This window comes from Phacochoerus africanus, chromosome 16 (genome assembly GCF_016906955.1).
Source record: "Phacochoerus africanus isolate WHEZ1 chromosome 16, ROS_Pafr_v1, whole genome shotgun sequence".
NCBI lineage: Eukaryota > Metazoa > Chordata > Mammalia > Artiodactyla > Suidae > Phacochoerus > Phacochoerus africanus.
The window spans coordinates 46,143,646-46,287,013 of record NC_062559.1 but is presented as its reverse complement, the minus strand read 5'-3'; the positions used below and the strand labels follow the sequence as shown (position 1 = coordinate 46,287,013).

At 45.1% G+C, this 143,368-nt stretch overlaps 3 protein-coding genes across 11 annotated transcripts; 2 read left to right on the top strand and 1 right to left on the bottom strand.

Moving 5' to 3' along the window:
* The first annotated feature begins 85,100 nt into the window (after nt 1-85,100).
* Nucleotides 85,101-118,284, top strand: NFE2L3 (NFE2 like bZIP transcription factor 3). 2 transcript variants are annotated; one of them, XM_047763445.1, is made up of 4 exons: nt 85,101-85,964; nt 105,772-105,939; nt 112,633-112,716; nt 113,741-118,284. In XM_047763445.1, exons 1-4 carry the CDS (start codon nt 85,389-85,391, stop codon nt 114,992-114,994), a joined length of 2,082 nt encoding a protein of 693 aa, XP_047619401.1. In that variant the 5' UTR covers nt 85,101-85,388; the 3' UTR covers nt 114,995-118,284. The 2 variants fall into 2 exon arrangements, with proteins under 2 accessions (XP_047619401.1, XP_047619402.1); XM_047763446.1 differs by lacking the exons at nt 112,633-112,716; nt 113,741-118,284 and adding an exon at nt 107,617-107,824.
* Nucleotides 118,285-118,386: 102 nt separating this feature from the next.
* On the bottom strand, nt 118,387-129,111 carry HNRNPA2B1 (heterogeneous nuclear ribonucleoprotein A2/B1). Of its 6 annotated transcripts, none has more exons than XR_007132642.1 (13): nt 128,888-129,111; nt 126,100-126,135; nt 125,892-126,002; nt 125,585-125,731; nt 125,133-125,343; nt 124,867-124,968; nt 124,713-124,793; nt 124,000-124,062; nt 122,326-122,445; nt 121,955-122,077; nt 120,974-121,057; nt 119,472-119,604; nt 118,387-118,926 (listed from the first exon to the last, which is right to left on the bottom strand). XR_007132642.1 is itself a non-coding variant. In XM_047763447.1 (12 exons), exons 1-11 carry the CDS (start codon nt 128,891-128,893, stop codon nt 120,996-120,998), a joined length of 1,062 nt encoding a protein of 353 aa, XP_047619403.1. In that variant the 5' UTR covers nt 128,894-129,111; the 3' UTR covers nt 118,387-120,816; nt 120,974-120,995. The 6 variants fall into 6 exon arrangements, 4 of the variants coding, with proteins under 4 accessions (XP_047619403.1, XP_047619404.1, XP_047619405.1 ...); XR_007132643.1 differs by having other exon boundaries at nt 119,532-119,604; XM_047763447.1 differs by having other exon boundaries at nt 118,387-120,816.
* A 663-nt stretch (nt 129,112-129,774) lies between these two features.
* Nucleotides 129,775-141,330, top strand: CBX3 (chromobox 3). Of its 3 annotated transcripts, none has more exons than XM_047763452.1 (6): nt 129,775-129,915; nt 131,381-131,432; nt 133,654-133,796; nt 136,263-136,425; nt 139,340-139,434; nt 140,026-141,330. In XM_047763452.1, exons 2-6 carry the CDS (start codon nt 131,409-131,411, stop codon nt 140,150-140,152), a joined length of 552 nt encoding a protein of 183 aa, XP_047619408.1. In that variant the 5' UTR covers nt 129,775-129,915; nt 131,381-131,408; the 3' UTR covers nt 140,153-141,330. The 3 variants fall into 3 exon arrangements, with proteins under 3 accessions (XP_047619408.1, XP_047619407.1, XP_047619410.1); XM_047763451.1 differs by lacking the exon at nt 129,775-129,915 and adding an exon at nt 130,093-130,214; XM_047763454.1 differs by lacking the exon at nt 129,775-129,915 and adding an exon at nt 130,764-130,835.
* The last annotated feature ends 2,038 nt before the right edge of the window (nt 141,331-143,368 follow it).

The following is a 143,368-nucleotide window of genomic DNA, read 5'->3' as shown; positions in this document are numbered from 1 at the left end:
AAATAAAACGAGAACCTCACTCCACTGGAGAGAAACATCCAGGTACTTTTTTGGACACTCCAAAAGGAGGAGTTTAGAAAATAATCCTGAGGAAGTTTAGAGCCTGTTTTCAAGCTTACTTAAGAAGAGAACTAGAAAAGAAAGTGGTGCAGGGCAGCTGGCCCAAACTCTGTGCACACACGTGTGCACACACACACACGCACACACACACACCCGCCCGCCCCATACAAAGACCATTCGTAGCTCATTTGGGGAGAGTTATATTGGGCTGCTAAGGCAAGGGTTGGAGAGCAGCTTAAAAATTGAAACTCATGGGAGTTCCCATTGTGGCTCAGTGGGTTAAGGATCTGGCATCGCTACGAGCTGTGGTATAGGTCCCAGAGGCGACTTGGATCTGGAGTTACTGTGGCTATGACGTAGGCTGACAGCTGCAGCTCCAGCTCCAATTTGACCTCTGTATGCCACAGGTGTGGCACTAAAAAGAAAAAAAAATGGAAATTCATCCAGAATTCCAATTCAAGAGAAAGAGCACCCACCCCAAAAAGTAAACAAGAGTTGAAGAAGGTGATATGAAATGATCCTTTAAATGCATCAAAGCACCTACACCGAAGTCAATAGCCATTTGATTGCTGCAATGAAAAAACGTTGTGAAGGATGACATAAAAAAGTAGAGCAACTCAGAATTTTCTGCTTTAGTCTAAGGATAAAAGTAGAACAGTCCTATCTCCAAATAGCCTGGAGGAAGTACAGAACTCTAACAGTGACCACCTCGACGAAGGACCAAGGAGAACCACACCCCAGCTCCCTTCTGCCGGGTGCTGAGCACGGAAAGGGTGGGACCTGAGCATCTAGAAAGAGCCCACAGGCCCGTGGCACTGTCACCGCTGTGATCCTGTAGAAGTCGAGCGAATGAGTGGCCTTGTTAATGGCCCCGCGTGATCTGTCCTGCTTATTTCAACTTTGATTCCCCAGCAAAGTGTATTAGAAATTATAGACAAAAAAAGTGGCTCTGAATCAGGACACGCACTGTGGATATGGCGAAGTACATCTCTGGGCTGAGAGTCGAGGCGCCATGGAACAACCAGGCACTTGGAGGCCAATCCTGGGCCAAGTCCCAGTTCTGCCTGTTAGTAGCTGTGTGGCCTCGGAAAAGATGACCACGCCTCCAATTACTGATTTTTTTTTTCCTTTTTTTTTTTAGGGTGCAGGTGAGCCATATGGAAGTTCCCAGCCTAGGGGTTGAATCAGAACTGCAGCTGCTGGCCTACACCATAGCCACAGCAACTCAGGATCACAGCTTACGGCAGCGCTGGATCCTTAACCCCACTGAGCAAGGCCAGGAATCAAACCCAAATCCTCCTGGATACTAGTCGGGTTCATTTCTGCTGAGCCACAAAGGGAACTCCGTAGTTACTCATTTTTTAAATTGTGGTAGTGATACCAACCAACATCATGGGTTACAGTGAGATTAAAAGTTTTAATATATATAAATGCTTTAAGCGTGATAAGGCCTAGCACGTAGCAGGAGTTTAGTAAATAGTAGTTCCCCCCTTCTTTCTTCCTTCGTGAGGATTGGGGCTGGACTCTCCTTTAAATGGTCTAAAAGAGGCCGATGATAAAAGCTCTTTTGGCTTCCCACATGCCAAACTCACAAATATACTGTAAAGTGAATCCACGAGGCCATGGAAGGAGAAGAAAAGAATCAGATTATATCTAAAAAAGGCAGTTTAGGCCATGAGAGTTCATGATGGGAGGACTCCCCCAAGGTGCCTGGTCTCCTGCTGAGTCCAGCCCTGGTCCAGACTTGCTTTGAAAAGTGATGAACAGCCCATGTCACCATCACAGTTCTGACCTAAAATGGTCATAACATCACCATCTCTCATTATATAGTTTTTTCTATATGCCAGGCAGGTTCTCAGCACTTAACATATATTATCTCATTTAATCCTCACAGTAGTCCTGCCAGACAGGAACTACTATTATTTCCACTTTACAGATGAAGCAACAGGCACAGAGGTTACGTGACATGTGCCTAAGGCTCTGTTCTACTTGCTGCTTGTTTTCTAGAGCCTAGCTGAATAATGAATATTTCCAGAGAGCCCCATGGCATTAAAATATTTGTCCAGATCTGCAGTATACATTAAAATTTAAATGCTTAGGAGTTCCCGTCATGGCTCAGTGGTTAACGAATCCAACTAGGAACCATGAGGTGACGGGTTTGATCCCTGGCCTTGCTCAGTGGGTTAAGGATCTGGCATTGCCATGAGCTGTGGTATAGTTTGCAGGCGCGGCTCGGATCCCGCGTTGCTGTAGCTCTGGTGTAGGCTGGTGGCTCCAGCTCCAATTTGACCCCTAGCCTGGGAACCTCCGTATGCCGTGGGAGCGGCCCTAGAAAAGGTAAAAAGACAAAAATAAATAAATAAATAAATAAATGCTCATACCTTTGACCCAACAGTTCCTTTCCTAGGAATACGGAAAAATCACTCAAGTATGTAAAAATACAATAACACAGTTATTTGTTGCAGCTTTGTTTCAAGAAATTAAAAATTGGAAACAAGCTAAAATGACTACCACTATGAAATGGATTAAATAAGGTATGGGGCACCCAGGCAATTAGGATCCTATGGAGGCATGAAAAAGAATGTGGTAGCTGTCTAGGCACTGACCTGGAAAGATGTCACAATGTATAAAGTGAGTGAAATAAGAGAAAATATAGAATGTAGAATGATCTTGCTTTTGCAATTGTATTGCATGTTATTAGCCAGAGAGGGGGAAACATCTTAAGGAATATAAAGCCAGCCCCGGTGGTTATTTCTATAAATGTTGCTGTCTAGTACACATTCCTTTTATGCTTTATTTTTTTTTAACAGTGAGCCTTATTGATTTTTATATTAGAGGAAATAAAGATGTATCTTTTAAAATTTATTTTATTGAAGTATAGTTGATTTACAATGTATCTTTATGCCCATTCTTTGTCTCATTTGATCCTGCAACTACTCTAGGAAGTAGTTTCATGATCAGAGAAGAAACTGAGGCTGAGAGAGGCCAAATGACTTGCCCAAGGTCACCCAGCTGTCCAAAGAATGCCCCAGTAATCCAGTCTGGTATACCTGCCCCAGCGGTCAGTGCTACAGTGTGTATAGACTATGTCCCCGAGTCACATCTGTAGCAGTAGCACTGGTCCATCCAAGTAAAAAGTCATGATGCAGCCTTACCTGGAAAACTGCATAAAATTTCTGTGGTTAGATCTCTTGCAAGATGGGAAAGAGTTGGAGACAAATCAGAGAAACAAAACCAAAACAGTAAGGGAATGGTACAATTTCTACACAATAGACAGAGGAGGCTAACGGATGTTAGCCAAGAGTATCTAAAACGTTTAAAAATCATGAAAGGAGAGTTCTCATTGTGGCTCATCGGGTTGAGGACCCCACATGGTCTCCAGGAGGATGAAGGTTTGATCCCTGGCCTCCCTCAGTGGGTTAAGGATCCGGCGTTGCTACAAGTTGCGGCTTAGGTCACAGATGTGGCTCAGGTCCAGTATTGTTGCTGTGGCCCTGGTGTAGGCTGGCAGCTGCAGCTCTGATTCAACCTCTAGCCTGGCAACTTCCGTATGCCACATGTGTGGCCATTAAAAGAAAAAAAAAATCATGAAAGAAATAGATACATAGATCAGAGGTCTGTTCTCTAAATCCCAAAAGTCCAGGAGTTCCCTTCGTGGCTCAGCCGTTAACGATCCTGACTAGGATCCTTGAGGATACGGGTTCGATCCCTGGCCTCGCTCAGTGGGTTAAGGATCTGGCTTTGCCGTGAGCTGTGGTGTAGGTCACAGACGAGGCCTGGATCCCAAGTTGCTGTAGCTGTGGTGTAGGCCGGCAGCTGTAGCTCTGATTCGACCCCTAGCCTGGGAACTTCCACATGTATGCTGCAGGTGCGGCCCTAAAAAGGAAAAAAAAAAAAAAAATCCCCAAACTCTGAAGCATGAAGATGGGATTTAATGTTTGAAAATTCTAGCTTTTGGTTCAATACAAGGTAAATATTTTCTGCAGAAAGCATTACACCAGAGTCGACACAAAATGAGAGTAAAAATAGTGGACTTTATATTAATTCATAAATGATAGCTCAATAACTGTGTAACCTGGGAGCCCAGAGCCAGGCCTGACCTGCCACAAAATCCCCCACAGCCCTGGGGCCATGGGCCACTGGCCTGACTCAATGCCACATTAATGATTATCTTTTTATTCCTTTTTCATTCCCTGAGAGCCATGAGATGTCTTTCCTAATACTTTAAATCGTGTACTTTGGGTTTAGAGTTCTTTCTTCAAAATAGATTAAGCCATTTGAACTTGCTTTTGTGTCATTGCTTCAGACAGCATCTTATTTGCCAGTCGCTCTCATATTTGGCATTCAGCAAGTCTTGTGACCTTCAGTTGTTCTTCTCATGGATGGTTTTATCTACTAATGGTATTTTCAAAAGTTACTCTCAAGATTGAGCATATCAGAGCTAACAAAATAATCATTCTAAAGAGTCAGGCCATACTTTATTTTGTATTCAGTTTTTGTTTATTTAAACTTAATCTAGTCTTGAGTTTCCACTGTGGCAAAATGGGTTAAGAATCTGACTGCAGCAGCTCAGGTAGGCGCAGAGGAGCAGGTTTGATCCCCTGCCCAGAAAAGGGGGTTAAAGGCCGCAGGTGCGGCCATTTAAAAAAAAAGGTTTTTTTCTTCAGTGTGCTAAAATTGTACAAATGTGTTATCTCCACTATCGACTGTAGAATCTACATTTTTTTAAACAGCTGCATTAACCACATGACTTCCCAAAGGAAATGCTCACTAGTGTGTCCCTAAGTGTGAAAATTGACATAGAAAGACGCCTGTGAAAAGACAGTAGTTATCTCTAATTAGAAATATTACTTCTATAAGTAGTTCTATATTTTGAGGATCAATAAACTAATTATAAACTTTATATGGAGAAGCAAAAAATGTAGACTCGCTACCACAATATTGAAAGAGCAGAACATGTATTGAAGGACTGACATTACCCAAGTTCAAGACTCACTGCTGGTAATTAGGACACTGTGGTATTAGTGAAAGAATAGACAACTTGATCCATAGTGGAAGAAAATAGAGTCCAGAAATAGACCCACATTAAACATAGCTGATTTTTAACAAAGGAGGAAAGGCAATACAATGGAGAAAAGATCATCTCCTGAGCAAATAGTACCAGAACAACTGGATGTCTACATACAAGTAATTTAGTCTGGACACAGACATTACACTTGTCACAAAATATTAACTTAAAATGGGTCATAGACCTAAATGTAAAATACAAAACTCCTAGAAGGTAACACAGGAAAAATCCAGATGACCTTCAGTCTGGTGATGACTTTTTAGATATAACAGCAAAGCCATGACCAATAAACCAAAAAATTGATAAACCAGGAGTTCCCATCAAGGCGCAGTGGAGACAACCTGGCTGGGAACCATGAGGTTGCGGGTTCGATCCCTGGCCTTGCTCAGTGGGTTGGGGATCTGGCGTTGCTGTGAGCTGTGGTGTAGGTTGCAGACATGGCTCGGATCTGGCATTGCTGTGGCTGTGGTGTAGGCCGGCAGCAACAGCTCCGATTGGACCCCTAGCCTGGGAACCTCTATATGCCGAGGGAGCAGCCCTAAAAAGACAACAAAGACAAAAAAAATGTTTGATAAATCAGACTTGATTAAAATTTAAAACTGCCATGTGATGGACATCATCAGGAGAATAAGATAAGCCACAGGGAGAGAAAAAATATTTGCTAAAGGTATATCTGATAAAGGACTATTACACAAAATATACAAAGAATCTTAAAACACAGCAATAAGAGCATAACCCAGTTTTAAAATGGGAAAAAGATCTGAGCAGACACCAAAGGAGAAGGTGCAGGTAGGAGAATAAGCATTTGAAAAGATGTTCAACAACACGTCATTAGGGAACTGCAAATTAAAACAATGAGCTCTCGCTATGTACCTGCTAGAAGAGCGAAAATCCAAAACACGGAGGACGCCAAATGCTGGCAACAATGTAGAGCAACAGGAAGTCCCATTCATTGCTAGTATAAATGCAGAAAGATACAGTCCCTTTGGAAGACAGTTTGACAGTTTCTTACAAAGCTAAACACTCTTACTACAAAAACCAGCAATAGGGCGCTTTAGTGTTTATCCAAAGAGGTTGAAACTTAAGTCTACACGGAAAGCTGCACACGGATGTTTACAGCAGCTTTTTTCATGATTTTGTCAAAACTGGGAAGCAACCAGTATGTCCTTCAGTAGGTGAGTGATTAAGGAAACTGTGGTACATGCAGACAGTGGAATACTGTTTAGAGCGAAAAAGAAATGAGTTATCAAGCCATAAAAGGACCTGGAAGAAAATTAAATGCCTATTACTAAGGGAAATAAGCCAATCTGCAAAGGTTAAATAATATATGATTCCAACCATATGACATTCTGGAAAAGGCAAGATAGTAAAAAGATCATGGTTGCCAGAGGTTGGAGGGAGGGGCAATAAACAGAGCGAGCACAGAGAGTCTTTAGGGCAGTGAAACTATTCTGTATGACACAAAAATGGTGGGTACGTGTCATATGTTTGTCCAACCCCATAAAATGTACAAGTGAACCCCAACAAAAACTATGGACTCTGGGTGATGATGATGTGTCATTTTTGATTCATCGCTTGTGGCAAATGAATGTATCACAGCAAATGCACCACTCTGGCATTATCTGTGGCAGGGCTCGGTGTATATGGGGACACCGTACTTCTAATTTTGCTGTGAATCTGAAACTGCTCTCCAAAATAAAGTCTATTACTACTAATTTTTTAAAGGCTGCATCCCTTAAGATTCCAGCTATATAACATACCTTAAAGGCAAAATTATGGAGACAGAGTAAAAAGAACAGTAATTGTCAGGGGTTTCAACAGGACAAGGGAAGGGATAAACAGATGGAGCAGAAGGAGGTTACGGGTGTGAAACTCTTCTGTATGATACTGCGATAGCAGGTACAAGACAGCATGCTTCTCGTGGGTTTTACCCCTGACCCGTGAACCGCATGCCATGGGTGCAACCAAAAATGTAAATGAAAGATGTGCTTTTGTCAAAACCCATAGAACTGTACAACACAGAGAGTGAACCTTTATGGGAACTATCCACTTTAGTTAATACTAATTTATCAACACTGGTTATTAATTGTAACAAATACCGCACACGGAGGCAAGATAACAGGGAAAACTGGGAGGAGAGGGGTGCTCTATGGGGGTTTCCCTGTACTATCTGCTCAATTTTTTTCTTGAATCTAAAACTGTTCTAGAAATAACGGCATTTTTAGCAACATGGATGGACCTAGAAATTATCATGCTAAGTGAAGTCAGTCAGATAATGAGGCACCAACATCAAATGCTCTCACTTACATGTGGCATCTGAAAAAAGGACACAATGAGCTTCTTTGCAGAACAGATACTGACTCCCAGATCTGAAAAACTTACAGTTTCCAAAGGAGAGAGGTTGGGGGGTGGGGAGATGCGCTGGCGGTGTGGGATGGAAATACTGTAAAACTGGATAGTGATGATCATTGTACAGCTGTAAATGTAATAAATTCATTGAGTAATAAAAAATTTAAAAAACTTCTAAAAAACAGCATATTAATAAAAACTATATATATATTTTTATATATATATATATTCTTCCCATATGAGCCTGCCGCTGCCAACCTGCTATTAGTGTTCTAAGTACTTCTCCTAAGAGTAGTGAAGGACAGAAGTTCCCATCATGGTTCATGGGAAATGAATCTGACTCGTATCCATGAGGAAGCGGGTTCAACCCTTGGCCTCGCTCAGTACGTTAAGGATCCAGCATTGCTGTGAGCTGTGCTGTAGGCCAGCAGCTGTAGCTCCAATTTGACTCCCAGCCTGGGAACCTCCATATGCTGAGGGTGTGGCCCTAAAAAAAAGGGAAAAAAAAGTAGTGAAGGAGACAAATGCTGCTCCTTCTCACTCAGAGCAGGGAGATAGGACCATCTGTTTCCAAGGCGTAATGGACAGCTGCCTGCCATTCAGGGAACTCGTCTCTCCCCCCTTCCATGTGGTCTTGCTGGGATGACCCATCATAGTGGTCCCTCTTTTCATCCAGAGGGTGAGCATGTGAGCCAGAGAAGCCACCACTCACCTCCTGGAAATAAAGGGACACAGAGGTGAAAGTGATGGGAGTGAGTTGTTATAATGAAGATGCCACAAAGAAAATGCCCATTCATTCTTGCTACCTTGTTCTTCCCACCGTCTGACTATTGAGCTCTAGGTACAAAGATAACCAATATCTTTACCAAGCAAGGCCTTCCAATGAAAGAATGCGTGCTTACCTTTTCTCTTTCAGGCTGTGACTTTCCTTTTTTCACTCAATAATATGTTTTTGAGATGCATCCATATTGACCTGTGTAGCTGTGGTTCATTCATTCCATTTCACTGCCAAATGGTCTTCCGTTGCAGGACTATCCCACAACTTAAGAATTTACTCCTTTTCCTCTTGGTGGTCATTTGAATTGTTTCCAGATCTTTGCTGTGAACATTCTTCTTCATGGCTTCTGGTGCACAGGTGCAAGACCTTCTCAGGACCTATCTAAGAGTAGAATTACTGGGTATGAGCACTTGTGCAATGCCATTCTGATCTGGCTGTATCAACCTGTGCTCCCAGCCATAAATCAGAGCCCCCTATTGTGCCCCATACTAAATATTGTGAGACTTTTAAATTTTGCTAACTTGGTGGATGTAAATAGTTATCTCACTGTGGTTGTAATTTCCATCCCCCTGATTATTAACTATGCCTAGTTTTCTATTGACAATTTGTTTATTTCTGTCCTCTTCTTAAGCACACAATGTGTATTCTAGATACTAACCTTTTGCAAGTATCATCTCCCAATGTGTGACCTGTATTTTCAACCTCTTTATAGAACCTTTTGCTGAATGTAAGTTCTGAATTTTTTTAGGGCCGCACCCACGGCATATGGAGGTTCCCAGGCTAGGGGTCTAGTAGGAGCTACAGCTGCCGGCCTACACCACAGCCATAGCAATGCCAGATCCGAGCCACATCTGCAACCTACACCACAGCTCATGGCAATGCCGGATCCTTAACCCGCTGAGCGAGGCCAGGGATCAAACCCACAACCTCATGGTTCCTAGTCAGATTCGTTTCCATTGCGCCATGATGGGAACTCCTGTAAGTTCTTAATTTTAGTGTAATAAAATATATTCATCTTTTCTATTATGGCATGCTTTTTTAGGAAAAGCTCCTGATGAATCTTTCTTAGTTGGTAAGTCATATCTTTTCCTGCAGCCTATGTACCATCAAGGCTAAAGTGTGAGGCTTAGTGTCCCAGGGAAGATATGGGCAAATCCCATTTAGAGTAAAGAAGGAAAGTGGAAGGAAATGATATAAGGACATAAGGAAGTTTTCTTACCAAAAAGACTAAGGAGCCTAAAGTCCTTCCAGAAGCGATGATAATAGAGATTTGGAAAGAAGGAGGTAAAGAGAAGACTGTATCTGAATCTCTCAGAGACTCAGCACTGCCTCCTCCCTGGAGCTCACGCTGGCCGTAGTATTATAATATGGAGTAAGAAGGAAGCTGAAAGTAGACGGGGCTTGGGCCACTTTTTCTACGGGACTGTGGGAGAAAGCCATTCCCCAGGGTATCCCCTTGCCAAAACGGGGCAGAAAGAGTCCTGAGTCTCTCCCTGCTCCCTATACCATGAAAGGAATTCACATGATACAGTGGGCTCAGAAGCTAGTTGACCACTGACGGCCAACACAACTGCCATAGTGATGGTGTGGCTGCTAACTGAAGTGACCCATTGTAGAGACCGCAGAATAGACATTCCAGGCCAGTATCGATGGAGAACGTGGAAGAGAATCAGAGGATCTGCAGAACTAGAGGGTGGTGGAGTGAAGCCTGGTCCGTAGAAAGAAGTCTGTTTACCAGCTCCTGATCAAACTGAGACTGGCCGTGGGTTATATCAGCTCCAAGCTGAGCATCTTGCAGGTGCCAGCACGATGCCTGGTGACAAGGCGAAATAACATGTGATTCTGAGGAGGCCAGCAGATGTGCAGACCACAGCACAGCACCATCACGTGACCTGGCCACTTTCCCCAGTGGGATGAGAACACGGATGCTTCCCTAAACCTGACCCGCTGTTGGGGAGGGAAGGGAGGAAATCTTTGAAAGGAAACAGCTCTGATAAGGGAATTGAGTCTTGCATTTGACTGAAGACCAAGCCACCTGGACACAATGAAGACTTATATTTCGTTAGCGAATTTAAGGAACACCTCCACTGTGCTCAGAGCCATCAGCCGGATGGGTCCTGGAGACTGAGATGAGGGCAGTTAGAGAAAACAACAGAGAGCTGCTTTTTCTTTTCTACGCATCTGAGACCTACGATGCCCAGTTCTACTCTGCTTCAGGGATTCTTATTATTATCATTATTATGTTTGTCCTTATTGTATATGGGGAAGCCAGACATACAGAAAAAGATTATAATGCAATCTCAATACAGTGAGAGAGCTATGTACCATATATGTAGAGTCCAGAGAGGAGAAGGAAATTCACTGCATATATTAGTTTTCTAGTGTTGTGCAATGATATTGCCACAAACTAAGCAGGTTAAAACACACATTTATTATCTCACAGGTTCCATAGGTCAGGAGTCGGGGTGGCTTAATTACATCCTCTGTAAGGCTTCAGCCATGGTATTCGCCAAGGATAGATCCTCATCCAAAGGCTCAACTGTGTCTAAGGTTATGAGGTTGTTGGCAGCATTCCATTCCTTGTTGGGTGTTGGACTGAGGGCCTCCATTTCTTGTTGGCTGTCAGCCAGAGGCCACCCTCAGCTTCTCACCGCATACACCTCCCCAACAGGGCTACTTACTTCCTCAAAGCCAGCAAGGGAGAGACTCTCCCAGCAAGACAGATATCACAGTCTAACGTAAGGTCATGCAAGTGACCTCTCATCACCTTTGCTGTATTTATTTGGTTAATCAAGCCACAGATTCTTCCTGCCCTCAAGGGGAAGGAATTTCAGAAGGGCGTAAATACCAGGAGACAGGATCACAGGAGCTACCTTAGAGTCTGTCCACCATACTACAAGGCAGGTGAGGGAGAGAGGTCATGCCAGGTGTATCCTCTCCAAGGAGACACAACTGAGCTGGCTTTGGAAGGTTAAGGGCCCAGAAATTGCTTGGCAGCCCCAGAACCTAACAGTATCTAGCACCAGAGGAGGCAGCAATAAATATGTAAATGAATATTGACCAGGGGAAACGTCTGATCACGCCGGTAAGAAAGAAGATAGTGTTCTATATAGGACAAAAACAAGAAAAATAATTGTCAACTCTCATCTCGATAGCAAGTAACAGTGCAGACTTTCCAGAGGTATTAAAACAAGAGAGGCCACTGCACTGATGTCTCAGCAAGTGTCACTGGGAAAGCGCAGTGAGCATCAAGGGCACTAAAAGGACAGGAGATGATCTAATGCAGGAAGCTCCCCAAATACTCTATTTATACAAATGATAAATAGGTTTCAAGAAAGGAGAAACCAACTAATGTTGATGACTGGAGAAATAAATAATGTTAGAAATTCCCACTGCAGTAGCATCTTTCATCTGGGATCCTCAAAATTTTAAGAGTAATTAAATTTGAGTTCTGCGTAACAGTAGTTCCATTTTTTAAAACAAAAAGATGGATTTTGTGCCCTTAATCAGATGTAGCAGAGTGCACTCCTAGATAACAGAATGCAACCTGGATGTTAATTTATTTTGAAGAATGTTTTATAATTGTTTCCAAGTTTCTAAATTCATAATTAGCTGAGTCTAAAGAAATGCAAGGTGTAGCCAAATTTTTTTCCTACACATCCTAAAAGAGGCATCCGTTTTTAGCCCAGGCATTGTGTGGGGAAATTGATGGTTAGAAATAATCCAGATGGAAAACTGCTATGGATGGCAGGAAGCAACCTGCTGGTCAACAGGAGGCAGAGAAGGGACCTCAGTGGAGCTGAAGTACTAGTTACAGGTTCCTCAAGGCATAAAGCCAGGTCAGTCTGTGACTCCACATCTAGGAAGCAGATTTTGGAAGAATTCAGGCATAACAATGACTCAGGGCAGCATGACTGATGGACAATGAAAGTGGGTGGATATTCTCAGAAATGCAGAAACAATCAGAATTGTGGGGTAGTCAGGTTGTTCGGTGATCTCTAAAGTCTACTGGTTGCCCAGTGGTTAAGGATCCAGCATTGTCACTGCTGTGGCGCAGTGTCCACCCCTGTCCTGGGAACTTCTGCCTGCTGTGGGCCCAGCCAAAAATAAAAAGTCTGGCATTCAGCAAAGTTGAGTGTTTCTATTTTCTATCAAATGGTTTAAGAGGATTCTGCAGGGATTCCCAGTATGTGAAATGGGTACAAAACCACATGGCTTTGGGTTCAGCTGAGTTAACAGTATGTTGAAGTGTGGTCACAGCTTGATTTGTTTGAAAAATACCAGTCATTGAAAGGCATCTCTCAGTAGATGGACAGTAGCAGCAAGCTCTTCATAAAGTCACCCTTTGCATTTGAAGATGACGCTAATGGCATTCTTAAAATATCCAGTATGTGTCCAACCCTTCTTGGCTTTGAACTATTTGAGTGCTTCTGCATCTTAAAAGATCTATGTTTTGTTTTGGTTTTGCAAAAGTTCCCAGGGCAGGGATTGAACCTGTGCCACAGCAGTGACCCAAGCCCCATCAGTGACAACACCAGATCCTTAACCCAGTAGGCCACCAGGGAACTCCAAAAGCTCTATGTTGATCATGGCATTTCCACATCCAAGACACGTTAAGTCCATTTTTAGCTATGTTGAAGCAAGCCCTATTCCTAGTTAGTGATCTCAGTAAGTGTCAACATTTTGCCATCTTACCATTTTATGTAAAATGAAGTTCCTGTGGGAATGTTGAATGCACTCAAAACCCGGGGTGTCTGAGTGAGGTTTCCCAGGGACGATGAGACCGCTGCTGGGATGCTTAGTGGTTCAAACAGGAATTTTCATCCCCCAAACCCAAGTATCACCCACTCCCTTCCATTTTCTACTTTTCCTTCAACAAGTATCTGCCCATCAGTTTGCCATTCAGGCAGCAGGACACAGCGATAGCATTTAGTCCCCAGTACTTAGGTGACAACACAGGACCATCATGTCAGCAAACAGTGCAAAAACAGAGAGCGCCTTGACTGTTGTTCTCTTCAGAACAGGGCTGTGCCACACCGTAAAATGGCCCATCATCTTTGAGCTTGAGTAACAACTGCCCCTGTATATAGGGAGGATATGAAAGGACTAGGAAAATAGACACCTTTTATTCGTTCATTCCTACTTGAAGAAAGGGCTTCTGAGCCATTATAGTAAAATCATATAAAGAAATACTACTGAAGGTTAGACAGGGAGAGGATTATAACTGGGGGAAGATACTGAGTGACGTTTCCATCCAGTCCCAGATTTGATTTATAAATATGGAGTTCCGGATGGGCATCTGATGCAGAAAGACAGAGAACCAAAGCTTCTGAACCTGCTGCTGATCTGGCCTCAGCTCTAGGGCCCTGCGTGTCTTCAGAGTGTTCAAGTCCTATTTGTTCTACCAGATCCACCTGCCACTCACACTTTCACCAGGCTTCTCCTCTGTGAGTACCCACCTCCCTCCGGACTCCATCAGTGTTTCATACGTACCTCCTTTGAGATACTCATCCCTCTGTCCCTTCTATTTCACAGTTTATGTACCTCTTTCCAATCGTCAGTAACTCGAGGCCCCTAGCACTGCGCCTTACATATGGTAGTTGCTCAGTAAATATTTTGGAATGAAGGAGCTTCCATTTACTACTAATTAAAAAACAATTTCACCCCAACCACCTCCTGACGTTTCACCCCAACCACCTCCAGATCTAACTTGTGAGGTGACACCTTTGTGCCCAGGAGAGCTGCCACACTGCCAAATACTTTTGGGTATATTTTGATGTTCATTCTGTAGACCAGATATACCCAAACTTCAGCCCAATGTCGGTTTTTAAAAATGGGATCAGGATCACACTTTGCAGAAGTCGATGAGTCTGGGTTGGTCCGTCACTCGTGCCCCCCTGCTTTATAATGATCTGAAGCCTCTTTCAGGTGTACCCCTTCTACGTGCAGTTTCAGAGCTCTCCAGGGGCAGGGATTGTGTCTATTTTGTTGGTGTCATTGTTGCTCATACACATTACCTACCTGGTAAGGATCTCTGCCCCCACTGGGCAAACACTATCAGTTGACAAAACATGTCATTTTACTTTAACGTAATTAGCTATAAAGCACTGCATTCCAAGAAATCCCTTTAAACAATAGCCTCTGAGTTAGGTCATAAGACTCAACACACACGCCTGTAGTGCTTCCTCCATCCGTGCAAGTCATAGGGTTATTTCCCCCTGCCTAGAGTCACGCACACACACACACATTCACACACTAAAATTAGTTTGCAATTTGAAAGCTGACGATTACAGTGAGAGTATTTTCTTTTTTTTCTTTTCTTTTTTTTTTCTGTCTTTTTGCCTTTTCTAGGGCTGCACCCGTGGCATATGGAGGTTCCCAGGCTAGGGGTCCAATCGGAGCTGCAGCCACCAGCCTACACCACAGCCACAGCAACGCGGGATCCGAGCCACGTCTGCAACCTACACCACAGCTCACGGCAACACCGAATCCTTAACCCGACAGTGAGAGTGTTTTCTCAGAAACAACCTGCTAGGGCATCCCTGCTATGGCGCAGTGGGTTAAGGATCCGGCACTGCCACAGCTATAGCATAGGTCACAGCTGCAGCTCAGATTCAATCCCTGGCCCCAGGAACTTCCATATGCCACAGGGTGGCCGTATACAAAATAATAGTAATAACCTGATAGCTTTCTTCATCGAGGTAAGCTCTCCATTCCCATGACTTCTCCTTTGCTCCTTCCTCTACAGGAATCCATTTACTCTGGTTCATTTACAGGAGGTTACTGTGGTTTTTCCAGGAAACTACTGCCTGACGAGAGACGTGAATTTTCTTGTGTACAAAATTAAGTACCATTTGTACAGAAACAGCCATGAGTAAGAGTCTATTAGCTATATTAATATCTTTATGATACCTGGGCTTTCCCAACAACAGTGAAGTGTTGCCAAACCAGCTTTCCTTGCTGTTGGCAGAGCATCCACCGTAATATATAGTTCTTCTTGTCTTGGCAATAAGGCTGACGCTCTCCTGCCAGAACTGACTCTAAAGGAAATGGGCCAGAGACAATAAGCCCATTCAAGTGCATTAGCAGTGTCGTCCAGTGGGGATGTTTCAATTTTTAAATTGATACAAACTTTAAAACCACCATATTTTAAGTAGGGGAAGATTTATTTCCCAAAAGAAGAGGTTATATTTACCGATATATTTCTGACCTCCGTTTTCAACAAGCTATATTATATTGCCAGGTTATTGGGGCGAAGGTGGTCCAAGAAAACAAAAAGGAGCCGTCTCCCTTTCGAAGGGACACACACGCACTTTGTGATTGACTGGCTTCATTCAGTCAGCGTGCGGGGTTTAAGCGCTTACACAAACTCGCATTGCGGCTGTGCTCTCATCCCCCTGGTTCCACACATTTTGTTTATGACAACAACGTGTCTTTGTGAGTGGATTTAAAAAGTGGAATTTCTGGCAGCAAACCTTATACCCCTCAAAAACCAAAACCAAAAAATCCTTGAAGAACCACCTATAAAAAGCAAAAACCTGTTTACTAATACAAAGTTCAATATTTGCCTAGGTTGGAAAAATCCTACTTGGAGGGGGGAAAAAAAAAGGAGGAGGAATTGGGTATTTCTGGTTTCAGGAGGCTGTAGCATTTCAGGTGAACTCGGAAGGTACTTATAGACGCTTCTGCGCGCTAGAGAGAGGAGAAGAGCCCCCTGCTGACTGAAGAGAGGAAGAGCCGTGAATGGGGCCACGGGCATCGTTTTGAGACGCTTCATTTTCCTCAATCTCATTCATGTGGCAGATAACGTGTCAGGAGTCACTGTGTGCCAGGAGCTGTTCTAAGGCTTTACAGTGTAAAGGGGGAGACGAAATAAATAAATACACAATAGAATGTCAAGGAGGGATCAGTACCATCCAGAGAGCTGAGAAGGACAGCAGAGCAGGGGGAGGAAGCAGAGTGACGGGAGGAGGATGCTGTTTTAGACAGAAGACTGAACATCTGAACTTAATGAAGTGAGGGAGGAAGAAGAAGGAAGATGGGTGGAACATTCCAGGCAAGGCACAGAGCGATGTGGGCTGCACTGAGCATGTTAGGCGGTCCAGCCTGAAGGCCTCACGCCTAGAGTGCAGGAGGCCACGAGGGTTAGGAGACGAGTGATGCAGACCCTCGCATGGTAGGAAACTTGGGTTTGATCAGAGAATTAGGTAAATCTACTTCCCATTTCAAAGAGGTCGCTCTGTGTGCAACAGGGAGAAATAATTGCACCTGTGAAATCTGAGCAGCCCATGGTGAGGCTAAACGACCCGTTATTTCAAATTATTCAGTCAATGAATTTTACCAGATTCCCAATATTTACAATTAAGTTAAAAGAATAAGACATAATCTCTGCCCTCAGGGAGCTTTCAACCAACTTGGGGAAGTAAGAAAGACACACCTCAAATTAACTTTACAAGATTGGAGTTCCCGTTATGCCTCATTAGTAATGAACCCGACTCGTATCCATGAGGACGAGGGTTCGATCCCTGGCCTTGCTCAGTGGGTTAAGCAAGCGGGTTAAGCAAGTGGGTTAAGCGTTGCCATGAGCTGTGGTGTAGGGCGCAGATGCCACTCGGATCCAGATTCTCAGCGTCAGTCAAGAATGCTGCGCCACCCAATTTCCCGAGTTTTTATTCCCCAGGGAAAGTTGTAGGCTCCCAGTGCCTTGAAGAAGAAAGCCACCTTGTCTAAGGCCGTGACCCTTTCTGGGACACTCTGGGACAATCCCTCGGCTGTGGCGTAGGGATTAGGAGAGAGACCAGTGAAAGCGAGGGAAGAGATAGAAGGAAGGAAGAGAAGCAAATTATTGAGAAAGACAGAAGCTACCGTCCAATGCTCCTAGGAGATAAAGGATGACGGAAGATGCCTTTGCAAGAGGGAATAACCAAGTCATCGACAGAGTTATGGAAGTTTCCAAAGTGCAAGTCATCCTGAAGGCCTCTTCTCAGTGTCAGTCAGGACTCGCCCGATTTCCCAAGGCTTTGTCCCCCAGGGAACGTTGTGGCCGACAGCTCCCAGTGCCTGGCAGGAGAAAGCCCCCTTGTCTAAGGTCATGACCCTTTCTGGGGCAGCAGGTATCAATGGCTGGTTGACACAAATGGGACAACTCCAAAGAGTCATCCCAGCTCCAGAGGTCGCTGTGGAGTCAGCTGAGGCCAGCACCGTGACTGCATTGCAGCTCAGCCCCTCCTGGGCCTAATCCTGCTGGCGGCCCTTCTCCACACAGCTGGTGGTGTGGCGAGCACTCCCCGTAGACGTCCCCCAAGCCGATCCCCATCGCACAGTCTGCGTCCCTGGAACCCAGCAGCTGCACTGTGTTATAAAGTCAGCGTCACTATCGAAGCAGTATTTAACAGATGAGTGAAAAGAGTTTCGTATCAACAGAAATTCTAAAATTTAAACAGGTGAAGTCTGAGGAGCGTCAGAAGGAATGGGCTTCTCTCTGGAACCCCAAGCCCATCAGACTTGCAAAAATGCGGTGGTGCCGTCTGCCTTTGGTGGGAACAGGCTGCTGGGTTTCGTGACCCAGTTGATGGTGCTGTCACCCGTACAACCTCACGGTCTCTTTTGATCTCCACACGCTTGTCACTTTGCTGCCATCTGGAGAGAGGATTAATTTCATTTGTCCCCCAAGGAGATGAATGTATCCTGCTGGATTCCAGCACTCAGAGGAATACCACTTTCTAACCCATCAGCACGAATCTGGCTTCCGCAGCTGCTAAAAGACCTCCCTGCCCTTCATCCACCGTTGGGAACACAGTGGTTTTTGAAAGTCACCCTCATTCTCTTCACAGCTGGGAGACGGGGCTGGGGTGCAAAAGCCCTTCCCGCTGCTCCCAAGGATCCCAAGACACCATTGATGTGACACATGCAAAGGTCTGTCTCCTCTCAGGCTGTCTCACTAGGCTTCCTACGGCTGAGAGGGCTCTCTGTGAGCCCAGCGGGTCTTCCCATGAAACAAGTGTCAGGGGCCCTGAGGGAAGCAGGAATTACTCTCATGTAAGAGAATGTGCTTTCACACAAGGGTTACACTGTCCAGTCTCTCAGATGCTGGGAAAGGCTGGAATCAAGCCTGTTTGCTCACCACTGTACCCTCGAGAACCCAATGAGATGCCTAAACACATAGTAGGTATTGATTGGTTTTGTTGTTGTTGTTTTGGTTTGGGGGTTTTTTGGTCTTTATTTTTAGGGCTGCACTCGCAGCATATGGAAGTTCCCAGGCTAGTGGTTGAATCCGAACTGCAGCTGCCAGCCTACACAACAGCAACTCAGGATCCAGGCCACATCTGTGACCTATACCACAGCTCATGGCAATGTCGGATCCTTAACCCACTGAGTGAGGTCAGGGATCGAACCCGCATCCTCATAGATACTACTGCTCAGTGGTAATGGATTATGGGAACTCTTGCTCATTGAAAGAATGAGCCAAAAACTGGTACAAGGCAGATTATTAACAAAGTAAACAAAATAATTGGCAAATCTAGATGATAAAGATGGCTAAAGAGAGCTTGGCTGCATGTAAGTCCTGACTAAATCGGACCCCCTTCCTCTCAGCTCAGCTTGTGTCAGTCCCTGTAGCTCCTTCAAGCCATCCAGTTGCCCTTGGTAGCTCATAAAAGCCCTTTGGACTGAGTTAAATTACAGTGAAACCTTATTGGGGGGGTCCAAATGCCTACGCTCTTATTAAAAGGCATATTTATCGATACCAGTACCTCAGAAGAAGGGGAATTATTCAGCACAGAGGAAAAAAAAAAAGAAATGAGAAGAAAATCATCCAAATGGTCAGAGTCTAAGAAACACAAGCAGTGCTTCACATTAGAGGAACTAACCTGTTTAAAGCTTCAAGCCTTGGCCCGGGGGGTCTCCAGGACGTTAGCTCTCCCGCTTAATTTCACGAAATGAAAATAAGGCATGTTAGTGAGTCCCACCACTCCGAGGAGTCACACGTGTTCTCATGGCGTCGTCTCAATGGCCCCCATACATTGGGCTTACCTGTATTCCCACTTCCATTTTTCAGATGAGGAAACTGGGTCTGGAGAGGTTACGTAACTTGCCAAGGATGACGCAGCTGGTAAGTTGTACCTCAGATCTTTGAACCTGGACAGTGTGACTCTGGGGTCCATGCTCTTAACCTTCACACTGTACCCCCTCCCGGAAGGACAAACATTCCACCTTCTTTCCCCTTTTCAACCCACAGGTACGTCCAATTTTATCTGGTTTTTACACTCTTTGTAGAGAAGTCTCTTGGGCCAAACCATGTGATATGTTTTTAAGTGTGATCGGTGTTTGAGACCGCGCCTCGGTACTGAGGTTTGAAGGACCAGTGTTGTTAACATGATGGGTGTTTAAAACAAAACAGAAAGTGGGTCGTATTTGAGGGCAGCAGTTTTGTCTTTTTTGTTCACATCTAAACCCCAAGGGCCTAGAATAGTGCCTGGTACCCGGCAGGCTCTCAAAAACACTTGTCGAACTTGTGGTTGAACCAAGATGAGATACTCAGCATCTCTTGTTCAGGTACCATAGAGACTTTATGACGCGATTAAGATTCAGCCTGCAGGGCATTGTTCCTTGGAAGAATCCAAATTGCTGTGTCTCACTTCCTATCTGCCTTGTATTTTGTATGAAAATCATTCTGTGAGATGATCAAGACAGTTTTATGATGGTTAAGGCATGTCTTCAGAAATCATGCAACTTGCTAGAGGAAGAAATACGTAGCCCTCTCGAGGTCTTCTCAGCTGACCCAGCAGTATAATTGGTGTTTTCGTAGCTCCTATCACAAACCCAAGTTCGCGTTGCTGTGTTAATCACCGATGATTTTCATTTGCATACTGAGGCAGGACTGTCTTGTGGTTAAGAGGCATGGGCTGAATGACCAGACTTTGATATGTTTCTTAATACCTCTGAGCCTTCGTTTCCTCATATGGAAAAAGGGGGTATTACGGTACTTGCCTCTGTCCGGTTCCAGTCAGGAGAGAAAACCACTCCAGACCCTTCAAAGACAGGGCCTTTAGCATGGAGGATTGATTACCAGGGTGACGGGAGGGCTCAGAAGCCAAAAAGGAGGGTGAGGCAACCCAGAGATTAGCTGCCTCAGGGAGCAACATTGGTGTCAGGGCAGGTAGGGGTACCAGCTCAGAAGCCAGGCCAGAGGGAGCTGGATCCGTGGAGGAGACCCAGCTACTCCCAGCGCCACCACCTGCATCAGAATAGGAAAGGAGAAATGCCCTGGCTTTCCCCCTCCCCGCCCATCAGCCTTTACCGTTGCCTCTCATCGGCCGAACACAACTAGAAGCCAAGGAGCCTGAGAAGTACCGCAGAGCAGAACAGGAAACGGGCAGAGATTGGATCTGGGAGCAGATATGCCAGCAACCAGCTCAGGACCTCATGGCGCTGCTGTGAGATTTAAAATGAGATGTAGGAACCATGAGGTTGCAGGTTCAATCCCTGGCCTCAGTCAGTGGGTTGAGGATCCGGCATTGCTGTGAGCTGTGGTGTAGGTGGCAGACGCGGCTCAGATCCCGAGTTGCTGTGGCTGTGGTGTAGGCCGGCAGCTGTAGCTCCGATTCGACCCCTAGCCTGGGAACCTCCATATGCCGCAGGTGCGGTGCTAAAAAGCAAAAATAAAATAAAATGAGATGTAGGTGAAGTGTGTAGCACCGCGCCTGGTTTGCAGCAGTGTTTAATGATGGTTATTGTTATATAAAGTATAGGCCCTGAACTGGGCATGAGTAATTTAAAAAAGACATAGACGCTCCCGCCAACAACAAGCAGTCTAGCTAGTAGCCCATATTTTAACCCATGACACATTCCGTGACATCTTCTCGTGGGTGTTATCCCACGATAATGGTTGAAGTGCCAGCATCGGAATAGGAATATCATCCCCTCAGGCATCAACGATTACAGAGAAGAACAGGCCTATAAATGTTTTACTCTCCTAGAATAAGAAGGATCCTTAAAGATGCAGACTATTCTTATGTGAGACACAAAATGATCTGTCAGCAAGATGGGCATAGGCTCTATCATCTTCCCTGATAAGAGGTAAGTCAGTGCGTGTGGTGTTTATACAGCTGGCTTCATGTCTGATTTAAAAGTAGTTGATGCTTTCCTAAAACGGCAATGGTGTTAGGTTAGAAGTTTATTTTAAAGAAGCGTTTCCTCAAATAACACATGCCCCTCGACCTGCTGACATGAAACCTCGGATGGAGGGGTTCACGTCCCTGGTAATGAGCAAAGCCTGTGGATGCTGCTAATTAGAGCCACGAAATCTTGTCTCTCCATCTCTTCCTCTTTATTCCAGGCCTTAGGGTCACAGATGTTACTGCTGGAACTCAGAAAACTCATCAGCATGTTTCACTAAGTTGTAGAAATTACTCTGAAAACAGCAATGTCGAACGCTGCTAACAGACATTGTTTGTAGAAAGATAAGGAGATTGAGATATAGTGACTGGACCATGGCGAGGGGGCCAGTCTCCACAGGAAAGCAGCCCACATGCCCCGGCTCCTCGTCCTGTCTCCATCTACTTGGTGACACATAGAAAAGTGGCTGTGTAGAGCTCCCGTCGTGGCACGTTGGAAACGAATCTGACTAGGAACCATGAGGTTGCGGGTTTGATCCCTGGCCTCGATCAGTGGGTTAAGGATCCAGCGTTGCCGTGAGCTGTGGTGTAGGTCGCAGACGAGGCTCAGATCTGGCGTTGCTGGGGCTGTGGTGTAAGCCGGCAGCTGTAGCTCGGATTCAGCCCCTAGCCTGGGAACCTCCATCTGCCGCGGATGCAGCCCTAAAAAGCGGAAAAAAAAAAAAAAAAAGAAAGAGGCTGTGGGGGAGATTTATACTCTTTGTGTTTGAAGTAATAATGCCATCCTAAATACCAGGCATTCTGGAGCATTTTAACTAGGTGGGAAGGCACCAGAAGCTGTAATCTATATCTTCCATACAATGACTAAATGAAGTAGCTGAGGGATTTAAATTCATCTTTAAAAGAACATGAATGAAAATAATATTTTATACAGAGAAATAAAGAAAAAGATGGAGTGAGTTTCCCCAAATTACAGGTAAAACTGAGCTGGGTTAATAAACCTCTTTCCTATACGAAGTGAATTAGCTTGACGCCTCAATCACTCAGATGTCACCATAGGTTTAAGACAGTGGAATGGCTTTTGCCATTCTCAACACTAACCAAAAACCTTCCAAAAAGGAGAGTTCCTGAACGCAACAGATTTCATTCTGGCACTGTTGCCTGGTTCTGTCTTTTGGGTTCCCCGTATAAATGATATCACCATTCCCATTAGTTAGGCAGGAGATACTGCCAACCCATAATTACAGATGCCCCCTGCCCCGCCCCTGCCCAGCATTCTGTTACATGGAGCTGTCAGCAAGTTTCATCTCCAAATGGTAATGGCATTATTTGCTTTATTTAGGCTTGGGTGATACAGGATGGATGCCCTTGTAGAAAAGCGTGTGCATTTCAGATGGCAGAGCGAGAATGATTTATATGGGGAATAACTCCTTAGTCTGTCAAAGACCTAGCAGAATCTTTCTGGGAAAACTAATTGCAGCCAGTTCCTTCCAGGGCTTGGAGATGAACTCTCGCATCTCTGCCAGCTGTCATAAGATACGATCTGCCAACCCTAAGAGGAGAGGGAACCAGATTCCTCACTCTCAACATTTTTACATGCCTGATGATGCCAATTATTCAGATTTGAACGTCCCCTTGACATTCACCATGTTCCTTTGATCGCTACAAAAACCCACGACCCCCCTGAACCATTTAAGATACATACGAAAATAATGTTTATCACACAGCTATGCTGATATATCTGCTAGGGATGTCACATCTGTGAGGACCCTGAGTTCTCATAAAAGCTAGAGGTGCAGGCTGCTGGTTCGATGGGGAAAGGGGAGGGGAGGGTCTGCCCCCCACGCGGGAGACATTTTGCCTGAGTTCAGGAAGGTGTCCTGTTCAACAAACGTTCTCCCTACTCTCCTAGTTGTTCTTTCTCCCCTGCCCCCTCTCCCTGATCCCCCTTCCATTTGCCCAAGAACCCCCAAGTCACTGTTCAGCCACTAAAGTGGGCTGCACCCACGTTAAGGAAAGGCGTGTGGTGTGCAGCCTGTCTCCCTGTGAGACCCAGGGCCCTCAGAACACCCCTAGGTTCTTCCTGGGAGAGGCCCCAGTTCAATCCTGTTGGATCGTGGCAACCAGTAGTTACCAATAGGAATAATCCCCACCCCCCGCCCCCGCAACCCTGGGAAATTTGACCATCACAAACCGGGGGGCAGAATGTGCTCCTGGCATCCAGTGGGCAGAGACCAAGGATGCTGTGACATGTCCTGCTCTGCGCAGGACAGGCCCCCACCGCAAAGACCTGTCTGACCCAAATGTCAGGAGTGCCAAGGTTGAGAAACCCTCATCTAGATCCTAATCAAGGGGTTCGAATGAGAGAGGTCGGGCGAGCATCTCAGTCCTCCACTTGGCACAAGCCCTGCACAGAAGCTACACCCCATGCAGGAGCTCTGTTCAGGCCCCGCTTTTGCCTGATTCAGCAGATCACACTTTAATAACGTAATTCAATTCTTCCTCATTTTTTTAATGTTATTTGGGCCCTTTAATATAATTTGGCACGCTATTAGAGTTGTTACAGCTGCTAGTTTTGCCCTCAATACTGATTTCACTTATGACCTCAGTCGGAATAAGATTTAAAGTTTGAGATGATGTAAGTGAATGAGGATTATTAGATTTATTCGTATAGCAATTTAAATAAGAAACCGCCTGGCTTAGAATAAGTGGTAAATGAAAAATGCTGGTGATTTATAGACCTGTCCATTTTAAAGATTTATATGATGTGTGGGATGATTAAGTAAGAGACAGGCCTGATTATATGAAATATGTAATTTTTGTAAATGCAGTATTGGAAGCAAGCTGCTAAACAGTGCCGCACAGCAACTTTGGCTAAGCAGTTTTTATTGCACCATTGTTGTAAACTGGGATGCAGAGTCATGGGCGATTTACACAGAGAGTCTTTGCTCTGATTCTTTATAGCTGGATAGGAGTGCGTTCATAGGAAATGCACCCAACCTCAGCCCAGAAACATCAGCTGCATTGGTAAGGCAGGCTGGTGATTTCAGAACTGATTCAGTGACTGCCAGGCCTAGGTGAGTCTCTCTTTTGTAAAGGTCTCAGCTATTCTGTTCAGGATGCTGCAACCCACCTTACAAGTGGAGATTGTCCATTTGTCATGTTTTAGTGACACACTTTGGTGAAAATACTCTGATTCCAAGTACTGCAATCAGAAAGAGAAATGCAGAGTTCCCGTCGTGGCTCAGTGGCCAGCGAACCTGGCTAGCATCCATGAGGACTCAGGTTCGATCCTCAATCATTGGGTTAAGGATCCGGCTTTGCCGTGAGCTGTGGTGTGCATCACAGACGCGGCTCCCATCCAGTGTTGCTGTGGCTTTGGTGTAGGCCAACGGATACAGTTCCGATTGGACCCCTAGCCTGGGAAACTCCGGGGGCGCATGTGTGGCCCTAAAATGACAAAAAGACCAAAGAAAGAGAGAAGAGAGAGGAATGCAAGGGACCGAGATGTAGTGTCCTTTCTCTGTTACGCATCCTGCTCTTACCATAGTAGTCGGCAGAGCTTGAAAACCCCCGAGGACTCAGAGGTGCTTAGCCCACATCTCAGGTTACCTCCCCTCCAGGAGCCCCAGGAGCCTCTGGAGAGAGATGAGGCCCAGCACTTCCCTGAGGTTTTTTACGGAGCTCCAGAGTCAGCCAGGGGGTTGCAGTAGCAGAATGAACAATGGCTTCAGTCTTATCTCTCAGGAGTGGGGAATCTGTAAGAAATGCTGTTAATATTTAAATTATTTTGACAGCTGCTTGGTACAAACAAAAAAACAAACACCTGTTTCTGGAGAACACAGAGACCTGTGTGGTAATCAGATTTCTGCACAAATTGGTGTTAGACCTGGGGACACAGTTCACCTCTGCAAACGCAGGGCTGCAGCTTCTTCATCCGCGTCTCAGGGCGGGGGTAAAGCGCTAAAGGGGCGACTGAAAGGGAAGCTTTGTAGAAAGCAAAGGGCAGCCTCCAAATGCAAATAGAGAAAGAGGCTCAGAAGGCAAAACGGAGGCCACAGCGAAACTGGAAACACCTTTTGTTCAGTAAACATCCATGGAGGCCCTTTGAGTAACCAAGAGGAGCAACCCGTGTGAGATCCGGGGAGCTCAGGACTGCGTTTGGGGGGTATCTAAACTCTACGGCGTTTACACAACAGGTTAAGCCTGCGGAGCAGTATGATTCAGTTGAGGAGGTGGGAGATGTGTGGGAGCGCCGTAGGAAACCTCATAGAAGAAAGAAGATTGAAACCGGCTCTTGCGGAATGGAGAGGAATTAGAGAAAGGAGGCTCTAGTCCATCCAGATGGGTGGCCATGCTGCCCTGAGACCACTGAAAGGAGGTGGAGGAAATGACCAAAATGCAGCTGATTTGCCATCGAGAACCAGGACCACACATATAGTCAAAGCCTTGCGGAAGGAAGTGACACATGTTCTGCAGGTCTAGAAACTTCGGAAGCTGGCAGGGATCAGAAACTCTTACTTAAATTCCAACCTCATATTGAAATTTAATATCCTTCATTAAATATGTAGAATTTTAAATAAATTCTAGCAACTATACCCACACCATTCTTTCTCTGATATATCATTTACTGATCAAATATATATAATTCTTCTCAACTTTTAATGTGGCCATGGATTTTTAATAACTAAGCAGAATCCCCCAATATAATGATCTTAATAAGTATTTTTCTTTTATTTAAACAGTAAGTGTTTTGGTCCAAAATCCTGATACACTGATAATTATTTCTGAAAGACTCATACTGCTCATCTTGATTAAATGTGATGACATAAAGACAGGATCTTATTTATGCCCAGTGAATTGAATTGATTTTTTTTTTTTTCCTCTTCTAGGACCACTTCCTGCAGCATATGGAGGTTCCCAGGCTAGGGTCTAATCGGAACTGTAGCCACCGGCCTACGCCAGAGCCACAGCAACGCAGGATCTGAGCCATGCCTGCAACCTACACCACAGCTCATGGCAACGCTGGATCCCTAACCCACTGAGCAAGGCCAGGGATTGAACCCGCAACCTCATGGTTCCTAGTCGGATTCATTAACCACTGTGCCACGACGGGAACTCCTGATTTTTAAAAATTCAAAAAATGTGTCTAATCTTTTAGCTCTGGATTTTTTTTTTTCTTTTTTTCCGGCCATGCCCTCAGCATGTGGAAATTCCCAGGCCAGGGATCAAACCCACGCCACAGCAGCTACCCAAGCCGATGCAATGACAATGCTGCCCCTGCTCAGTGGGTTAAAGGATCTGGCATTGCCAAGGATGCAGCTCAGATCTGGCATCGCTGTGGCCATGGAGGAGGCCAGCAACTGAAGCTTCAATTCAATCCCTGGCCCGGCAACTTCCACGTGCTGCAGGTGCAGCCCTTAGAAAGCAAGAAAAAAAAAAAAAAGATTACTGCTAATCACACACACACAAAAAGGAACCCAGTCTTTCAAACTATGGCTGTCTTCACTCAGAAAAGAGACGTATTTTTAGTTGCTAACCAGAGACATTGTCATGGAGCGAAAAGTATAGGTCAGGAGGGAGAAGAGCAAATTAAATAGAAAGATGCGTTTGCTTATTGGAACTTTATCACCACTCCTTTTTCAAAGTCTATTTACCCAACAAAGGTAGGTTTCAGATTTATTTCCTAATCACTCCATTAACAGATTCCTAACATGTTCCTGATCTGTTTTATGAATTGATTAATAAGGCACTCACAGTTTGGGAAAGCTTTTCTATACCACTTGATATTGATGTCATCTATAAAAAGACAGCCGACTGAGCACCTCGTATCCAGTAAAGGCAGATTCAGAAATTGCAGTCTTAGAAAGATAATGGAATGACCATGACCTCAAGTACTTTGCGCCAAAGAGCAACTGTCAACTCCTGATAGCAGTATTTGACCTCAGAGGCAGGTGACAGAAACCAACCCGAAAGAGCCATTTTCTCAAATTCTGTTAAGGATAATAAACCACGTTGGGGCAGAATCACCCACCGAGTGAGGAAGCCTCTTGTAATCAGTGACCTAGAAGTAGGCACCATGATTTGGGTGGAAAGTATCAGGTGCGAAAGGGTTCTAGGAGTTTGTAGCTTTATATCCAGTGCCCACCAAATTTTGGCAGCTTGGCTTTGGGTGGTTGAGATTGTTTTGCTTTCTTTTGATTTATTTTTAGTTTTTCTCAAGGAAAGTGTCAACGTACGTAAAAGCAGAGAGAACAGTATTAAATACTCCTACCTACCCATCATGGAGCTTCAATAAGTGTCAACTCAGAGTTACTTTTATTTCCTCTATAGTCAGACATCGTATTTCATCCACAAATTTTACATAAATACTTACGTGCATATTTCTACAATATTAAAGTACATATCTCTGACAGCAAACTTTAAAAAATAACCCATGGATCCAAAACCATTATCACCATGAAAACATTAACGATAATTATTTAATTTCATCAAATACCCACTCAGTGTTCATTTTTCTCAGTGTTCAGTGTTTTATTTTTTTTATTACTCAATGAATTTATTGCACTTATAGTCGTGCAACCATCACAACCCAATTTTATAGCATTTCCCAATTGTCTCTTAAATGCTTTTTACGGTTTGTTGGAATTGTGCAAAAAGTTCTACACGTGCCATTGACTGCCATGGCTCTTGGGTCTTCTTTAGTTTCTAGGCCCCCCTCCCCACCCCCCACTTTAATTTCCCTAGCCATTCACTTATGAAGACATAGAGTCATTTGTCCTAGAGTTTCCCACATTGTGGGTTTTGCCCTCTGTGCCCTATTATTTTCTGAGAAGTGGTGATTAGATCGACCCTGATTAGATTCAGGTTTGATTTTTTGACAAGACCGCTTTATTAGAGGTGTCATGTACTTCCATCAGAATTGTCGTGGTATCTGGTTGTCTTTTTCTGCGATGTTAGTGGCTACTGATGATGGATGGTCGCTGTTCATATAGGCTGTTCAGAGAAAAGCACTGAACTAAAACATTCAGAAGGTTTTATTTAAAAAAAAAAACTAATAAAAATAATTGTTCCAGTGCCAGGCACTGTGTTTTACAGCACACAATGCCTCGTTTAATCACTAGGACACCCCTGTGTGGTGGTGCTGGGGGAGGATTTGAGCCCAGGCAGTCTTCCTCCAAAGCCCAGTCTCTTAGTTAGCACGGAGACAAATCATCTTGAGGGTCCCGTGGGCTACACGAGGAGAAGTTCTTGCACCTTCAGTAGTATAAATAATTTAAAGAAGTGGAGGTAAAACCAAAGCCAAAAAAAAAAAAAGTCGAATCTTTAAAAGCAGTATACATTTATTCTTTCAAAGATAGATCAAAGCGCCAAGTGACTTTATCAACTGGCAAACACAGGCATTGAAGGGGCATATCATCTGATAGTGGTTGAGTTCACCTATAGTCACAGAGTCATCTTGGTACAGGCAGGAAAGAGGCAGAGGCGTTTCGGACAGCCTGCATTGAATAGGGCTGAAATAACACTGTATCACCAAAATGACAGGATTCAATGACGCGCTGTTTAAAGTCAGCTCCGCCCTTTGCACAGATCCACTAAGAGTTATGTTACCCACTCTTGGTGTGCAGGGTTGCCAAAATTAGAGTCATTTCATTAATCTCCCATGCCAGGGAGAGGTGGTTATATATCACTCCAGGTTACATTGACAGAAAGACAATAACCTTACATTTCTACGGTGCATCAAATAGCATTTCTCTCAATTCATTTGCTATCAGAGTCTCTATAAAAATGCCTTGTAACTAAAATATGTCTTCAACAAGACTGCCCTCAAGATAAACATTTTAGTTTTTACTATAAAGGAAGAAAAGTATGGAAGCTCCACTTCAAATGACATCTCTATAAACAAAATATTAATATATATTTTTTAAAGTGCTTGTCTCATTCCCACTGGGGAGTGGCGCCTTGTGATTACAAGGAAGAAGGAGAGAGAGGGCTAAGAAAAGGAAAGAGGGAGTTCCCGTCGTGGCGCAGTGGTTAACGAATCCAACTGGGAACCATGAGGTTGCGGGTTCGGTCCCTGCCCTTGCTCAGTGGGTTAACGATCCTGTGAGCTGTGGTGTAGGTTGCAGACGTGGCTCGGATCCCGCGTTGCTGTGGCTCTGGCGTAGGCCGGCGGCTACAGCTCCGATTAGACCCCTAGCCTGGGAACCTCCATATGCCGTGGGAGCGGCCCAAAGAAATAGCAAAAAGACAAAAAAAAAAAAAAGAAAAGGAAAGAGGAGGGAAAAGGAAGGTAGGAAGGAAGGAAGACAGGGAGGTGAGGGAGGAAGGAAAGACAAACTTACCATATTTAGGATGCGAGCTTTTATTACAGTATTAATATTGTAAATAATATTACACTACTAATGTAAATAAGTGTCAAAAACAAAGCTAGGTAACAAGACAGAAAGGGATGGTTTATCATTTCAATGTATTTTGAAAATAAAGTGCCCAAGCAAATTTAAAATTCCTTTTCCTCCTATTTCTTTCTCACAGCTCACCTTAACTCAGCAGTGCACTTGTTAGGGAAGCTAATCCGAGATGTAGGTAATTTACAAGTTTTAATGGAGTACCCCTCCCCCCCAACTTCCCCAATAGCGTTTATGAACAAGAAACTGTGTCATGGTAAAGATTTGTGTACACTCTTCTCTGAAACAGTATTCCTTCCCAGTTATCTTTAAAAGCAATTTAAAATCGATCATGTTTGATGGCGGGGTGGGGGGCGGGAGGCATCGTTTTTTAATAGAGTAAGGCATTACTGAAAATAGGAACCGTATCTCAAAGAATGCCTTGCAAAATAAAAATCGGAGACAAGAGTTGTGGGCTTGTGCTGTCACCATTTCACTCTTGTTCCTGGAGCCCGGAAGTCTTTACATTGCTCCGATTCACTTATTTGGTTGTTTTCTCTCACAGAATTCATTATGCTCCCCGCTGTTTCTGTACCAATGTATTGAATGTTACTCCTTGCCCACAGTTCTGCTTCTCTGTTAGCCACAGCTCTTTCGGCTAAACGTCAAGAGCAATTTCAGATGTCACAAGATTGTGCACATAACATTTCGGTAACATGAAGTTCTCTCTTAACTGTACGCTGAAGAAACCATTCAGGGAGTAAAGGGCTCGCAAACAATACAGCGGAGGAAAAAAACAAAAACAAAAAACCAAGCCGGGCTGCTTCAGACCCGCGCTCTCAGACCAGTCGCTGCAGACAAAGGAGGACCGTCGGTCCCCCGGCGCCCGGCGGGACCGGCGCATGCGCTGTGCTAGCGGGATCAGGTGGCGCCTGGCAAGGAAGGTGAGACAGCACCGCCGGGATGCTGTCAGCCAGCCCTGAGTACAAAGGCTTCTCTGCGGCTCCCTAGCTGTGTGGTTTGGGGCAAGTGGCGTAATCTCTCTTAGCCTCAGATGCCACCGGGTAGAATTATTATGAGGACTAAAGAGAAACACGTGTATAGATAGCCTCTTGGTATGCGGTGGATGCTAATAAATGGTATTTGTTATTACCACACACCTTCATAGCTCTGATCATCAAACCAGATATGTAAAGGACATCACCATACAGTGTCGCTGCCTGTGAGCAAGTGGAAAACTGAACTGAAACACCAATTTAAATACTACCCAGGACGTTCCCGTTGTGGCGCAGTGGTTAACGAATCCGACTAGGAACCATGAGGTTGCGGGTTTGGTCCCTGCCCTTGCTCAGTGGGTTAACGATCCGGCGTTGCTGTGAGCTGTGGTGTAGGTTGCAGACGCGGCTCGGATCCCGCGTTGCTGTGGCTTTGGCGTAGGCCGGCGGCTACAGCTCCGATTCGACCCCTAGGCCTGGGAACCTCCATATGCCGCAGGAGCGGCCCTAGAAATGGCAAAAAGACAAAAAAGAAAGAAAAAAGAAAAAAAGAAAGAAATACTACCCATTTCTCTTTTAGACCTTCTTTTAGAATTTGGGGAGACTGAGAGTGGTGTCTTGTCAGTGGGTTGCTCTTGTGCTTTATCTTGCCTGTGTATTCACTCCTCCCTTCTTCTGTTCAAACAAGAACAGAAATTCAAATCTGTAGGTGTAGTAAAAGAGCACAGGTCTTTAAAAAGCAGCCTGGAGTGAATGGAGCCACCAAACTGTTCAGCGATTAAAAAAAAAGCCTATATATAGAGCTCCAAGCGCAGAGCCACTCAAAATTTCATTCTAGCCTTAACTTCTGAATTAATCCGTCCTAAATCTACACTTCTCAGGCAGACACAGAAGCCAAATATGATACTTCCCACACACCATCCACTTTGGAAGGTTCCAATATTGATGAGTTTAAAACTCAGTATGTCAATATAAAGATATTATAGGCCACATCTAAAAGCCAAACTTGATCCTGGAGAGGCAAAAAGAGTCAAAAGACATATTTCCTAAACACATTTACTTTCTGAAGCTATATGGTAATTCGAAGTAATGTCACAGATTATTCATTTTACTTTTGTTATTTTGTTCGTTATTTTGTCAATAAGCTCCATGTTTCACATCCACTAAGGCTTTGTTGTTGTTGTTGTTGTTGTTGTTGTTGTTGTTGTTGTTGCTATTTCTTGGACCGCTCCCGTGGCATATGGAGGTTCCCAGGCTAGGGGTCTAATCGGAGCTGCAGCCACCGGCCTACGCCAGAGCCACAGCAACGTGGGATCCGAGCCGCGTCTGCAACCTACACCACAGCTCACGGCAACGCCGGATCGGATCGTTAACCCACTGAGCAAGGGCAGGGACCGAACCTGCAACCTCATGGTTCCTAGTCGGATTCGTTTACCACTGCGCCACGACAGGAACTCCTATTCATTTTATTTTTTAACCTCCCCGGGAAAGGAAATTTCTGGGATTATAAAAGTTCATCTACAAACTGACCTAGCCTTAAGACAGAAAAAAAAAAAAATCTAAGAAAATTAAAATACAATCGTGCATTTCATTGTTTCTCCAGGTCCAAACACACACACACACAGAGCTAGACCCCAAAAAGAAAGGAAAAAACCTTAGCCTATTGCAAAAAAAGGTTGTTCCTGGGAAAATTCTGTCTCTGCGAGGATATTGCTCAAGCATTTTTCCCTATCTTTCTGTTCCTTAAACATGAGCTTGCCAAATGTTGTCCTTCCTTGGTCACCATTATTACTAGAATACTACCCAAAAAGCCCAGGGCAGCTCCAGTTTTAGCTGGATGCAGAGTAAAAGGAATCAGATATCCTTCCACCTTCCCAGGAAGGCTAACGACAAGGGCCTGTGTTTATGTTTGTGAGATTGGCATGGGCTGAAAGAGAAAACATCTAAGCGGGGATGAATCTGGTAATCTCAGAAACATATTTGTAATTAACACAAGATTAAGTGTCAGTAAGGAGGAGCTGGGTAGCGGATTGAAAATAATCACAAGACATAGGAAAGCTCAGGAAACATAAAACAGCCCAGGGAGCATATGCCACTTTCAGAAAACAGGCATTCTGCTCCTTTGCTGCGTCCAGAGGTACTTAACAACCACCTCAGGATGCGACTGAAAGAACCTCGGAACTGATGCAGTATCTTTCCCATGGGCCTTAAGGTGGCAGAGGTAAGTGCCTGGAGTGGATGTTACCTCGGAGAAATCTAAGGGGGCCCAGGAAGCCAGTCACCACTTCCTGCATCCAGTCCTCAGCTCATCAGTCTCTCACTCTCAGTGCTGAACCAAGTTGGCCTCTTCAGCCTGTGTGACAAAGAGCCCCCTAGGATTCTCACAGCGGGTCCCTAACAGCCATCACTTATCCATATCCAAGCTTTGTTCCAGGGCCTTAGGAAGCTCAAGGTTCTCAGGTCAGGACCAGCCTCACCTGTGAGTCTGTCCGGGGATGACTTTAAGAATAAAGACTTTTAAGAATAAAGACTTTAAGAATCTCTCTCTTGAAAAAACTTCCTCCCCCGCCTTCAGTGCACCTCGCCCAGCTTCCCAGGCTAAATGCATCAGAAAGGCTTATCTTTGAATTGCCCTGTCCGGAAGCTTTAAAATGCAAATGCATCAAGGCAAATGTTAAAAAAGCACTTTAGCTGTGTCAGTTCTCTGAGGAAATGGGAGGCTGGGGGAGAAGGAGAAAGGACTCCCCAGAGAGCAGTGATCTCCGTGGACCGCCACGCGAGGCCCTGGATAACCCAGTATAGCCAGGAGCACTGGGAGCTCAAAGGGTGGATTCAGGAGAAAAGTGATCAATAGAAATCGAAAATATGAGAATTAGGGCAGACAGTGGAGGCCACATTTCTGCTCATCTCCGCACTGTAGGTCCTGGCTAAAAATCCAGGAGGCTCTGGAATAGTTGAGCAGGCCTTTTATAGAGATTTTCCATTCTCCCACAACTGGCCTTATTTTCAATGTTCTGGAACAGGGGTTGGTAAACTATGACCCACAGGCCAAATCTGGTCCAACACCTATGAGCTAAGAATGCTTTGGGGTTTTGTTTTTGTTTTTTTCATTTTTTTAATGGTGGGGGGTAAAAATCAAAAGAATAATGCTTCATGACACATAAAAAGTATAGGAAATTCAGATGTCACTACTCAAAATTTTATTGGAATACAATCACTCATTTGTTTACATATTGTCTGGTTTCCGTTCTCAAAGCCTAAAATATTTACTGTCTAAGCCCTTCACAGAAAAGGGCTTTGGATCCCTGATCTAGGCTGTGGTTAAGAAGTGGTCCAGGGAGTTCCCGTCGTGGCGCAGTGGTTAACGAATCCGACTAGGAACCATGAGGTTGCGGGTTCGGTCCCTGCCCTTGCTCAGTTAACAATTCGGCGTTGCCGTGAGCTGTGGTGTAGGTTGCAGACGCGGCTCGGATCCCGTGTTGCTGTGGCTCTGGCGTAGGCTGGTGGCTACAGCTCCGATTGGACCCCTAGCCTGGGAACCTCCATATGCCGTGGGAGCGGCCCAAGAAATGGCAAAAAGACAAAAAAAAAAAAAAAAAAAGAAGTGGTCCAGGTGGATGCACTGGCACTAATTAACTTCGACGGCAGGTTACTTTCCTCATCTGAAAGATGGGGACCGTTCTTGTGGAGTGAGGCTAAGAACCAAACCAAGTGTGTAGCGCAGGGTCTGGGGCCTAGTAAGTGTCTTAATGTGATGAGGCCCTGACATGCTCTTCTTCCACGTTTCTCTGTCCTCCATTACAGGTTGCTCTTGACCAAGATTCTGGAAAGGCGGCAGATTCGGTAGAGCCACCACCACCAAAAGATCTAAGGAAAATCAGTTGCCTAACAAGTGTTGACAGTTGATTTGCATCAACCACTAACCCCTGGAAATTCAACCCTCTATTGATGTCCCATGACTTAAGTAAAAAGCAAGTAAATCATCTTATAGCCACTTTAACAGAAAAAGTTATTTAATTAAGGCAGAGAAGTGATATGACTCACAAAGAATTCTAACAAAGTTACACCGACTCAGGCAACATGAGCTGAAATGAAAGAGCTATCTCTTCGTGGCAAGAGCAACCAGCTGGAAGATAGGTACCTTGGGATAGAAGCTTGTTGCTTCAATCAAGAATTTCCAGTTTTTTAAGAAGCTTGTTAGAGTTATTTGAGGCATATATGAGGGATTGAGTTAGAGAACAAACATGGGAAGGAACCAAGCTGAGAGTACCTGAGGGTAAAAAAGAAATGGAAGGATTATTGAGGGTGTGAAACAAAGAGAAGTCGGGGGGGGGGGGGCAGGGCACAAGGTACGCTGCCCCCAACAGACGCTGACCTTGTAGGAGCCACCAAACACCGCGACAGAGGTGGAACAGCCTTAACTTCCCATGCTTCTGGCCTTGGGGTAAAGTAGGAGAGGGTGGGACAGAATTTTAAGGACCTCGGTCAGTTAACCATTTTGTGAATTCTTAGAAGAAATGTGCCGGAGTTCCCTTCGTGGCGCAGTGGTTAAGGAATCTGACTATGAACCATGAGGTTGCGGGTTTGATTTTTTTAGGGCAGTACCCATGGCATATGGAGGTTCCCAAGCTAAGGGTCCAATCAGAGCCACAGCTGCCTGCCACAGCCACAGCCACACCAGATCCAAGCCACGTTTGTGACCTACACCACAGCTCACAGCAACGCCAGATCCTTAACCCACTGAGCAAGGCCAGGGATCGAACCCGATGGTTCCTAGTCGGATTCCTTACGGCTGCACCATGACAGGAACTCCAACCGTTAACTATTTTTTAAAGAATTTTCTGTGTCCGTATATGTACAGCTGAGACTTGAACCAGCCCCAGCACCCAAATCTGTGATGACCATTTTGCCACATCACCTCTGGGCACCAGTGAGAAGGTAAGCAGAAGGCAAGGGTGCCAACCTCAGTGTCAGGCTTGTGGGGGAAATTCTCATTTAGCATTTGCTAAATTTACCGGGGGGTAAATCCAAAAAAAAGAGCAAGTCCTAGACCTTCTGTCCATCCATTTGGAGTTAAGATGCATATGCCTGCTGTCAATCACATGGGCAGGGAGTTATTCAGCACAGACCAGAAGCTTCAGTGAGGTTCAAGGGGAGAAATCTGGGCAGGTGGAAACCATTCAGAAAGAGGGCGTTCCTGGTGTGTTGCCGTGGAAACAAATCTGACCAGTATCCATGAGGACGCAGGTTCGATCCCTGGCCTCGCTCGGTGGGTCAGTGGTCCAGCATTACGTGAGCTGTGGTGCAACATGGCTCGGATCTGGCATTGCTGTGGCTCTGGTCTAGGCCAGCAGCTACAGCTCTGAGTCGCCCCCTAGCCTGGGAACTTCCATATGCCTTGGGTACAGCCCTAAAAAGCAAAAATTAAAAAAAAATCAATTTTAAAAATCATTCAGAAAGAAAGGAGGAAGCACAAATGGGCAAGGGGATGGCAGGACGGGAAGGGAGCCCCGTGGCCGGGAGGCAGCTTTGGCAGGCCCACGGGGAGGGTATAGCCCGGTCAAGTGGAACCAGTTTTTCAGCCACCATGTGACCATACATTGTTGGCTGCAGGATGTACTGCAAGTGCTTTGTTGTTAACAGTGGAAAGATTCTTAGCTTTGTCTCCACTTTGAACATACTAAGTTGGCTCCCGACTGCAGTGATTTTCAGAGGCTTTATGTCCCACCCCCAAGTCAGGTGGGGAGGGTAAAAATCATTTGAGAAGCTTTGCAACCTCTTTTTCCCAAGGCTGAGAACCCCCATCCTGCCCCCAGATATTCCGAAGGTGCACTGGGGGAGTGGCATACTTTCAAAATAATTTCACACCTAGCCCAGAGACATCGACCCCAGTGTCACCTGGCATCACTAGCGGCGTGGAATGCTTCCTGGAAGGCAAGCAAGAAACGGCGTCATCTGTGTTCTGTGGAGAACTTAGGGAGATTGTGGACCCTGAAGTCATTTGCAAATAATGAAGGGCAGAACTGCAGCTTCCATGGGAGTTTTTGACAGAGGTTCTAGACCTGCCTGGATTTTGCACCTTAAAGTTATCTTTTTGATGAACTCGAATAGAAAATATCAAAGGGCAAAGATATGATAGATGTATTTGTTTGTTCACTGGGCGTATTTAGATGAGTGTGTGTTTGTATTGACCCTGAGCTTCAGCATAAAATGGATTTTATGCTGAGTCATAGTCCAAAATCTGGAATCTGCTCTAGAATATACTGCTTCCCAGAATATAGCAGCCTATGCCTGAGCAATCCAAGCAATGAGACCATGCCCAGGTGTGCAGAATTCACAACCAAAGGAAATGCAACCTCATCAGGGAAGCCACACATCATGGAATAGAAGGAAGAATCGAAGGAAAAGCCACTGGTGAGTAAGAGCCCCGAGAGAGTGCTTGGGGACACCATGCTTCAGGACTGGGTCACAGGGAGTTGGCATCTAACAAGGCAGCATGGGTCATTCAGGCCACCCAAAAAGCCAGAACTGAATGGCATCTGTTGCCCCTTTCAGTGAAGCTGTGGTTCTGAACCAATAGCAAAAAGGCTTTCCCCCACCACCTCATCACCCCATCACCCCACCACCCCATCTAGCTTAGGTGCAGCTGTAGTTGATGTGAACTTGACGCAGGTGGGCCGGCCTCCGTGGGCCTCCAGCTTTAGTGGGCAGAGGAATCACCTGGGTGTTTGTCAAATATACAGGTTCCTGAGCCCTCTCTCCAGAAATTCAGACTCTGATAGGCAAGGGAGAGAGGGCGATGGTTGAGTTCACAGCCCACTCACACCTGGAAATCACTGAAGAACGAAGCACGATTTCCATGACGGCATTATTTCCACGATGGCATTTAGGGCAATTTCCACCTGTGGGCAAGCATGTATTAAGCAAGGATAAGGAACCAGGAGGGTCCTGGGCCCTGGTAGTTTTTTAAAAAATATATCTTAGGGCTTTCTGATAAGGAACATATAAATGAACTGTATGTGTGTGTGTGTGTGTGATTTAATTAAGGAAAGACAGGAAAATGGGATGGGAGAGGAGATGACAAATGGCTAAAGGCACACACATCCCTTCATCTCCCATAACATTTCTGGAGCATGATCAGATTTCCTCTATTCATCTACAAAAAAAAAAAAAAGATAATAAGATAGTGATATGAATGAGGTCAGGGAGTTCCTGGGAGGCCCTTTCTTAAATAGTAGCAGGTGGAGTAACTGGCAGTCACAGAACAAGCGGAGTGTCAGGTCAGGACAAGAAGATGACATATCTAGGGCTGACATGAGCAAGAGCAGAGAGAGGGCCACTGTTGGCTTGACTAATATGTGGCTTAAACCATAGCTGGTTCTTTTGACAGCTACTAAAATAGAGAAATAGACTTTGGAATTAATTTTTTTTTTTTTTTTTGCCTTTTCCAGGGCTGTTCCCGCAGCATATGGAGGTTCCCAGGCCATGGGTGTAATTGGAACTGTAGCTGCCGGCCTACGCCAGAGCCACAGCAACGAGGAATCCGAGCTGCGTCTGCAGCCTACACCACAGCTCATGGCAATGCCGGATCCTTAACCCTCTGAGCAAGGCCAGGGATCGAACCCACAACCTCATGGTTCCTAGTCGGATTCGTTAACCACTGCGCCACGACGGGAACTCCTAGAGTTAATTTTAGAGTAAAGGAACTAAAGGTCAGATGTGGTAAATTTTTTGTGCTGGACCACGTGGATGGAGCCACGACTTGAACTCAGATCCTCTTTGATGCATACGTTGGACTTACACGGTTCATCCTCGGTGTGAATGGCTAGCCGGCCGCATAAGTAAAGATAAAGCTAATACCAGCCCTGACAGGACAGTTTGTACCGGGAGCATGGCAGGCTGCAGTAAATACTTGTCAGTACACACGATGTCAGTACACGACGCTGGGTCAGATGGCCTTGAAGGGTCCGAGTCTAGCACCTGACGGCTTCTTGGTGAAACAGGCTGAAAATCAAACACGCTGTGCGGATCCCTTCTTTATATGCCCAGGACAGTACTAATAGCTAACACTTTCTGAACCCTCTCTAGGTCCTGGGCCTTTGTTTTACATACGAAGTTAATTATGACAACAATCCTGTGAGACAGAACTATCATTTTGCAAAAGAGGAAAAAGAGGCACAGAGAGGTGAATGAACACAGGCCCTTGTTTCACAGAACTCGTTGTAAAATTTTGAGAACAAGTACATTCTGACTTACGGCTACTAGGTAGGATTTCTTAGTGCAATAGGAATTTGGGATTGTTAGGGCAACAGGAGTTAGCCCTTTGGAAAAATCATTATAGGCTGCAGCACTGGAGGAAAGCTTATGGTAGAGGGTAAGATTTGAGCTGCATCTTAAAAGAGTGAGAGGTGAGAGAGGGAGGCATTAGGGATAAGGGAAATGGCGTAAATGAAGGCATAGGGACGGGAATAAAGAGGGGATGCTCAGAGTTCCCGTCGTGGCTCAGTGGTTAACGAATCCAACTAGGAACCATGAGGTTGTGGGTTCGATCCCTGGCCTTGCTCAGTGGGTTAAGGATCCGGCGTTGCTGTGGCTCTGGTGTAGGCCGGCAGCTGTAGCTCCAATTAGACCCCTAGCTTGGGAACCTCCATATGCTGTGGGGGCGGCCCCAGAAAAGCAAAAAAAAAAAAAAAAAGAGGGGATGCTCAGGGGGGCTTCCTGCTTGAGATGGAGTCTGTGTGTCAGGGGTTAGTGAGAAGCAAGTGGAGAATAGCAGGTGGAGTCAGGTCATAAAGGACTTACATCCAGGCAAGAACATCTGGCTGATTATTTAAGAAGCCAGACTATTTTCTTTCTTTCTTTTTTGGTCACACCTGCGGCCTGCAGAAGTTTCCAGGCCAGGGCTTGAACCGGTGCCACAGCAGCAACCCAAACCACTGCAGTGACAATGCTGGATCCTTAATCCGCTGGGCCGCAGGAGAACTCTGAGTCAATTTTCTTGAGTAGGAAACAGCCCAGCTAGAACTAAGCATACAGGACATTAGCATGGCCACACCCTGTAAGAAGATCCAAAGAGGGCAGCAGCTTGAACGCCTAGAGATCCGTATGCCAGGCTGAATTAATCCAGGCCTGGAGGCAGTAGAAATGGAGAAAAGCAGATGTATGGGTGAGACCGTGTTATTAAAAAAAAAACCATGCTGAGTCCTCTTGTTAGCGAGGCCCAGTGCTAAGAACCTGAGAGCTCATCTTGTTGCAGGTCGCAGCAGTCCTGGCGGGGAAGGTCACTGTCCCCATCCTAAAGAGGAGAAAGCCAGGGTCCTGATTCCTGAGCTTATTATGCTCTTAGTGACATGGACAGGCTCTGGCAGCAAATAGATATCTCAGCTTCTTATCAGGAATGACTGCTCTGAATGGGTCCAGAGCCATGTGAGAGCAGAGGTAGTTGGAGGTGATGGATTCTATTTACAGTTAGTTGGCTCTGAGCTTACACTGTGTTTGCACTGGGAGTTAAGAGTAGCAGTGACGTAAGACAGAAAGAGAAAGACACACACCGTACAGTGTCACTTACATGTGGAATCTAGAATATACACAGGAGTTCCCGCTGTGGTGCAGTGGGTTAAGAATCAGACGACACTGGGTCGCTGAGGAGGTGAGGGGTCGATCCCCAGCCCAGCACAGTGGGTTAAAGGATCCAGCACGGCTGCAGCTGTAGTGTAGGTCAGATTCAAATCCCGGCCCGGAAACTTCCCTATGTTGCTGGTACAGCCATTTAAAAAAGTTAAAAATTTTAAAAAATAGTGACATAAGTGAACCTATGTATAAAACAGAATCAGACTCACAGACATAGAGAACAGACGTGTGGTTGCCAAGGGGGAGGAAGAAGGGAGTGGGAGGGACTGGGAATCTGGGGTTAGTAGATGCAAACTGTTACATTTGGAATGGGTAAGCAATGAAGTCCTGCTATATAGCATAGGGAACCATATCCATTCTTCTGGGACAGACCATGATGGAAAATAATACAAAAAACGAATATGTGTGTATGACTGAGTAACTTTGTTGTACAGCAGAAATTGGCCCAACATTGTAAGTCAACTATGCTTTAGAAAAGTTTTAGCAGAAAAAAAAAAAAAAAGCGGTAGATGGAGAGCAGTTTATCTCTGAGCTTGGAGGCCAGCTTAAAGATGGCAGCTGTGCCTAGGAGAGCCCTGGGGGCCTTTCCTGACCATCTTTGCATCCCAAGACCTCATTTCATCCCCATGACAGTCCTAGAAGTGAGTACTGCTTGGTCCCTGTGGAAGGCAACACACTGAGACTTCAGAAGCCAGCCAGACACCACCCACGCCCAAAGCCGCGCACATCAGGATGTCTGCTGGCTGGACCAGAAGCGAGGGATCCCATCTCCTAACACTGCTCCCTTCGGGGCCTTTCATTGCAGGCTGCAGATTAAAAGGCGTCCGAAAACAGAAAAAACAAAAACACACCTTTTCTGAAAGACTTCTGGCGCTCTAATCTGAGTATGGTCAAGAGAGAGTTTTAACAAAGCGACATAGCGCGGTAAACTGTATGTGTAAGTTTTCTTCCCTTTTATTGAACATTCCTACTCCGTGATTATACAATAGCTCTTTAAAAACAGAGACAACATAAACTGTGACAGATTTGTCCCCATCTTGCAAATATCACCCCTTCAGGGGCCTTTGGAGCATCTGGGAAAGTAAATCTGCCAATCCACCAGCAGATGTCTCTGTTTTTCCTAAATGAATGGCACTCCCTCTGTTCTCAGCCGCTACATTTCTGATCCAATTAAAGAAAACCCTTTCTTAACTTGTCCCCAGAGATCCCAACACACTTTTGTCTAAAAGTAAAGAACTTCCTTTCTCCTTAATTTTTAAGTAAAAAATACGAGTTAGTGTCTATCTCCTTTAAAAAATCAGCATTCAAGTCTCATGTACCATTTCTAGTCAATCTTATACATTCTTATACTAAAGAAGATGCTCCCCTCTGCTTGAGTCGTTACCATCAATCCTACTTAGTGGCAGATTGTGCTACAACTGACAGAAGCAGCTTAAGGAAAGTAGATTTATCCCAAGGATAAAAGTTTAAATTCTGCGTACTGGAAGCAAAAGTTTCTGAAGGCACCACCTATTGTTAATGATTACATAAGCCCAGCTTGGGTAGATGGAACACCTTCTTCTGAAAGTCCCTGTACTAGAAGAGATAGTGAAAAAGAATTTAATCTCATGATGGAAGCAATTTGTCATTTCGGATATTCCCAAAGCTCAGTTCATTAAGAGGTTCTATTATTCCCATCCTGGGATGCCTCCCCCCCCCAAAAAAAATGAATTTTTAAATTAAATAAAATAATAATTGCTGAGGTTTTTCTCCCTCAACAAATTGGAATCTCACTTTTAATATATCGACATGGATCTTCAGGAAATGCTTTCCCCCTTGTCAAAGCAGCCCAGTCCTGCTGGAACTCTTTTCAGTAAGCATGACCCTCATGAGACAGAAACACCTTCTCATCCACAAGCTCTGACTGTCGAGTGCCAAAAACTCAAAACCTGCCCCAGGCAAACTGTTCCCAGCAAGATTCAGGTTTCTATGGTGACACCTTCTTACAACCTGACCACTAAGCCAAACTCATTGATTCCTATTTTATCACCTAAAAACACATGTCTACATACAAAGAAGCATGTTAGGAAGAGACTGATCCTAATGGAAATAAAGCCTCAAGAACTTTCAGTAATTATTCAGAAGATCTCAAAATTCCACTTAAAATTCTAATTCAGTTCAGTGAGTCAACTTCGATGGAAAAACACATTTTAAAATGAAAAGCGCATCAGCCTCAACATAGCTCTGTCTTTTTCCAGTAGAATCTTGGCCTGAGCCCATCACTTACCCCTCCAGGATGTGGAAGAGAGGGTCATCCCTGGATGTGCTATCGATCCAGTTACCCTGTGCAGGGCACGTCTAGATTTCACTTTTCGCCATGTATCATCCTCCTCTGTATTCAAAGGCGATGCAGCCTCCTCCGCTTCTGGCTCAAACTGTACTAATGAGTGACCAGAGTTTACTGCCATGTTGGATGACAGGGCCAGCTGTGCTTTAGATGTTTCCTTTCACTGGAAATAGCAATGAGAATGTGTCAATCAGCTGGTATTACGCCACCAATGGCATCTCACTATCACCTCCCCTTTTTTATTTTTAGCTCTTAAGTGACAGGTGAATACCATCCATTTCGAATGCTGCTCCCCTTATTGAAGCGTTCAGGGGAATTTAGAGCTGGTGAAAGGTGCTAGCAATAGACAGGGCCCCAGTTCCCATGGTAGAAGCTGGTCACAACGTCAGCACTGCCAACCCCTCCTAGACTCTTGGGGAGTGTGGGCTGGAAGGCCTCCTAGCTCTGTAGCTGTCATATAAAAGGAATGAGTTTCTCCATAGAAATCTCTACTCACGGCCAAAGGGGGAGGGGCCAAGACCTGGCAGGGAGAAGCCTTGGGGGAAGAAGGTATAATTATGGTCCCCAGGGCCAGGGAGGCCCCCTTAGAGCCTGACTCCATTACCTGTAGCAACGTGACTTTGAATAAGGCACTGAAAACTCTGCAACCTAAGTTTCTTCACCTGTAAAATGGGAATAGCAAAATTCATCGTGCAGGTATAATGAGGATGCTTTTCTGCTAATAGTAAGTGGATACATTTTTGGTAAACATTTTGATGAAATACATACACAGAGAAGTGGCACAAATTATAAACTCGGTGAATTTTCTCAAAGAAAACACACCCAAGTGTTAAAAAAAAAAGCCAAAAACAAACCAGCACCTCACTCCCTCCTGAAAATAACCAGGTTTTTTTCTTTTTTTTTTTACTTACTTTTAAAATTTTTTATACAGCTTTTATTATTTTTTTAAGTAGAAGGAAGGATAGCTTTATTGAGGGAAGGATTGGGAGTTTGGGATTAGCAGATACAAACTGTAATATGTGGAATGGATAAACAAGTTCCTCCTGTAGAGCCCAGGGAACTATTCAATGTCCTATGATGAACCATCATGGAAAAGAACATGAAAAAGGATATGTGTACGTATAACTGAATCACTTCACTGTACAGCAGGAATTAACGCAATACTGTAAATCAACTGTACTTCAATAAAAATCTTTAAAAAGAAAAGAAACCCACACCCTAAACAGTCTCTGCCCACCCCAAGCCCCATCACCCAAGCCAGCCCTCCACAACCACTAAGCTGCTTTTTGTCTCGATAAATTTGCCTTTTCTGGACATTTCATCATGGCTGTACACTCGGGAAACATGGCAGGAACTTCCTAGAACACAGAGACCAGTAAACAACTTTGAATTTTCAATCTGTCTTATTTTTTATGTTCATGAAATTAGACACTTCATGAAAGCCAGATAGAGTTGAGAGATGAACATTTCTGAACTCCTTTAGCTGCGGTTTAGTGTACCAAGAGGGAGTAAAGAGGGGACAGAGGAGGAAAGCTAGGCAATCGCTTCTGTGTCCCAACATCCCTGGGCTCAAGTTCCCAAGGGGGAGGGGGCCGTGTGGATGGGCACTGAGGGGAAGATGGTAGCAGCCTGCCACCCTCCCCTCTCGCCGCTAGTGGGCAGTCTCCCCAGGCTGCCTTCCTGATGCGTGTGCACGTCAAAATAAATGATTGCTGCAGTGTGGTTAGCCTGCCACCTGCTTCCCTAGCTGCCCTGTAATCTAGACAGCATCCAGAGGTTCTCAGACGTCCCCAAGGTGGGGGCGGGGGGTGCAGGAGGGAGCTGCAGGCCTGGCCACGGAGCTTGGCACCTGTGGTCCCCATGATGGGAAGAAGGAAGACCTGTAGCTGTGGGTCAGAGGGCAGACTCTCGAACTGTTCCAAATGGCCGTCCCAGCCAGAATCTTAAGCGGATCCATAATGCTCCTCGAAAGAGGCAGGGTCTGCTCAGCAGAAACGCCACCGTATCCTGAGTGAGGTAAAGCTTAAAGCACGGTACTGGCAGAATGGGCCATGAGACTGGACCAACTGAGCATCCCTGGACACCCAAGGGTCAGCACCAGGCCACAGCCCCTTTCCCTCTTCCATGCCATGAGGTTTCAAAAGCCATACTTTCCCCCACAGACGGCGTGTTTGGAGAGCTGTTGGGATGATGTGGAACCCTGGCCATTTTATCTAACAGGTAAGGGGATTGATTCACTTATTGAACTGAACCGAGGTTGGAGTTTTTGTAGACTTGGTGGAATGGGGATAATAAGATCCTATCAGTCATAAAGATAACCACATTTTCTTGCATATATGAGTGTTTTGCGTGAAATTTGCAACCCTGATGTAAAAGATATTTTTGGAACTAAAGTGTGGAAAATGCCTAACAGGTAATCAATAAAAAATAGCTGTCTCTACTGGCACTATCATTTCACCATCCTCCTCATTGCTACCCAAAGCAGTTCTCTGCTCTTGGGCATATTAGAAAAGCACCTCCTGGAGTTCCCTTCATGACACAGCAGTTAACGAACCTGACTGGGGTCCATGAGGATGTGGGTTCGATCCCTGGCCTCACTCAGTGGGTCAAGGATCCAGCGTTGCCATGCGCTGCGGTGTAGGTCGCAGTCGTGGCTTGGATCCAGCATTGCTATGGCTCTGGCGTAGACTAGCAGAGCTGTAGCTCCGATTCGACCACTAGCCTGGGCACTTGCATATGCCAAGGGGGCGTCCCTAAAAAGAAAAAAGAAAAAAAAGAAAAGCATCTGCTGCCATATTTTTGAGAGTTTGTACTTGCTCCCCTTCAAGGAGCAGCTAATGATGGCTGTGCTAATGCTACAACCTTCCCGGGCTTCACCCATCACCCTTCTTCCTCTGCCTTTCGACACCTGTTCTCTAACTTCTCAGCCCAAAGCATCTTGCCTTTCTTCTGGGCAACATGGTTGTCTACAGATAGAGTATTTCACTCAGTTAAAGAAAGAAACCAGAGAGTTCCAAGAAAGGAGAGCTCGAGAGAGACATTCTTTTCAAGTGTGTGTGTGTGATTACCAAAGCTTCCCAAACATCAGCAGGTGAAGAAAAAATGATAGTAAGTTACTTGTGAGCATTGTTGATAACTGAAACCCAGAGATCTTTCATCTTCTGCAGCTACGTTGAGCTTAATATACATATTTGCTCAACTAAACCATTGCATACATCACCTGAATTATTGCAACCTCCTTTCCACTCTGTCATTGAGCGTCATAAATTTGCAGTCAAACGCCTTCTCTTTTTTTTTTGAATTGAAGTGTAGTTGATTTACACTGTCGTGTTAGTCTCTGGTCTACAGCAATAATTCAGTTAAACACACACATATATATATACATACATATCCTTTTTAATATTCTTTTCCATTATGGTTTATTACAAGATATTGAATATAGTTCCCTGTGCTGTACAGTAAGACCTTGTTATTTATCTATTTTATAAATAGTAATTTGTGTCTGTTAATCCCAAACTCCTAATTTATCCCTCCCCCACCCTCTTCCCCCTTTAATAACCATAAGTTTGTTTCCTATGTCAATGCAAACTCCTCTTTTGCCTGAGTTTTTGTTTGTTTGTTTTTATGGCCACTCTTGCAGCATGTGGAAATTCCTGGGCCAGGGATCAAACTGAGGCCATTGCAGCAACAGTGCGGGATCCTTAACCCTCAGCACCACGAAGGAACTCCCTTCTGCCTGAATCTTGAAGGTCACCAAATTACTATTCCCACCCCTCTCCTTACCACCACATTTGCTGGAATGTAATATTACTCACCTCTGTAGATCCAAACTCTTATATGTTCCTCATAACCCTCTTAAAGACACTTCCACTCCCCATGCCTAGGGCTGCTGCGTGCTCGGGAATTTCCAGTTCAACCCCAGTGTTGATTCCCTCTTCCATCATTCTTGTGAATTCACTCGTATTTGTCACACTACTCCAATCTGCGATTCTGAAAATATGGTCCATACTCCTTTTTACTCCCATTCCAAGAGAGGCCAGAGTAATTTCCCCATATCCTACATACAAAAAAAGGGGGGGAGTTCCCATGGTGGCTCAGTGGTTAACGAATCCAACTAGGAACCATGAGGTTGTGGGTTCGATCCCTGCCCTTGCTCAGTGGGTTAAGGATCCGGTGTTGCCGTGAGCTGTGGTGTAGGTTACAGATGCTGCTCGGATCCCGTGTTGCTGTGGCTCTGGCGTAGGCCGGTGGCTGCAGCTCTGATTCGACCCGTATCCTGGGAACCTCCATATGCCGCGGGAGCGGCCCAAGAATTGGCAAAAAGACAAAAAAGGGGGGGGGATATTTAAAGGGTGGATTTGCAGAACTTCCTCACAATTCCCTACTATTCCTTAGAAGGGATGTTGAAAAGCCCACTTTGTGAACTAGCTGGTCAGAAGATCAAACCAAGAAACCAGAGGACCTAGTTTACTGAGCTGTGAACGGGAGCAGGACAAGTTACTCGCTGCTTTTCCCTTACCCACAGACAGAGTCGGGCTGAGTAAATAAGCCTGGTCCCTCACTGGTGGTTCCTCTGTAAGCGATGGAATCGCACACCACCCCACTCTTCTTCCCCATCAGATGGAGCCAACCAGGTGTTATGAGACATAACTGCTGTTTGTAGAGAACCTCAGCATCGTAGATGAAAGGTTCAGAGCTGGGTAAAGCTTGTCCAAGATGAGCTAACGCTTTGATTACTGGAGCCCAAGGAAGAAAAATACACCCCATGTCATTTGAAAATTATCCTGCCTGCCGGGAGAAGCAAGGTTTCACTTTACAGAGGACTTGTGGGGATCTTTTCTTCTCATTTAAATAGTGTTTGCAATCCTTGAATTTCACTCCAGGTCTGAGATTCGAGGAAGTCCTCAAACACAGAAGAAAATCCAACTCATTAGAACTGCAAGGCATTCAAATCATTCCTTCCGCAGAGCCAAGCACAGAGTACGTGCTCAGTAAGTATGTGCAACACGGACCAATACATTATTTACTCACATCTGTCCCATGTCCATGAAACAGGTCCCAAGAACCAAGGTGGCATAACAGCTTCAAGTCACGAAAAGATGAAGAATCCCAAGAAATTACATGATTATTTTGAGCTGTAGAAAATGTTCATGCTCCATTAAGACGAATTTAGAGAGCCGCACACGTATTCCTGCAGGCTGAAGACTCAGCATGCAAGCAACAGCAAGCTGATACATGGTTCAGATTACTTATATTATTTGCATCTAGAGAGTCTCTAAGTAATGTAACAGATGTTTAAACAAATGCATCAAAACTCACACATCCTCGTGTGTGCAAACCTGAGGAGCCTACCCTTTTTATACCAACAGCACCACCATTGCTGAAAGCACTTCAAAATTCCTGTTTAGAAACTTTCTGCAGAACCCGAGACCTAGTCTTTTTAATACCTGTTAACATGGCAAATCTTCATATTTGGAAGGTAAATTTGATTCTTTAAGACAGGTAAAAGGCATTAGGAACAGATGGATGACTGAATAGTCTGTAAGTCAAAAGGGGAATGTGATTATGATGTAATAACACTTTAATTTTCTAACATAGCTGACAAACTGGCCCTAAAAGCAGATCCCAAGAAGCAGGTCCAGAAACGGTTTTTGAGGATGGACTCGATCAATCACTTGCTCACTCAGAGAGGAGACAAAGCCAGAACCAAGAACCCATCATAAGCATCGTTATACCAAATACCCATGTGTTAGGATTTGTCATTGACCAGGGGCTTTGTCATCACAGACCCTCCTTCTCCCCTGACGACTGCCCCTGTCCCAGGTCTCAGTTCAGGTCCATGATGTGTACAGCCTCAAAAAGCATCTGCAAAATACAATACTGATATCATTTTTGTAATGTTCTACAGTTAATAAAATATATTTTTATAATAATAATGAAAATATATCAGTAGTCCTCAATTTTGGTAAGTGTCTCTAGCAGTTAAGTGAGTATCCCCAAATCCATAAGGGCCTCAAGACAAAATATGCGATTTAGTGGTAAAAGTGCCAGCTCTATATCAGGAACAGGGACATGATTTCTCAACGGGGTGACTTTGGCCATTGGCCTAAGTGAAACTTCCTTATCCTATACAAAGGCTACAGCCAGTAGAACAAAATGGGAAAATGCAAAGTTAAAAAACTATAAGAAATATAACATTCTAATTCCAAATTAGGTATCTTTGTTGTTATCTTCAGAGTAATCATTTCTTAATATTTCTTATCCTTTTCACTTAGAAATAACCATTGCATCAAATAGCTACAAGCTATAAGACACCGGTAAGTAACCTGAAGGACTTCTAGGCCACCAGCGCTCCACTAGGCCGATTTGGAAACTCTCGGAGGTGGAGGATTTAGGCGGATAGCTGGTGGCACCAGGTACACACGGGAACGTCTATGGCACTGGGTTAGTATTGCCTTGCAGAGACAAGTCATTCGCCAGAGGGTGTCAAAATACATACCAAAGATCAAGATAATAGCGCTCTCTGTGTCTATAGCTGTTTGCATGTAGAATGTAAATGGCGCCCATTCCTTTTCCAAGAGTGATAGGACATAAGCAGCTCCTAGTGTGACTAACTGTCCCAGTCTGCTTGGAATTATCCTGGTTTTAGTACTTGAAGCCTGACAACCCAAGAATTCCCTCAATCCCAGGCAAACTAGAGCAAATCATTGCTCACAGGATGTAGATGCCCACCTGGGTCCGTAGGGTATATTCCAGGTGCTCATGGAGAATGGAAAACAGATGACCTGGTGACATTGTCCACCAGGTCATCTTGTCTATTTGGCTGGTGCTCACCTCCAAGAACTAATCTTCTCAAGCTTGTGACCTGGCGGGTTAAGAGAAGAAAATGAAGGCAAGTTCTAGACTCCAACCTCAGTGAAATGCCTGGGCCATACCACGCTGCCTCCCAGGGCCTGGAACAAAGGAGCTTGCAGATCAGTGTTCTCAAACGCCGGATAATAGCTTGCTTTTCATGGGTCATGAAGTCAATTTATTAGATTACAAACGGCACTTTTTAATTAATGGAAGAAAATAGAACAAAACAAGTAGAAAATATTAGAGTATGTTGCACGTGGTAAGGAAGTACTCTTTAGAAAACATGTTACAATTACATGTATACATCCACATGTGTTTGGTCTCAATGGCAAATTTATTGCTGGGTGTGGGTTGCTGGCAAACATTTAAAGTCAACAGATTAGATCATCTCCAAGTTTCCTGCTGGCTCTAGAATTTTAGCAGTCCTCCAGAAGTCATTTCTGTAGATGGTTTTTCTCTTTTATTATTGTGGAAGATCCTAGAACAAAATTTATTGTTTCCCTATTTATAGCACCCAGCATGGAGCCTTACAGTTACTTCATTCCCAATAAATATTCCTCATACTCCAACACACCCGCAAGAACACACTCCAGGAGTTCCTGTTGCGGTGCAGTGGAAACAAATCCAACGAGTACCCATGAGGATGCAGGTTCGATCCCTGGCCTCACTCAGTGGGTCGGGGGATCCAACGTTGCCATGAGCCGTGGTGTAGGTTGCAGACGCAGCTCAAATTCTGCATTGCTACGGCTGTGGTATAGGCTGGCAGCTGTAGCTCTGATTTGACCCCTGGCCTGAGAACCTCCATATGCCACGGGGGTGGCCCTAAAATAAACAAACAAACAAAAGAACATACTCCAACGTGATTGTTGGTGCCATCTTTCAGCACCAACAAAAGCAAAATTCCCAGGGCTGAGTCATTGTCCGAGTCAGCAGGAAAACAGCCTCTTGAATATCATTGCCTTGCAGCTTGAGAATTCAGAGAGCTCAGCAAATGCCACAACCATGCTGGCAGCAGCCTCTGCAGATGCAAACTTTGACACTGAGATGCAATCCTGGTCTTGGGAACAATCTGGCTCAGTTTCTAGAGAGATGAGCATCCTAATAAAGGAAAAAAGAGGAAATAAAAAGAGGAGCAGATACATTCCAGAGTTAAAAACAGGCACACACTACACATCAGCAATGACTTCTAGAAGCATGAAACATGATAAGTACTGCCTGCAAATTGCTAAGGAACAGAACAAATATAATTTTATGGATTTTCACTTTGCAATAGCAGGATATAGAAAGCATGAAAGTTAGCTTTTTTTTTTTTTTGTCCATGCCCATGTAGTGTGGAAGTTCCCAGGCCAAGGACGAACCTGCACCACGGCAGCAACCCAAGCCATTGCAGTGACAATGCTGGATCCTTAACCCATTGCACAACAAGGGAACTCTGAAAGTTAGCAGATTTTATATCGGAAACTCTAATTAGGGAACTTTTGTTTTCTAGTCCCTCCCCATCATGGGTGGGGGGAACCTGTGCCAGAATTTTTATGTAATCAGGGCTTCATGTAAAAAGCATTCTAAAAGAAAAACACAATTTCCTTTAAAATCACATTTCCTCCCTCAGATAACTCTAATTTTAGTTTAAAAGATGCAAATGGAGAAGGTCCGGTCTTTTATTTTATTTATTTATTTTTTTTGTCTTTTTCTGCTATTTCTTGGGCTGTTCCTGTGGCATATGGAGGTTCCCAGGCTAGGGGTCGAATCGGAGCTGTAGCCGCCGGCCTACGCCAGAGCCACAGCAACTCGGGATCCGAGCCGCGTCTGCAACCTACACCACAGCTCACGGCAGCGCTGGATCCCTAACCCACTAAGCAAGGGCAGGGACCGAACCCACAACCTCATGGTTCCTAGTCGGATTCGTTAACCACTGCGCCACGACGGGAACTCCCAAAACTTTTTTTTTTTTGTCTTTTATCTTTTTAGGGGCACATGTGCGGCATATGGAGGTTCCCAGGGTGGGGGTCAAATTGGAGCTGTAGCCGCCAGCCTACACCACAGCCACAGCAACACTGGATCCCCGACCCACTGAGTGAGGCCAGGAATCAAACCTGCAACCTCATCGTTCCTAGCTGGATTCATTTCCATTGCACCACGATGGAAACTCTGAAAAAACTTATTTTATACTGAAGTCTAAACATAGGCTGTATCAAGGACATAGCTGGTCATGGGATAGGCTAGTCCCCAAAATGAGGTGCTCTGAGATGCTGGGGCCATACCCCACACTCCCCCAACACCCCCACACCCCACGCCACACACAGGTGAGGCCCATCCAAGTAAGAGCAATAAAGTAATAGGGAGTAATTAAAGTAATGCTGAGCGGGGTTGGGGGTTGTCCAGGCAGGTGGGAGAGACCCGTGTAGACATGGCTGGGATGCACCGGCTCAGGGAGACAGTGTTAGGACTTGCGGTCCTGTCCACAGCAAGGCATGTGAAAAGGACACACATGCAGCCAGATCTCGGGGGAGGTGGAACTGCCACAGCTGAAAAGTGGCCACTTTTTTTCTACCCTCTGTCCTTCTTATGTCCCTCAAATCTAGGTATGAATTAAACATGGTCTGTGATGACACTAGACTCCAAACTCCTCAATTCCTAAGAAGAGAACCAGTTTGTCTCTCCCAGGAACACACACCTGCAGTCTGCCCAGGGCGGTTATTTTTGAGTCACTCTCCAGTTGGCTGTGGCTGACCTGGGCACAGAGCCCATGCAGCTGCTGCCGGGCTCGGGGCAGGTAAGTTCCCCAAACCTGAGTGACCCCTACAGCTTCAGGAAGTTCGATCTCAGAGGAACAAAGGGACAAATACAGCATGGATTTGGGCACGAGGGAACAATTCAGGGAGCCAGCAAGTAAACCTGGGACACAAGAGGGAGGCTTAATTACAGGAAAAAGCAGTCGGCGAGGGTGGGGCACACAGGGAAGGACTGGGGATACCACTGGACAGTCACCTCTTGCGGAAACCCAGCCCCAGAGCTCTGCAGAGGGTAGCAAATCAGTAAAGATTGTCTGGCTGTTTAATTATCTCAGCAGCTTATTTCGCTAAGCCACGTCTGCCTCTGCCTTCAAGGAAGCAGCCTCCTGCATCCGAATCACGTGGGGAGCGTGTTTAAAACACAGATACCAGGCTCCAAAAGAGCCAGAAGGAATCCTGAGCTCTCGGTTTGGGCCCGGGACTCTGCCACCCTGTGGGAAGCACTGCTGTGGATGTGAGCCAATCTTGATCTACTGAGAGACGGTTGCATCCTGGATTCCGTTTGTCGGGCACTTCAAGTTCAAATGAATTCTTCTCTGGTTGAACAAAATGACGGCATTTATCCATCTTCATATAAAGGCACCTGGCATGGCTGGTCCACTGTTTAGGGAGATTGATCCATGGCAGAGGTTATCTCGCTCCCTGCCCGCACCCTGAGCCGGTTTACCCAGACTCTGTCTTGCACACGGGCCCCAGGTGCAGGGCCGGAAGTCCCAGTTTCTGCCATAATCCCAACCGCAGGCTCTCAGCCCCACCCTCCACCTCTGTGGCTGGTAATTAGGTCATCGTTTCCAGACCTGGGCCCAACCAGCCCTGTTCCTAATTGTTCCCTGAACGTGCCTGGAGCCAGAGCGCGGAAGTGAGCGCTGTGGCTCTGCCAACCTCCAAGTCCCAGCACCCTGGGCTCACCCTGTGGGTCCAGACCATAGGAATGGCAGTGGCCTTCATTTCCCCTTACTAGTTTCTTTTCCTCATTCAGATGCAAGTATTTATTGAGCAACCCCTGTATACCAGGCACTGAGTAACCAAAGAGAGTCCTTGGAATCTCAAGAGGCTCCAATTCTCTAAAACAGTAATGGTTGGGATTGTTTTTTTCAATTTTCTGTTTTCATTTTGATGATAATCTTTTTTTAAGAAATTAATAGCCTGCCATATGGTTTAGTGTATATTATTTATATTTGTGAATACATTCTTGTCACGTGAACAATGAGGGATCCGACATAATTTGAATCAGTAGTAGCGTGCCAAGTGTTTTGATGTGCAAACTGAAAGCCGCCTTGTAGTAGCCAGAACCACGTTCTCATTCTGTTCTTCGGTTCTATTTTGCACCCTGCCAGCTGGCAGAAGTTCGTTTATTGTGACTGTAGCAGAGAGTGAACAACGGAGGACTTTTCCATTCCTCCCGGTGGCAGTAATGCATCGAGACACTCACTCAATGCCCATTTCCAGGATGTGGCAGTGCTAACCTTACTTATGAATGAACGAGACAGTTCCACAGAGGTAGCAAGTGGCACTTCATTAGAATTGGCCCTCCAGGAATGCTGAAGGGTAGAAGTTTAATCAACTATGAGGTCTAATTATTCTACATGAGCAGATAAGGCCAGGGCGTCCTCTGCTTTAGCAGTGAACCCCAAGGCCAAAGCAAATGGAGACCTGGACTTGCGACCACATCCTCCCTTTATAAACCCACCCCAACGGACTCGTTTCAGAACAACCGATTGTTAAATCAGACGACTGTGGCTTATGAATCATACTGATTTTGCAGATTCTTGGGCTTCATTCAGACGTGGACTTTGTTTTTATGATAACGGGCCAAGGGATAGCTAGTACCTGCGGAGAGCTTACTGCCTGCCAGGCCCTGAGCTAAGGTCTTTCCATTGATTCGTTCATTTAATCCTCACCAGAACCCAGATAGGTGCTATTAGGTGCATTTCCCAGCAAGTTAGCTGAGGTGCAGCAACATTAACTTCCTAAGGTTACATACCAAGGAAGTGGTGGCTCTAGAATGGGAACTAAAGTGGCCCTGGCCCCAGAGCCTGTGTGCTGAACTGCAGCACTGTACTGTTTTATAATTTTACTGTTATGTGTGTATGATGGGACTGGCACAGCATGGTATACACTGTCGACTCTTGAACAACACAGGGGTTGGGGCACCGACCCCCTGCGGAGTTGACAATCCACTTAAAACTGTGCAGTCGGCCCTCCACAGATTCAACCAGCCTCCCATCGTAGGTGTTTATGGAGAAGAGCCACATAGTGGACCCGTGCAGTCCACACCCGCGTTGTTCAGCGGTCATCCATACGTATTCCAGGATGCGGCAGTGCTAACCTTACATGTGGAAACAGGAATACGGAATTATATAAACACTACGTGCAGAAGTTTACATAGCTTTGTATTTTTACATACTTGGTAATTACAATAACCACCATTTAATCCAATATTCAGCTTGGATTTATTGAGGCATAACTGACATACAATATTATATTGCTTTCAGGAGAACATACGGATTCGTTACGTGTGTGTAATGTATGCACGTTGCATATATTGTGAAATGGTCACCACAATGTCTAGTGAACACAGAATTTCTTTCCTGATTTAAAAAAAACAATGTTCTGGAGTTCCCATCATGGTTCAGTGGAAATGAATCTGACTAGTATCCATGAGGACACAGGTTCGATTCCTGGCCTCACTCAGTGGGTTAAGGATCCAGTGTTGCAGTGAGCTGTGGTGTAGGTTGCAGACAAAGCACGGATCTGGTGTTGCTGTGGTTGTGGTGTAGGCCAGTGGCTACAGTTCCGATTGGACATGCTGCGGGGGTGGCCCTAAAAAGACAACAACAACAAGTTCTCTGGTTGATTCAAGTGAAAGGAATTCTGGTTTAGTGGTTTCTGCTCAGGGTAGCTGGCCCCCTGCCTAAATCCCAGTGGTGACTTTGCAAGAGGAAGGGGCTCTGACACCCGCTTAGCTCTGCAAGGCTTCCTGTTCTTCCCGCCCCCCTCTCCTCACCCACCAGCCCCAGCGCCACCCCTGGGAGGTCCCGCTATGCACAGACCCTTGAACGCATTCATTTCTCCTGACTCTTAAACATTCCCAGTGCTTAGACTCCTGTGAAGGATTCTGCTGTTAGGTCAGATCTGCCGGTACAGATGGAAGCTGGAGTCACGGATGACTTTACAGTCTTTGAACTCAGTATATTGCTGAGCCCAGCCCACCTCTGCCCCACACTCACGATCTGCCGTCCAGATGCTTCTCCTCTGGCTCAGTCGAAGCTTCAATAGTATATGTTACTCTAGTCCCAAAGTCCCCAGGTCACCAGGGTATTATTACAGAAGTGAATTACACTATTAAAACTGCATCTCAAGGAAGTCGGGAAGATTCAGCAAGAAGTGCTTCTATTCTGCCCGAGGGCCCACGAATAACCACGCTCCCTCTTTGCAATCACAGAAGATGTGACGTATAGTTACACGTTAATGAAACTGGAGTTCCTGTCGTGGTGCAGAGGAATTGAATCCGACTAGGAACCATGAGGTTGCAGGTTCGATCCCTGGCCTCGATCAGTAGGTTAAGGATCCCGTGTTGCCGTGAGCTGTGGTGTAGCTTGCAGACTCTGCTTGGATCTGGTGTTGCTGTGGCTGTGGTGTAGGCCGGTGGCTACAGCTCCAATTAGACCCCTGGCCTGGGAACCTCCATATGCTGTGGATGCGGCCCTCAAAAGACAAAAGACCAAAAAAAAAAAGTTAATGAAACTGATTTTTGCATATGACCTAGGACTGATGGAATTACAGAGCTGAGAGGGTCCTCAGAGTGAGATCATTCGGTTACAAGTTATATACTTGTTTACAAATGTAAGAACTTTTACTAGCAGCCATGGATTCAAGTTTAAGAATTGAAGCTTGGTGATCGCCATGCACTTGGATAGAGTCCTGCCCCTTGTCCAATCCCCAACTTCCTGCGTGATGAGAACTGGGCACAGTAACAGCCAAGTGCCTTCCCAGCCCCTGGGCCCCGGGTCCCTGTGATGGTCCAATGGTCCACCTTCCTGATGGTGGCACAAGAGGTAGCTCCCCAGCAGGCTGGTTTGGAAGTGTACTCCAGAAGCAATTCCTGCAGGCTGGAGCCTGCCGCTTCAGCCTTGCATTGATTTTTATATTCCTATTTCCATGCATCAAATTCCATTTCTGCTTCAAATGCTCAGAGTGCTTCTTGTTTCCCAACAAGCGCTCTGCCTCAGACATTTGCACTGATTCATGTAACACTAACAGTGCTGTGGGAGAAGTTCTATTATCCCCTGTTTACCACCCGAGGAAACTGAGGCATAAGGAGGCTCATTAACTTCACAAGCGCCAGAGCCGGGTTTTTGACCCCATCGAGCTCCACAGCCCACGCTCCAGAGGCTGCACTGTCTGCCTCCTCCACATGCTACTTTAAGTCGCAGGAATTAATGGCGCCTCACTGGACTTAAACTTAATTTCCTGACCTGATGTTATCTCACTCATGATTCAAATTCCCAGAAGAGTCTGATTGGCTCAGTTGGGTTTCAGATCTCGCCTCCCACCACCCTTAATTGACAGTCTTATCAAGACTGTGGCAGGGTGGGGGGAGTAGGGTAGTTCCCCCAGAAGAGAGCTGGCGGCCTTTTCCCGAAGACAGGGGAAAAGAAGCTGGTCACGCCAGAACCACAGGTGTCTACTGCAAGTACCAAAACTGACCTGACTCTGGCCATTACCCCAAATTATGGAAAAATGGACAAATGAAAAATGTCCAGGCAATAAGGGGAAACCTGCCTTTGTTCCAGTCCTTAAATAGTCCCGTAGGGACCTTGAAGACTGCTCATGACATGTGAAAACTTTTGGAAAACATCATAGGCGTTGCCTCAAAGCTGCCAGGGAAGGAAGCCAGACATTCTGGAAGGCGCGATGGAAGGGAGAAGACACAAGGCAGGTGACGCTTGGGTACAGCCGTCAGTCTGCCTCACACTCCCATGCACATCGGCGAGGATTTCACGGGGCCCTGATTGAAGACCTCCAGAGCTTGGTGGGGACACTTCACCCACTGGCATGGCAACTAGCTGGGGACATCCTCGCACTAGAATTGAAAAGGATTTCGAGGTGCCCTGAAGCAGCCCGCTTGACAGGTGACGCTTCCATTTGCGATTCAGAACGGAATTGAGAATTCTATCTGGAAAAATGTTTACTATCAAAAAGCTCTTCATGACTCCCCAAGATGTCAGAGTAAGGCCCACTCAGCTGGAATAAGCACTCACCGCAGAGGCTTAGGGACTTGCAGAAAATTCCAGAAGCTGGAGCTCCATCCTAAAACTGGGACTAGGCTGAAGGGAGAGAGGGGCCCACCTCACATGCAAAAACAAAACAACAACCAAAAAACACAAAAATAAAAACCTCTACGTGACAAAGTTGACCCATAATGAGTTATGTTTCATATTGCTTATCTTTCAGCCCTCAGCTTCTAGCATTTAAACCTTTAACATGAGCAAAATGTTTTTCTTTTAAAATAACTTTTTTTTTTTCTTTTTTGGCTGCACAAGGCAAATGGAAGTTCCTGGGCCAGCAATGGAGTCCAAGCCGCAGCTGCAACCTGTGCCACAGCTGCAGCAATGCCAGATCCTTAACCCACTGCAACAGGCCAGAGATCAAACCTGCACAGCCTCAGAGACAACGCTGGATTCTTAACCCGCTGTGCCACAGCAGGAACTCCCTAAAGTAACTTTAATCAGTACTCTTTTGTGTTTTTTTTTCATTGAAAAGGGAAAAAATTGCATGTGATTTTTTTAGAAAATTGAAATTTTCTAAAAATGATCTCAGGTCCCCAGACATGTATCCTTCATCAAGAAACAGATATTTCTAATAATTCTTTCCATGTCCCTCCAGAATTTTCCTTTGTATATACATGCTTATTGATATGTGCCTGCCCCTTTTTCTTAGTCACGGATGAGGACACACTCTATGTTGTGCTTGCTGTTTTTACTTGACTTCAGATTGCAGACTGATCCATCTTGGCATATAGAATCTACTTCATTATTTTTTAAAGAACTGAATCGTTTTCCACTATATGAAATGTTATCATTTATTTAACCATTTCCCTATTGAGAGACATTTTCACAGTTTCTAGATTTTTGTTTTTGTTGTGTATGACAAGTAATATTTCACCATAACACTTTTTGATAGATTCAGGCCAACCAGAAGTCTTAGATTTCCTGAGCAACTGAGAAATCTTTTTTTTTTTTTTTTTTTTGCTTTTTAGGGCCACTTATGCAGCACATGGAAGTTCCCAGGCTAGAGGGGGGTATCAGAGCTGTGGCTCTCAGCCTATGCCACAGCCACAGCAATGCAGGATCCAAACCACGTCTGGGACCTACACCACAGCTCATGGCAATGCCAGATCCTTAACGCACTGAGCCACCAGGGAACTCCAGAAAATTCTACATTTAATGCCAATCACATTTTAATGTTAAAATTACCCAAGACCAAACTCTATCGAACCAGTCCCAAACCCTAGTCCATCCAGAGGATCCTGGCTGCTGCCGCCCCTGAATCACTGAGGAGCATCTTTACATGGAGAAAGGTTCCAGCCACACCCCTAGAAATGCTGCTGTACTGAGTCTGGGGTGAGATCTGGGAATCTGTATTTTTAAGATATTCCCCACGGTAATTCTGATGGGCAGCCAGGCTTGGCAAACACAGGCATAAATTATTCAGTTACACCCAGATTATTGTGACCCATATAACAGTCTAATAAATTTGGATGTGACCCTTTGGGGGAAAAAACATCCCAGGAAAAATTGCTATCATAAACGAATTAAATTAATCCTCAAGAATGAGTAAATTAATCCCGGTAAACACATTACAGTCACTGCATTAAGTAAAAATTTTGTCTGCCTAATCAATAATGAAATAAGCAGAGAGAGGACATTTTAAAGCCTGCAGGAGATATTATAATTCAAACACTAGCCCAGATCTGATAAATATTTTATTGACAATTTTATTTCATTCTACTTGAGAAATGAGTTAGGGCCTACGTTTCTGTTTCGGCAACATCAGGTTTTTTTAATCTAACTGGACGCACACAGGGGTTACTTAAACTAATGTGAATTTCGCCCTCAAAATGAGTCTTAGCAACCTCTTAACTCAAAACACCAGGTCTCCTTATCGCTCCTCCTCTTCCGGCTAGAGGTCACGTGGTCTTCCGGCTTGAGCTCCCACCTGCAGTTCTGCGAGCCTCTTGAGGAGTAAAAGTCCTGGGAAGCATCCCCACCCTCCAGAGAGGGGCGTGTCTGGTGGCTCTCGGGTCCAGGTAGGAGGGGGGTTCTGGTCCTTCTTATATCCTTCTGCAGAGAATCTTGTAAAACCCGCGGGTTCTTTTCATTCATCAACGTATCAAGACCACCACAAAAACTCTCTGCTGACAGTAGGTGATTTTATGAGAACACATCCACATAGGGTGGATGGGTTTCATGGTTTTCATGGTTTTTTTTTTCCCCCCATCCTAAACTGAGTAAGATGTTTTGTAAAGGATAAAATCAAGCCAGCCTAGAAAGCCTGGGTTTGACAAACTTACGGAGCGAGTCAAGCAAACAAGGGATGTAGACTGAAGATAAGGTGTTTGGGGGTCTCAAAGTATCTGGACAGGGCAACAACTTAACGTGAAAATGTACTGAAGAAACTGGAGTCGTACAGAGAAACGGATTTTAGAGTTAAAGCCGAGGTGTTTTTCTTTGTTTGTTTGTTTGTTTTTCTAAAAGAAACAGCAACTTTAAAACACCGTTTCCCCCTGTTCCCTGCCCACTTCTCTGCGGGCTGCTCACAGTGGGCATCTCATCTGGCGTCAAGATGTGGTGAGAAGCTCCATGCGTTCAGTAGGCATTCCGCAGCCGGCCTCTAGAGGGAGCGCTGCGTGAAAGACCTTCGGCTGCCCGGGAGGACAAGGAAAGGGAGTTGGGGATCAAAGATCAAGCTTCCAGAAACCCAAGGTTAAGCCCTGAAAGCGGCTTTGGGAGAGAGTAGCCCCCAGAAGAGAGAAAACTAAAGTACAGGAAATTGGAAAGCTGTGTCCTTTATTTCAAGACAAAAAAAGACACCTGCGCAGTGTGTGTCCGGCCACTGCCCGCAGCCTAACCCCTCGGAACGGTGATGGCAGTCAGTGCACACGTCCACTGCTAGCTGAGAGCCCCGTTGCTGGAAAAGAATGCCCTTCCTTTTGGGGGGTAGGAAGAGAAGTGTCACTAAGCAGCCTCTGTCTGGGAGTGGAGTCACGGGGGGGGGGGGAGTAACACCGACAGCTTCTGCGGATCCATCCACCAACAACCGGGAAGGAAGGGGTTGGGACTGAGGGCTGCAACCCTCTGAGCAGCACGTTTGCACACAAGAGGAGAGGGGAAAGCAGCCGCCAGTGCGAACTACTGAGAATATTTCTGTGTTGATAATACACAGGAATACATGATCGAATAAACTGGGCACAAAGAACACTTGATTCTTTGAGCACTGTAAGAGACCTCATGTGAGAATTATACGGAGATTACGTGAAAATTCAGGGTGTTGGCTCTTTATTATGGAAGAAAAGTTGCTTAAAGTTGGTCAAGGGAGGAATTCCTGTCAGGGCTTAGTGGTTAACGAATCCAACTAGGAACCATGAGGTTGCGGGTTCGATCCCTGGCCTCACTCAGTGGGCTAACAATCCGGTGTTGCCGTGAGCTGTGGTGTAGGTTGAAGACACGGCTCGGATCCCGCGTTGCTGTGGCTCTGGCGTAGGCCGGTGGCTACAGCTCCGATTCAACCCCTAGCCTGGGAATCTCCATATGCCGCGGGAGCAGCCCTAGAAAAGGCAAAAACAAAACAAACCAAATTGGTCAAGGGAAACTTGTGTAACTCCCTTTCATATATACAGTTTTTCCTGTCGTTACTGGCAGCAGACTATTTACCCTGACCTCCAAGAGTTTTATTTTAGATGAGATAACAAAACACACTCATGTAATAAAAAAAATCCAATACCGTGTAAGGCAGAACGTAATCAACCTCCATGGTCCAGGTGTGGATGAAAATCACAACGGTAGTTTATAGAAAGAAAAATTCATGGCAGCTGAAGTTACTGCTACGGTGAAAGGAGAGCCCTGCTGAAAGATCTCATAGAAGAAGTGGGACTTTAGTTGAGCTCTGAAAATAATGTGGTTAATATGTGTGGGAGAGGACATGGTGGAAGTTGATCTGAGAAGTAACTGCAAAAGTACAGAGGGCAGAACGAGAGGAGGTGTGTGAAGACAGTGAGACAGATGTCTGCCTGTCACTCTGCAGTCAGTGACCATGCATCGGAAGAGCCTCCAAGTTTCCTACTCACTCAACTTAATCATTTAACTTCATCTCACTCAATAATCTGAATCCCCAAACTGCCAGCCCCTGTACAAGACACATTCTTGAACTGCCCTGGTAGATCCTCCCCAAAGCAGGACAAGCCAAGGCCAGTTTTACAAACAGAAGAGAAGAGCTCCCAGAGATTCAGTAGCTTGTCCACGGTTACATGTTAGGACGTGGCAGGGCTAGGACTCCAGCTGAAGTCAGCGTCCAGAGCCTGTCCTGTTACCTTCGGTGGTCAGGTGGCCAACGGCAGGACCAAGCTGCATGAAGTTCTCAGGTGTGTGTTCTGGGCCTGCACAGTGTTTAGAAAAGCAGAGGGACTAGATGGACAAGCTGGCTGCCCAACCAGCAGAATTCTGGCTCTCCTGCCCTCCCCCTTTCACATGTTCATGCCACCTGACCCCCCCCCCCCCCCAACAGTGCTTGGGACCGCAGCAGAGGGTCTTGCAGCTGAGGCAGGGGAAGGGGGAATGGGAAAGAAAGAGCAGTTCTAGACTCTTCTAAAAGAAGAATTTGCAAACAAAGACCAAAAAAAAAAAAAAAGGAAAAGAATTAAAGATGCTGATCTACAAGGTTTTTCAAAGGATGTCCTGGGGCTTCAGAGCCTTCTCCAGAGCTTGTTAAAAATACAGAGCCCTGGGAGTTCCCGTCGTGGCGCCAGTGGTTAACGAATCCCATGAGGTTTCGGGTTCGGTCCCTGCCCTTGCTCGGTGGATTAACGATCCGGCGTTGCCGAGAGCTGTGGTGTAGGTTGCAGATGTGGCTCGGATCTCACCTTGCTGTGGTGTAGGCCAGTGGCTACAGCTCTGATTCGACCCCTAGCCTGGGAACCTCCATATGCTGCAGGAGCGGCCCAAAGAAATAGCAAAGACAAAAAAAAAAAAAAAAGAGCCCTGGGTCCAGGGAAAACATACTGAGCCTTGGGGATGGCCAGGGAGTCTAAATCATTTTTTATAGCCTGAAAAGTTTGTTAGAAGTGTTTTTATTCAGTTATTAAATGTTTATCGATTGTGTCACAAGTGGAGCCACTACTTCTTGATTCTCTCCCTTCTGTCTTTTTTTTTAATTGAAGTATAGTTGATTAATAATATTGCAGTTGTTTCAGGTGTACAGCACCTTATATTCCATAAGAGGTTATTACAAGATACTGATATTTCCTTGTGCTGTACAGTAAATCCTTGTTGTTTATTTATTTTCTGTAGAGTAGTTTGTGTCTGTGAACCCCAGACTCCTCATTTGTCCTTCCCCCTCCCTCCCCTTTGGTGACCATAAGTTTGTTTCTGTGTCTGTGAGTCTATTTCTGTTTGGGGGGGTTTGTTTTTGTTTGTTTGTTTTTTTGTCTTTTCAGGGCCACACCTAAGGCACATGGAGGTTCCCAGGCTAGGGGTCTAATCAGAGCTACAGCTGCCAGCCTACACCACAGCCACAGCCACTCCAGATCTGAGCCATGTCTTCAACCTACACCACAGCTCACGGCAATGCCGAATCCCCAACCCACTGAGCAAGGCCAGGGATCGAACCCGCAACTTCATGGTTCCTAGTCAGCTGCGCCACAACAGGAACTCCTCTAATTCTGTTTCGTATATATAGATTCATTTGTATTTCTTTTTTAGATTCCACATATAAGTGGTATCATATAGTATTTTTCTCTGTCTTGACTTAGTGTGATAACTCTAGGTCCATCCATGCTGCTGCAAATGGCATTATTTCATTCTTTACTATGGTGAGTAGTATTCTATTGTGTGTGTGTCTGTATATACATATGGTATTATTCCATGTTTTTTTTTAACCAATTGACTGTTGATGAACACTTGAATTGTTTTCAGAGTTCCCATCATGGCTCAGCAGGTGTAGAATCTGACATAGTGTCCAAGAGGATATGGGTTCAATCCCTGGCCTCACTCAGCGGGTTAAGGATCCAGCTTTGCCACAAGCTATTACCGTAGGTTGCAGATATGGCTCAGACCTGGCGTTTCTATGGCTTTGGTGTAGGCCAGCAGCTGCAGCTCCGATTCAACCCTAGCCTGGAAATTTCCATATGCCGCAGGTGTGGCCGTTAAAAAAAAAAAAAAAAAAAGGATACTTGGGTTGTTTCCATGTTTTGGCTATTGTAAAGAGTGCTACTATGAACACTGGGGTGTATGTATCTTTTCAAGTGAGAGTTTTTTTCATTTTTTCCAATATATACCCAGGAATAGGACTGCTGGATCCTATGGTTGCTCTATTTTTAGTTTTTTAAGGAACATCCATACTGTTTTTCATAGTGTCTGCATCAATTTACATCTCCACTAATAATATATGAGGGTTCCCTTTTCTCCATCTCCTCTCCAGCATTTATTATTTGTAGACTTTTTTTTTTTTTTGGTCTTTTTAGCCTTTTCTAGGGCCGCCCCCCGCGGCACATGGAGGTTCCCAGGCTAGGGTCTAATCAGAGCTGTAGCTGCTGGCCTACGCCAGAGCCATAGCAACTCGGGATCCGAGCTGCGTCTGCAACCTATACCACAGCTCATGGCAACGCTGGATCCTCAACCCACTGAGCGAGGCCAGGGATCGAACCCGTAACCTCATGGGTCCTAGTCGTATGCATTAACCACTGAGCCACAATGGGAACTCCTATTTTTAGACTTTTTGATGATAACCTTTCTGACTGGTATGAGGTGATATCTCATTGTGGTTTTGATGTGTATTTCTCTGATGATTAGCATGTTGAGCATCTTTTCATGTATCTGTTGGCCCTTTATATGTCTTCTTTGGGAAAATGTCTATGTAGGTCTTCTGCCTATTTTTCAATTGGGTTGTTCGTTTTCGATATTGAGTTATATGAGCTGTTTATATAGTTTGGATATTTACACCTTGTGGGTCACATCGTTTGCAAACCTTTTCTCCCATTCTATAGCTTGTCTTTTCTTTGGGGGATGGTTTCCTTTGCTGTGCAAAAGCTTTCAACTTTGATTAGTCTCCATTTGTTTTTGTTTGGGTTTGGGTTTTTTTGCTTTTATTTCTGTTGCCTTTTACTGCTACGATTTATGTCAGAGAATGTTTTGCCTATATTCTCTTCCAGGAGTTTTATCATGTCTTGACTTATATTTAGGTCTTGAAACCATTTGGAATTTATTCTTGTATGTGGTATGAGGGAATGTTCTCATTTCACTGATTTATGTGTGGTTGTCCTTTTTCCCAGCACCACTTGCTGAGGGGACTGTCTTTTTCCCATTGTATGTTCTTGCCTCCTCTGTTGTAGATTAAATGACCATGTGAATGTGGTTTATTTGGGGCTCTCAATCCTGTTGCATTCATCTATATGTCTGTTTTTGTGCCAGCACCACGCTAATAACTGTAGCCTTGTAGTATTGTCTGAAGTCTGGGAGGGTTATGCCTCCAGCCGTGTTCTTCCTCAGGATTGCCTTGGTAATTCCATATAAATTTTAGGATTATTTGTTCTAGTTCTGTGAAAAATGTCATGGGAATTTGATAGGGATCGCATGAAATCTGTACATTGCTTTGGGTAGTATGTCTATCTTAACAATTCTTACAATCCAAGGACATGGGATATCTTTCCATTTCTTTGAATCATCTTAAATGTTCTTGATCAGTGTTTTATAATTTTCAGCATATAGGTCTTTTACCCCCTTGGTTAAGTTTATTCCTAAGCATTTTTTTTAATGTGATTTTAAACAGGATTGGTTTTTCTTTTTTCACTTCCTCTTTCTGATATTGCTGGTGTAAAGAGACACAACAGATTTCTGCACATTAATCTTGTATCATTCTACATTGCTGAATTTATTTATTATAATAGTTTTTACGTGGAGACTTTAGGGTTCTCTGTATAGAATATCATGCCATCTGCAAATAGGGACAGTTTTATCTCTTTCCTTCCAATTAGAATACCTTTTTTTTCTCTTCTCTTATTGCTGTGGCTAGGACTTCCAATACTATGTCAAATAGAAATGATAAGAGTGGGCATCTCTGGAAGTTCCCATCGTGGCTCAGCCGTAATGAACCCGATTAGTATCCATGAGGATGCATGTTCGATCCCTGGCCTTACTCGGTGGGTTAAGGATCTGGCATTGCTGTGAGCTGTGGTGTAAGTTACAGACGTGGCTTGGATCTGGTGTGGCTATGGCTGTGGTGTAGGCCAGGAACTTCCATATGCTGCAGGGGCAGCCCTAAAACCAAAAAAAACCCCAAAAAACAAAAAAAAGAGTGGACATCTTTGTCTTGTTTCTGAATTTATTGGGAAGGCTTTCGGTCTTTCACCCTTGATTATTACGTTGGCTGTGTGTTTGTCATAAATGGCCTTTATTGTGTCGAGGTGTGCTCCCTCTATACCCACTTTGGTGAGTTTCTATCATAAATGGATATTGAATTTTGTCAAATGCTCTCTCTGTGTCTGTTGAGATGATCATATGGGTTTTGTTTTTCCTTTTGTTAATTTGTTGTGTCACATTGATTGATTTGCATATGTTGACCCATCCTTGTGACTGTGGAATGAATCCCACTTGATCATTGTACATGATCCTTTTTATGTATTGTCAGGTTCAATTTGCTAATATTTTGTTGAGGATTTTTGCATCTGTATTCATCAATGATATTAGTTTGAAATTTTCTTTTTTTGTAGTGTCTTTGTCTGGCTTTGGTATCAGGGTGACAGTGGCCTCGTAGAATGAGTTCGAGAGTGTTCCTTCCTCTTCAATTTTTGGAAGCGTTTGGAAAAGACAGAGGTAAGCTCCTCTTTGTATATTTGGTAGAATTTCCCAGTGAAGCCATCCAATCCTGGACCTCTGTTTGCTGGGAGTTTTTTAATTACAGAGCCTGTGCAGGATGTGAGGTGAGGCCTCCTCTCTTCTCTGTGGCCATTGCCACCCTGTCAGGAGTGGGGTCTGCCCCCTAGTTGTCAGAGTAGAAGCCTCGAGGGTTGTGTTCGATCACGCTTCCATGACCTTGAGTGCGAGGCCTGCCCCAGAGAAAGTGGTAGATTGCTAAAGCAAGTGAGGACCTCTGTGCCGCCTGTGTCGGCTGCAGTTCTGCTCAGAAAAAGCCCAAGGTCAGGTGTTCTCGTCGTGGCTCAGCAGTAACTAGTATCCATGAGGACGTAGGTTCAATCCCTGGCCTCGCTCAGTGGATTAAGGATCCTGCGTTGCTGTGAGCTGTGGTGTAGCGCAGACCCCCTCAGATCTGGCGTTGCTGTGGCTGTGGCTAGGCCTGCGACGACAGCTCCGATTCGACCCCTAGCCTGGGAATGTCCGTGCTGTGGGCATGGCCCTAAAAAAAGACCAAGATAAAATTATAATAAACAGCCCAAGGTCACATCCCTTTCTCTGTCCTGTTTGTCCCAGATCGAGTGCGAGGGCGTGGCCTGGAGCAGCCTGGGGCTGGGGGTCGGGGTGTTGTGGCTGCAGGAATTGAGGGGGCTGTGCCGCCTCTTCTCCCAGGACCTGTGTCCCCAGACCCAGCGCTAAGCTGCTCACTCGGTCACATCTACTCTGAAGGGCGAACAGTATTCACTCTCAGCTTGTAAAGATACTTCACCTACACCTTGGGAAATCTTTTAATCATTTTACTTTCTTTTCTCTGAGCACTTCTTTTTTTAACCTTTGAACTTTGGAGTTCCAAACTAAGGTGAGTGAGGCCCAAGTACTTTTTTGACCACCACTAACAGCCAAAGGACGTCACTATCGTCCAGCTCATCTTTGCCATTTGCACCATTTATTTTCAGCCCACTGTTACCAAGGAACTGGTCCGTGGATTGAGACTAGTTTTCCACACTGACCAAAGATCTGGGTTCACCGAGCTGCTGGATGGGTTTGGGGGCCCCAAGCAGTTGCTCAGCTTCTTCGCTTGCCTGTCCCCTGGGAAAGATGGGCAAGAGAAAGCCCTCAAAGCTCTGGGCAGTGAAGGGAGCCCAGACCCTTGCCCCCGACCTTAAGAAAAACTCTTACATCTCATGCCTCTTCCTCTTGAGTTCAGTCTGCCCAGAATGGCCGTCCCTGCCTGCTCTGCCAGTGAGCTCCTCTCCCTCCTTCAGGTCCCACCTCGGACGTGTGTAGTGATAATTAAAAACAGTCATCATAAATCAGGTTTCCCTCTTCTGTGCTGTCCTAGCTTTGCTGCAGTTTCCCTTTCCAGCACTCATCAAAGTCTGTAATGACGGGTTTGCGTGAATATCTTATAAGCATCTCCGTATCCCAGTTGACTACCAGCTACATGAGGAAAGCGACCACTTGCTTTGCTCACGCTTGTATTTCTAGCCTGTTAGCATGTCTGGCACATCGTAGGTACTCCATTAATATTACTGGATGAAGTAATTAATAGGCTTACCGTTACTGAGTACTTCCACTGGGTCAGGCCCTGGGCTAAGTGCTCCTGACACATAGTTCTTTTCCTCTTTCCGGCAACCTTCCGAGGTAGGTAGTATTAAGACCCCGTGGAAAAGATGAGGAAGCTGAGGCTCAGTGAGGTCTTAGGAGTGTATCAGGGTCACACAGCTACTCAGGAGGCACTGGGATGCAGCAGTAAGTCTGTCCACCTCTAGACCTCAGCTCTCAGCAACGACACCCATGCGCTTGCTCTTGGAAGTGGTCCCTCCCCCATTACCTTCTTGGACCCCCTCATTCTAGAATTAGGTGTTTCCATCATTGTTTTTTCTCATCCCCTCAGCTATTCCTCCATGATCACACTAAGCACCTTGCATCGTCAGGATTTACACATGTGTCTGTGAGCAGCATGAGCACATGGACTTTATTTAGCCTGCAAGCCTGGCCACCTTGTCCCAGGTGCAGTGACAATACAGGACAGTGAGTGCCTGATTAACCCAGCCTCCGTCTCTCTCACTACCTCATTGTCTCCTCCTGGTAAAGAAAACAGATGCCATTAATGCAGGCGGACAAATGAGCCAAGCGCACAAACAGCTCAGAGGCAGACCAGCCAAAAATGGAAACCTGCCATATGAGGTTGTGGCAATGGGAGAAGGATGGAGCCAGGATGCTCAGTTAGCCATGTGAAAAAAGAGAGTAGTCCCGTGTCATGCACCATACACAAAAATTGATTCTTGATGGATTAAAGATTTTCATGGGAAAAACAAAGCTTGCAAACATGTAAAATGAATAATTGCAATAGTAATCAGGGAAGTGAAAATTAAGACCATGAGAAAAGGTATCATTTTAGGAGTGGTGCCATAGGTTAAGGACTCAGCATTGTCTCTGCAGCGGCTTGGGTTGCTGCTGAGGAGCAGGTTTGATCCCCACCTTGGCATAGTAGGTTAAGGATCTGTCATTGCCACAGCTGTGGCGTAGTTTGTAGCTACAGCTTGGATTCGATTCCTGGCCCACGAATTTCTGTATGCTGCGGGCGCAGCCAAAAAAAGAAAAAAAAAATCATTTTAAAACCACTAACTTGGCCAAAATTAAGAAATCTGATAATACTCAGTGTTGGTAAAGATTTACATCACTAGAAACTCTCCATACACTGCTGGTAGGTATAATAATTAATTCATATACTTTTAGAAAAAATTTGGCAATATCTAAAATTATTATAATTATACTATAGAATATGCAGTTAAAAAAATGAACGAACAGGAGTTCCCTTTATGCCTCAGTGATAACGAACCTGACTGGTATCCACGAGGACTCAGGTTTGACCCCTGGCCCTGCTCAGTGGGTTAGGGATCCGGTGTTACTGTGAGCTGTGGTCTAGGTTGCAGACATGGCTCGGATCTGGTATTTCTGTGGCTGTGGTGTAGGCCGACGTCCATAGCTCCAATTCAACCCCTAGTCTAGGAACTTCCATATGCTGCAGGTGTGGCCCTAAAAAAAGGCAAAAAAAAAAAAAAGAATAGACACAGCTGCTGTGGAAAACAATACCACAGTTCCTCAAAAAATGGAATTACCATATGATCCAGCAATTCCACTTCTGGGTATAAACCCAAAGAAATGAAAGCAGGGACTTGAGCAAATATTTTTACAGTCATGTTCATAGCAGCATTATTCACTAGAGCTGAAGGCAGAAGCAATCCAGAATCCGTCCGTAGACAGATGAATAAACAAAATGTGGTGTGGGCACACTATTCAGCTTTAAAAAATAGTAAAATTCCAATCCATGCTAACAACATGGATTAACTTTGAAAACACTATTCTAAGTAAAACAAGCCAGTAACAAGAAGACAAATACTGTAAAATTCCACTTACATGAGGTACCTAGAATAGTCAAATTCACAGAAACAGAAGTTAGACTAGGGAGTTCCCTTTGTGGCTCAGTGGTTAACAAACCCAACTGGTATCCATGAGGACGTGGGTTCGATCCCTGGCCTCCCTCAGTGGGTTAAGGATCCAGTGTTGCCTGAGCTGTGGTGTAGGTCGCAGATGTGGCTCAGATCCCGCGTTGCTGTGACTGTGGTGTAGGCTGGAGGCTACAACTCTGAGTCGACCCCTAGCCTGGGAACCTCCACATGCCACAGGTGTGGCCCTAAAAAGACAAAAGACCAAAAAAAAAAAAAAATGTAGACCAGAGGTCCCCAGAGGCTGAGGGAAAAGGGGCTTGGGGAGTTAGTGTTTGATGGATACAGGATTTCAGTTCGGGAGGATGAGAATGTTCTGGAGGTGGGTGGCGACGACGGTTCACAACCATGTGAATGTACTTAATGCCACAAAACTTATGCTTAAAAACAGTTAGAATGGTAAATTTCACATTATGTGTGTTTTACCACAATATTAAAAAAGAGTGTGTGATGTATCTACTCTTCTTCCTGTCAACGGACAGTTGAGATATTTCCAGCGTTTCTTATTCATTTGTTTGCTTTTGTTACAATTGTAGACAGTACTACTATGAAAGTCCTTTTTTTTTTTTTTTACATCTCTGCTGTGTATGTACAAGAAAGTCCATAGAGAATATACCTAAAAATTGGATTGCCGGGTCACTTTACTGTGCCAAGTTGTTTTTCATAGTGGTTATTCTATTTTACATCATGCAAATAATAATTTTCAAAAGATGTCCAGAAAATGCTAAATTACAGCCAACGGGAGATGGGTGACTCTCTCAACTTACCCAACCATCTGGAAGTACACTGTCCGGAAAAGGGGCTCCGACCAGACCATACCTGCCGTGTTTCCTTCCTTTGCTGGGCGTCCCTCTTAAGACCGCTGGCTAATTGATGCCCGCTAGCGGTGGACCTCCAGGATGGTAAGAGGTCTGGAATCTCTAAAAGGGAGGACAGGCTGAATGAGATGGGATGCTGGTCTGGAAAATGCTCATGGGCTCTTTGGAGAGTCTAGTTTAGAAGCACAACTGCTGCTCTTTGCTTGGCCGAAGCACTGTTCCCTTCTCCCTGGGACGTTCATTCTTGCTGATTAAGTGAGCCACCTCAGAAGGATCCAGATCCACAGAATTAGCCTGGAAAAGGCAAGTGAGAAGACCTAACTTCCCCTATTAGAAAACTTGCCTTATAGAAGTGGATTCAGGAGTTGCTGGCGTGGCACAGTGGTTAACGAATCCGACGAGGAACCATAAGGTTGCGGGTTTGATGCAACCTTAGTGGGTTAGGGATCTGGCGTTGCCGTGAGCTGTGGTGTGGGTTGCAGATGCGGCTCGGATCCCACACGGCTGTGGCTCTGGCGTAGGCAGGAGGCTACAGCTCCGACTCAACCCCTAGCCTGGGAACCTCCATATGCCGCGGGAGCGGCCCAAGAAATGGCAAAAAGACAAAAAAAAAAAGTGGATTCATTCTGGGACATTCAGAGCACAGGCCCAGGGGTTAAAGGTCACAGGAAATGGAATAAGCTTAGATGTGGGCAAGGACCCTCATGGTAGGTTGCCTGTGAGGTCCTGAGCAGGTTCAGCCATCTAGACTGTCAACGATTCCAGGACTGGAGGCTGGGGAAGCTGGAAAAGAGGACATCTAAGGTCTTCTCCCACTCCGTGACAATTCACAGGCACGCCACCCCCAGGAACAGCGCTCAGTCTTAGAACCACTCAGTCAACGTTTATTTTGAGTTGGGTTTTCTAATTATTCTGGAACCCATGCTGATCTTACCATGAGCCGTGGTAGCACTTGTAACATAAGCTGTGGTCCAAAACTGCTGCCAAGGCCTAGGTCTTACTATTTATAAAGCAAGCCATGCATTCCACTAATAAAAATTTGCTTTAAACAGATGCGTGCATGTTCCAGAAAGGTCATAGTTGGCTACCTCTTCTATAAATGAGGCTACAATCTTTTCAAGATTTTTCTCCCACGTGCATTTTAAACACTTCCATATTCTGCAAACAAAAGTTCTTCAATTCTGGAAGCCCATAAGATACTGAACTTAAAGATTTATATAAAGGGCTGTAGCCAGAGCTCTTTTGATTCTGTCCAAGGCACAGTCACAAAGAGGAGACCGCAAATAAGTCAGCTAATTACATGGCACTTTAAAACCACTGGATGGAGACTAAAGACCTCTGAAAGGTTTGGATCAACACTACTCCAACTTGAAAACTGGGAGAAATTCGAGGCATGATGTCTTTTCCATCTGGCAATTTCTTTTTTAAGCAGTATTCAAATCAGTGGAAATTGAATATAGTCATGCGAGCTGCTCATATTTTTTTAACAGCCATCATGAAACCAGAAACCCATTGCTACACTTTAAAAATCTACAGTGGGCAAATTTTTAAATGTCAGGTCCATGCCAGTTTTTTAATTTTTAATTTTTTTTGCTTTTTAGGGTGACATGTGGAGCATATGGAAGTTCCCAGTCTAGGGGTCAAATCGGAGCTGCCGCTGCCGGCCTACACCACAGCCATAGCAACACCAGATCCGAGCCACCTCCGGAACCTATACCGCAGCTTGCGGCAACGCCAGAGCCTTACCCCACTGAGCCGGGCCAGGGATCCAACTCGCATCCTCATGGTTACTAGTCGGGTAACCTGCTGAGACAGGATGGGAGCTCCCTGTGCCAGTTTATTTTCAAGCCAGGCATCAGCCTGTCTTCCCGGCGAGCAGGAGGGTGGCTTCCCCTCCACAGGGAAGGCAGAGTCGACTAGGCTCTCTGTGTCCCTTCCCTGGCATCATCTGGGTGGTGTCACTGAGAAATTTTCTACTTCTGCTGCCACCACTGGCATCCCGACAAATCTTGGTTCAACACTTCAAGCGTGCGCTGAGTCAGAACAGGTGCAGGAATTAAGTCAGGGCTTTGTACCAGGTGTGAGTGTTGCAGCTCGTGAGCAGGTTGGCTCAGGTGTGCTTCCTCTTTCCTTTGGCCATCGGTCTCCCCAGCTCCGGATCAGCTGGCTGCCCGGCATGACCCAAAGGGGCTGCTTCCTCACTCTCACTTGCTGAATTACTGACAGCACGTTTGAAGTGGTCCTTTCAATCTCTGAAGCAACTTCTTCCTGCTGTGGGATCTCTTCTCCCCTCAGCACATACAGACCACTGGGGGCACAAGCTAGATGCACCCGAGCCCGTGTGTCTAGGAAAGGGGACATGAGTTTGGCCTTAGTGGCGTCTCACTACCTTTCTCCTCGTCCCGAGTGGGAAGCCCAGGAAGGAAGCACAGGCCACCTTTGGAGACGCGGTAGGGAAAACAGAAGCTGGCTCAGACAAAGAACTTAGCAGGGAAGTTTTTGTCTGTTTGGTTGGGGGTTTTTGGGTTTTAGCATCTCTTGCTTTCCAAGTGGGCAGTACCAAATACCGACTTCCTTGTTAAGGTGAAGGGTGACGATGAAGTAGGGGTGGCCTTTCAAAGGATACAGGGACCTCGGCTGCTGCGGGATCCTCAGAACAGTGTATCAGAAACCAGCCAGGCTCCCCAGATGCCAGAGAGGTTTACCCCGGACACACCAAACTGCTGTGTGACCGTCACAACAGAAAGGTCCGAACCAAAGTCAGGGGCCCACCGACCTGGTCCACAAGTGGCACTGAGAGAAGACGGAGGGACGCAAGCGGAGGTGAGGGGCGGGAAGACCTAGAGGCCCTGTCTCCAGGATGCTTTCAGACCCCAGCCCGGGGCGGAGGACAGGCCTAGGGCGAAGGGCACAGGCGAGAAAAAGAAGCAGGAAGACACTGGCTGATAGCAAGGCAGTCACACCCACATTCTTAAAAAATAATTTTTAAACATAAACCAAATATATATTTTTGGAGTCCAAAGTGGAAAGGACTGGATTCTTCCAAAACAAAAATGGAAGTGGGTAGGATGAGGAGGCAAAAGGGCTGTGAAAAGCAGAGGCTTGATCTCCTTTTAGTTAATTATGCACTGGGATGAAACACAGCCCAACTCACCATGGGGGTGGGGGAGGGAGCTGGAGACTCCGCTGGGTTGGCTGGTGAGGGGCTGGTTCTGAAGGTCCAGCTGCTTCCCTGGGAAGCTGGGCCAGGGAACACACATACACAGTTTCCGGTGCCGGTACCAATGGGCCAGGTCGCCAGGGACATGGAAGCTTCTGGACACTGTGACCTGTGTACAGTTGCTTAGCAGTTTCCTGGCACTCCCCCACCCCACCTTCACCAGGCTGTTATCAAGAGAAGGGAAGGCTGTGTTTAATGATCCTAGGGACATTTTCCCCTTTTCTCTTGCAGAAAATAAAAAGGAAAAACAAGCTGAGTCATTGGGGAAAAAAATTAGAAGCTGATACTAAGTTTAGTTGAAACTCTGTGAGTGTCCTAAAGAGAACAGGATGAGCCACATGGGAACCACTGGAGAGGGAGGCCTGGAGAGGAGCTCAGGTGGCCCAAGAAGAGGGATGGGAGTGCGGCCGTGACCCCCTTTTCCTAGGGAGACGGGCACAATTTCTGGGCCTACTGGCATGGAAAGGGGCGCTGCGACCCTCCCTGTTCCAAGACGGCAGGGTATCTGGTAGCGTCAAGATCCAGCTGTCAGAGTTACCCTTACGGCTCAGCAGAAACAAATCTGATTAGTATCCATGAGGACACAGGTTCAATCCCTGCCCTCGCTCAGTGGGTTAAGGATCTGGAGTCGCTGAGAGCTGTGGTGTAGGTCGCAGACGCTTGAATTTGGTGTTGATGTGGCACTGGCCAGCAGCTACAGCTCCGATTTGACCCCTAGCCTGGGAACCTCCATATGCTGCAGGTTCAGCCCTAAAAGGACCAAAACAAAGAACCCGATCAGTATTTGTGAGGATGCAGGTTCGATCCTTGGTCTCATTCACTCAGTGTGTTAAGGACCCAGGTTGCCACAAGATGCAGTATAGGTGGCAGATGTGGCTCAGATCTGGTGTGGCTGTGGTATAGGCCAGCAGCTGCAGCGCCAATTCAACCTCTAGCCTGGGAACTTCCATATGTTGCGGGTGTGGCCCTAAGAAAGAACAAAAACAAAAAACCCTTATATCTTTGAGGGCGAAAATATGTGTTTCCATGGCGACCAAGACTCTCCTGGATTAACCGGATGTAGTTAACTTGGGCCAAGATGCACAGCAGGGTGGGAAGATCTGGCCTCCTTCCAGCCTACAGCAGGGACAGCTCGAGGAAGGGGCCTAAGCCCTCTTGAGGCTGGGATGGCTGCTCTTTTCCTGAGAAGAGCGAGATTAGGTGACGGTCCCTCTGTGGGGTGGCAGCATCTGCTGGAAATAAGCTTAGAAGAAATGATGTCGCTAGCTGGAGGGTTCTGGGGTCGGAAGGACATCGTGGACTCAGACTCTACAGATGGGTGGACGTTCCCAGATGAATGCGTTCTCAGGGGAGATGCAGCTGCACACAGATGGGTTGAAATCCTGAGTGGCAGACGTCCCATTGAGCAGTCCTCTGGAGAAGGAGGGCCAGGCCCTGAGCGCCTTTGAATGTAATTCGAAGAATTTCACTCCTACCCAAGATGACCTCTGGAATTACTCTTCAGGTTGCTGTTCAAAGGGATCTGGGTTTTCTCCAAAGGAAGCCAGGTAGCTAAGACTTTCCTTCGGAACCCAAGTCACCATCCTTCAAAAGCTGGGCTGTGTCTTATGCCTCCCCCCTGAAAACTGCAACCGAGCTGAGTTTCCATATGTCACAGAGGAAAGTAAGGAGCTTATTTGCTCAGGGAACAGCTTGGTTGAAATAATGGGACTCTGAGAAGGAAACTGTCTCATCTTACCAGCTGCTCACTTCCTAAAAAGCTGTACAAGGAAATAGCCTGTTCGTGATCTGCTTGTTTAAATCAGCGAGGTGACCCTGCTGATTATAAGATTCCTATGGGAAATATTTTGGTAAACAATCCTTAATTTATAGTTCCAAAAGTGAACCACATTCCTATACTTCCCGTTTTCACATAACAACAACGTCTCTCATCAGCCAATGTCAGCCCTGAAAGCCACCTTGCTGAATGTCAGGGTCAGTTATGCCACAAAACCATCTCTTGGCTGTGAAATGATTTTCCTGCAGGCTCCCAAAGCCTAGGACAGATGGTATGCCATTGAGGGTACTCCCAGCTCTTATTTTAGCAAATATGGACACTTTTGTAGGAAACAGATTCAGATCCTGTTCCTTCCTAACTCATCTTGGCAATCCTGAAGGTTTGAAGAGATGCAGTTCCACTGAACTGGGAACGTGCACTTGCCACTGAATTTAAAAAGGTCCACATCAGGGAGAGTAATGTTCATGGTTAATTGTCACATGCGAAAGTCACAGAGTAGTAAATGACACACTGTAATCACAGGGCACTTTCAAACAGAAATAAGATAGAATGGGGAAGAGGAGACAACTGCAGGAAAATGCACTTCAAAATAAAGTCAACTTACCCTATGAAACTTTTTTTTTTTTTTGTCTTTTTAGGGCTGTGAAGGTGCCCAGGCTAGGGGTCGACTGGGAGCTTTCGGTCTACACCACAGAACTGGAGCTATAGACCGGCAGCCACAGCCATAGCAACACCAGATCCAACCCTCATCTGCAACCTACACCACACCTCGTGGCAACGCCTGATCCTTAACCCACTGAGCGAGGCTAGGGATTGAACCCACATCCTCATGGATACTGGTCAGGTTGTCACCCCTGAGCCACAACAGGAACTTGGAATTTACCTTTTTAAGAGGTGGGTGAAGGCAGGCAGGGGTTGGTGGGCGCTCAGAAATGGATCTAGATGCCCAGGAAGCCCTGCCTTCTGTTCTTGTGGTTTGATGATCAGGAAGCTGCTGCTGGGTTAAGATCAGATAGAGATTCCAGAATGCAGGAAGACAGAACTAGGAATGAGGGAAACCAGCAAGGGCAAAGAAACAGGCAGGAATGGGTTAACGATGTGAATTAGTAAAGAGAACGTTATAGCTGCTATCAAAAATACAAATATGCTTGAGGGAGATGATTAAGCAAATGAGAGAATTCATGTGCTACACTAAACCTCGGATAATTTAAAAAGCTATCAACCTTATTAAATAATGATCAGGGTCATTGGCCTCAAGACAAGCTTCTTAGAGCAAAGGAGCCATAAATCCATCCTCTGCAGGCTGCACTTGTATTAATTCTCAGTGATGGGTGCCTGGTTTTCTACTGAGGATGATCAGTGACTTTCCGTACAACCCAACTTACGTGCTGCTTCCCAGTCATCAAATCATGTGAAGATGGAGAGTGAAGGTCACACGAGTGTTAGACTTTCAAAATGTCATCGTGCGGGGCATGTCCTAACCCAAAAGGTAAGGAAGATGCATCACAAAGATGCACAGTTGTCTGAGAGAGAGGCCTTTCAGATTCTTCTTCCAGCTGGAGATGATTAAAAGTAGAGTTTACTGGGAGTTCCCTGGTGATCTAGTGGTTAGGATTCGGCGTTTTCAGTGCTGGGGCCTGGGTTCAATCCCTGGTCTAGGAACTAAGATCCCATATCAAGCTGCTGCACATTATGGCAAAGGAAGGAAGAGAGAAAGAAAGAGAGGGAAGGAGGGAGGAAGGAAGGAAAAAAGAGGGAGGGAGGAAGAGAGGAGAGTCTATTATCTTTCGCCTTTTTTTTCCCCCTTTCTAGGGCCGCACCCTTGGCATATGGAGGTTCCCAGGCTAGGGGTCGAATCAGAGCTGTAGCCGCCAGCCTCCACCACAGCCACACCAGATCCAAGCCACGTCTGTGACCTACACCACAGCTCACGGCAACACCAGATCCTTAACCCACTGAGCGAGGCCAGGGATCGAATTCACATCCTCATGGATGCTAGTCAGATTTCATTTCCACTGAGCCACAACAGGAACTCCTGCTTTCTTTTCTAAAGCTGTGTGGTGGCACTTTTAGGACAGAAAGCCTCACAGTTAAGTGAGAACACGAGTTGGGTAGTAATCTACCATAACTTCTCATTTGGTCGCCAAGACTTTCAAAGACACGCAGGGTGAGAAGGGAACTTAGAAACCCAACCAGGTCAAGTGTGATTGCGCAGGTGGGAGACCCAAGGTCCAGAGATGTGGGTGCCCTTCCCACAATGACTCACTTAGGCCAAGCTAGGATTAGCCCCAGGAATTCCAAGCTCTCTCCAGCATTGACCATGCTCACCGGGGAGCGTTTCTTAAACGCTGCTCCACCTTGGACAAGCCATTCTAGGTTTGCCTCTGGGTGTTCATTCAGTGTCAGTGGTTAAAGTACTATTTTTAGACAAAATGTTCTAGATGCCCAGTAGTGCTGAATAAATGTTTCTGAGTGAATAGAATGCAACATAAGACCAAGGGACAGTGGCTCACAAGATGTGCCAAAGAGAGATAGCCACTCTCTCCCCGGGGCCCTGAGAAGACCATTCAGCCTACCAGCCTCCTTTGCACGTGATGGGGCCACGTGGCCACGTTCTGGCCAAAAGCATGTGAGCGGGAGTCACAGAGGCCACTTCCAGGCTTGACCCATAAAATCCCGTGGTGCTTGATCTTCACTCTCCTTCTCCATGTGCCCGCTGAATGGAAAGGACACTGGGGACCCTGAGGAGAACAGAGCCACAATAAGAAATGACCTCAGTGACCCCCAAGAGCCAACTCCCTGATCCCAAACCCCTTTCTGGACCATGAAAGAAGAAAGTGGACTCTTACTGGGTTAAGCCACTGAGAGCCGGGGGTTGTTTGTTAGAGGGGTTAGCCACCCTGACTAGGGTTGTGTGGATGGTTAAACAGGACAGGCCCAGAATCGTTCAGGGGTCCAGCACCCTGGATGTGACAGCAGGAAGGTGGGCAAAGGCAATTTGCTCCCAAACGTCTCTACTGCAAACATGTCGTAAACATCTCCTTCCCTGCCGACTGGCCTCACTCCAACGCCCCCTAGACCTCTCTTCCTCCTTCCCTTTCTGTCCCTGTAATCCGCTTATGGACACACAGCAAACTCTGGAAACTCGACCTGAATGTAAGAATTCCAGTTCACACTAAAGAGACTAGGTTGGGGGCACAGTGAAGCTACTTAGCTTGTGAGTCTCCTGGGACTGGCCTTAAACATCCTTCTCACATGAAGAGCAGACCAGTGGCCTGCACGTCACCCCCTACACATCTGCCTTCCCTAACAAGACTGTCAGCTCCTGTCTTGCACGTCTTTGTATCCCAGTGAATGTCACCAAATGGGTGCCGCCTCTGTGGCTGGTGGTAATTGAGGCTGACATGGATCAGGAGGAGTCAAAACTGTGCAGGAATCACTGAAGAGCCAAACCACAGGGTGCTCTCAGTACAGGGCTATTTATTTTTGTGGGAAAGATCAAGAAGGAGGAGCAGCGTATGGTGGAACAAAACCAGTCCTTCATTGCCCCCGAAACTGTGCAGCAAGGATAAGATGTGAGCAGATTTTACACTTCGAAAAGCCGTGGGAAGAACACAGTGATTGAGGGAGGGCATTCCTTGCCGTGGGAGGAGGGTGAGTAATGAATAAACAAGCAGAACAGCGCAGAGGAGGGGTGGACTGCCGTGGAAAGTGGCGAGATCGTGCGTTTGAATCCTGATGCCACCATTTCCCAAGGGAGCATCCAAGGACACAGGGTATCACGACCCTGAACCTCACGTCCTTATCTAGACAACACAAACTGGAGGTCGGAGTTCCTGCTGCTGTGCAGCGGGTCAAGGATGCGGCCTTGCCACAGCTGCAGCTCAGATTCGACCCCTGACCTGGGAACTTCCATGTGCCCCGGGAGCGGCCAAAACCAAACCAAACAAAGCAACCGGAGGGAATTCCTACTTCACAGAACTGCCGTGAGGACGAAATGAGGTGGTGCGCGGAGCGGTCCCAGCCCAGAGTGGGGTTCAGTACGTCCCAGCTTCTCTAATGAGGCTACGTGAGCGCACACTCACAGTGGTCTCTTCATCCCAGTGTCCAAAGCAGCTTTCAGAGGAGCATAGACAGGAGTTCCCATCGTGGCGCAGTGGTTAACGAATCCGACTAGGAACCATGAGGTGGCGGGTTCGGTCCCTGCCCTTGCTCAGTGGGTTAACGATCCAGCGTTGCCGTGAGCTGTGGTGTAGGTTGCAGACGCGGCTCGGATCCCGAGTTGCTGTGGCTCTGGTGTAGGCTGGCAGCTACAGCTCCGATTGGACCCCTAGCCTGGGAACCTCCATATGCCGCGGGAGCGGCCCAAGAAATAGCAACAACAACAACAGACAAAAAAAAAAAAAAAAGAAGAGCATAGACAAACAAGAGAACAAGGATAAACTCTTCCTCCTTGTGAAGTATCAGTTGACTCATCATCACCAAGACTTGTAAGTACCAGATAGCAGATTAGGCCACTCATAAACATTTTGCAGAAGCGTTTGGCAAAATGTCCCAACAGTTGCAGAGTCATTTAAATGCTGGTGACTATGCCTGTTTTGAAACTAGCTATGCTTACTTCTTCCTCCTGGATAATATGACTTACATCTTAATTTAGGTTTTGGATTTTTTAAGAGGCTATATCCATCTTAGAATTTGTGTGTGTGTGTGTGCGTGGCCCTGGCATTTCTACCACAAATTTAAGTTTCCTATGGCCCATTTAGCCGAACTTTTCTAGAAGAAGGATGCCATGGTTCTGACCTGTTTTCTTTCTTGCTAACATTGCCATGGCAGAAAATATTTGTGCTCAACTTACACCAGCAGACAGTGGCTATATTTTAGTGATATCTTTCATGCCAAGTTATACTCTTATAAGGTTAAGCCATATTATTACATGTAAGGCCCAGAATGTGCTACTATATTACTCCACAGTTATAAATTATTCATGGGCTCTATCACTAACCATACTGCACAACTACAGTTGCATTTTTATTTGTTCCTTCTAGTGTGCTGCCCACTTCTGACACAGGGTGTGTTGTTAACTAGGCTGTATAACATTTATTGTCTTAGAGTCGTTTCTGGGTCAAGAATCCAGGTGCAACTTAGACACATGCTCTGGTGTGGGGGTTTTTCACAGGGCTGCGATGAAGGCACGGGCTAGGGCTCAAGCCGTCATCTCAAACATCAACCAGGGAAAGATCTGCTCTCAGCTCACCCAAGTGGCTGTGGCAGGCCTCAGGTTCTCACTGGCGGTTGGCTGAAGACACTGGTGCCTTGCCACGTGAGCTTCTCTACAGGGCTGCTCACAACAGGGCAGCCTCTCCAGGAGGGAGAGAGCCAGCGATGGAGGGAGAAGGGAAGTGCTACGGTCCGAATGCTTATGTTCCCCCCCCCCCAATTTCATGTGTTGACACCTGACCCCCAGGGTGACAGTATTAGGAAATGAGGCCTTTGGAAGATGACTAGGTGTTGAGAGCAGAGCCCTCACGAATGGGATAAGTGCTCTTAACAAAGCCACTGAGCGAGAGTTCCTATCGTGGCTCAGAGGTAGCGAATCTGACTAGTATCCATGAGGATGCGGGTTCGACTCTGGCCTCATTCAGTGGGTTAAGGATCCGGCATTGCCATGAGCTGTGTGAGGCGAAGACGCAGCTCCGATCTGGTGTGGCTGTGGTGGAGGCTGGCAGCTGTAGCTCTGATTCGACCCCTAGCCTGGGAATTTCCATATACCTCGGGTGCAGCCCTAAAAAGACAAAAAAAAAAAAAAAGAAGAAGGAAAGCCATTGAGAAAGCTCCCTTGCCCCTTTCACTGTGTGAGGACACACTAAGAAGTCAGCAGTCTGCAACCCAGAAGAGGGCTCTCACCAGAACCCAACCGTGCTGGCACCCTGACCCTGGACTTCCAGCCTCCAGAACTGTGAGCAATAAATGTCTGCTGTTCATATGCTCCCTGGTTCTGTGGTATTCTGTTACAGCAGCCGGAACAGACTCAGATAATAAGCAGGACAGAAGACACTCAGTCTCTTTGTAACCTAATCTTGGAAATGACATCCCATAACTCTGGCCACGTTCTGTTTGTCAGAAGCGAGTCACTAGGTTCAGTCCACACTCAGGACAGGGGAGGACTAGAAGTCATCTTAGAACCTGTCTACCTGACAAGAGTGCACTGAAGGCAGTGCTTCTCAAACTAATCTTGGCGAAGGGCCTGCCCCACCCCACCCCCAATCTCTTATGGGTCAGTACTTTTACACGACAAATAAAAACTCATTTCCAGAAAAATTAAGTAACAAAAATATACAAATGCAAACCCACTGGTCATGGGTTGGTTGTTGCAACAATGTCAAATTAGTATAAAAATGTCTAAGTACCCTCCATTCTGTCACCTCATCTGGGCCAGAAACAAATAGTTTGTAGACTGATCCCAGTTTGGGACCATCCTTTGAGTAGCACTGATTTGAAAATTTTAATAAACACAGATTGCTTTTCAAGGCTTTTGCAAGACAATGGTTTGCACTTTTCACTTCGTTATTCCTGGATGGAGGCCTTCTAGAAAAAATAAACAACCTCCACCCCTGTTTCATTCTGACCCCACTCCACTCTGTGCATTCCTAAAAATGGGAACTTTTGGGAGGGATGGCAGGGATTTTTTGGCTGCATCCTTGGCATGTGGAAGTTCCTGGGCCAGGGATCAAAGCTGCACCACAGCAGTGACCTAAGCCAGTGCAGTGGCAAAGCTGGATCCTTAACTGCTGGGCCCCAGGAGAACTCCAGGACCTTTTGCTATGGTGAAAGGCAAAGGTGTGTAGGATTATGAGTCTCCTGTTTAATATTTGACCTCAAGGTCCTTTCTGTGCCCTCCTTCTCACCAGTCTGTAAGCCGTACATTTGAAAGTAAGTATTCTGACAGATACCTTGATTATTAGTTCACATCCTAAAAGGTGAGGGGTCAGCCCCTTTCCCAACCATGTTAGAGAGGAAGTCTGCAGGTGCTTCCTGCTCCTAGGCTATTCAGATCCCTCAGAACACATCTCAAGTGTAAACTCCTTAATTCAACTGAATACAAAGCATGTTTAGAGGAGTACTCACTGTGGCCCAGTGGGCTAAGGATATGGTGTTGTCTCTCTGGTGGCTGGGGTTCGATCTCTGGCCCCAGGAACTTCCATGTGCTGTGGGTGAAGCCAAAAAAAAAAAGTTTTGAACACAACTGTGTGCAAGATTCTGGAAGATATTACCTTGAATAAAGTACCGTTTCTGTTCTCACCTGGTTATAGCACTTCCTTTCTAGTCATTTACAAAATATCCAGAACCTTTAGGCATTTGAGAACATTCTTTCCCTCCCTAGTGAAACCATGAACTTACTGAGCAAAAGGACTCCATCTCACACCCTTCGCAGCAGGTCCTCAATAAAAACTGCGGCACATGTCTGAATTCCACAGACATTAACTGAGCCCAGAACCTGAATCTGAGTCCAGGATCTCAGAGCTGTGAACAAGGCTACTGTCCCAAATCTCACTAAGCTGGTGAGCATCTCTCTTCCAGCCTCTTCACCACCGGTAAGCCACCCTCCAAGGCTTAAAGCAGAAGTAGGTGTTTTTTTTTTTTGGTTTTTTTTTTGTCTTTTTGCCATTTCTTGGGCCGCTCCTGCGGCATATGGAGGTTCCCGGGCTAGGGGTCGAATCGGAGCTGTAGCCACTGGCCTACGCCAGAGCCACAGCAACACAGCAACGCAGGATCCGAGCCGCGTCCGCGATCTACACCACAGCTCATGGCAACGCCAGAACCCCGACCCACTGAGCAAGGGCAGGGACCGAACCCGCAACCTCATGGTTCCTAGTCGGATTCGTCAGCCACTGCGCCACCATGGGAACTCCAGAAGTAGGTTTTTTAAGAGGTCTGCTTCTGCTCGCCTGGCTCTCACTGGGCAAACTGATATCTCATGTGAAGGTATTACACTAGGCCCAAGAGAGAGGAGAGAGCCAGGTGGAGGAAGGGGCCTTTGAAGACAAGTCTTGTTCAACTTCGGAAACTGCCAAACCTCAGTTGGGCATGCCCTTCCTTCCCCTTCCCCCCACCCCAAAGAAGGTGTGAGAGAGTTAATAAAACCTAGACTGGCTAGGCCCAGTGCTGGGTACCACGCCGGCAGGGTTTTTTTGCCCTTGGGAATTTATGATGGGCAAATCGGATCAGTCTCAACTACATTGCAAAGTGAAATGCGCCAGGTGCCGCAAGGTTGCCATATGGAGAAATCACTGTGGGAGAACGAATGGCCGATGAGAATTACCAACGGTGAAAATTCAGAGGATGTATCTTTGGGTTAAGACTTGGGGGATGGGTACTACAAATAATGGGTAACACTCAGCGCTTCCTGCCTCCCAAGTGCTGTGATTGGTGGTATATTTACACCTCATTTGAAACTCACAACAGGTCTGCCGAGGAGGTGCTCTTCAATTAGTCCCATTTCACAGTGAGGGAAGTGCGGCAGAGGGTGACCCATGTGCCCAATGTCCAGGCTATTAAGTAGTGGAGGGGGGATTTGAACTCACAGAGTAAATCTAGACTGAGTGCTCTTAACCCCTAATGAGCAAAGGAGACCTGAAGGGAAGGCCTAGCCTCATGCAGGGCAAGACCAGGACAAAGGGAGGAATCTCTGAGGTTGGAGCACAGGGCCTGGAGATGGAGGGAGGCAGGAGGGAAAAAGGAGCAGTGCTCTTTGATCTTTATGGAAGCCGTGCAACCTAAATGTCAAACTCAGGGCTTTGCATATATTTCCTCTGACCTCACGTCCCTCTTGGACAGGTACTGTTATCCCCATTTTACAGTTAAGAGAACTAGGAAACAGAATTAACTTATTCAAGGTCACACGATAGCAGACAGTGGCACTGGGATCTAAACCCACCGTGAACCCACGGTGCCAGCCCCGTGTTCTCACGTGGTTGGAAGCCCTGTGCATGCCTCCCAGTGCGATTTTTCTTCCAGTCTACACTTCCTGGCCCTCCCCGCCCACCCGCCTTTACTCCTGACTCTCTACTCCTAGCCCGCGCACTCAGCCACGACCGCCCAGCTCAAGGCCACGGGTACGGGGACCCCTTCGCGCCCAGAACTACTTCTGCTCCCAGAAAGCTTTGCGTCCCCCCCAATAAAGAGCCTTTGAACCGGGAAGCCCCGCCCCGCGCGGCCCCTCCCACGGGCGCCGGCCCAGGGCGGCCGTGGGCGTGTCCCCGGCGGCGGCGCCCGCGGCTGGGGGCGGGGCCTGGCTGCCGCGCGGGGCTGCCGGGCGGCCGGGCTGGCGGGCTCTTGGCGCAGGTGGCTCCTCCTCCGCCTCTCTCGAGCCGCAGGCACCGATCCGGCTGCGGTGGGAGCGCCTTTGTGCCTGGCTCTGGGGTCCCGCGACGGCCGCTGCGCGCCCAGGTCCATTGTTTCGCTGGTCCGCCTCTTCCCGGCAGGTGCCGGCGGCGCGCGGGGGCCGCACGTGCCAGAGCGGCGGTCGGAACGCAGAGACCCGCGGGCGCCGGCAGGGGCGTCCTCGGGCACGCGGCGGGGGATGAAGTACTTGAAGCCCTGGTGGTCGGACGGCGGCGGCCTCCTGCATCTCACCATCCTGCTGAACTTGGCGGGGCTCCGCGTGGATCTGGACCTGGACCTCTACCTGCTGCTCCCGCCGCGCACCCTGCTCGGAGATGAACTGCTGCTCCCCGGCGGCTCAACGAGCCCCGCCCACGCGCTCAGCCCCTTCCCGGCCTTGGGAGGATGGGGGCGAGCCGAGCCCCTGCACCCCAAGGGGCTGGAGCGGGACCCCGCGGCGCCGCCGGAGGGCCAGCTGCTTCGGGAGATCCGTGCGCTGGGGGTGCCTTTCATCCCCCGCACCCGAGTGGATGCGTGGCTGGTGCACAGCGTGGCGGCTGGGGACGGGGACGGAGCCCACGCGCTTCTCGGCGCCGCCGCAGCCTCGTCGGCCGGAGGAGTGGGCGCCAGCGTGGATGGTGTTAGCCAGGCTGCGCCCGGTGGCGGCGGGGACCCCCGAGCGGCTCCGAGTAGCCCTTTGGCCGCCGGGGAGGAGGAGAAGACACCCGCGGAACCGACGGCTCAAGTGTCGGACGCCGGCGGCCACGCGAGCGAGGTAACAGGAGAGTGGGACGCGAGCGGGGTGCTGGGCGAGCTGGCTACGAGCCCCGGAGGGTGGCGAAGGACCTGGGTGCGGGGGGAGCACACCCGCGCTCTTCCACCCTCCGCCCCCAGGGGCTTGTAGTTGCGCGGAAGACTCTTTGCCTCTCATTTTTGTGAATCCCAGCGAAGGCTAGTCGTGGCTCCTAAGCTTTTGGGAACGGAGTGGGGGAAATCATCCGTTGGGATGTAGAGGACACCTTTCCAGTGCTTGCGGGCTGTCGAGGGGAGTCTGCGGGTGGGGAGGGGCGACGGGATGCTGGAAATTTTCTTGCCCTCTGTCGTGCTGAGACGTCTTTTTCTGGTACCAAAGGAGGCCTTGGCCTACGGGAGGATGCAGGATTCTCTTAAGAACCTCATGTGGTGGCCCCGTCCCGAGTTTAACCCTTTAGGGTTCGGTTTTGATGCTTCCCTGGATTAAAGGGCCGTGGTCAGTGTCCACTCCGAGGCCAGCCGGCACACGGTCCTGCCCTTATCTAACCATCCCCGACTCCTAGCCATCCCCTCTCCCTCCGTACTTTATTAGTGTAAAGAAAACAGGTACCCTGACAGTCACCTGGTGACTGACAAGTTCCCTTTGGTTTGTTTGTACGTTCAAACCCTTCAGCTTAACTTCCTTTTGAAACAAAGTTCACCAAGATGCGTTCGCTGAAGTATCTGGTCCTCCCAATGGCAGATCGGAGTCGAAAGACCCCTGAGAACAATTTCCACAAAGTCATCTTAACTGAAGTTCCTTGGAAGGGACCTTTCTGAGGCTCTGCTGGCCCAAACCTTGGTGTTAGCACTTGGTATCGATCAACAGGAGTTCTTGGACGTTGTTTTTGTGGCGTGCACTCTTATGCAAAATGGAAATCTGGGCCAGACAGGTTTTGTTTGCTGCTCTTCCGAATTGCCCTGTTTGTGTGGGCACTTGCCAGACGAGCTTCTCCACTCTCTCCGGGAGGGGCCATGGTGCCGTGGTGCTGGGTGATTCAGTGTTATGCAGATCTGATCCCTCCCTCTTCCTGGGGCCGGAACTAATGGGGTGGGGGTTGGTGAGAGCCTTGGGTGGGCTCCTGTCTGTTCAGACCACCCGGAGGGAAGGTCCTTTTCAGCTCAGCCCTCCAGTCTCCACCCTGAGGGCTTGTCTCTCCTGAATCCAGCCCCTGCAGGCGTGGTGCGTGCTGCACTGCTAGCTTTCCTGAGTCTGTGACAGGGGGTCGAAACCCTGTGCTGGATGCTGTCCTAGATGGCACCCTGCCCCGCTCACAGCCGAATGCCAGCCAGCCTGCAGCGTCTGCAGGGACCTGGAGGGAGGTGAGACTGTTTGCTCTTTTGGGACGTCCCTGCCCGTCCCAGCCTCCCGTGGCTGATACTTATTTAGATTGGCAAGCCTGTCCTGGGGGCAGCTCTGGGGTCGTAGGCCCAGCCAGATCTTGGATGCCCTGAGCCCACATTTCCTAGGGGAGAGAGTGAGGTTCGCACCAGGCCTCTCTGCTGGCGTGGCCTTCCCCAGCGGGCATGTGTGGACCTGCTGGACCATGCTAGCTGCTGGGCTGACCTGGTTTTGTTCATTCTGGCGATGATCAGCTGTTGAGCACCTGACCCCAGCCAATTCACCTTTATTGGTAACACCTTTTCCTCGCACCTTGTGCGGCACACAGGTCAGGCATCCTTATAGCCAGTTTAAGGAGGGTAGAGGCCCAGAGAGATTAGGGGGCCTGGCTAAACCAGTTGCAGTTAGTGGCAGATGTGGGACTAGACCCTGAGCTTCCTGACTGACTCCCCGGCCGGCGCATTAAGCACCTACACTGTCCGGGACAAGCGTGCAGCTGCAACGGAGCAGTGCCCCTGTTCCTGACCCCAGCACCACTGCTCTCCAATGCTCGATTGACTTTTAAAAGCAGATTGTACCATGCATAATGCCAAGGTTACAGCTTGAAGCCATAACTGGAGAAAATGGGCTGAAAAGCCTTCACTGATTTTTGCAACCAGCAAACCTGAGTTTGGGGGCATCACGTCGTACTGTGCCCTCGTGTAGGTTACTTTTTTCCAAGCCTCAGAGCCTCATCTGTCAAGTAGGAGAGTAATGCTCACCTCAGGGGCGTTGTCGCAGTTAAATGGGGCAAGCACGTGTGAAGTGCCAGCCCAGTGTCTCGGATGCCCCTGTCCTCTTCTTCTGCCTCCATCCTCAACCCACCCTCCTTAACTGTCCCCACTCACTCTCTTCCCTTTTGTCTTGTTTGTCTGTGTGTCTGGCTTGGCTGTCTCTTAAGGGGGTGGGTGTGCTGGAGCCTAACTGCCTGGTTGTGGATCCCAGCTCTACCACGGAGTCCCCCTGTGACTTTGGGCCTTTTCTTAACCTACCTGCTTCATTCTCACCTGCACCATAGGAAGGATAAAGGTGCCCACCGCAGGGGGTCATCGTGAGAATTAAATAGTTCCTTCCACAGCACAGGCTTAGAACTGTCCCTGTCTCATCGGCAGTGCTTCCCGAATGCTGGCCCTTGTTAACTTCAAAGACAGCGAGTGCCGGGCCCTGCAGAAGCATCATGGGTTTGTTTGGTTTGTTTTAAGATAGGTGATTCTGCTGGCTCACACTGGTGGTGTAGGAGGTTTGATAGTATAACTCTTCATAATTTTTGTACATGTGCAGTTTGGAGTCGGGGGTTTTCCACGTATCAGAAGAAGTGCTGCTTCGCTTTCACTTCTTCGTGGGGCTGATCCTGAGCTGGAAACAGTGTGTGGAATTCCCCCGAGCAGCCAGGCCTCCCTTCACAGCCACGGCCATTCACTCCCAGCCCCAGACGCGCAGGTTAATAAGCAAAGACGTGAACAGCTGGATTAAACAAAGAAATGAACGGTTTTTGCAGAATTAAATGTGTGAGCACATTTGAAGACGGGGACACCGCTTACAGCCAGCTTCCAGATTTCAGAGAAGCCTGTTGCCACTTTAAAGCGGGGGAGCTTGTGGTCATGTCAATGTGGTTTCGTGCCCGGGGTCTCGGACCCTCTGCTGGGTTAGGGGTGCAGCAGGACCTCTGATTTACTGCCCATGGGTCATGGGGAAAATTCGATACAGTCGATTGTTTCTAAGAGTAAAGGGAAGAGGAAGGACTTGAATTTTTTCTTTCTTTCTTTCTTTTTTTTTTTTTTTTGCTTTCTAGGGCTGCACCTGTGGCATGTGGAGGTTCCCAGGCTAGGGGTCGAATCGGAGCTGTAGCCACTAGCTACGCCAGAGACACAGCAACGTGGGATCCGAGCCACATCTGTGACCTACACCACAGCTCACGGCAACGCCGGATCCTTCACCCACCAAGCGAGCCTAGGGATCGAACCTGCATCCTCATGGATACTAGTCAGCTTCATTTCCGCTGCGACACATCGGGAACTCCCAGAAAGAACTTGATTATTAAAGTAAAGTTGGTTTTTGTTTCAAAATCAAATATAGTCCCTGATGCCTGGGGACTCTAGATGAAATTTCACACACTTGCCTGCCTGTTTTCAGCCACGATGCAGAAATAGTTTTACACAGAATTACATACGCTGCAGTAGGCACCTCCTCTTACTTACTGTGGGACGGGTGAAGGTGCACCTAGGGTCCTTTTATGGGCAAGGATGGCATAGGTTGCTGTATTCGCTGTATTCTGTCTTAGGGCTGCCACGGACGGACGGAATGGCTTCAACACCGGAGATTTATGGCCTCACAGCGCTGGAGGCAAAAAGTTGAGCTCAGGTCTCAGCAGGGTTCCTCCTGAGGGCTGGGAGGGAGAAGCTGTTCCAGGCCCAGCTTCTAGCTTCTGGTGGCTGCTGGCAGTCTCTGGCAAGCCGAACTTTGTACTGCATCACCCCAGTCTCTCCCTTCTTCATGTGGCAATGACCCTGTACACCTGTCTGTATCCACATCTCCCTCTTTTTAAGGACACCAGCCAGATGGGGTTAGGGGGCTCACTGTACTCAACTAATTACATCTGCGGTGACCTGATTTCCCAATAAGGTCACCTTTTTGGGGTACTGACGATTATGACTTAAGCATGTGGATTTCAAGGGATTCAGTTCAATCTTACAGTCACCATTTTCCCCTTTTCTGGCAACGCTTGGGATGTTCAGCTTGTTTACCAAGTAGGTGCCAGTTGTTGAAAGCTAAGTCAGCTATTCCTGGAAGCAGCTGGCCTGCGTGTAGGAGCGTTTGCAGCAGGACTTGGTGTAAGTTCCTGAGCAAATCTGGTTTCTTTTGCTGGCTCGATGGCGCCACAACCCCGAGGGGCCTCATTCAAAACTTCACCTGTGAGTGGTGTGTTACAGAGAGAGAATCTTGGCGGTGTGTGGGCCTCCTCTTCGCTCCCCTGCTTCTCAGCTCAGCTCAGGGATCAGCGTGCAGGGCCCCGGCTGGCACCGGCCAGCGGGCTCAGCGGGCTGGTCTTGTGGTCAGTACGCTGGCCCTGGACTCACACCAGCTGGGGTAGCCTCAGGTCTTGGCACACTGCTGACTGATTATATGATCTGGAGCACGGTTCTTAAATCCCCTTGGCTCTCTTATCTGTGAAATGGGATGGGAAGGGTACCTCGGGGAGCTGTTGGAGATTAAAAGAGATCACGCAGGTTGGGGGGGGCACTTGGTAAGCGCTGGGTAACAGCACCTGCTGGGAGTTGGGCTGGGGCTCCGCAGTGCCCCTTCCCAACAGACTCTTCCTACCAGGTGCCCATTTCCAAACCCGCCTTGGTTCTCTCCATGTTCCTCTGGGGAGCCTCCCCCAGCTCCTCATTACCTACCAATTTGCTATCTTGTCCCCCAAGGCTCCCCATGTGGCGGTGTGATTCCCCCCTCCCCCCCGCTAAGCGCATCCCCCACTGGTCCTCCACCCGTAGCCTACTTTCCTGCTGTAACTGGCCCCCCTCCTCTTCCGCAGACACAGCCCCCGGCTTTCCTGCCTCTTACCTGGTTACCCTTGCCCAGAAAGGCTCCTTTCATTCCTCTCAAGGCTCTGGCTGTTGAATTCTCAGACTCTGTCTCAGCTGTCCCTGCATCGACAGGCACTTCCTGTTCTTGCGATTGAGCCCCAGTGTACCTTGTGACATTTCTTCTGTGGGACTTGCATTCTCTGCTTTGAACCGCAGTGTCTTCAGTGTAGAAACTGGGTCTTCGCTTCCACCTGCACGCGGCGCCCAGAGCCAGGCGGACGGCAGAGGCCAGTTCAGTTCAGCCTTGAGCGCTCCTCATCCATCCTCACGTTGGCTCACCTTCTGGGATGCTGGGACCTTGAATGTGTCTTTCCAGGCCAGAGTCCCGACTAGAAAGTAGGGCAAATCTGAAATCCCGATGGGCCTTCTGACCACTTAATGCCAGTTTGAGTGGATGGGGCAGAGGGAAGCAGACTTCCAGGCTGGCATTGTAATGAATCAGGTGGTGAAACTTAGGATTGCCTAAAGTTACATAGCAAGTTAGTGACCTTGCCAGGACAGGTCACTGTTCTTAAGCACTGGTAAACCATCCCTCCCTCCTGCCCACTGCAAAACTTAAAACGTAAAAACAAGCTTCTCCCATTAGTGGTAGTTTTTCTTCCTTCTTTCCTTCCTTTTTTCTGTTTTGGAGTTGTACCCACAGCATATGGAGGTTCCCAGGCTAGGGGTCGAATCGGAGCTACACCTCAGCCACAGCAATGTAGGATCTGAGCCGAGTCTGCGACCTACACCACAGCTCACGGCAATGCCGGATCCTTAACCCATTGAGCAAGGCCAGGGATGGAACCCACATCCTCTTGGATACCGGTCAAATTTGTTTCTGCTGTGCCACTGCGGGAACTCCTTGTCTTTCAATATGAGTAACGAATCCTCAAAATCTAGTTAAGAATATAAGTTAATATTCAAATTACTTCCAGGCAGCTGAAGCCGGCGGAGACGCAGGTGTACACCAGGGTGGGTTCTGGTTGAGTTGCGGGTTGTGGTTGGTGGAGTGTGTGCAGCGGGATAGAGGAAAGGCATGGCCTTTTGAGATCGGGTGCTGCTGGGTTGGCATCGGTGTCAGTCAGGGTCTCCAGAGAATGGAGCCAAAGTGAGGGTCTGGATGTAGATAGCTACAGTTTTTTAAGAGACTTGTTTCAGGGCATTGGCTGGCGCGATTGTGGAGGCCAGCATGTCCAAACTCCAACTCCATCGGGTACCTGGGAACCACCAGCAGGAGCTGATGCTGCCGGCTTGAGGCAGTGTCTTCCTTTGGGAAACCTGTTTTGCTCTTAAAGGCTTTCACCTGCGTGGAGGAAATCGACTCAGATTGTCGAGGATAATCTTGTTTACTTCAAGTCACCTGGTTCATTGCAGCTGTGAGCCACATCTACCAAACTCCTTCGCAGCAACACCTAGGGTAGGGGTCTGATTGATTGAACTCCGGGTACTATAGCCTAGTCACATAAAACTAACGCGACCCCCTCCCAGCTCCATCTGTTCCTGGGCAACTTCTATGAGCCTTGGTTTCCAAACTGTAAACGAATATTCAGCCTCTTTCTGGGAGAGTTCTTTGAGGAGTAAATACTACGGTTTGCTAAAGGGCTAGTACATTCCCAGCAGGCTCATAGGTATTCAACAGGTGCTTTGCTCCCATTGGCCCTGCCTGAGCTGGGGGGTCGAGTCCCCAGGAAACCCGTAAATAGAGGGAATAGGCCAAGGCTGCTAGGTCGTGAAGGAGGCCTTGGGCTTGTTGAGGGGGCAGGACCCAGAAGGCTGATCTGAAGCAAGAAGGTCTTAGCCTTTCTTCAGAGATGAGCTGCTTCAAGGGTGATCCCAGCGGCTGCATCAGTTCTCCCGTTGCTTGTTAAAATGTAGAATTTGGGGAGTTCCCACTGTGGCTCAGCAGTAACGAACCCGACTAGTATCCATGAAGAAGCGGGTTTGATCCCTGACCTTGCTCAGTGGGTTAAGGATCCAGTGTTGCCGTGAGCTGTGGTGTACGTCGCAGACACAGCTCAGATCCTGCAGGGCTGTGGTGTAGGCTGTCAGCTGCAGTTCCAATTTGACCTCTAGCCTGGGAACTTCTGTATGCCATGAGCATGGCCCTAGAAAGACCCTCCCCCCCAAAAAAAAGGAAAAAAAAAAGAAACCTAGATTTTGGGGCCTCCCCAGGATAGCAGAATCAGAGCTTCTCGTGGGGCCTGGAACCAGACATCCAGGTGATTCTTAACCCCAGCTTGACCTCCCCATGGTGCTGCTCCTCCGGGCCTTTCAGCAGGGTCTGAATGGAGGGAGTGCCTGGCTGAAAACTGCCCTTCTCTGGATTTAAGGCCCAGAAGACCCATTGCGGGACCCCAGTCACCTGCTCGGGCAGCAGGACCTTGGGCCAGGGCCCCAGTTTTGCAGGTGCTGTGTTAAAAGTCAAAGCCTGATCCCTCTCGTTCCTTGCTGGAGTTATGGGGAACTAGCTTGCCCAGAAAATTAGCAACGAATGCAGAACTAACTTGCCAATAAAGGCAGTTTCAAACGCGTGCTTAAGTTCCGGAGTAGGCAAAGCTAAGGGTAAACGTAGGAGAGACCTGTCGGGGGAGGTCGCAATGGTCTGTGTCACAGTTGAGGTGCGGGTTACGTGGGTGCCTGCGTTTGTCACGCCTGTACAGCCAAGGCTTTTGCATTTCTGGGCTGGCGTAAATCCTACCCCCAAAGAATAACTGAGTAGAGGGAGGATGGTGGTAGCAGCCATAGAGGGAGGGCAGACTGGATAATTGTTGAAACTGGGCGATGGAGGGCTTACCGTATCCTGGCTTCTGTTTGTGCGTTTGAAATTTTCCATTATGGGGAAAAAACAAACAAAACATCACGCATTTGGAAGGCCAGTTGGCCTGTCCTGCCTGCTGGAGGAATCTAGCATTAAATGAATCGCAAATGAGTCTGGACAGCTCACACCCCCTCCCCCGGCCCGCCCCCCACCCTATCCCTCCGCCCGCTGGGGTTGGGCCTGGGGCTTGGTTGCAAGAGAAGCAGCGTCCTTTAAAATCAGAGCCTGCGGGTTGGAGTGTCTCTCGATGTGAGGTTCCTGTTTGGAAAACTGGTGATTTTCATACCCGGCTTCTCCGGGTGGGCAGTCACCTTGAAAGGCTTAGTTTCGGCCGCGTGGAGGATGCCTGCCAGCGGGGTTAGCTGCCGCCCTGCCTCCTCCAGGGGGCCTTCAGAAGGGAGTCTCCTCTTCACTCGGTATCGTGGAAAGTCTCCAGCACGTGTGACAAGTGAGAGGAAGGAGATGGGGTAGCGGAGCCCCATCCCTGTCACCAGTGCAGCCAACCTGGGATCATTGGTTACTCCTCCTCCCCCGCCCCCCATTATTTTGAAACACATCCCAACATCATTTCTTGTGGTGCTTGTGCCAACTCTTTGCAGAGACTTAGCAAAGAGAAAAGCCCAACTTTGTCCCTTTCTTACTCTTCCCACTGCCTTCACCGGCTCAGAAAACCTTCTATAAATCTTTCCGTTTATATCCCTGAAATATAAGGACTCTTCTCGAAACACCACCACACATTAGCACATTTACAAAAAATCCACAGAAATGCTTTTTTTTTTTTGCTTTTTAGAGCTGTACTCACAGCATATGGAAGTTCCCAGGCTAGGGGTTGAATTGAAGCTGCAGCTGTCTGTCTACACCACAGCCACAGCAATGCACCATCTGAGCCGCATCTGCAGCCTACACCACAACTCACGGCAGCACTGGATCCTTAACCCCCTGAGTGAAGCCAGGGATCAAACCCACATCCTCATGGATCTTCGTTGGATTTGTTTCCACTGCACCACAGTGGGAACTCCCAGAAATTCTTTAATGTCTGCAAATACCCCGCTGGCATTCAGGGCCCCCAGCTGTCTCGAGATAAGCTTTTCCACGCTTGGCGTGTTGGGCTCAGAGTCCACACGAGGTGGCTGCCTTGCACTGTCACCAGCTGTTCTGCATGACAAGGAGGTGATACTGAGCCAGGGCCTTGCTTTTTTCTTCGTGGGGCGTGAGCTCTTCCCGCCCCTGCTGTCCTCATCGGTGGGATGCCGGTGGGAGCCAGCGTGGGGTGGAGGGGGGTGGTTACCGTCTCCGCAGGAAGAGGCTTCACCCTCAGGGCTCGAATGGACAGTCTGCAGGTGACGGCCCACAGGAGCGGAGAGAGGGTGTCGGGAGCCACTGCCAGCGCCCAGGAGGAGCGTGGGGGAGGCGGAGAAATGCCTTGGGCCCTTCTTGGCCCTCCGCACCCCCGGCCCCCTCCAGTCTCCTGCTGTGGCCTTCCACTGGGGAACCCTGGAGGCCCAGAGTGTGCAAGGGTCACACAGGGACCTGTGGGGCGAACAAGAACCGGCACGGTGTCTTAAGAGCTGGCTGTCAAATAAAAACACCCGCAGCCAAACCCAGGCTCTGCCGCTTAGTAGCTGTGTGACTTAAGACAAGGCGCTCAACCTCTCTGTGTCTCCGTTTCCTCCCCCGGAGGAGGAGATGGCACTGGCAGCGCCTCCCAGGATGCCAGGCAGCGTGAGTGAGAGCGTGGATGTGGCGCCAGGCCCCCAGCGAGTGCTCAGCAAATGGGAGCTAGAATTACTGTCAGCTGCAGCTGAAAACCGTCCAGGCCAAGCAGGACGCCGTCTCTCTGGCGTCTCGTCCTCTCTGGACCCAGCGACTCCCGCTCGCCTCCCGCCCAGAGACAGGCCCGCGATTCTTGGGCCTTCACCCGCCCTCCCTCTGATGTCATCCTTCTCGGTGGCCCCACACTGTTCTTTGTCTTTGAAGGTTCCTCCAGCCGTGAAGGTCAAAGCGGGTCTCGGTCCTTCCGCCCCCGGATGCCTGGATAAAAGGCCGCACTCAGCCAGCCGGGACTGTTCCCCCAGAGGTTTTTCAGGGTCAAGGTCTCCCCTGCACTCTCAGGTCCCAGTCCAGTAGTGTAAGTACAGGCACATCGCGGCCGGAGCCCTGAGGGTTACTTAACAAGGAGAAGAGGAAGGCCCAGCCTGGCTTCTTTCTCCCCCTCCCACTACCTTCACTGACTGTCTCAGAAAGCCTCCTAACCAGTGGTGGCAAAGGTGAGTTACCTGCTGGAGGACAGGTGTCACAAGTTTACAGCCTGGTAGGAAAGAAGAGACCCAAATACTTATAGTTTTATGTGGAAAAGAATAAATGCCATCAGGAGTTCCCGTCGTGGCGCAGTGGTTAACGAATCCACCTAGGAACCCTGAGGTTGTGGGTTCCCTCCCCTGCCTTGCTCAGTGGGTTAAGGATCTGGTGTTGCCGTGAGCTGTGGTGTAGGTTGCAGAGGAGGCTCGGATCCCGCGTTGCTGTGGCTCCGGTGTAGGCCAGCGTCTGCAGCTCTGATTCAACCCCTAGCCTGGGAACCTCCATATGCCACGGGAAGCGGCCCTAGAAAAGGCGAAAAGGCAAAAAGACAAAAAATAAAATGAAATTAAAATAAAATAAATAAATACCATCAGAGAAACCCTAGAAGTCATGGGATTTTAGAAACTGTAGAAGCCGGTTTCAGCTAAGGGGCCCAAAATAAAAGGTTCTGGATCCAGGGAGAGGATGAGGGGTGGGGGGGCTGCCTTTCCAGCAGCTGCCAGTTCAGTACAAGCCGTGCAATGTTGGGTTGTGATCTAGTGTCCAGCTCTCGAGTTTACGATGGCTTCCTGCGCTGAGCGTGGAAACTTTCTTCTTCCTCTTCTTCTTTTTTTTTTTTTTTTAAATTGAGTCCCAGCCCTACCAGAGTAAAAACCACCTACCTACCCACAGATAAAAAGTAACTTAATGATGGGTTTCACTTACTGGTTCCTTAAGAGCATGGGCCATAAACCAGCAGTTCACATAGAGCAGTCCTTGTAAAATGCGTGTACTCTCTGTATCAGCTCCGTGTCGTGGAGTTGAGGCAGACGGGAAGAGAAGAGAGCAAAGAGATACTAATTACTGACTACGGGAGGTGGGGATCCTTTTTTCTTGATGATCTGATTGAGTTGTCAGCAGTTAGTCATTAATTGCAACGCTTCAGAATCAAAAAGCTGTAGAAAGGAGTAAGGGATTCCTGTCTGTGTAGCATCTGAAGTGTGATCCGTGCTTTTTCTCACCTAGTTCCTTAAAACATGAGTTAGCAAGGTTACCCTTTCACGTCACTGGAACTGGGGCGCCAAGTGGCCCGCTGTCACACAGCTGGTAGAAGAAGTAGGATGGGCCTCTTTGACTCAGCTGGTTTTAGACCTGAGCCCTCCGAGCCACAAGGCTTTTGGGAGGCCTTGCGGGCTGTGCAAAGTATATTGCAAGTGCAATAGACTGTTTTCACTTTTCAGACCCAGTAGGTGCCATGTGAGGAAATAGATAAGCTCAGATACCACTGATGACAGTGTAAACTAGATCGGCCTTTCTGGAAGGCCTTCTGATGTTACATAAAGCTTCCCAGTTCTTTTTTCAAGACCAACATGAAAGTGATATTAAGACCTAAATAAAACACACACACACACACACATCGAAGAATCCAGGAATCACTCTTGGAGTTCCCATTGTGGCCCACTAGTATCCACGAGGACACAGGTTCAGTCCCTGGCCTCATTCAGTGGCTTAAGTATCCAGTGTCGCCGTGAGCTGCAGTGTAGGTCACAGATGCTGCTCCAATCCTGTGTGGCTATGGCATAGGCCAGCAGCTGCAGCTCCAATTTGACCCCTGGCCTGGGAACTTTCATACACTACAGGTGTGGCTCTAAAAAGACAAAAACAACATTTGTATTAGTAATTCTTGCTGTGTAACAAATTGTCCCAAAATTTGATGGCTTACTAACACAGCTCTTTATTATCCCACCGTATCTGTGGGTCAAGAATTCTGGAGTGGCTTAGCTAAGTAGTTCTCATTCTGGGTCTCCCGAGGTCGCCATCAAGGTGGAGGGTGGTTGCTTGCGTTCATCCAGAGCCTTGATGGAGCTGCAGGATCCACTTCCGAGGTGGATCACTCACAAGAGTGTTGGCAGGAGGCCTCAGTTCTTTGCCAGGTAGGCTTCTCTGTAGAAAGCTTGAATGTCCTTGCCACGTGAGAGCTGGCTTTCACCAGACCAGTGAGCAGAGAGAGAGAAAGGAGGAGGCCACAGTGCCGAACCATCCCTCCCCGTCTAATATTCCTGTTGTTAGAAGTAATTCACTAAGTCCAGCCCCCATTCAAGAGGAGAGGAATTAAGCTTTACTTCTCCTCATCCTCCTCCTTCTCCTTTTTCCTCTTCTTTTTTTTTTTTTTTTTTGGCTGCTCCAGTGGCACGTGGAAGATCCCAGGCCAGTGATCAAACCTGTGCCATAACAGTGACAACACTAGATCCTTAACCTGCTGAGCCACCAGGGAGCTCTCAAGCTTTACTTCTTTAAGGGTGTCACATAATTTGTGGATATTTTTAAATCCCTGTAATGTTCAATATCCGTTTCTACTTTTAAAAAATACCTTCGAAAATAAGGATAGATCTTCCTGCTACCAAATCCTGAGATAAATTCTTGCATCCACTTTCTAGTCCCCATCTTGAAATGAAGGCTCTATTTTTCCTTCTCTCAAACTCAGTCCTGCCGCTTGTCCTCTGGAGTCTCTCTGCAACCTCCTGAATGTTACCCTTTCTCCTAAATCACTGCCTTACAAACACACTCTAGGGTCTCATCTTCAAAATGAAATATTGTTCCCGTCGTGGCTCCGTGCTAACGAACCTGACTAGAATCCCTGAGGGATGGGGGTTTGCTCCCTGGCCTCACTCAGGGGTTAAGGATCTGGCATTGCCATAAGCTATGGTGTAGGTCACAGACCCGGCTCAGATCCGGCGTGGCTGTGGCCGGGCGTAGGCCGGCACCTGCAGCTCCAGTTTGACCCTAGCCTGGGAACCTCCACATCCCACAGGAGCGGCCCTAAAGAGCAAAAAAAAAAAAACCCAAAAAACAAAACAAAACATTGCTCTGACCCATTTCACCACTCACTTCGTAGCTAAAATTCTTGAAAGAATTGTCTGTACCCTGTTTCCAGTTTGTTATCTCCATTTACTCTTCACTCAGTATCATTTGGCTTCTGCCCTAAATTGATTTTTCCAAGGCTGCCGACAGCTTTCTTTCTTTCTCTCTTTTTCCTTTTTTTCACCAGCAGTGTACTTATTGCCAAACCCGGTAGCTACTTTTCTGTCCTTCGGTCGTGCAGCCTCCAAGCAGCAGTCAGCACCATCCACCACTCCATTCTTCCGGGCACCGTTTTGGATGCCGAGGCACTGCTGTGCCCTGGCTCCCCCTGCAACTCACGTCTGTCCTCGGCCTCTGAAGCCGCGGTGCCCCAGGACCTGGGGCCGAGCCTCCTCTCCTTGCTGGGTACTCACTTGCTGGAATTTCATCCGTTCTGGTGTTTTGTTTTGTTTTTTAATTCATCTGGCGTGTATGGTGTGCGCCGCCAGTTCAAACCTTTGCAGATTCTCATTGCACCAGTGAAGCGGATATTTCCACGCGACCTTGTGCATCGAATCTGACATTTCCAAAATGGAAGCGCTTTCAGTTCCGTTTCCCTTTTAAACTGTTGACCGTCTTATTGAAACCGAGAGCTGGGAGTCGCTCCGAATTCTTGGCTTTCTTTGATCGCCCATTTCCATCCATGAACAAGCCCCGTCTCTTCTGTTTCCACAATATATCATGAATTCTTCTGCTTCTCTGTCACCGCCACCTTTTCACTGACTGTCACCTACTCTCCCTTAAATGACTGCAACAGCCCCCTAACTTCCACTCTTGCATCTCTGCGGAGACAGCATGGGAGGACCCGAGCAAAAATTTTATGCTACCGCAGATCAAGAAAACTGGACAGAGGCCACAAATAGTCCTCAGAAGAGGAACTGCAGATGCTTTGACACTGGTGAAAGATGTTCACCCTCACTCATAATAAAAGAAATATAAATGAAAATTACGATGAGATGCCAGTTGTCATCTATCACATTGACGCTTTTGTTGATAGGGTTTTTGGAGGGCCATTAGGTAGAATCCATCAAATAAAAAAATGTGCAGGAGTTCCCACTGGGGTGCAATAGGTTGGGAATCCGACTGCAGCAGCTTGGATCTCTGCAGAGGCGCCGGTTCTATCCCCAGTCCTGTGCAGTGGGTTAAAGGATTGGGCATTGCCACAGCTGTGGTACAGGTTACAGCTGCCTGTTGGAGTCAGTTCCTGGCCCAGGAACTTCCATATGCTATGGGTGGGCCATAAAAAGAAAAAAAAAAAAATGCACCTGTTGACCCAGCATACCTTCTAGGAATTTCTTCTACTTGCAAATGTGTGCTAAGAAATATGTATGAGGACATTTTAATATCATGTATTATAAGATTGGAAACTAAACATCCATCATTACGAAACTGATCAAAACTGTTATGGTAAGAGGGGTGTATTCATTCCTCTCTTCTGCACACAGTTCTTTCTCTTTTTTTATTTTGTTTTATTTATTTATTCGTCTTTTTTAGGGCCACACCCATGGCATATGGAGGTTCCCAGGCTAGAGGTCGAATTGGAGCTGTAGCCACTAGCCTGTGCCACAGCCACATGGGATCTGAGCCGCGTCTGTGACCTACACCACAGCTCACGGCAACGCCAGATCCTTAACCCACTGAGCGAGGCTAGGGATCAAACCTGCAACCTCATGGCTCCTAGTCGGGTTCGTTACTACTGAGCCACGACGGGAACACCATTTTCTCTCTTTTTAGATTTCAGCTAAAATGTCACCTCCCCTGAGAGGCCTTCCCTGGCCATTTTTTCTAAAAGAGGGCCCCCTCTTTCTTCTCTCACTTGCCATAACTTGCAGAAATGTTAGTTCCCTTGTATTTTTGGCTCCTTCTCCCTGTAGAATGGACGCTCTGAAGGGCCAGTCTAGACTTTTTTCACTGTTGTAGCCCCAGCATCTAGTCTAGTACTTAGCACTTAGTATTGGTTGACTGAATGATTGAAGAAATAAACTGTTGAATCTCAAGTAAAAGTCCACAGTATCCTTGTTGGTGAAACATAAGTATTCCCATTAAATTTGTGAGTAAAATCAGAATGTCAGGTGTAGGGAGTTCCCACTGTGGCAAAGCAGAAGCGAATCCAACTAGTATCCATGAGCATGTGAACTCAGTCCTGGCCTCACTCAGTGGGCTGGGGATCTGGTGTTGCTGTGGCGTAGGCTGGCAGCTTGCAGCTCCAATTGGACCCCTAGCCTGGGAACTTCCATATGCTGCACCTGCGGCCCTAAAAACAAAAGAAAATTCAGATGTGATGATGTGGTCTTCATCCCCTACCCCCACCACAGGGCTGAACTCCCATATGTTGGACTTTTCTAAGTATTAAGAGCAATGGGAGCATGTTTTGTTACAGTAACTATTACATTTAACCTGAATCTAAGACTATAATCTGGTCTTTCAGTCCTCAGTTCCTAAAATAGCTCCAGAACCATAAATGTTATAGTGAAAGAAGCATCTTCCTATTCATGACAAGCCCCTTTTAACAACACCTGACTTACGTTGATGAGGTGACTTTTGGAGAACCCCCTAAGGATGGAGGCTGGTTGCCATGGGAACCAAGCACAGGGTGAGAGGGTTGGAACATTCATTCATTCATTCATTTATTTATTTATTTATTTATTTATTTATTTATTTATTTATTTATTTATTTTAGGCCCGCACCTGCAGCATATGGAAGTTCCCAGGCTAGGGGTCTAATCGGAGCTGTAGCTGCCAGCCTATGCCACAGGCAGAGCAATGCCAGATGAGAGGGTTGGAACTTTAAACCCCACCTCTCAGCCCTCTGGGATTGAGTTCAGTCACTAACTGCCAGTGATTTGATCAACCACACCGCCCTTAAACCAGAAGGATGGGGTTTGGAGACTTCCAGGTTGGTGAACGCGTAGGGGGCATGGTGGCTCTGTGCCCCTGCCCACATACCTGGCTCTTAGGCATCTGGTTGTTTCTGAGTTGTGTCCGTTGGGAATAAAATGGTAATCTAGTAAGTAAAATGTTTTGAGATCGAGCTCATCGGTCTTTGAGATTGAGCCCTTAATCTGTGGGATCTGACGCCATCTCCAGGGAGATAGTGTGAGAATTGAGTTAAATCCTAGAACAGCCAGCTGGTGTCACAGTTGCTTGGTGGGTGTGGAAAAGTGCAGTGGAAGTGGTAGTATTGTAGGCGATTGTTGAGAGTGGAGGTGGCACAGAGAGTGTTTGCCTTTACCAGGGATCACTGTTAATATTGCACAGTATTCTGGAAGCAGGAACAAGACAATTGGACAAGAAAAAGAAATAAGAAATTCAGATGTTGGGAAGGAAGAGGTGAAAACGGTAAAGCCATGTGATATGACTATATGTACTTGGGGGGGGCGGATAAAATGAGCAGAAAATGTAATGGAAGAATGGTTTTTCTGGGTTGACCGTTTGCTGTTATTGCCTTGGCTAAAGTGGTTTTGCTATATAGGGATTTTTATTTCAAACTTTTAAAAAGTTGCAAGAATTTACTTAGACTTACATGTTGTTTGCATTGCCTGTTTATAACACATACTTTCTTAAAAATTCTGAAACTTTGGAAGATGAATCAAAGCCATTGTGTGTAGTTATTTCCTAAGAATTTTTTTTCTATAACCAATTCATCAAAATCAGGAAAATTTAACCTGAATCTCAGACTATAATCTGCCACCCATAGTCACATTTTATCTGTTGCCCTAGTAATACCCTCTGTAACTACTTTATCTCCTGCATATAACCCCAGGATCACACATTGCTTTAGAGCTGACGCGTCTGTTTGGTCACCTTTAATTTGGAAAAGCTATTTCAGTTCTTGACCTTTAGATTTTGGAAGAGTATCAATCTTTATTTTGTAAGGTGGCCCCCGGTTTTGATTTGTCTGATGTTCCCTTATTGCATTGAATTATGAATACCACAGAAGTGGCGTGTCCTTTGTACCATCGTGTCAGAAAGCGCCTGCGTCCCTCCCTGTTGTGATGACGGATTTGACCGCTTGCTTTAGATGGTCTTTGCTGGGTTTCTCCTGAAGTGTTATTATTTTTCTCTTTGTAATTAGAAAGTCCCTGTGCAGTTGACACTTTTGAGACAGTTTAAGTATCTTTTCTTCAAATTTTTATTCTCTAGTTTTAATATCCGTTTAGGATTTTCTAACCCCCTGATTCTCCTTCTAGATTTCTGAGCTGCATTCTACTACAAGGAAGAGATTTCCCTTTGCCCCTCACTTACTTGTTTAAGATGGACTCGTTGTTTTATTTGATTCATTTGATGAGTTACGCTCCATTATTATATGGTAGGATTTTTAACCCATTTTCTGCTTCTTGCGATGTGATTTGTGGTCATGCAGAATCTTGCTACCTTCATTTCTGCTCTTCTGTAGGATTTGGTTTGTTTAATTTGGTTTGGTCTGGGTTTTTTTTGGCTCAAGCACCCACAGCACTCAAAAGTTCCTGGGCCAAGGACTGAATCCCTGCCACAGCAGTGACAATGCCGGCTCTTTAACCACTAGTCTAACAGGGAACTCCTGCTCCCAGAGCTTTTAGGCAGGTTTTTGTTTTTGTTTTTTTGTCTTTTTGCCTTTTCTAGGACCACTCCCTCTGCACATGGAGGTTGCCAGGCTAGGAGTCTAATCGGAGCTGTAGCCGCCGGCCTACACTGGAGCCACAGCAACGCCAGATCCAAGCCGTGTCTGCAACCTACACCACAGCTCACGGCAACACCGGATCCTTAACCCACTGAGCAAGGGCAGGGATCGAACCCGCAACCTCATGGTTCCTAGTTGGATTCGTTAACCACTGAGCCACAACAGGAACTCTGGTTTTTTTGTTTGTTTGTTTTGTTTTTGTAGGCAGGCTATCTAACATACTTTGTTACTCATGCATTTTAAAAGTCTGACGGGGTTATTCCTGCTGTGGTACAGTGGGTTAAGAATCCAACTGCAGGGGCTTAGGTCGCTGCAGAGGCAGGGGTTCGACCCCCAGTCCAGCCCAGTGGGTTCAAGAATCTGGTTTTGCTGCAGCTGTAGCATAGGTAACAGCTACGGCTTGGACTTAATCCCTGGCCTAGGAACTTCCATGTGCCATGGGTGCAGTCCTAAAAAGACAGAAAAGCCGAGGTGTGGAGGGTTAGGGGAGCAGAAGCAATGTCCTTGAGCACAGGAGCTCTTTCGGAGCTGAGATTGATGTCAAGAGGGCGGCTGAGTTTGTCGTGGAGTTTGGTACAGTGAACGGAGAAGCAGGTAAAACCAAGTGGGCCGCCAGCAGGTGGGGCGGCTGCCTTTTGCTGCTCTTGCTTTGACTTCCCGCCCTGCCTCTGGCATCTGTAGATGTCCATTTCTTCGACCTTCACTTAAAAAAAAGAAGAAGAACATTTGTGTAGTTTTGTTTAAAAAAAATAAAAGCTACACAAATGTTCTTCGTCTTTTTAGGCCTGCACCCATGGCATACGGAAGCTCCCAGGCTAGGGGTCGAATCAGAGCTGCAGCTGCCGGCCTACACCACAGCTCTGAGCGAGGCCGGGGATCAAACACGTCCTCATGGATGCTAGTCAGGTTCATTAACTGCTGAGCCACTACGGGAACTCCCACATTTCTGAGGGGGGCGCGGCAGTGGTGCTGTCCTTGAGCTAGTCCAGTGTGTTTTGTTGCTAGAAGAGAGAAATTTAAAATAGATTCTTTGAAAGAATTTAAGAGGCCTTGATGTTGTACTAGAAGAGGAAAATTATACATAGAGCGGATCAGACTATACAGTATATAATAAATGGTAACTATTTTGAGTGTTCAGAAGAATTCTCTAGCTTTTTAATTGTCTACTCAGTTAAAGGTGGAAAAATTCAAAACATAGCAGAAAATGTCAGTGGAGGAGCTCCCGTTGTGGCTCAGCAGAAACGACTAGCATCCATGAAGATACAGGTTCCATCCCTGGCCTTGCTCAGTGGGTTAAGGATCCGGCATTGCCGTGAGCTGTGGTGTAGGTCAAAGACGTGGCTTGGATCTGGCGTTGCTGTGCCTCTGGTTTAGGCCAGTGGCTACAGCTCCAATTCAACCCCTAGCCTGGAAACCTCCATATGTTCCAGGTGCAGCCGTAAAAAGACAAAGAATATATATGCATATCAATATAGTTTAAGCTTTATTATTAACTTGTGTGTGTGTATGTGTGTTTGTCTGTCTCTGTCTTTTTAGGGCTGCATCTGCGGCATATGGAGGTTCCCAGGCTAGGGGTCCAATTGGAGCTGCAGCTGCTGGCCTACGTCAGAGCCACTACCACAGCTCAAGGCAACGCTGGATCCTTAACCCACTGAGTGAGGCCAGGGATTGAACCCGAAACCTCATGGTTCCTAGTTGGATTCGTTTCTGCTGCGCCACGATAGGAACTCCCTTTTAAGTGTATTTACTTTTTTTCCTATCAAGTACATATTTGTAAAAACCATCTTGCCCCAATCCATCCCATCTCTCAGGGAGAACCGTAATTAATATATTGTCATAATACTTTCCAGGTTTTTCTACATATATTTGATCACTGTTTGCTTCTAACTTGATTTCATAATCTAGTCAAATTTGCTAGTATTTTAAAGTCAGGGGCTTTATAAATGCGTGTAATTTAAATTATCCAGATCAGAACAGCCTGCCAGTGAGTTCTTTAAAAGGACAGGACACAAAACTGACCTTTGTTTCTGAATTAAATGTTTCTTTGACACAAATAATGAAATGCCAGTCTTAGCTTTTCGCGTGTGGGTTTTCATGAGGCAGTAAGTACAAAGCAGTTTTAAAGATTTGACTTGTTTGATGACATACGGATTTCTACTTAGCACATTTTGGGGTGCTTTTTAGGAGAATGAGGGACTAAGAACTGCGGAACATGGTTCCCAGCATGGGGAAAATGAGCGAAGAGCATCAGCCCAGAAGGAGAAATCACTACAACAGAAGAATGAAGATGAAAATAAAACAGCAGAAAGACCTGCCTGGGAGGCTGAGAAGACCGCAGAATCTAGAAATGAGGTATGGATGTTGGACTATCCCAGCTATACCATTTTGACGTTAAGGTAGATTGTTATGGCTCTTGGTAGTTTGTATTGAGAAAATTGTCAAGTAAATCTGATATATGAAAATATATATTTTAAAAAATTGGGGATGTGGTTGTTTGGTTTACACAGGAATTGCCCACAGAATGTTATATCTAGTTATACTCAGGTTTTGTATGTCTGGTTCAACTCGAACACTTAACCCAGGAATTTGCTAGTAGGTTTTGCTGTGTTTACAAGGAATAAAGAGAGAAGTCTCAACCAGCCACGTTGGCCAGGTCTGGGAAAGTAAGCTGGGGGACCCCATAGGCAAATCCCCCTCAATCCGACTGGGACCTGGGCTTAAATCTCCTGGTGTGCCATGCTGAATGGGCATCCAGGAGCCAACTCCAGCCAGGCCAAGTAGGAGACCTCATCGGCTCCTGTGTCTAACCACACTCTCCGCAATGCGAAGAAAATGGAAAGAGGAACTCCAGGTGCCAGGCCGAAGGGATGGCTTCTTCCTGCAGCCTGGCCTTCCTCCCTTCTTTCACTGGGGACGTAATTGCACTCAGCAGCCACAGGCCTGGCAAACAGTGCTCCACATGGGTCTAGAGGTTCCAGAGACTTAACTGCTTGGCACTTTGCCTGGAAAGTGACACCCGTGCAGGTCTTGCTTGATGGTTCCCTCAGCCCTGACTTGCCCCAAGTGGCATTTAAACACCCTTGAAGGACAGAGTACCATGCCTTGGCCCTCTCAGGCTATCGTCACTGTAGCCTTGACTGTGCAACATCTCTGCTGCTTTTGCCCAACCACCCTCCGCCACCCCAGCTGGCCTGTTCTAACCTGTTCTGAGGAACTCGTTCTTCCCTACATGTTGGGTGAAATCTGGGACAGGCCCTATGACTTAAAATCTAGCAGTTGATACATAGCCAGTGTAATTCTCAAAAGCTCTGAAGTGCAACTTCTCCCCTCCTATCCCTGCTGCAGCCTCAAAGCCTGGCTGTGTAGAAAAGGTTGTGTGAGGCCAGCTTCTCAGTTTTCCCAACTCTTCCTCCCTTGCTTGTCTTTGGGCCGAGGGTGTGGTGGGTGGCAAGGGCTCGGGAAAGGTGTTCCTTGGCTGGTGCCAGTCTGAAACTGGTTTCAAAACTGCTTCTTTGTTGAGTAGGCACTTTCATTTCGTGTGTTCTTTGGAGCCCGCCACCACACAGCTGGGAGTCCTTCACCTGCCCTTGTCTTCACAAAGACACCTCCAGGTGGCCTCTCAACCCTGTGCTGGTCCTGGAAACCTGCATCTCACCTGTCAGTTCAGTCACTTCTCTACGTGCAGCCCTTGCTTGGTCTTTTGCTCTTTATGTTTTTCAGGCAAGCTCTGGATGCTCATCTGCTGTATCCCCTAAACAAATCATACTGCTTTTTTTCTTTTGTCTTTTTAGGGCCGCGCCCGTGGCATATAGAAGTTCCCAGGCTGAGGGTCTGAGGGCCTACACCACAGCCACACCACCAGATCCAAGCCGCATCTGAGATTTACGCCACGTCTCATGGTAACACTGGATCCTGAACCCACTGAGCAATGCCACGGATTGAACCCACATCCTCATGGATACTAGTTGGGTTTGTTACCGCTGAGCCATGACGGAAACTCCCAACTGGCATTTATTTCTGTTCTCTCAGGTGACAACCCTGGAAGAATACCTAGGATGACCTGACATAATTTGCTTCTTTCTAGCCCCACCACCAGCCTGGACTTAGACTGCTGGCTGCTAAAGAAGATTAAATACACAGTACATATAGGTTAACTCATTCTTTCTTCCCCCTACAGACAAGTTCAGCTTATATATTGTTTCATTTTTTAAGGAACAATAAATGTGTCCACCATGTTCTTTGACTACTCCTAGCCATCTGTATTCAAAATGCAATGAATTCTTGACTCAAAATAGAACTTTGTACTTTATGTGAAGATTTAGGAAAGAGGGTGGCTGCTGTCTACAGTTAAAGCACAAGGCACAGGCCCGTGAGTTTCTGAAGAGAAAGAAACGAATGAGAGGGTTTTCTGTTAACAGAGGGGAGGGCAAATTTAAGGGGAACACCAAGGAAGAGAGGGGCCCCCATGACTAGCAACTACCTGAAGCCAACACTCTCAGGGCAGAAAGGAACCTGGGGGACAATACAGCTCAGTCAAGACCTGGAACTGGTGAGAGGTCTCTGAGAAACTGTCACACCTTCCTCGCTCCCATCTCTTGCCTCTGTCTGCTGTGAAACCAGCCATCGGGCTGGGTTGCTAGGGGTTATTCAGCTCCTTAGCCCTCCATTCCAGGGGCACTGATGAAGAGGGAACAGTAAAAGATCTATGGAAACGTCTTTGACGAAGGATCAGTCCATAATTCATTTTAAGCAGAATTATCTTAATACCATACATGGGTGTTCTAAATATGATTGGTTTCTTTCATGTTACTTATCAATACTTAAGCATTGTTTTTGTGATGTCCATTCTCACACACTTGTTACAACAGGCACATTTTGGACTAATGAATCAAGTTTCTGAAATTTTTTCCTTTTTTTGTTTTGTTTTGTTTTGTTTTTTTAGGGTTGCATCCACATGGCATATGGAGATTCCCAGGCTAGGAGTCCAGTCAGAGCTACAGCTGCTGGCCTACACCACAGCCACAGCCACACCAGATCCATAACCCACTGAACGAGACCAGGGATCGAACCTGCAACCTCATGGTTCCTAGTCTAGTCGGATTCATTTCTGCTGTGCCACAATGGGAATACAAGTTTCTGAAATTTCTTAACTAAGAATGATTTTAAAATAATCAAGTAGGTGGGTTCCCATCGTGGCTCAGTGGTTGACGAATCCGACTAGGAACCATGAGGTTGTGGGTTCGATCCCTGGCCTTGCTCAGTGGGTTAAGGATCCAGCGTTGCCATGAGCTGTGGTGTAGGTTGCAGACGCGGCTCGGATCCCGCGTTGCTGTGGCTCTGGCGTAGGCCAGCGGCTGCAACTCCAATTAGAATCTCCATATGCTGCAGGAACAGCCCTGGAAAAGGCAAAAAGACAATAATAATAATAATAAATCCAGTAGGTGAAGAAGTGCATTCCCCACTAAGACTGCGTCAGTTGCCAGTTAAAGAACAAGAAATCTTATCCACTGATTTACCTTATATAAGTCCCAAATTGTCCACAGAAAGCTTTGTGTTACTATGGGCCTTGAAAACATAACTTCATGGAAAAATGAATCTGTGATTTAAACAACTCCTAACAAACAGAAGTCCAGGACCAGATTGCTTCATAGGCAAATTCTTTCAAACATTTGAAGAGTTAACATCTGACCTTCTAAAACTATTCTAAAAAACTGCAAAGGAAGAAACACCCAAACTCTTTCTATGAGGTGTCCACCTCACCCTGATACGAAAACCAGACAAAGATACCACAAAAAAAAAGAAGGGAGTTCTGTTGTGGCTCAGTAGGTTACGAACCTAACTAGTATCATGAGGATAGTGGTTCGATCCCTGGCCTTGCTCAGTGGGTTAAGGATCCAACTTCACTGTGAGCTGTGGTTGTAGGTCAGCAGCTGCAGCTTCGATTGAGAACTTTCATATGCCATAGATGTGGCCCTAAAAAGCCAAAAACAAAAACCAAAACAAAAATTACAGGCCAATATCACTGATGAACACAGATACAAAAATCCTTAACAGTAGTTTCCACTGTGCCACAGTGGAAACAAGTCTGGCTAGTATCCATGAGGACATGGATTCGATCCCTGGCCTCAGTCAGTGGGTCGGGGATCCAGTGTTGCCATGAGCTGTGGTGTAGGCTGGCAACTGTAGCTCCAATTAGACTCCTAGTTTGGGAACTTCCATATGCCTTGGGTGCAGCCCTAAAAAGAAAAAGGGGGAAAAAAAAAACCTCAAAAGAATACTAGCAGACTGAATCCAATAATACACCATATTAAATCCCATAATCATGTGGGATTTATGCTAGGATGCAAGGATTTTTCAATATCTGCAGATCAATTGGTGTGATACACCACATTAACAAACTAAAGAATAAAAACCATACAGTCCTCTCAATAGATGCAGAAGAAGTTTTTGACAAAACTCAACACCCATTTATGATAAAAACTCTCTAGGAAGTGGGCATAGAGGGCACCTACCTTCACATAATTGCTAACGTGATACTCAGTGGTGAAAAGCTAAAAGCATTTCCTCTATGATCAGGAATAAGACAAGGACATCCACTCTCACCTAATCAACAGAGTTTTGGAAGTCCTGGCCACAGCAATCAGAGAAAAAGGATCCAAATTGGAAAAGTAGAACTCATTGCAGATGACATGATACTATACATAGAAAAAATCCTAAAGATGCTACCACAAAACTACTACTAGAGTTCACTAATGAATTCGGGGAAGGTGTAGATACAAAATTAATACCAAAAAATGGCTGCAACTCTATGCACTGATCGAAAGATCAGAAAAGAGAAATTAAGGCAAGAAACAATCCCATTTACCACTGTATCCAAAAGAATAAAATACTTAGGAATAAACTTACCCAGTACAGGCAAAAGACCTGTGCTCTGAAAACCCTAAGACACTAATGAAAGAAACTGAAGGTGATACAGATGGAAAGATACACCATGTTCTTGGATTGGAAGACTCAATAGTGTTAAAATGACTGCACTACCCAAGGCAATCTACAGATATAATGCGATCCAATGGCATTTTTCAAAGAACTAGAACAAACATTTTTTTGTGTGGAAACACAAAAGCCAAAGCAATCTTGAGAAAGAAAAATGGAGTTGGAGGAATCAGGCTCCCTGGCTTCAGACTATACTACAAAGCTATAATACTCAAAAACAATGTGGTACTGGCACAAAAAGAGACATACAGATCAAGGGAATAGGATAAAAAGCCCAGAAATGAGCCCATGCACCTATGGCCAATTAATCTATGACAAAGTAGGCAAGAATACACAATGGAGAAAAGACAGTCTCTTTCAATAAGTGGTGCTGGTAATACTGGACAGCTGCATGTAGAAGAATGAAATTAGAACATTCTCTAACACAATACTCAAACTCAAAATGGATTAAAGACCTAAATGTAAGAACGGGTACTGTATAAAACTCCTAGAGGAAAACATAGGACATTCTTTTTCTTTTTGGGACCGCATCTGCAGCATATGGAAGCTCCCAGGCTACGGGGTCAAATTAGAGCTGAACCTGTCAGCCTATGCCACAGCGCTGCCATATCCAGAGCTGCATCTGTGGCTATACCACAGCTCATGGCAATGCCAGATCCTTATCCCACTGAGTGAGGCCAGGGATGGAACCAGCATCCTCATGGACACCAGGTGGATTCATAAGCTGCTGAGCCACAATGGGAACTCCAGGACACTTGGGTATATACTGATACATACACTCTTTGACATAAGTTGCAGCAGTCTCTCTTTGGACCTGTCTCCTAAAGTAATGGAAAGCAAAGGAAACCATAAACAAAATGAAAAGACAGCTTACAGGGAATTCCCTGTTGGCCCAGCAGTTAGGAGTCTGGCATTGTCACTGCTGTGGCTCAGGTTTAATACTTAGCCTGGGAACTTATGCACGCCAGGAGTGTGGCCAGGAGAAACAAACAAACAAAACCTATGGGATGAGAGAAAATATTTGCAAATGATGCAACTGACAAAGGATCAATCTCCAGAATATACCAACAGCTCATATAGCTCAATGAAAAACAAAAAAAGATCTAAACAGGCATTTCTCCAAAGATATACAGATGTCCAAAAAGCACAGCACATGAAAAGATGCTTAACAGACAAATGCTGGAGAGGATGCGGAGAAAAGGGAACCCTCTTACACTGTTGGTGGGAATGTAGATTGGTGCAACCACTATGCAAAACAGTATAAAGGGTCCTCAAAAAAACCCCTAAAAACTACCATATGATCTAGCAACCTCACTCCTGGACATCTATCTGGAGAAAACCATAACTCAGAAAGATACAGGCACCCCTATATTTTTATAGTAGTCAAGACATGGAAGCAACCTAAATGTCCATCAACAGAGGAATGGATAAAGAAGATGTGGTACGTATACACAATGGAATATTACTCAGCCATAAAAAGAATGAAATAATGCCATATGAATTAATGCCACATGGATGGACCTAGAGGTGTCATACTAAGTGAAGCCAGTGAGAGAGAAATGCTATATGCTATCACTTGAATGTGGAATCTAAAAAAATAAAGACACAAATGAACTTTTTCCAAAACAGAGACTCTCAGACATAGAAAACAAATTTATGGTTACCAAAAGGGAAAGAGATAAATTAGGAAGTTGGGATTAACATACACACACTACTATTTATAAAGTAAATAATCAACAAGGACCTACCATATAGCACAGGGAACTCTACTCAATGTTCTATAATAACCTATACAGTAAAAGAGTGGGTATATGCACAACTGTATCACCTTGCTATTCACCTGAAATAGAACATTGCAAATCCATTAAATTTAAAGAAAATTAAATTGCCAAAAAAAAATGCTTAGTACTTAAGAGATGAATAGAATGTAAAAACCCCAAAATAGAAGGCCAGCATGGAAATAAGATCTGGTTATCAAGATTAAGCCTAAAAACCCCAGGCAACCGCTTAAGTCTTTTAAATGTAAAAGAAGCACCTTTTGTGTTTTTTTAGAAACATCAAAATGGAACGGAAACATCATTTTCTCTGGAAGACTTATTTCAGTTGCTTTCCTCACAACCTGAAAATCTGCTGGAGGTAATTGAAACCTTCCCTGGCTTTTATCCTTGCAGGAAAATAATTGCACTAAGTTATCTGTCAATAAACATAACCTTTTTTGGAGTTCCCATTGTAGTTCAGTGGTAATGAATCTGGACTGGTACCCATGAGCACTAGGGTTCATTCAATCCCTGGCCTCACTCAGTGGGTGAAAGATCTGATGTTGCCATGTGAGCTGTGGTATAAATTGCAGATGTGACTTTGATCTGGCATTGCTGTGGTGTAGGCCAGCAGCTACAGCTTCAGTTCAACCCCTACAGCCTGAGAACATACATTGCGGGTCCAGCCCTAAAAAGGATATAACCTTTTTACCTGCAATACATAGCAGTTTAAAGTAATACTTGAACACAGATTAACATTATGTATCTGTTCTTCCCAAATAATCACAAAGGCATAATCAAATTAACAATCCATGTTGAATCAAAATGGCAGTAAGTACTTAAAATATGGCACACATTTGTTTTTCTGGCATTTGAGTCTTGATTACACTTTGTTGGGTCTGATTTGCTTTAGAAAGACACTCATCCCACACCACGCCTTCGAAGTCTGTCTCACATGGATTCAGTTTGCCACCACAGGAAGAGCGCTACATCTTAAGAGCAGTTTAGATTTTAGATTTAATAAGACCAACTTTTATACTAACCCAGTTTTGTCACAGAACAAATCTGTCTAGTATAGCGTACTCTCATTTGTGCTCACGTGTTGTCCTCTTGCATGCATTATTTAACCAAAGAGAATTATTCATAGCCAACAGTGTATCCTTATAAAGAGAAATTGACAAGAGAGAGAAAAGTATTGTTAGGTACTTTAAATACTGTTGAAACATGTTTAATGGGTGACACTGTGGGTTAAGAATCTGGCTTTGTCAGTGCAGCAGCTGGTGGGCTTGTTGCTGTGGTGCAGGTTGCTCCCTGGTCCAGAAACGTCCACATATGGAAAGCCCCCAAAAAAAAAAATTTTTTTTGGTGGCATATATTCAGTGTTTTTCCCTTTCCTTTTTCAGGGCATCTCACCGGGAGATATTATTCCTCCTCTTCCAGGAAGTATCAATGATGGCATGAATTCTCCTACACATAACCTTAGCCAGGCTATAAGTCAAGATGTGAATCTCCATGAGGCCATGTTGCTGTGTCCTGACAATGTTTTCAGAAGCGATCCAGCACCAAGGATTTCACAGCCACTAGAACCATTTTTGCAGTTAAATTCTACTTTTAATCCTGAACAGCCCTTTCCTGGAACTAATTTGACAGGATTTCTTCCACTTGACAGTCAGATGAGGAATCTAACAAGGCAAGATCTTCTATATGACCTTGATATAAACATATTTGATGAGATAAACTTAATGTCTTTGGCCACAGAAGGCAGCTTTGATCCCATGGAAGTTTCTCAGCTTTTTGAAGAACCAGAGTCTGATTCTGGACTTTCCTTAAACTCGAGCCTCAATAGCACCTCTGTCACCAAGTCTAATTCCTCTCACTCTATATGTGAAGGTGCTATAGGTTATAGTAGTGACCTTGAATCTCTTTCCCAACATGATTTTGAAGGGGCTGTAGGAGGCTATTATGCAGAGCCCAGTAAGCTTTGTCACACGGATCAGAGGAGTGTTTCTCACTTTCATGAGGCCCTTGCATTTCAACACATATTACACAACCACACTTACCACATACAGCCAAGTGCACCAGAATCCAATTCTCAATCTTTCTCATGGCCTGGGAAATCACAGAAAATAAGGAGCAGGTGCCACAACGATACAGACAGAAACTTAAGCCGTGATGAACGGCGCGCTAAAGCTCTGCACATCCCTTTTTCAGTGGATGAAATTGTCCGCATGCCTGGAGATTCTTTCAACGGTATGCTAAGCAGACACTACCTGACAGATTTACAGTTGTCACTCATCCGTGATATCAGACGAAGAGGGAAAAATAAAGTTGCTGCTCAGAACTGCCGTAAGCGCAAATTGGATGTACTTTTGAATCTGGAAGATGACGTATGTAACTTGCAAGCTAAAAAGGAAACCCTTAAAAGAGAGCGAATCCAGTGTCATAAGGCTATAAACATAATGAGACAGAAACTGCATGACCTTTATCATGATGTTTTTAGTAGATTAAGAGATGATGAAGGTAGGCCAGTCAATCCAAGCCAGTATGCTCTTCAATGCAGTCAAGATGGAAGTGTTTTGATTGTACCCAAGGAGTTGGTGACCTCAGGCCACAAAAAGGAAAATGAAAAGGGAAAACGAAAACGTGAAAAAAATTGAAGACGGATTCCACTAGTATGCACAAAGTAGTAATGTTCAGAAAGTGATATAATGGGCCACACACCATTCAATCTGCTTCAAGACCTAGCTCATTTTAAGTATCTTTGTAAGTAATGGTACTTGAGTCAGTCTGGTGAAGGCTACACTTTGAAGCTATATGGATACGCTCAGATTTCATTATTTATAACTTGGGGGAAACAACTTTTCACAAAATCCTCTTAATAGTATGTACAAATAGGGTGACATGAAAACTTCGTTAACAATCCACTTTTGTGAGCTAGTCACTTCAAGGAGAGCAAACACCATTTTTCATTTAGTTAGCCCTAAAGTATAGTGATTTCAGAAGCTATTTTAGATTATTAATACTTTTTCTGTGGAAATAAATTTTATACCTGAATTTAAAAAGTACTAACTTCCCTTTTGTACAGAAATTCCAAGCAGATTTATCCGGGATTTTTTTTCTTCTCCAAAATACCCACAAGTAGTATAGGTGAATACCTAACAATTAGAGCAGCATAACATTAAAATTTTAACACCAAGCTGACAAGTCTAAACACATAGAACACAAGAGTTTTAAATGTTTTAAAAAGCCTATGAGATGCCAAAAATTCAGACTTTGAAATTAATATAAAACATCTAAAAGTCCATATAAGAACCCAAGAAGACTTTATAACCAAAGCGAAAATACTGAGGAAAATGAAAGATTTTTAGGATAAAAAGGATGAGAATGACCTAGTCATTTATCCTAGTGATTATGGCACTTGAAAACTCAAGGATAACTCAGTTTAACTGCCCAGATTGTATCAGGTGTCTTGTCATTAGAATCACTTCAGGTTACATAAATGCATAGAAATTTGTTTCAAGCCCTACCTAACAAAATGCTTTTGATTACTTTTAAACCAGTTCTGTACAACTATGTTCAAAAGATGTTTTAACAGGTTGGCTTTTTGCAAGGGTTCACACCTTAGATGTCTTAACTTCTTAAATACAGAGCTTCAAGGCAGATGACTACCACAAATTTCAAGTCCACAATGTAAAATGCTACAGAACTAATTTAAGTGAATGTCTGCTCATCAAGCACAACATTCTACCCAAATCCCTGAAAATTAGACAAGAGAACACTAAATCACTAAGGGAGAGTAGAGAGCTAGAACGACTCTAAGATTTGAGAGGTAGGTTTTTGGCGCATTGTGACCAAGTTTTCAGTATCCAGCTGCACATCACTCACAACAGGGTAGTTTCCAGTTACCTTGCACAACAAAAACCATTTGACTTTACAGTACCAACTGAAGCGTACTCTCCATCACTGATAACGTTTCAGTGGAGTGGCACACTGTGACTTTAAAATCAGTTTTTAAAAATATTATGGGAGTTGAAAAGGCTGTTGTGAAAAAGGGTATAATCTGTTTCTCAATTTAGCTCTATGCAGTTTATGGAAACTTGGGTAAATCTGTTGGCTACCTGACCCATTCCTAGCAAATAACCATGTCAAGTCTTCTCAATCTGAAAACATGGATGCATAAAGACTTGAATAGATATGGTCTGTAAGTACCAAGTACCCAGCTGTCTCCAAGTATTTGTTTAGGGATTTAAAAACTAACTCTCACATCTGGTAGTTTATCAGCCTCTTTGAAGTACATTTTCTGCTAGTCGTCGTCTTCCCTCCCGAGTTCAGTGTACTAGCCCAAATTCACATTTCATTTGAATTGTTCCCAACACAGAAGTAACCTTACCTTCCAGACAGCTTTCCTGTTTAAAAAAAAAAAAAAAAAAAAAATCCACATCGGTTGAACAATTTTAATGTGAGATCTGGTTCAGCATTTTGTCCTCCTAGTACAACATTCCGGCGGCCATCCCCAGACCAGTTTACATCCTCACAGGTGAAATTAGATCTATACCAATCAATGTGTGCTGAATGACAGCAGCATTTGGGTTGGTCTCAAGGCAGCTCCAGCACGGACATATATAATCAGAAGCCAGCCAACTTTCCAAAATTCCTAGCATTTAACATTTTTCTGCTTACTTTTAAAAGTTGTTTCAATGGCAGGATGTCCCACCCCCCACATCTTTCCAGATATGAATTAGTAACTGGACAAGGTAAGAGCAGTGATAGCATTCAAGTTGGAGTCCCAACTAAAGACTGTGTACAGCTGAAGTGTATACATGGACTTTCGGTACAAAGATCAGTAATGTTTCTTTCCTTTCTCCAAAAGCCATAGAAAAGTTTGAACTAGCAAATAAACACTTCCCTTAACCAGCTCTCAGTACTTAATACAAATAGTAAAGTCACTTTCAGATCAACTTGAACTCATGCACCCAACTGGGCTGTTAAAAACCACAGAATAATTCCCCTTTTCAAGGTCTTTCCTAAATTTAACACCCTGGGTATGTGAGCCAGCCCCCAAGATGGGCTCCCAAACACTTCTTGGATCTTGTAATCTCCCCATCCACAGCAGGAAAGCAACTTTTAAACACATTGGCCGTTATTTTGAGGGCTCCTTTGTTGCTTCACCAACCTGCCAGACAGGCCATTTTAGATGTTTCCCAGCCCCAGTCATTTTCTGAATGCAATCCTAAGCTTCAGCTATCACCACGTGGCCAAGTTGCTGATCTCCCCTGTAAGGTACCAAGTGTATTGTGCTCTAAGCTGCCCTAAGAATTGGCTTTAAATGTACTCTACAGCAGTAAGGGTTAGCCCAAGGTGGAAAACAGCACACCCTGAAGTAGCTCTTTTACAACAAAACTGATTTCAATTTCTCTAAGATTAGCTCAACACAACATACACACATAGGAAAAAAGTATTCAGTATTACTGCATTTCAGTAAGCTAGTTCATTTCAACCTATTAACATGTTCCCCCTACGTTACTATACCAACTTCATTATCTTCAAGGTTGAACTTCTTTGTACAGCTAGACATTTTAATGCCTTAAAAATAAATTGTTTTCCCTAATAAATCCAAGGCCCAAGTGTATGTTTGTTTGATAATGCAAAAGAGCACAATTTTAATGAGAAAGTTCATCTTCTGTTGGCCATCAACTTACCTGTGATAGCTATCAAAACCAAAAGGAATAGTTAAAACAATTTCACCATGTTTCTTCCCTACTTTTCTGTTTTTTCCTTATTCCAGGTGAACAAGCTGCTGCTTGCTATTATTACATTTTACCCATCACGTTTAACCCTTTAAAGACGACTGCTTGATATTCAGCATAAAACAAAACAGTTAATTCACATTTGATATAGTAAGATTTTTTTTCCTCAGTGCTTTGCAAAGCCACTTATTTTGGACCACTCTAGCTGGTTAAAGATTTGTAATGATTTAAAAACCACCACCAGGAATGTTAAATAAACAAGGCAAAGCCAGAAATCTATACTATTATTCAAACGCTGAATATACAGGGTATAAAGAATGGCATTTTATTAGGGACAGCCAATAACGTCCACAATGCTTTTCTCATTTGTCTATCAATACTAAAAGGAAAAGGGAATATGCATTGCTTTGTGAAACTTTTAAAAATCTAGGGGATGGCAATCCTTTAGACAACTCAATGTTCATAGAACAAGAATCACATTTTATGTGTAAACATTACACCAAATATTTGAATACAAAAGTATTTATTTTATAAAACTTTATATTTAAAATAAATTTTAATCTCTCTACTCACAAAACCTAGTTCAAAACATGATACATTTCTCTAGCTGATCTGATGTTACTTTTACAAACAACACTGAATTTGTAATTATTTTATATTAAGAACCTGTACTAAATAAGTCTTGTTATTTTATCAGAAAACATTTCCCTTTAATTTTAAATAGTGCTTTTTTAAAATGAAGGCACCAACAGAACTACTTTCAGATGGTACAGAATTTCTTATTTCTTGAAGACTCTGTGGTTGACCACTTCTTCATTAGTTACCTGCAGCAAGACACCTTCCTGCCAAAGGAAAAAAAAAGTATCTGAAGAAGTTTATCATGTTTGTCCAAAGAACCTAAATAACTTCAGTGGTGGTCTTAGGATCAAAGAAGACTCACAGGTACATACAGTAGAGTATGCCCTGATCATCACATTCCTGAAAAGGCAATAAAGCCAGGCAATCAATCTCTGATGACATTTAAGAAATGAAATTTCAGCAGCCAACCTATTATTCCTCTCCTATAAGCTAGGGAACTGGGAAAGAATTACATTTAAACTCAAGCATTTAGTACTGGATACATACAGGGTTTATAGGCATTTTATTCATAAATATAAATTATCTGAAAATATTCAGCCGTCTTGCCATACCTCCTCCTTAGCCTGATATCCTGATAGGCATGTAAACTAGAACCATATCAAAATAACAGAACAACAAAACATCTTTATTTTTAATAAAATTCCCTATTTCACTCAAAATGCTCGATAGCCAAGAAATGTGAATACACATGGATGTAACGATGGGAAATTTCATGATTTATTGAACTTGCAGCCTAACTTTTACCTACCATTTTACTACCAACACCACTGAAGGAACCAAGAAAAGCTTTATTAATCACTTGGCTTGCCTCAGCTGTTGAAATGAAGCACTTTACAGTCTTTGTGGCAGCAGAATATACTTGTCCATGGTTCATATCAATGCTAAAATTCCAGCAGGGAAAAAAATGATATGTTAAGCACCTGAATCTTCATAGAGGGGGAGGGGGATGGGAAAGGAGGAAAAAAAGGGAAAAACAACCGAAATAATTTAAGTAAATGACAGATTGGAAAACAGGGTTTATAAAATTATTCTCTTGAGTTTATAAATTGTTAAACTCAATTTATAAGCTATGTTAAACTACGTGAGAACCACTATACTGAAAGATCATTGAAGAGTATTAGTTTATCTTTTGGGGAGGAGAATTAAGAAAGGAAAAGTAAATGAGATCTTACCTAAAGAAGTTTAACTGAAGCTTAGAACTATTTTGCTCTACACCCTCAGCTTTCGTTGGCATCCTTATAAACTACTGTAGTTAAAGCTTTGTAGAAACAGCACAGTTTCTTAAGACTGGCTGAACTTAGTAGCCGTCAAGTTTTCTTGTACTAGACCTGTATCCCTGAAGAGTACCTCGCTGGGGTTATTTCCTTTCCTTGCATTGAAGAAGCAGCATCTAAAAGATCTAAAAAGGTGTTTCTCCTTGCAGAGATATCCCTTAAGTTATCTAGGTAATTTAATCCTGATGAATTGCAGACAACACACTTTTATCTCTGACCAGCATTTATCTTACACAAATATAACAACAGCTTTGCAATGGACCTTAATTATACTACCCACTCCTTAACTTATTTAAAATAAAAAGTCTATAATTACACAATTTCCTTTAGAATTATTTTATTAAATCATAAATGTACAACAGCTTCTTAACTCTACACACGCACTTAAATTTTTTTAAAGGAAAAACGTTATGTCTTATTACACCATGATCCTGGCTAATAGCTTTTCAAAACTTTGAGAAAAATCTTAAAAAAGGTTTCACATGTCACCTGAAACTTACAAATTTAACATTATCAAAGAAGGAATGCTTCTATACTCTTACAAAGACCACTAGAAAGAAACAACAATTAAAAAGCTAAGAAACTGTCTCAAAGGCATTTTTTTTTTTTTACAATCCTTCCTCCACAGTAAGGTAATGTTATTAAATAATCCAATCCATTCACAAAATGGCTCTCTGCATCTGCTCTGGTGTCTTCTGCCATATCACTGCATATTTATGCATGACTGAGATAAGAGTTTCCTTAACATTGTTATTTCGATAACCTGAAGCTGTTCTGTTACCTCTGGGCTCTCATCCTCTCCTATTTATACAGTGAAGCCTGTTTCAACAGAAGTAAAGAGTAAAAAAAAAATAGGTTATGAAATTATCCATCTAACCAGATTTTAAGGAAAGATAACATGATCCTAAAAAGCTTTTAACTCCTGGCAGCTAGGTCTCCCAAGACAATAATAATGTGAAACTTAAAAGCTACTTACCCATGGCAAAATAGAAAGAAGCTCAATATCGGCTTCTCCCTCCATAACCCCCACTTCCTCCACTGCCTCCTGGACCATAGTTTCCTAGAATTGGAACAAGAGAAAGCAAACTTAGTTGATTTCCCATGAAAAGCCAAATTCTATAGTTGATTTTATTTTATCCCCATACACTCTTAAACACAAACAGATCACAGACCACTGTTCCTAGTTAACCTAATTACTCAAGAGATAAAATCATCCACATTCATAAATACAATTCTGTCCTTTAAACTCAGAAATACTTTATGACTTCCATTCTTTTAGAGTGCTCTCTTTCATTAAGATTTAAAGTTAGATTCGGGGGGGGGGGGTCTTTTGTCTTATTAGGGCCACACCTTCGTTCGGTATATAGAGGTTCCCAAGCTAGGAGTCCAATGGGAGCTGTAGCCGCCAGCCTACACCACAGCCACAGGGATGCCAGATCCTTAACCCACTGAGTGAGGGCCAGGGATGGAACCTGCAACCTCACAGTTCCTAGTCAGATTGTTTCCGCTGACCCACGAAGGGAACTCCAGAAAGATTTTTCTTAAAGTATATACCAAGTGTAAGTAATCTGTTTTTGGTCTTACTGAAAATTTTTCTCAAGAATTAACAATGGTTTGAATGAAATTTACTAAATTAACTTTTGAAGAGACAACTCATAGGAATTTATACCACTTGCCACGTGCTCAGCAATTTCATCAGCCAAAGGGAACAACACCCCACTGAAAATATCCGTTTTGCCAATCCTAAAATATTTTCTATCAGTGAACATCTCACCTCAGCCACACCAATCCCAAAACAATGTTATTGGCTTTGGCTCAAAGTTTTTCCCAAAATTTTAATCTCAGTAACACTATTTGACAGAAAATGTTATCTAAGAATAAATGAATTATTGCTATCTTTCAAGTCATTTAACACTAGTATTCCCATCATATCCATTTAAGAAATCTAATAAATTACCTCCACCATATGGTCCCCCCATGTTCCTGCTACCACCAAAGTTTCCACTCTTCATTGGACCATAGTTGGAAGGTTGCTGGTTATAATTTCCAAAATCATTATAATTTCCACTTCCATAATTTCCTGTAAAAAAAAAAAATTCCAAGTTTTTGCACCATGATCCTTAGAACACAAGCATTAAACCAGTGATACATGCCAACTATTTAGTACAAGTCTCCCACAAAAACAAATCATCAGAATAAGTGCAAAACACCTATCTACAGTTTTTAAATAAGGCAACTACTTGACAACATTGAAATGAAAAAGCTCATGTTAAAAGTCAGGAATTCCAATCCAAATGCCCAAATAAAGGTTTCAGGTGAATTTATTACCTCCTCCATAGTTGTCATAACCACCTCCGTAGCCCCCACCCTGGTTGCCATATCCAGGTCCTCCACCACCATATCCTCCTCTTCCTCCTCCATAACCAGGGCTACCTCCAAAATTGCCACCTATTATAAAATAAGCCTTTAAGTAATTACTTAGTATTTTCAATGTCATTTGAACTGTCTTATCACACCCATTTCCAATTTTCCAAAACACACTTTTTAAAAGTAAAATAGTCATTCTTAAAATTTTCTCTCCAATAGCCTTAAGGGCAGATTCTGAGTAACTATCCTTGGCAGACAGTTGGGGGTGGGGAGCACCTACCACAACCAAGTGGTTCCAACCTTTGGAAAGAAACAAGTATTTGCAATGCCACAAATTTCCCATAAAACAAGGTATCCTGAAATACTATTTTGTATCTTGTTTAAGGTCGAAGGGATGGGACAGACAAGATGTTTAGGCAAGTGGGACAAAGTAGAGGAGCCACATTTCCTACTGGTCCAAAAGATTAAGCTCCCAATTCATATTTCCCTTTGAATTACCATGCCTCTTAAATAAAATGCCTTCTCCTGAGTAGAAATGGGGGGAGGACCAGAAATTAGCAAACTTGCATTAGCTCAAACACAAATTGGTAGTCTCAGGTTACTTGCACAGAACACAAAAACATCTTTCTCAAACAAAATCGATTTGGATTTCAAAGTTGGAAATAGTGAAATATAGAAGCATAGTTGAGTGCAAAACCAGAAATCAGGTCTATTCATCAGCTCAGTTTTAACTGTCCTGTCTCTTTCTTATCAGGACATTTTGTAAGCAAGTATCATTCTTTTCTGTACTCCAACAAAACATACATGATATAAATGCATATACACATACACACCACTTGATATTTAACAGTGGCTCACAACCTTAGCTGGACACAGGAGCACCCTTTTATGTTTTGGAAAATTTCCTTTGTGGACTTTCGGGATATTATCTTGGAGGACTTAATCTTGGTTAAGAGCTAACACAACACAATGTTCTTTTTTTTTTTGTCTTTTTGCTATTTCTTTAGACCCCTAGCCTTGGTTCCCAGGCTAGGGGTCTAATCGGAGCTGTAGCCACCGGCCTACGCCAGAGCCACAGCAACACAGGATCCGAGCCACCTCTGCAACCTCCACCACAGCTCACGGCAACGCCGGATCGTTAACCCACTGAGCAAGGGCAGGGATCGAACCCGCAACCTCATGGTTCCTAGTCGGATTCGTTAACCACTGCGCCACGACGGGAACTCCACAACACAATGTTCTTACATATACCCCCTTATATGTTGATCTAGTTCATAACCATCATTCTGTATTTTTTAAAAAAGGCACCAACAATCATCACATCTATGTCCAATTCATTTTCATGGGCAACAGCCAGACATCTTTAAATAGGATTTTTAAATTCTCATTTAAAATCTACCCAATTGAATTTGCAAAGTTTACAAACACCTCCAAGTATACCCTCCTTAGGTTTGCAGGCATACTTTGCTCAGGTTTACAATAGCTAAGATGCAAATAAGAAAAGCCAAATAATTGAATCATTATCACCTAATCCCTTTATATAAGTTATCAAGGTAAAACACTAAGAAAAACTATCTGTATTCTCAAATGGACAGCATGCACAGTGATTATAACTAAAGACAAGAAAAAACTGACCTCCAGGTCCTCCTCCATACCCATTATAGCCATCCCCAAATCCACGACCACTTCCATATCCATCTGTTAGGAGCAGAAGAAAAGGATCATGATTATTTATTTTACCCCTGTTGAAGCTTCTCAATTTCTTACCCCCTTTCCTCCAAGTTACCTGCTAATATCTATGGATAAGAATTATTAGGAAGCCATCTCCCCCTTAACCTATTAACACTGGTGATACTAGTTTATCCTTAGACACTAAAGAGTGTAGATTTCACCATCAGGATAGGGATAACTGTCCAGCTGGAGGGCTTGGAGCCGGCAAGCCTCAACTTAAAATTTTCCATTCATTCATACATAGGAATGATATTAGACAGGGGCAGTTTTTCTATTGGTACTGTACTAATTATTAAACAGATTAACCTATGTAAGACTACAGGTTAAAAGCCCCTACAGGGTTTCCACTCACTATTCAGAAAAACCTCAAATTCAATTTTTCCAGAAAATGAGGACCATTAAATGGACCTCTACAATTATTTGTCCCTGATTACAGTTAAGTATCGTTTTAACACCATGTTTCAAAATATTATCTCCTGCCTAGCAAAATCAGAAAATTCCACCAGGATAGAACCTACTTTAAAACTCTTAAAACTTTCAAAATTAGTTTGGATCTCCTAGAACCGAATTAAAACTCATAGAACATTCACCCTTCTAAACTTAGAATGAAGACTTACCAGATCCTCCTCTAAAGTTACTTCCAGGTCCTGGTCCAAAGTTTCCACCACCACCACGAGAATCTCCAAAACCAAAGTTGCCTAAAATAAATACCATGGTTAGTAACAAACACTTATCACCATAAATCTTAAGAAAAAATGGAATTGAAGTTACCTCCTCTTCCACTTCTAGAACTTTGGACTTCCTGCATTTCTTGTCTAGACAAAGCCTTTCTCACTTCTGCATTATGACCATTGATGGTATGGTACTTTTGCACTGGAAGAAAAGTTCAGATTCCCTAAGTCAATGTTTTATATATAATATTAGTTAACTTACAAACTATTTTTTTACAAAATTATACAAAATCTTAAGAGCTAACACAGTCAAAGCTTAATAGTGAAAAGAACCACACACCCCTAGCACTTATTACAGACACTTACACACAATCTTATCCACAGGATCATGGTCATCAAAAGTAACAAATCCAAAGCCTCTTTTCTTTCCAGACTGCCTATCAGTAATTATCTCAATGGTATCAATTTTCCCATACTCCTCAAAGTAATCTCTAAGATGGTGTTCCTCAGTATCTTCTTTAATTCCACCAACAAATAGCTTCTTCACAGTTACATGAGCCCCTGGCTTTCCAGATTCCTGAAATAGAGGAAAAAGCACACTATCTGATTAACAAATGACTTCTACTCTATATTCAAATACTACTTAAGGCAAAATGATTAAGAACCTAGTCTTTCAAATAAAACTAAGAAATGAAAAACACAGAAACCCCACTCAGCATTAATGAGGAAACAAAACTTGCAGCGAAACATGGATAACTTTCTAATCTCAAAAAATTTTCCCCCAAATTATCTACTGCACAAGTTACGTATTCACTCACCTCTCTTGCAACAGCACGTTTTGGCTCAACCACTCTCCCATCAATTGAATGAGGTCTCGCAGCCATGGCAGCATCAACCTCAGCCATGGATGAAAAAGTTACAAAACCAAATCCTCTTGATCTTTTGCTTGCAGGATCCCTCATGACCTTAAATGCATAGGGGTAGAGTTACTATTTAATCTCATTACTTACAGCATTTAAAAATGAACATGAACTTAAAACTTTTCTTAATGATTCACTAACACTTTAAACAGATGAGCCTGGGGAGTTAAAAGGACTATTATCTGCAAGCACTTCATTAACATACCACACAATCTGTAAGTTTTCCCCATTGCTCGTAGTAGTTCCTCAAACTTTCTTCTGTAGTTTCAAAGCTCAAGCCACCAATAAAGAGTTTACGGAATTGTTCCTTTTCTCTCTGCAAAGGAAAACATCATTTCAATTTTTATTTACATTTTCTCTTTGTATACAGGAAATTAAATTCTTAAATATGAGGTGACCTGCTGGCAGAGTACCTTTTTCCTCTCCAAAGGAACAGTTTCTAAAGTTTTCTGGGGGGGAAAAAAAAAACTTACATCAAATTTAAACCATATGTTAAACTGCATATTAGTTGTGTTACACCAAAAAAAATTGCCTCAGCTGAACTACACAAGTTTCAAAGTCATTAAATCTTGATCTAAATTTACTTCACATTCAAACATTTTAAACACATCTAATACCACTTAGTTAAAAAAAATTTCTGGAAAAAAAAAAAGCAAATCTTATTCCCTGGTGACTGAGAAGTTAATGCATTCTTATCAAAATTTCCATTCAATTCTATATCCTAGAACAGAGAAGTTACCTTTTAAATATTCAGTTTAAATATAAATTCTTAAACTGTAAGAACTGTTGGGTTCTTTCTTATAAACTTGTTATTTCAGAATTCATTATTTGAAGTAATTATTTTCCCTTCATTGCTCCCTCTAGTGGTGATTCTAATGAAACTCAATTTTTACCCCCCCCAAAACCTGGTTAAAGACAGTTCTTTCCCCATATACCAAGTCTCCACTAGAGAAAAAAAGCTTTAAGTATTCAACATATACGCCAACATATCTTTTAAGATTCTCTCTTCTGACCAAGACAGAATGATTTGTTTAATAGTGTCTGTCTGTTCCTCAAAGTACTAACAGAGAAAGAATCTGGACTGTTACTGAGCTATAAAAAGTAGAAACAGTAAGACTGCAATCACCCCACTTTTCAAAAACCATAAAGATATTTAAACGACCACTGTGTCCAGTAGTTGCGTAGCACTACCATTTATTTTACACTTCACGATGTTTAACTTAGTAGGCTTCTAGCAAACAACACAGCATAATACCTCGAATTTTCATTGGGAAAAGAAACAGAGCCTGGGCTTGAAATCTCAAACAAGCAAGCAAATACTTCGCATTAAAAGCTCTGTATTATGGATTATTAAGGAAGATTGGGTCATTATACTGTTTTCAGTTGGTTAAATTAAAAAACTATAAATACTCAGAAACGAAGTTACAATGTCCACAATGTATAATGAAAAAGAAAGTCAGAAGTACTTTCTAACACTGCAAGGTATTTTATTCCTAGCAAATCGTACTACACCGTCAACCCACATTTCTAAAGAAGTTTCTCTCTCCATCCATGCATGATACTAATAAACATTCGATTTTTTTCCTGTATAATTAACCTTTCAGGATTCTGAAAAATTTATAAAGAAATTATCAAACTAGCTCTTGAGACACTTAAAGAACCGTCTGTTATAATGGTTACTTGGCATATTGATATTCGTATTCTTTTTTATTTATTCCAAATATTTTCAATAAATGCTCCTTAAACCCAAATAGATCTAATTAAAAACACATCTACAAATTTTTTACATATCACTAACAAAAGGGAAAAACTCATTACTTACCTCATTTCCAAACTTACCCGCTGTCCACTATTGATTACAAACAAAGTTATTTTATAAGCGTGCTTAGGGTCAAAGAAAATACCCAGGTAGACCCCCTTCGCTTCAGACCTTAAGCTTATCAATGTTATCAACCATGATTGCAAACATAAATGAGAAAAGCAAGTGACAAAGTTCAAATACATAGTAGCCCAGCCTAAAACAGTTCGGTATATAGCAATACACGTACTGAAGGACTGAGCCACGTTTTAAGCAGAGCACAACTAAAATCATTTTTATTTCACTTTCATCTTAATTTCTAGCTTACCACGTATAAAATTTCCCAGTAAAAATCTTACTTAAAAGCGGAGTAATTTCTACAATTCCTCATAAAGGAAGCCTTCAGGAAATTAAAAGGATTCGGAACCTTCGGCACACCGCCCCCCCCCCCACCCCCGAAGACCACCTTCCCCACGACCTCCCACATAACCTACGGGACCCTGATGGCTCCGAATTTCGGTTTTTCATTTCTAAAGCTTCCTACCATGTAACCGCCTTCCTAATCGCCGCAAACCCAGCTAAAACCGTTACGCAAAGGAACAAGGGCTGAAAAACAGAACGTTTTCTTTGTACTACGTATGGCTCGCCTCAAAACCGGGCCCGACACCCTAGATCGTTTTACCTCCGAAGCCGAGCGACCGCCGCCCCTCCCCCCGCCCTGCGGTGCGGCGCCGGAACGCAATGGCGCCATTTCATCGAGGGGAAGGCAGCGAGCCTCTAATGAGGTGCGCAGGACTTTAAAGATCCAGGCTCACAAACCCCCAGGATCCACCTCGAAACGGCATGAAAACGGCCCGAAAAGGAGAAAAAACCAGCGCACCACCTCTACTCTTTGATAAAAGACTCAAACTAGTTGAATTTAGAGAGTTACAAGGAAAACGCTGCGAGAAAGAGGAGAAATGAAAATGGCGGCCGCCAAATCCGGTTCCCGCGAGGGGGGGGAGGGGAAGCCGCAGCCTCGCCCGCGAGGACCCGCAGCCCGCCGAAACGCTCAAACGCGCGGACGCCAGGGTCCCCAAACCAGCGTGCTGTAAAAAGGGAGTAAGAATTCCCGCCTCCGCGCCCCACTTCCACCGAAGTCGGGTTGCGTCCGCCGAGTGGAAGTTCCCCATCCCCCACCCCCAGCAAAGGGAAATGGCGCCGGGAGCCTGAGGGTGGGGAAGGTGCGGTACGAAGAGGCCTCCGCTAACGACCCCCCTTCAAAAGTACCCCGAGACCAACCGCTTCTGAAGTGGCCCAATTTCGCTGCCGCTCTCCCACGGAGGCGGGTGGCCGACTTCCAATAAGGCGCCAACGGCCTCGCCATGCCCTTTCCAACAACTCATTGATTTCAAACCCGTTACCTCCATCGCGGACTCAGTCGCTTCAGCCCGATTTCCCGCAGCCGAGCGAGATGAGAGAGATCTCCGCGGACGAACACGAACCGGACTCGTCCTGGCGCTGTAGTGAGAACTGCCGCTGCTCGAGAAACAACACCGCTAAGAGCACCTCCACTCGGGACCTGGCGCTGCTGCTACTGCCGCTAGAGCCGCTGCCGCCGCTTTTCTAGAACCTTCCCCCCGACTAACGCGTCTTGCCCTACGTCAGGCCGTTGCGTAAACGCCCTAACCGCCGCCAATGGCGGGAACGCTCTACGACCTCCTTGCGCCAAGTACGTGCCCCTCTCTCCTCGCAGCCAACAGTGGTGCTTGACGTCACTAGCGTAAAAGGGCTCTGTGAATTGCGGAAGGCTCGAGCCCTGCGTATTTCTCTCTCGGAATTAAGTCCAGTCCCCGCCCCCCGCCCAGCTTTAGCGCAGGGCAGGTGAGAAACGGTCGCGCAGTTTGAAATTAACACTGTGGGGAGGAGCTTAATCCTCAGCTTTCAGGTCCAGCCCCTCAACCCGGAAGGTGGTCCTCAGAGCAGCGCTTTGATAATCCCAATGCCCACCGCCCCCCGTCTCTAAAAAAAAAAAAATCTTTGTAGCCTTCTCTACGGCGCTTTCCCTCCTCCTCCCTGAATTGAGGACAGACTCAGCCTCTTCCGGAAACACCCGAAGCGATTTGTGGTCAACAAATTACTTTTCACGCCTCACCTACCTAACCTTGGACAACGCTTTTGGGGTCAATCTCTCGGGTTCAGGAGGTCTTTGGACAGGGTAATCTAACTCTTAGTTCCTAATTGAGTCCTCCCACCCAAGTTTTACGCACCCACCACCAGCATTTGGAGGCACCCAACCCCAGGGACTAGGAAGTGGGCGGAGTCCTGTTTTGGCGCCAGTGCAGCTGCTGCAAAGCAGGAACGCCTCCGCCGAGGAGACTCCGGTCACAGTCCCCGCTCCTCCCCCTCTTTCCCTCCCCTTTGGGGACCACCAGCCGCTACGCCACGAACGGTGAGTGCCGGTGTCACCACCCCCTCCTTCCCCCACCCACCCTCCGGCTTGGGCTCGGGCTCGGGCTCCCGGCTGGCAAAGCGCGGCGCGCGGCCCCTCCCCCCCGCGGGGCGCGCGCTCACCCCGCCCCTAGCGGCCGCCTGGCGTGGGCGGTGCCACCCCGCACCCCCCCACCCCCAGCGGCGCGGCCCCGCGCGCAGCTCCCCAGCCCCCTCCCCCTCGGATGTGGCTGGAGCTAGAGGCGCGCAGGGCCGAGGACGCCGCAGACCTGGGACCCGGAGCAGCTCTGAGGCGGTGAAGTCGGTGTCTTTATTTTCCCCTACCTTTCACTCCGTGGTGTTGCTTAAGATACCACATGCGCCCCAGAGACCCTCCCCCCAGTTCCCCGTTTCCCATCCTTCCCGGCCCGACCCCGAGTCGGAGCTGGCGGGAAGGAAACAGGCGAATGGAGACCCCGCGGTGGGCCTGGTGCTGGGCCGGTGTCTATAGTTGGTCGAGGGGACGAGACTGCTCTTTATGAGGTTGAGAACTGTGGCGACAGCTGCCTTATTTGTAGACAAAGCGCGTTTCTTCCTCCCCTCCCCCATCCCGGAGCTACATGAGGGGTCCTCCTCCCTCTCCCGGACTCGGGTCGGCGACTTGGGCCTCCAGGGAGGGCTGTGCATTCTCCCGCATCCGTGCGGCCCGAAGTCCGGAGGCAGCGGCGGGCGCTCCGTTACGAGGCCGCCTTCGAGTCGGGGAGGCGCGGGCCCCGTGGCGCAGTGCCCTTGAGCCCCCGCGCCGCGGCCTTTGTTTCTCCCCGCGGATGCGCTGACCATGCGGCCCGCGCTCCCGTGTGGGGGGCGGGGGCCGGGCTCGGAGGCCTTATTAAGCCGGGTGGGGCTGGGGCTTAAGGGCAGCGGCTGAACGTCCGGAAAGAGGTGATTTGTTTTCAGAAGTGGCACGAAATGGGATTGGAGCATTTTGGGGTGTTTTTTTCTCTTAGTTTATTTAACTAGCGATTGGAAAAAGAGAGAGTTTCTAAAAAGAAACCAAGTTGGGATTACCTAGGCGGCTCTGGACTGTTAAGAGGTCTAGAGAAAAAATTCACAGTAATTTATTAATTACGGTGATCGTTTGAGCAGTTGATTCTGAGTCAGTATCTATTTGCTGAATGTGGTTGTAAATGGGATTTGGATTAGGGAAAAAAAAATTTTTTTTTAAATCCTAGATGACTCTTTCTCGGGTACCAATGACCCTAGTAAGGGTCTCTGGGTACTTGGTTACAACACTAATATACTCTGAGGCGTGTATTACTAATTTACAGAAACTTAAATCTGATTGTTTATGGATTGGTATAATATCCATATTACATATGTCTGATAATATGAGCTACTAGGTGGGGGTTGGAATCCAAACAAAACTTGTGTTTAGCTACCTTTTTTTGTGTCTTGCAAACTTCTTTAACTGTTATGCATTTTTTTAGTAATAGCTCTTCAAGTCTGCAATAAAAAATGGCCTCCACTAAAACTACATTGGTAAGTTAATGAAAACCTAAAATGTGTAAGGATCTAACTCAGGCTTTTTCCCCTAAAATTATAACTTTGCATCTATGTGGTTGAGAAAGTTACAGCCATAGTATAGTCCCAGTCCCGCCCCCTGCGGGCCCCCCCCCCCCCCCCGTTATACTGAGGAGAGTTGGGGCAAAAACAAAACTATTACGTTAAAATACTTACTGACTTGGCCTAATAGTGTCTTAAGTCATTTAAAGAAACCTAATCTTGGGATGGCGGCAAACCAAATGTTTTTATCTTGAAGATACACAAATCTATATGACAGGGAAGAATGATAAATGTGTAGACAGACAAAACCTAAGATCTTGTTGATTGGGACATTATTCCCTAAATCACTTTATACTGAATTCTAGAGAAAGCAAGTATTTTCAGTATTGCCCAGGTTAAAGAAGGGGTAACTTATACACTTAGATTGAGACAAAAGCCATTAAATTTTTCAAATTAACTTTGGTCACTGTCATATTTCAGACTTATTCCAAAATACAGAACGGTTTTAAATTTAAATCATTGCGTAAGTATATGGTCTTTTTTTCTTCTAAATACACGACACGAAAAAATTATATACCCAGGCAAGAGAGAAGCTTAGATCTTCTGGATCTTTTGAGCAATTACCTTTTTTCTCTGCAGAAGCATCTTAAACGTTTTCTTAGATTTCGTTAAAAGTTCTACAAATGTGTATAAACATAGCTGTATTCAGCCTTGTCAAGTTATATGAGTTTTAACATGACTAATGAAATAGTCACATAAAAAGCACAAAATTCAAAGTTACAGTGCCCACAGTATTTAATTCTAACGTGTTGCTTTAGCAGTAGTCACAGGTGCTTAAAGCTGAGTGTAAAGCAAAATATTTGGTTTGGGTTTCATACTTAAAAGGGCAAGTTGGTGATTTTTAATTTGTTCCGTCATTATATTGCACTGTTAGATAGCCTGAGAAACATTGAAATACGAAATATAAAACCTATCTGATGAGTCTCTGTGGCATAAATTATTCCCATCAATGGAAAAGGCACATCACATAGTTTTAAACGTCTTCTGCAATCTTGAGGCATTGCTGCAATTTTTTTCTGCTTGCATGCTATGTTGAGGGATGATTTCAGTGACTAAGCAGTTAAGATTTTTTATTATCTGTTTTAAGATGAAATGATTTTAAGATGAACATGCAATGTTTTCTAATTAACTATTTCCATTTTTTTTTAAGTGTATCCATTTCCAGTCCTCTATAACAAATCTGTTTTGACTTAATGGAAAATAGGTGGAATTTGGTCTCCTGATTCTCTCAAATAATGTTATACCAAAGAAAACTTTAAAAACTAACCTAAAAACCTGTTTAAATTGAATTCATTGGCTACCAGTTTAGCTCCTTTCTCTTAAACCAAGAAAGATGGATTTTTCTCACATTAGAGAATTAAAATGATCTAGCCATTTTGGCTTCTTGGAGCAAGATTATAGGTTTAGTCCAAACGGTCAGTAATATAACCTACAGAGATCATGGGGAAATGATCTCATCCTTTCTAACCTATTCATGGTCTCTTTGGTTGACTGTGCAATTGCTATCAAGATTCTGAACCATGTTTTATTTTGCAGTTATCTTTTCTGTATATGAAGGTTGTTGCTGTCTTGTAGTTAGTGAAAACTACTAAATTTAGTCTTGTAGACTGTATAGAAATTCAAAAAGTTCCCATAGTGGCTGAGTGATAACAAACCCCACTAGTATCCATGAGGATTCAGGTTCAATCCCTGACCTCTCAGTGGGTTAAGGATCTGGTGTTGCTGTGAGCTGTGGTATAGGTCACAAATGCAGCTTGGTTGTGGCTGTGGTGTAGGCCAGTAGCTACAGCTCCAATTCCACCCCTAGCCCGGGAACTTCCATATGTCGCAGGTGCAGCCCCCTAAAAAGACAAAAGAAAAAGAAATTGGACTAGGAAAGATAAAACACTGTTTTTTCCAAAAATGTTTTTTATTTTATTTCATTGAAGGGTAGTGGGTGATGGGTTTGAGCTAAACCCACAGGATTAAGCATTCGTTTATTGATTGTTAACTTTTATTTTTTCAGAAGATGTCTACTCTGGGATGTAAAAGTGAAAATTTAGGTGTGAGATGCAACTGTAGTATAAGCAATTTAGCCTTTAAAATGTACTCAAAAGTTTAAAAAATAGACATTTCTTAAATCTTTCTTTTGTTTTAGCAAAAAATGGGAAAGAAACAAAATGGAAAAAGTAAAAAAGTTGAAGAGGCAGAGCCTGAAGAATTTGTTGTAGAAAAAGTACTGGACCGACGTGTAGTGAATGGGAAAGTGGAATATTTCCTAAAGTGGAAGGGGTTTACAGAGTAAGCAACCTCAGTGCTTTTATTATATGTTTTAACTGCATTTCAGTAACATTTAAAATGTTTTTAGTCCACCATCTTTTTAATCAGTTTTCCCATAGGTTTCTTTAAATTTAAAGGCACCTTTAGTCCAGAGTATCTTGTTTAAGATCTGTTTTTTCAACTCAAAACAAACAAACAAAAAAAAGATGTTTTAAAAAGAGCCAGGTCTTTAGCCTACAGTTATAACCTGCAGATTTGAGACTAGCTGATTACCCTAGGGAGACAAATTTGTAGAATTATAGAGTACAGTTTATACTGTACCAAGTAGAATAGTTAATATATATTGTTTCCTTATGTACAGAGGACATTAAAAAGTATTAAAGCTAAGTGATGTGTATGAGTGGGTCTTGAACAGAAGTGCTGGTCATAATTCAGGTCCTATAGTAGGTTTATTGTATCCTAATCTCTAAGTAGAGCTTGGGCATTTTTTATGATAACAAATATTTGTTATCTGCTACTCTCACCATTCACATTTAAAGCCACCTCCATAGCAATTTGGGAATTGTGAATTGAACAGAAGATTTGGGTTTATTTTGTTTCCAGTACCCTTAGTTGACCTTAAGTATATAAATTCATAATTTACCACTAGAAGAATTTTTTAGGAGTTCCCATCCTGGCTCAGTGGTTAATGAATCCGACTGGGAACTATGAGGTTGCGGATTCGATCCCTGGCCTTGCTCAGTGGGTTAAGGATCCATCGTTGCTGTGAGCTGTGGTGTAGGTCACAAACACGGCTCAGATCCCAAGTTGCTATGGCTCTGGTGTAGGCCAGCAGCTACAGCTCCGATTAGACCCCTAGCCTGGGAACCTCCATATGCTGTGGGAGCAGCTCAAGAAACGGCAAAAAAACACACACAATTTTTTTTTTTTTTTAAACTTAAAGTGCTATATAAATATAACCAAAAGCATGGAATTTCTCAGGGAATTGGCTCTCCTTGACTTTGAGAGCACCGAGTGGTGTATACCTTGCTTCTTGGGGATCCCTTTATGCTTAATTCAGAACTAGGAGCAAGACTAGGGCTAGGGTGAAGCTAGTGAAGGCACTTGTCTTACTAAAGGCAAGGAATGTTAAGAGAGGGGGTGCCAAAAAACTCAGCAAGAAAAATTAATAATGTGCTTTGTAAAAAAATAATAATACAAAAATTCCATATTGAACAAAATATCACATTTTTTAAATAAAGACAAGGTCAACAATGGTGCTGTACAGTCGTATTAGAGACTAAGGCAAAGACAAACCAGAAATACTGGATTTCTCAGATCCTCTTCTGTAGGCATGTAGTTGCCTGAGAAAGAACTTGAGGACTTGGATACTGTGGTGGAGAAATGTTTTAAAGTGAATTTCTAGTTAATTCATCCCAATAGCATCTATAGTAGCCTGTTTTAGATTTGACCAGTTTGCCAAAGAACTGATTACCCTCATATGACAGGCAGTTTTTTCCTGCTTTTTTTTAATCCCGTGAGACATTAAAAACTATTTGCCTCTAAATTCTACCCATCAAAACATTGGGAAACTAACTCCTCTAATCTTTCTCCCCACGGTAAAGGCCTCTGGTAGGATTGAGTACCTGCTATGTGCAGGATAATCAATTAGGTAATATATGATGAAAACAACACTCAGAGTGGAGGCCCCACTTCAGTTCTTTTGTTCTCCTCCACCCTCTTGATTTAGTTAGGTTTGCCAATTTTGGAGTCGGGGTAACAGACCAAGTTGTAGCCAGAGGTTAATAGCATCTTTCCCAGCATCTCTAAAATGATTAATTTCATTCTGTCTAGTTCTGTAAAAGGTTTTTGGATCAGAGCACAGGAAGCTAGCAAGCTTGTCATTAGCGTAGAATGATCTTAATTTCACATTTGGTAATTGATACTTGTTTTCTTTCCACCCCTTCTGAAAAACACATGGAAATGGTCATCTTGGCCTTATCAGGGATTGGCAAACTATTTCCCTGCAAGATTAGTTGGCCAGCCATACAAAAGACTGGATTTGACTTTTGGGTTGCCAATTCCTATTTTATATCATTTCCCAATTTGAGCACCCAGCAGAAGTTGGAAATGTCTCACATTTGAGACTGCCTCCGTATTGTTAGGTTTTACAACACAGTGTTTGAGTCCTCTATTCTAGGCACAATCTGAAGTAATTTGGGGTAGGAACCAGGAATCCACGTTCTTCAAGGACTCTTCTAGAGAAATTCTAAAGTGAGCTATCAGTGTAACTTGGAGGTAATATAACAGATTGCTCACTTAGTACATACTATGACAGTAGAAACAAGAAAGTGTAAACAGATTAGCTCAAAAGAATGTGGGGGTAGGGAGGAAATGGTTAATATCTCTAGTATGAAGGACTTTTTGTTAGGCACGTATTAAATGGATCTGGATGATGGTGATGAGACATGTTTCATTGAATTAAATTTTTTTTTAAACTGAACACAGTGCAGACAATACTTGGGAACCTGAAGAAAATTTGGATTGTCCAGAGTTAATTGAAGCATTTCTTAATTCTCAAAAAGCTGGTAAAGAAAAAGATGGAGCAAAAAGAAAGTCATTATCTGACAGTGAATCTGATGATAGCAAATCAAAGAAGAAAAGAGATGCTGTAAGTATAAAACATTGCCCAGCAGATTGGATTTTTGTAAAAGGACGGCTTGATTTTTTTTTTTAATTAATTTTTTTTTTTTTTTTTTGCTTTTTAGGGCCACACCTGTGGCATATGGAAGTTCCCAGGCTAGGAGTCCAATCAGAGCTACAGCTGCCAGCCTACACCACAGCCACAGCAATGCAGGATCCGAGCCTTGTCTGCGACCTACCCACAGCTCATGGGAATGCCAAATCCTTAACCCACTGAGTGAGGCCAGAGATCAAACCTGCAACTTCATGGTTCCTAGTCGGTTTAATTTCCACCGTACCACAATGGGAACTCCTGATTTTTTAAAAAATGTTTTCTGAATTCAGATATTTTTAAAATATCATTAAAAAGTCTCTTTTTGAAATACTTAATATTTAGGACAGAAAGGATAAGCATGGCTTTAGCCTACATTGTGTAAATGTCTAATAAGTGCTTATACAACTTAAAATTGTGCTGGTGTTATTTTGGGTAGATAGATGGATTTGACTTTGATCATTTTTTTATGATATAAACAACACTGAAATATCTTACAATACTGTGAAAACAGTTTACATAACACATCTGATTATAGATCATTAGTGAGTGGTATAGACCAAAACTTTGGCCTGTAATCCTTGTATTGCCAAACAGTACTTTGATTTGGAAATATATAATCTTTGATAATAATTTTTTATTGGCATGAATTCAGATAGTTGGTTCATTCACTACATGTGTACTTTGAGCCAGTCTTTGCTTCAATGATTTCTGTGGCTTTGGGCAAATCACATAACTCCTTGCTGCTAATCCTTAACCTCAGAGAGTAAACTTGCCCTGCCATCTGGCCTAGCGTGGTAATTTACGGAAAGGGCTTGGGTCTGAATTATATCACGGCTTGGGGACTAAACCTACAATACAGATTTCTTGATAAGGACTTTGGATTTTAAATGATTTGAACTAGGTGCTAAACACTTTACAAATAGTCCATTAAATCTTAATGACAACTCCATTAAGATCACAGGTATTGTCCCTCGTCTTGACAGATGGGAAACAGGTGGGATACAAATTTGGTTCTAGATGCTTTAGCAGCTGAAGCAAAAGGGTAGTAACAGTGTTAAGAATCAGTATACTTAGGGAGTTCCTGTCGTGGCTCAGTGGTTTAACGAATCCAAGAACCATGAGGTTTCGGGTTCGATCCCTCGTCTTGCTCAGTGGGTTAAGGATCCCGTGTTGCCATGAGCTGTGGTGTAGGTTGCAGATGCGGCTCGGATCCCGAGTTGCTGTGGCTCTGGCGTAGGCCGGTAGCTACAGCTCCGATTGGACCCTTAGCCTGGGAACCTCCATATGCCACTGGGGTGGCCCAAGAAATGGGAAAAAGACAAAAAAAAAAAAGAATCAGTATACTTAAATTGAAAGTCAACTGCATGTTCAACAGGAGCACTGTTCAATAACAATAGCGATCTTGTATTGAGTCCTTGTAATGTGTCAAGCAGTGTTCTAAATTGTGTTTTATGTATTTTGAAATGTCTATGAAACAAATAGTATTAATTATTTGTATTTTATACAAAATGAACCTGAGTCACAAGGAAGTTAACTTGACAAAAGCCACACAGCTAGTAAAGTTTAGAGCTAGTAAAGTTTCTAATCTCTGCAGTCTGACTCCAGAGCTCTGAGATGATATAAAAGTCTCTTCACAGGGATTTGTCATCTAAGCAGAAACTTTTCGTGAAAACTTTTTTTTTTGTCTTTTTAGGGCCGCACCCATGGCATATAGAGGTTCCCAGGCTAGGGGTCAAATGGGAGCTGTTGCTGCCAACCTACACCACAACCACAGCAACGCCAGATCCAAGCCCCGTCTTCAGCCTACACCACAGCTCACGGCAACGCCAGATTCTTAACCCACTGAGCAAGGCCAGGGATCAAACCCGCAACCTCATGGTTCCTAGTTGGATATGTTTCCACTGCACCACAACGGCAACTCCCATGAAAAATTAAAGAGAAGAGTAGCATTTTACATTTTTGCAAATCTCGTCAATTCCATGTTTGACTTGTGGTATTTCGTGAGGTGGAGGTATGTTTAGACAATCTGAACGCACAGGTACATGCAGAGAGGAGAGCTTAAAGATAGACAGACACTCCAGAAGGTCTCGTGGATCCTTGGGGGTCCTCAGACCACACTAAGTATTTTGTAAGGTCTCCTGTATTTCAGATTGATTACAGTACTGATTAGCCTGAGTTTTAAAGTTTTTACTATTTTGCTGTTTATAATTTGTATGTGCTTTTAAAAACATGTGGGTAATTTAGACTGATTTCTAGGAATAATTTGAAATAACATTCAAACATTTATAATTATTAGAATTACTAGGAAAAAAAATTAGGTTTCTGTGGGTATGCACCCACATAGTTTTACCTTTTGATGTCTTTGGAGAAAATTTTGTTTTCTTGAGTTAGGATTCAGAATAATCTTACACAACCAGATTGGTTTTCTCTGCTTGTAAGGGTAATGGGAATGATTATTTTAGTACTAAAAACGGGCTCTTGCTCCAGTCATTTCTGTTTCACTATCAGAAGTTAGTATTGTTAGTTGTGGCGTTCCTGTTGTGGCTCAGTGGAAACGAATCTGACTAGCATCCATGAGGACGTGTTTGATCCTGGGCCTTGCTCGGTGGGTTAAGGATCTGGCATTGCCCTGAGGTGTGGTGAGATGTGGTGTAGGTCACAGGTTTGACTTGGATCTGGCCATGCTTTGTGGCGTGGCTGGCGGCTCTAGCTCCGTTTTGACCCCTAGCCTGGGAACCTCCATTAGCTGTGAGTGCGGCCCTAAAAACAAAACAAAAAACAAAAAATATTGTTGCTCTGTGAAAAATTTGTGAAAACTATAAATAATCATTTAACCTCTTCTAAACAGGCTGATAAACCAAGAGGTTTTGCCAGAGGTCTTGATCCAGAACGAATAATTGGTGCCACAGACAGCAGTGGAGAATTAATGTTTCTCATGAAATGGTAAGTGTGTTTGTGTAGGTGACTTTAAGAATAGGTTGGCGTTCCCCTCATAGTGCAGTGGTTAACAAATCCGACTAGGAACCATGGGGTTGCAGATTTGATCCCTGGCCTTGCTCAGTGGGTTAAGAATCTGGTGTTGCCGTGAGCTGTGGTGTAGGTCACAGATGTGGCTTGGATCCGGCATTGCCACGGCTCTGGCATAGGCTGGCGGCTACAGCTCCAATTAGACCCCTAGCCTGGGAACGAACCTCCATATGCCGAGGGAATGGCCCTAGAAAAGGCAAAAAAATAAGGTAAGAATAGGTACATGTTTTTTAAATTTCTGGATTTTTTAAAAACCTATCTAGGTTCTATAAATACCATCATTATCTGCTGATAGGATGACTCAAATTACTTTGTTAAAGCAAAGATTGGCCTACTGGCTATTTTGGAAAATGAAGTTTTATTGGAACATAGCCACAAGTAACCACATAACCGTCTTGAAGCACTTAAATACTTTTTGATTGAATTATGATTTCTTAAATGAATGATCTCGTCAATTGACAAAAACAGTGTAGACTTTTTAACTGAATATTCTTTTCCTCACAACAGGAAAGATTCCGATGAGGCGGACTTGGTGCTGGCAAAAGAGGCAAATATGAAGTGTCCTCAAATTGTAATTGCTTTTTATGAAGAGAGGCTAACTTGGCATTCTTGTCCAGAAGATGAAGCTCAATAATTGTTTGCATTGCTTTTTATATATATTTATACATATATATAAAATCTGGGTCTCAGTTTTTTTTGATTATTAGTGTGAAGAAATAACGACATTCTAATGAAAATCAAGTTTGATATGTTCGTTTTGAAGTAGTATTGGGCAAGTTGTTGGGGATTTTTGTTTTTTGCATCTGTAGCACTGGTTACTTTGAACAAATAAAAGCTTTCTGTAGTTGCTTCCTTTAGCAGAAAAGAACATTTGATACTATGGTATATTATTTCCTCGGCATTAGAGAACAGCTTTTCTAAATGTTGGGGAAAATCTCTATAGTCAATGCTCAATCAGAATTTAGATTTGCATTTAACTCATAAATGCTTAAGGACCATTCTGGGTTTTTCATGTGTGTATACATAAAATACATAAATATGTGGCTTGGGGTTTTTTTGTTTTGGGGTATTTTTTAATACATTTACCAAAACAAAAATAGCATTTCACAACCATGCATAATCCCATGTTTCCGGGATTCCATAATTTTAAGCAATATAAGAAATCATATCGACTTAAACTGAAATTTTTCAAGTCTTAACATTTCAAATTAATTTTGTAATTAATTGGACAACTTTAAACAATTTAAATTGGACACTTTAAAGCAGCCATATCAGAATCTGTATCCATATCTAGTCATATAAATGCAGTTTTATATCAGAATCCCTAAAAGGTAAATTTTATCACTACCAACAGCCTCCCCACTCAAATGAAAAAACTAGAAAAATCCTACTGTGTTTTAAATAAGCCAAGCAACACTTAGTTAAATGGACATTTAAAGGTTCCTTCTGGTGAACCATTACTTTACAAGAAGTTAAAATCCCTGTGCTGTATTATATTGACTGAAATGCCATGATACATGGAATTTCTAAGACTTGTTCATGGAAACCTAATCAGTTAAGTTGGCAATTGAAGACCTGCAGGAATAAATGGAGTAAACTTTTGTAATCTACACTTCACCTGCATGTTTTTTCTTTACCCCAACCCATTTCTTAACTGTAGGCTCAGTCTTCTCAGTATTTGGGTTACTGGTTCAGCAGAAGCCAGGAAAAACAATAATTTTGTAGTAATCAGAATGTTACTCAATTGTATATTGTTTACTTTATTGTAAATATTGGTGAACAGTGGTCAATAAATAGTTTTATATTCCTTTATGTGCTTAGACTTTTTTTCTTTATCTAATGGCCTTTATATAGTGGGAGTAGAAACACACATTCATTGAATTATCATGTGTAAGTAGTATAATACCACTAAGGCTTTAGATAGTGTCTATCTTAGGTCCTTTGAATTTAGGAGTTTCACACTTAACTAGAATATGTATTAACACGAAAAGGTTTTCTTGTGGGAGTTAAAATTAGTTTCAGGTTTCAGGTTATGCCTAAGGGGAACATGATTCATTAAAGTGAAATTTTGATACTTAGGCTCTAGTTTGTTGAAACTGCCATTTTAAAAAAAAATCATAGATATTCTGATACGACTGGTCATTTGAGACATACTTTTCAACTGATTTCCAGAGTCTGTACAGAGGGAGCTGCCATTGTGGCACAGCGGAAACGAATCCGACTAGGAACCATGAGGTTGCAGGTTCGATCTCTGGCCTTGCTCAGTGGGTTGAGGATCCAACGTTGCCGTGAGCTATGGCGCAGGTTGCAGACGCAGCTCGGATCTGGTGTTGCTGTGGCTCTGGCGTAGGCCAGCAGTTAGAGCTCCAATTAGACCCCCTAGCCTGGGAACCTACGTATGCCTCGAGTGTGGCCCTAAAAAGACAAAAAGGCAAAAAAAAAAGTCTGTACAGAAAAAAGGACATGCTGTTTATTCATCTTTTCGAGACCCAGCACTGCTCTCAACAGTGGGTTTATAAATGACACAAAACCTTTTCTTCAGCTTGGAAATTGATGGCCCCACATTGAATTTTAGTATCAGAAGTGGTTCCTTCTGGAGGCTCTGATGGCAAAATGTTTTCTTGTCTTTTTCTGTTTCTAGAGGCCATCTATATCCTTTGGTTCCTGGCCGCTTCCATCTTCAAAACCAGTAGTATAGTATAGTCTCCTTAATAAGTTACTTCACTTCTCTGTACCTCAATTTCCTCATCTATGAATCAGGTAAGTCAAGGGCCTCCATAAAGATGAAATATAAGCATGTGAGACTGTTTTTGTATGTACTAATTAAAATGTTTATTTTTAATAGGGACATTGTAGGCTGTTCTATGTAGGCTCCCCAGCTTAATTGCTGGTTATGAATACGTAGGCTGTTTGTAGTTTTGTTGGATTAATGTAGTGAACATTCTTCATAATGTATAGTGACACTTAAGTAGATAAAGATGGATTCCCAGAAATACAGATTGTACTAGTGTACACTTCCATCAGCAGCTATTACCATTACCGCATGTGAAAATTAATAATATTAAGTCTGGGAAGTTCCCTTGTAGTGCAAGTTGCAACTGCATCACAGGTTCAATCCCTGGCCTGGGGACTTGCACATGGCGTAGGTGCAGCCAAAATAATGTCTTTTCTCCCCAATCCAGTGGCATCTCCCCCCGCCTGCACCTGTGGCATACAGAAATTCCTGGACCAGCAACTGAATCTGAACCAGAGCTAGGACCTACACAACAGCTGTAGCAACACCAGGTCCTTAACCCACTGCACCAGGCCAGACATCAAACCCTGGTTCCTCCACAGAGACAAACCAGATCATTAACCTGCTGTGCCACAGTGGGAACTCCCAATGGCATTTTGTTTTAATTTGCATGTCTGACTTTGTTGAGTATTCTTTTCATGCTTAATGACTATTTGCATTCACTCATCTATAACTTGCCAATTTCACAGATATAATTTCCAAGAGTTGCTTATGTAATAAGAATATTATTTTTTGTATGTTGCAAATATTTTCTCCAATGGAGTTCTCGAAGTGACTCGGTGGTTAAAGAACCCAACTAGTATCCATGAGGATGCAGATTTGATCCCTGGCCTTGCTCAGTGGGTTAAAGATCGGGTGTTGCCATGAGCCATGGTGTAGGTCACAGACTCGGCTTGGATCCAGCACTGCTGTGGCTGTGGTGCAGGCTGGCAGCTGTAGCTCTGATTGGACCCCTAGCTTGGGAACCTCCATATGCAAAAAAAAATAAAATAAAACTGCTCTTGAGGCTCCATGAGCACATAGAGAATTTTCACTTTTTTTCCTGAGTTTTCTAGA

Excerpts from the sequence above, each read along its gene's own strand:
- NFE2L3 (XM_047763445.1), top strand. The coding sequence starts at position 85,389 with ATGAAGTACTTGAAGCCCTGGTGGTCGGACGGCGGCGGCCTCCTGCAT. Across the intron at positions 105,940-112,632 it reads CCGCAGAATCTAGAAATGAG|AAACATCAAAATGGAACGGA; the intron begins GTATGGATGTTG and ends GTGTTTTTTTAG. Across the intron at positions 112,717-113,740 it reads AACCTGAAAATCTGCTGGAG|GGCATCTCACCGGGAGATAT; the intron begins GTAATTGAAACC and ends TTCCTTTTTCAG.
- HNRNPA2B1 (XM_047763447.1), bottom strand. Across the intron at positions 125,732-125,891 it reads GAAAACTTACAGATTGTGTG|GTCATGAGGGATCCTGCAAG; the intron begins GTATGTTAATGA and ends TATGCATTTAAG. Across the intron at positions 122,078-122,325 it reads TTATGACAACTATGGAGGAG|GAAATTATGGAAGTGGAAAT; the intron begins GTAATAAATTCA and ends TTTTTTTTACAG.
- CBX3 (XM_047763452.1), top strand. The coding sequence starts at position 131,409 with ATGGCCTCCACTAAAACTACATTG. Across the intron at positions 131,433-133,653 it reads CCTCCACTAAAACTACATTG|CAAAAAATGGGAAAGAAACA; the intron begins GTAAGTTAATGA and ends CTTTTGTTTTAG. Across the intron at positions 139,435-140,025 it reads TTAATGTTTCTCATGAAATG|GAAAGATTCCGATGAGGCGG; the intron begins GTAAGTGTGTTT and ends TCCTCACAACAG.